Source organism: Pleurodeles waltl, chromosome 12 (genome assembly GCF_031143425.1).
Source record: "Pleurodeles waltl isolate 20211129_DDA chromosome 12, aPleWal1.hap1.20221129, whole genome shotgun sequence".
In the NCBI taxonomy this organism is placed as follows: domain Eukaryota; kingdom Metazoa; phylum Chordata; class Amphibia; order Caudata; family Salamandridae; genus Pleurodeles; species Pleurodeles waltl.
The window spans coordinates 489,804,462-489,948,640 of record NC_090451.1 but is presented as its reverse complement, the minus strand read 5'-3'; the positions used below and the strand labels follow the sequence as shown (position 1 = coordinate 489,948,640).

Sequence of the window (144,179 nt, the reverse complement as noted above, 5' to 3'; positions counted from 1 at the left end):
CAATGGGTACATCGGGTATACTCTACGAATACTCAGCTGCGGGATCGGATTTTGTGCTGCCGATGTAGTAGGTAGATTAGGACTGCTCTGCATTGGACCCTGTGTCTTGCTAGGATTACTCTGTATTGGGCTCTGTGTCATGTTAACCGGTGTCGGTACAAATGGGTAGTGCTTGAACCACTCTCTTGTGCTGCATATGCTGTGGGGAAATTTCTAAATAACTGTCAAATTAATTTGTAATTATCTGACTCTTCGTCAGGACTCAAAGACTTCCTATTCTCTTTGGATTTCTGCTCTCTATCCTCGGAATGGCTTCTATTTGTCTTTCTGGTAGCTTTCCTCCCTTCTCTCTCATTATCCTGTGTAATTGGAGGAAACAATTTAACCCCCTGTATAGTCTCAGATCTCCAAAACTTCTGATCGCTGTCCCATCTAGCCTCGGCTAGTGTCTTTTCTGCTTTTCTCATTATCCTCTCACATTTCAACTGCTGTTGTTGTCTGGCTACTAGTTCCCAGATCGCCAATGCTTCAAACTGCCCTGGTCTCGGAGGAGGTTTCAAGTCATATAGTACCCACCTCAAATTCTCTAAAATCCTCAGATTAAAAGTTCCATTGGGAGGAAACGCTAGACTCCCATCTTTTTCTGTTGCTTTGCACCAATGTTTTAACCAAAGGCATGGCGCAGCCCCCTGTTCTTCAAAAACAACATATGTGGGTGAACCTTCTGGTGGACTAACTAACTTTCCCTATTGTCGCTCACATCTCCTCTTAAGGCACTCTTTAAAGCTTTGACAAATGTCATTCTTACAAATTTTACGCTATTTCAATCAAATCAGGAAATTACTTTTAATTCCAAAATCCTCTTCGCCTACCTCTCCAACCACTTGCGCTTCACGGTTGGCCACCAATCTGTGCACAACCCTTCTCACCAACTGACCTATCTCTGCGCTGCTCCAATGACGTCACACTTGCATGTACAGCAGCTGACAAAGTCTTGCGGCTTTTCCTCCTCTAACTCAGATTCACACCAAACTAATGCAAAATTATTGCGAGCACTTCAACAAAATCCCAAAAACCCAAATTTGTCTGTTTGCTACAGGTAGGGTAACACAATCGCTTCAGAAACCTTACGGATTTTTTAATGACGGCTTTTCAATATAGCAGCTACTCTTTCTTTCTCAGTTTCCTTTATTCACAAGCAAAATTCAATATGTAAATTTTACTCTCAACTGATCAGTGGGTCTGTCCTGGCGCACATAGGAGTCTCCAGATCTCAGTCGAAAAATGTATTTCACTCACTTTGACTCACACTCTGACTTATCGACCACACCCGATTGACCTACTAAACAGACAAATTACTACAATAAACCAAGTGTCTCATACACTTTTCAATATACTCCGGAGTCTTATACCTCCGAGGGCCCGTTTGCCAACAACCACGTGGACAATTTTTAGCACAAAGCACCACACACATGTGAAGTTCCACAACTTCCCTACTCTCACACTTCAGAGTAAGCACACTCCTTCTACAACTTAATTTGTAGTATGCAAACTCCCTAAGTTCTCACAAACAACTCAATTCACGTGCAATTCGCAAAAGCTGTGCAAGCGCAAAATCTATTTCATTCAACCTAGAACATCTTCAAACAAGCATAGGCAAACTCCGAGGACCTGGGAAAGTCATCCCATGCTTTTAGGGACACATTTTCTCTCTACTTTGTTTTGTTAAATGTGAAAATCTAAATCAACCTTTGTCTCCTTATCTTATCTACAGGACTCTCTAATGATTTTTCTAAGGAGACAGACCTCAATCTATATTTAATGATGTGCTCTTAAACAGACTAACCATCATGCTCTGCTACCATTTCTTGCGAGTGCGTCTTACCTTATATGTTTATTTACGTTACTTCATAAGTGGACGTGTTCTTAGGTCGATGGACCTTTTGACTCGTTTAAGATGTTCACACCACTAAATATGTACATCACATGAATATCACCAAATAAAACAATATGATTCTTGGAGTCATTAACTTTACACACCATGATCCATTAGGCCACGAATAACCACACCTTTACTATCAAATTGAAAATGTATTTTCCTAGATTAACAACGTTAGTATCACGTAAATTAGTCTCCAAACCACACGTTATAAGTATAAGAATAACACTGGTTAACCAAACCTTCTAAAGAATCTCAACGTAGGTAATGTGTTAACGACTAGTACTTCTAATACTAAGGTAAAGATCAGCAATAAGAGTAATTGTGCAATAGTAATAGCATACATTGAAATTGAGTAACATCAGACAGCAATTTTGTTGAAAGTAGGAAAACTCACTAACGTCAGATTAGCATCAGCATGTTTGGCCTTCATGCAAAAGAATTTAGTCAACATAAATTTGGAAAGCATCTAACTATGGCTCTATCAAAAGGCAGCAGTAGGTACCTAGAAACAAAAGACAAATCAACAATAAAGACATTTGCAGACATACTTGTCCTTTTATGGATCAGCAAGTGGTGATAGTCTTCGTCAAGTGGACATCATTTAGATCAGCATTGGACATGAAAGGGGTAATGGTTCAGAATTGAAGAGTCTAAGCTCTCCGAACCATTAGAAAGCAAATGTCTAAGGCAGGTAGCAAAGGCGCATCAAGCTCTAAGCATTGAGCGCAAGAGTAAGCACTAGCATCACGCATGGAGCACAAAGATAACAGTAGAGTAAGCTCTCAGCAGAAAGTATCGAAGTGACCCAGAAGAAGAGCTCATGAGAATGGCCACACAAGTTCTTAGTGCAGTGCGGTTAAGTTAAAGTTGTCCCGCGTTGTCATTGGTCAAAGAATCAAACGATAGCCATTAGTCCAATAAAATTAATATTCTAAATCTAAGATATAACTAGACAGTCTTTCACACGTTGATGATTGTCTCTTCTCCTTCACGCACATCTTCGACTTGTCAAGAATCAATTTGATTCTTTCCGTTCCTTCCGTCAGTACATCCATTGTTAGTTCCTGGGAACATCAGTTTCTCACACATTTAGAGCTAACATTGCAACAATTTAGAACATTTATGTTTCTACCTAAAATGTCCTAACAAGCAGTTCTTGTGAAAACAGGAAAAACATTTTTGCTACTCTAAATGATTTGGTCAACCTTTTTAGATAAACAAAGCATTTTAATTATTCAGCGAGTATGAGATCACATTTTATTCTGACATTGCATTTTCCAATATGAAGCTGTGTAATACTAAGGCTTAGACCTCGCTAACATGAAATTTAAGCAAATACATAGCATTTAATCGTAAGTATAACATATCACCCATTTTTCACTTTTAAATGAGGTTCAAATAATCATTAGTATGCTTTTAATAAGAACATTACATGTTATAGGGTGGCCATTCAAGTAGGCAGATTTTCAGTCTGCACATTATTTTCTATGTCAATATATTTACTAAGCAAATGCGAATACATTAAGGGCCATATTTATCCTTTTTGACGCAAAACTGCGCTAACGCAAATTTTTAGCCTCAACCCGATTTGCGCCATTTTTTTCGACTCCCAACCCCCATAGAAATGACTCCTGTCTTAGCAAAGACAGGAGTCATGCCCCCTTGCCCAATGACCATGCCCAGGGGACTTCTGTCCCCTGGGCATGGTCATTGGGCATAGTGGCATGTAGGGGGGCACAAATCAGGCCCCCCTTTGCCACCCAAAAAAATAAAAAAAAATACTTACCTGAACTTACCTTAATGTCCCTGGGATGGGTCCCTCCAGCCTTGGGTGTCCTCCTGGGGTGGGCAAGGGTGACAGGGGGTGTCCCTGGGGGCAGGGGGGGGCACCTCTGGGCTCCTTCAGAGCCCACAGGTCCCTTAACGCCTGCCTTTTCCAGGCGCTAAAAAACGGCGCAAAAGCGGCCGTACGTCATTTTTTTTGACCCGCCCACTCCCGGGCATGAATTTTGCCCGGGAGTGTAAATACGGCGCACATGCCTCGGAGTCAATTTTTTAGACGGGAACGCCTACCTTGCATGTCATTAACGCAAAGTAGGTGTCCACGCTAAAAAATGACGCAAACTCCATGGACTTTGCCGCTAGACGCGTCTAACGCCAAAGTATAAATATGGAGTTAGTTTTGCGCCGGAATTGCGTAAAAAAAAACGACGCAATTCCGGCGCAAACAGAGTATAAATATGCCCCTAAATATCTTATCTTATCAGTAAAAAAAATCCAGCGCTCACAACAGCACATTCTTTTTCTTTTCTCAGTATCTCTTTACACACTTTAGCTGTTTGCATCATTCTGGAACATAAATGTTAACACCCCACAAGGTTGTTCCAAGGACTGTTAAAGTTAACCCATGACCAGTGAGATGCTGGCTGTAGCATCCTGTAACTCACATGTCTTCATTCCTTTGTGTGTACCTGTGAGCTCTCAACATTCTAAACCAAGCTTTCATTACATTATATTCTAGCGATTATGCCACACTGATTTAGAGTCAATTAGGAGCCAGAAAGCTTTAAAACATGTAAGACATTACATTACACCTCTGTTAAATGAAAAATTTAAATTGAGATAGTTATGGTTAGGATCATGTTTCCATAGAAAAAGTGTTTTTTGACTTTCCTATATCTTTGGGAACGTTTGACAAATCTTTAAAAAAAAAAATCCTCAAAAAAAGTGCCCCGGTGATTCTTGTTGTTCATGGAAAGTTTTGTAGTGATCTCTCAAGCGGGGGCCGGGAAAAAGGGGTCAGGGTCAAAAAAGTTGTGTTTCCCATGTTAATTCCCATCAGACCTTTGAACACAACTACAGCCCGAACCGCTGCACGGAATTACACCAAATTTGTCAGAAAGCTAGCTGTTAGGTACGCAAATCCTGCTTTTGCTTGTTTGGTGTAAATCCGTTCAGCAGTTTTTGAGAAATTTAAAGAAATCCAAATTTGTATATCTCTGTCCATGACAACTTTACAAACAATGCCGAGCTTGTGCAGGAAAATGCACAGTTATTATTGGCTGCCAACACTTCAACCAGGAAGTGTTGGCAGCCATCTTGGGACTCAGCTTCAGTCGAGTCTCTAAAAAAAACAAATGCAAAACATTTTTTAAGGGACCGTCAGGGCAAAAAAGCATTTTATTTTAATTTTTTTGCAGGAATCTGCAAAATTTGCAGCCAAAAAAAATAAAAAAGTGGGCTCCTGCTCTTGTTTTTTTTTTTAAAGGCCTGGGTGGGCCAGGTCCCGGGGTCTCTCTCCCATAATGGAAGAGAAAGAGAAAGAGAAAGAGAAAGAGAAAGAGAAAGAGAAAGAGAAAGAGAAAGAGAAAGAGAGAGAGAGAGAGAGAGATTGTTTTTTCAATGGCCTTGCCATACAATGATTTCTAAGCATCACTCTAGCAGGGTGTTTACATTGAATGTTTTAGGTATATTTTGCTGCAGAGTAGAACAGAGTCTTTTCTGGTCTACTGGGATAGCACTTGGACTTTTACTCTGAAGGTTGAAATCCTCGTATCTCATGGCTTTGACTCTCTTTATTTACTCTTGCTGTGAATGTTAAACCTTGTGTGGATAGAATGTCGTAGACAAGTCTGGACAGTGGAGAGCAGGCAGACACTGTTGGCCTACTGGTTAAGTTCTCAGAACCTTAACCTGAAAGTTGAGAGTTCCAGACTAGGAGCATTGGTGGTCATTTCTCTGCTTTAATTTCTTTTCAACTTTAAATATTTAAGGTACATTCTGAAATGTCATCTCAGTATTTTTACTTGATAAATACATTTTTCTTTTCAATTTGTCCAGAAATATATCATTCTAAGTATATCATGCATCAAAGCCTGAAAAACTGTCTATCTCCCTTCCTCTTACTCTTTCTCTCTAACTCTTTCAATTTCTCTATTTCAATCTCTTTCTCCAACTCACACACCCACTCAGACGTTTGCACACCCACTCACAGACCCACAAAAACACTGATGCATCCAGTCACAGAACTACTCGGACTCTGATGCACCCACTCAGACTTACTCAGACACTGATGCTCCAACACACATACCCACTCAGACACTCATGAACCCACTCACAGACCCACTCAGACCCTCATGCACCCAGTCACAGACCCACTCAGACAATGATGCACCCACTCACAGACCCACTCAGACACTGACACACTTCCTCACAGACCCACTCAGACACTGATGCACCCATCCACAGACCCATTTAGAAGGTCACACCTCCACTCACAGAATCTCTCAGACCCTCACAAACCCACTTTCATACCCAGACACTCTCACACTCAGAGATACCCTCTCTCACCTATTCTCACACCCAGAGACAGACTCTTCGGCTGTGCACGGCGCGGTGTCGAGTGGTTATAGGGGGTTGGCAGCCAACCTCTCATGAACACGGTCAAAGGCCGTGCATGGCAGTGATCGGATTAACGTATAGTAATTGAAAATTATAGTTAGGAAATAGAATTTAAACAAATAAAGAAATTCACTTAAAAACCAAAGGTTACAGGGACTGTTGGAAAATGGCCGCTCTGAAGGGTCACCCCAAACCTTTTGCCTTCCTCTTCCTCTTTTTCTGACCTCATTTGTTTTGGCTTTAGGAATCTGGACACTTTACCACTGCTAACCAGTGCTAAAGTGCATATTCTCTCTCCCTAAAAACATGGTAATACTGGCTCATACCCAATTAGCATATTTAATTTACTTGTAAGTCCCTAGTAAAGTGAACTACATGTGCCCAGGACCTATAAATTAAATGCTACTAGTGGGCCTGCATCAGTGATTGTGCCACCCACATAAGTAGCCCCTTAACCATGTCTCATGCCTGTCGTTATAAGGCCTGTGTGTGCAGTTTCACTGACACTTCAACTTGGCATTACAACTTCTTGCCAAGCCTTAAACTCCCCTTTTTCTACATATAAAAGTCACCCCTAAGGCCGTGCATGGCAGTGATTGGATTAACGTATAGTAATTAAAAATTATAGTTAGGAAATAGAATTTAAACAAATAAAGAAATTCACTTAAAAATCAAAGGTTACAGGGACTGTTTAAAAAAAAGGCCTGTCTGAAGGGTCACCCCAAACTTTCTGCCTTCCTCCTTCTCTTTTCCTGACCTCATTTGTGTTGGCTTTAGGACTCTGGACACTTTACCACTGCTAACCAGTGCTAAAGTGCATATGCTCTATCCCTAAAAACATGGTAATACTGGCTCATACCCAATTGGCATAGTTAATTTATTTGTAAGTCCCTGGTAAAATGCACTACAGGTGCCCAGGGCCTATAAATTAAATGCTACTAGTTAGCCTGCATCAACGATTGTGCCACCCACATAAGTAGCCCCTTAACCATGTCTCATGCCTGCCATTTCAAGGCCTGTGTGTGTGCAGTTTCACTGACACTTCAACTTGGCATAACAACTACTTGCCAAGCCTTAAACTCCCCAAATTCTACATACGACAGACTCCCCTAAGGTAGGCCCTAGGTGACCCATAGGGCAGGGTTCTATAAAGTAAAAGGCAGGACATGTACTTATGTGTTTTACATGTCTTGGTAGAGTAAAAGTCACAAATTATTTTCTACTACTGTGAGGACTGCTCCTCTCATAGGCCAGCATTAGAACAGCCCTTTTATACTTTTAAGTGGTAGATTCTGATCCGAAATGAGTAGCCCTGTCATGTTTAGTATGGCCAGAATGGCATTAAAGAATACTGCTTACTGGTGAAGTTGGATTTAATATTACTGTTTTAGAAACGCCACTTTGAGAAAGTGGGCATTTCTCCGCACTTACTGACATCTGTGCCTTACAGCCTGTCTCAAAATCATGTCTGGTGTGTGCTGGTTGACAGCTCCCTTTGTGCATTCCACTCTGACAGCCATATACACAGGATACTCAGTCACATCTGCATTGATCTGCATATTGAATGGGTCTCCCTGGGAGGAAGGGTGGGGGGGGCCTCTCTTATACTTCAAAGACCAATGGCCTGCCCTCACACAAAGGACTGATAACCCCCACAGGGATCCTGGCAGACAGGACTGGGTCGAAAGGGGAACTTGTGGACTTCAAAACCATTCCTGGAGGTATTCCCCACTTCAAAGGCATTTTGGGGTATATATACTGGGTCTCTGATCCCACCAAATCAGACACTTCTGAGTCTACATCTGGACTCTGCCAGAAGGACTGCCTGGTTGCCCAAAGGACTCATCTGGACTGCTTTGCGGAAAAGGACTGCTGCACTGCTTGTTGCCCTGCTGGCCTCTGACTCTGCTGGAAGGACTCTGCCTTCCCCACAAGTGCTCTTCAAGGGCTTGGATTGAGCTTGCCTCCTGTTCTGTAGTCAAAGGGCCAACAACAACTTCATCTACTTGCTTCTAGCTAGTTCACTGACTTCAGCACCGATGCCGCTAGTTAGAGTTATTTCAAGTAACTATAACTCACGCCCTAAGGTAACTATAACTTGCGCTATGCACTTCTAATTACCACTAATATCACAGCATTCATGACAACTTCTATAACGTTATTAAAAGTATAAATGAAACATTAGCAGTCAAATTATTGAAGAAAAAACTGTGCATGGTGGCATGACATGGGCACAAATTATAGTTGCCTTAGGGTGCGAGTTATAGTTACTTGAAATAACTCTAACTATAACTGCTGAACTTCTATGGTTTGGAGTGAGTAAATTCAGAACCTAACTATAAAATCCCTGTAACGCTTTGATCATACAACCCGATCTGGTTACTAGAAGGTGTCATATTCATATTTAGAATGCTATAGTTGGTAAGGAGTCAGCAGCAGTCACTGAATTTTCAAAGTCAGTCTTTCACCATTTCGAGTTGAAGACCAATGAAACACAGGCCTAAAATGAGAAAAGTCTCTTGCAACCAACTTCCCAGTGCACTGGACAGTCACCATGTGTCTCTTGGTAGACACCACTTGGAAAGGTTCAGCATTGTAGGGAGCATCAGATTTTCTTTTGCGCATCTGTCGAGCGATCACCAAACATCCTTTTCTAAACGAAATGTCCTTTGCACGTCACCTCTTGTCTGCCTAAGCTTACATTTTCTGCTAGTTAACCAAGTCCTGTATACGAATCATGTTTTAACGTTTGTCTCTTTTGGTGATCCATTGAGGTAACTTAGTTGTCATTGCTCTCTCAAGCATGAAAGTTACAGGACCTTCACCTGTGGTCGAGTGGAGTATTGAGCGATAAGCTCATAGAGTAGAATTCAATACTGTTTTAAAATTGAGCTTCTGAAGAATTGCACGCTGCACTCCTTTCTTTAGTGCGCTCATAAAATGCTCAAGTCAATTGGCCTGCTGCCAGGTGTACTCTTTTGAAGCTTGATGTTCAGATGCTTCAAGAACTCTTTGAATTCTTTACTATTAAAGGGTGGGCCGTTATCAGACTTCACAATGGCTGGGATGCCCCATGTCGCAAATATGTCATCTAGTTCTTCAATAACCCGTTCATGAGTCATGGATGAGAGATCTTCAACCAAAACCTGACTATTCTTCTGCAATCCGCATTATATGATGTCCATTATCAAGTGGACCAAAAAAATCAATGGCTATTCTCTCCCACACATGGCTATGGTGTTCTGACATGGTCAGAGTATGTTGAATAACATTGGTTGACAGACAATTGCATATGTGGCAGGCATTGAGTTCCCTTTCAACTCTTTCATTGAAGTAAGGAAATCAGTCTCGGAGAGATTTCTTTGTTGAAGCGATACCACACTGTCCTTCAAGAGCCACTTTAATCACTTTCTGCCACAGACTCTCAGGAATCAGGATTCTTGACACTCGCAGTATAACTCCTTCCTGAGTAATGGACAGTTCATCTTTGACATTTTTGTATTTTTAATATTCATCATTATTGAGAGGTTGAATGTGTTTGTTCCAAGACTATTGTGTAATTAAGCCTTTTAACTTCAGTAGGTCACTATTATAGCTCACAGCAGTGACAATCTGGGCTAACAATATAGCAGCTGGTGTATTTGACTTGACAATGACATTAATGTAGGCCTCAGCCATTTTGGATGGAGTACGGTAAACTTGTATGGGTAAAAGTAGTCAGCAGAATTCTGATCCTTTCCTGGACAACAAACAATTGTATAATTGTACTCTTGTAATTGTAATCCCCATCATTCAATGTGTGGAGGCATCTTGGCTCCTGGATTGCCAAAGATGGTTAGCAAAGCCTGATGATCAGTTACCGGTATAAATGGCTTCCAGTACAGGAATACATGAAAAATGTCACAAGCCCTAACCACAGCTAAACTTTCTCAGGTTGTGAGTAAGCATGTTGTGTCTGGGACAAACTTCTACTAGCATACACCACAATAAGCCAACAAGCATTTGGGTGTCTGCTTTGCTGTGTAAGGATAGTGCTTAACCCGACCAGGCTAGCATCGAGCACAACGTCTGTATGAAGCTTTGGACTGAGTACACCATGTCAGTAGCATTATCAATGGCCTGTTTGATTCTCTTTAAACATTTCTTACATTCTTTTAACCACTGAAAAGAAACATTGTTCTTCATCAACTCTCGTAGTGGAGCACTGACAGTGGCAACTTCTTGTATGTATCATGAGCAGTAACTGGCCATGCCAAGAAATGAACATACCAAGAATGTACCAATGAACCAACTTGTGGGGGATCAACATTTGAGAGAGATTGTTCTTTAGTAGGATCCTTTGTCATACCCCCATCATAAAAGATATGGCGAAATAATTTCAGTTTTGTCTTGTTGAAATCACACTTGTCTGCATTCAAAGTCAAATCTGCATTACTTAGTAATTGGCATACCTGTGTGAGAGCTCTATTGTGATCCTTCAGTCTAGCTCTAAAAACTAATATGTCATTGCTATAGATAAATGCATTCACAACAGGTTGAATGTCATGTCAAATGGCATTTTGGAAAGGTTCTGCAGCTGATGCCACACCAAAACTAAGGGGGTCATTCTGACCCTGGCGGTCTTGGACCGCCAGGGCAAGAATGACGGAAGCACCGCCAACAGGCTGGCGGTGCTTCATTCCCTATTCCGACCGCGGCAGTAAAGCCACGGTCGCACCGGCGGTGCCCCGCCGATTTTCCCCCGGCGGTGATAATCCGCGCTGGCTGGGGATTATGACCCCCTTACCGCCAGCCTGTTTCTGCCGGTTTACACCTGGCATGGGCAGTGCAGGGGCCCCCTAACAGGGCCCCGGCCTGATTTTCACTGTCTGCATGGCAGACAGTGAAAAGCGCGACGGGTGCAACTGCACCCGTCGCACGGCCGCAACACCGCCGGCTCGATTAGGAGCCGGCTCCTGTGTTGCGGCCTCATTCCCGCTGGGCCGGCGGGAATGTTGGAATGGGGGCCGCATTATTGCGGCAGCATGGTGGTCCAAGGTTAGAATCACCCCCTAAGTCTCTTGTATCTAAACAAACCAACATGTGTGGAAAAGGTTGTAATGTACCTAACTGACGATAACCTTTATTTAAATTAAGTTGAGAAAAGACCTTGGCACAATTGCATTGTCATGTCAGTAACGTGTGGCCGTAGATGTCGCTCTCGATCAATTGCTTTGTTTCCCTGACGCATTTCAACGCATATGCACACAGCTCCTTCACTGTCCTTTTTAGGCACTGCTACAACGGGAAAAACTCATGGTGTCGGACCAGTAGAACGCTCAATTATGTCATTCTTAAGTAACAATTCAAGTTATTTTTCAACAGCTTCTTGTAAATGAAAATCAATTTGTCTATGTCTGAGAGAAACAGAAAAGACATCCGCATTATTGTGCAGTTTTAATTTCATACTCTTTAGCTTTCCTAAGCTGTGAAACAACTGAGAGAATTGACTTAATATTTTGTCATGAGCTTTCATGTTGTAATTCACAAAGCTCAATCCCATATCAGCAGCTGTGTTGAAAGTGAGCAAACAGGCACTAGACGCTGCACCTTGAAGCACATGGATCGGTGCTTGTACCTTCGTTTTCTTATGTTTCACTGTCACTACAAATTAATCTTGACTCTGTAGGCTTCGATGCAGCCCAAGTATACACTTTGGTCTTCAACAGCGTAAGCCGCGATAATGGAGACAGTTCATTGTATTTTTTTCAGGCATTATATTTATCAATGTACCAAACACTCATTTATTTTCAATGTAATCCTTGAACAGTGTTTGTATGATTTTGCTGCTTTGGCATGTAGACTTTTCTCTGACTGACATTTTTCTTGATATGCAACCAGTCTGGTATGTGCACATTTTTCTGAGGTAAACATCCACATGTCAGAATCACTTTCTTCACTTTTGATTCAGTTCGAAGAATTGTTTAACTACGATTTAGATGATGATAGACTTAATTTAGTATCCATTTGCCTCAACTGATTTCGCCGTTTGGCCTTGTGGGCGTGCAAACGTTGCTTCAGGCATGCTCTGGTGGCCATATGGTATTCGTGATGTGACACATTTACTTTTTCCTTCGCTTTACACAATGTCACAAAATGCTTTTCTTTCCCACAACCTTTATATATCTGTCCAAAGGAGGGACACTTGCCTTCATTTGGAAATGAAAATCTACCTCTAAAACACAACTTTTTTTTTTACATGTAGAAATCGCTTTGTCTCCTATAGTTTTTTGCTTAGAATTACTTTTCACACTTATGACTGACTCGCTTTTGCACCTCAAGACTTAGGCCCTCATTACAACCTTGGCGGTCCGTGTTAAAGCAGCTGTAATACCGCCAACAGGCCGGCGGTAAAAAATTTGGAATTACGACCGTGGTGGAAACCGCCAACAAAGACAGCCACTTTAACACTCCGACCGCCACGGCGGTACAGACAAACAGCGAGGCGGTCACCGCCAACAGACAGGCGGAGGACAATGTACCGCCCACAGTATCACAACAGGCCAATCCGCCACCTTTTCCGGGGTGGATTCACCGCAGATAAAAACACGGCGGAAACAGCCATTTCAAAGGGAAAACGCTCACCTCTACACACCCCACGAGGAACGACGACACCATGGAGCTGGAACTCCATATTCTCTCTGCGATAGTCTTCCTGCTCCTATACGAGGATCAACAACGCCGGCGGCGAAGACCACGGTGAGTACTGCACCTACGACATAGGGGAGGGGGAGGGAAAAACACAGGGACACACACAACCAACATCCACAACCCCCACCCACTACAACACACACACCAATGCATATCCAAACATTACAATAACAACCCCCAACCCCCCCGGAAGAATGCAAAGACAAAAGGAAATGAGTTGAACCATTGTAATATATCAAAATACAGTAACCAAATATATATATATATATACATATATATATATATATTGACATTAAACAAAATATACACCACGATTAGTAGTGCAGGTAATGCACCATTCATTGTCCGTAGACCACTGGGCCCAAAATGCATGGGCGAGGCCCACACTAGATACCTGATCAAAATGGAGAGAACACTGCAGGGGCATCAGATAGAAATACAACAGGCACCTCAGGGGGAAGGGAAGGGGGGGCACCTCAGCCGGATGAGTGCACCATGCCAGATCCACGAGGGGGCTCCATGCCCATTGATGTATCCTGGGGAGTGCAAAGCCACAGTTTCTCAAGTCTCTACAGTGGGTGGTTTGTCCACTGTACCATCCTGGGGAGTGCAAAGCCACAGTCTCTCAAGTCTCTACAGTGGGTGGGTTGCCCACTGTACCATTCTGGGTAGTGCAAATCCACAGTCTCTCAAATCTCTACAGTGGGTGGGTTGCCCACTGTACCATCCTGGGGAGTGCAAAGCCACAGTCTCTCAAGTCTCTGCAGTGGGTGGTTTGCCCACTGTACCATCCTCGGGAATGCAAAGCCACAGTCTCTCAAGTCTCTCCAGTGGGTGCATTGCCCACTGTACCATCCTGGGGAGTGCAAAGCCACAGTCTCTCAATTGGATAACAGTCTCCACTGGTTCTGGAGGGGGACTGGTGCCAAGAGTGCTTCATCCTGTGCAGAACAGACGGAGTGGATGCATGTCTCCACTGGTTCTGGAGGGGGACTGGTGCCCAGAGTGCTTCATCCTGTGCAGGACAGATGGAGTGAATGCATGTCTCCACTGGTTCTGGAGGGGGACTGGTGCCCAGAGTGCTTCATCCTGTGCAGGACAGACGGAGTGGATGCATGTCTCCACTGGTTCTGGAGGGGGACTCGTGCCCAGAGTGCAGCACTCACCCCGTGACGGTCCCAGTTGCGTCACTGCCCCTGCCGCTAATGGGCTAGCGGTGCTCGCCTTAGCGATCTTTGCCGTGTTCGGCGGTGCTTGAGTTGGCAGTTTCCGACCTGTTCAGCTGTGCTTGCCCTGTTCAGCGGTGCATTCCATGGCGGTCTTTGCCCTGTTCAGCGGTGCTTGAGTTGGCAGTTTCTGACCTGTTCAGCGGTGCTTGCCCTGTTCAGCGGTGCATTCCATGGCGGTCTTTGCCCTGTTCAGCGGTGCTTGAGTTGGCAGTTTCTGACCTGTTCAGCGCTGCTTGCCCTGCTCAGCGGTGCATTCCATGGCGGCCTTTGCCTTTTTCAGCAGTCCCTGGCCTGTTCAGCTGTGCTTGCCAAGGCGGTCCTTCATTGCCCAGCAGGCCTGTGGCTGGCGGTCCTTCATGGGTCAGCTGGGCTGTGGCTTGCGGGGCCCTCCTGGCCAGTGACGATGGGCTGGCCTCCTGTGCAGTGACTCTGGCGATGGTGTCCTGGCCAGTGACGATTGGGCTGGCCTCCTGGGCAGTGACTCTGGCGGTGGCCTCATGGGCAGTGACTCTGGCGGTGGCCTCCTGGGCAGTGACGATTGGGGTGGCCTCCTGGGCAGTGACGATTGGGCTGGCCTCCTGGGCAGTGACGATTGGGCTGGCCTCCTGGCCAGTGACGATTGGGCTGGCGGTGGCCTCCTGGGCAGCGGGGATGATGGCGGTCTTCTCCGCCGTGCTGCTCCTCCCAGACTTTGGAGATTTCTTCTGCCCCTTCCCCACCTCGGGAGGAGTCACAGCTGAGTCGACACTACCCCCGGGACCCTTGTGAGCGGCTTTGCTGGCTGGAGTCTTCCCCCTCTCCCGCCGGGCACTGTCCAACTTCTGGTGCTTCACAGGGAGGGGGACTGGCTGTGCTGTGGCTCCGTGCCACACTGGCTGGCCTGGTGGCCGGTGCACTCCACATACCTGTAACAGGCACCACTGGTCCCGGTGATATTTTGGCTGAGGTGCTAGTACGGGACCTATGAGTTGGAGGGGGGGGTGGGAAAGAGGTCAAGGTTGGCCAGGAAAAGTTTCTTAGGAACACTGGGACGGGTAGCTGGAGGGGGTTTGGGAGTGGAGGAAGAGGTAGTGGTTGTAGGAGGTGTATGTTTGGTGACTTTGGGTGAAGGTGCATGCGCTGGAGGCTGTCGTGAGGTGGATGGCTGTTGGGTGGGTTTGTGCCTGCGTTTGTTTATCTTCAGAGGGGGGTCACAGACGCACTGGGAGAGGACACAGTGGATGTGTAAATGGGAGTGGGGGTGGTGACTGCACGTGAGCGGGGTGTGGTGGTGGGTGTGCTGGTGCGGGACGTAGTGGCTGTAGTGGTAGTGCATGCAGGTGAGAGTGTAGACAAGACTGGGAGGGAGACGACGAGGAGGGGGACACAGTGAAGGCAGTGGATGTTGATGTGTCTGTATGTGTGTGATGCTTGCGTGAGTGCCTGTGGGATGTGTGCTGCTTATGTTTGCCTGAGCTTCCCTTGTGTGGTGAGGTGTGTGCAGGCTGGTCTGATGGTGTGCTTGGGATAGGCTGGGATACAGGGGATTGGGTCTAGGTGGAGGAAGTTTGAGGGGGAGGCTAGACACAGGGACAATGGCTGCCATCAGTGCTGAGGCCAGAGTTTGCAGGGTTCGATGAAGGGCAGCCTGACCAGAATGAATGCCCTCCAGGAATGCATTTGTGTGTTTCAATTCCTTTTCTACACCCTGGATGGCATTCAAAATGGTATACTGCCCAACAGTGAGGGACCTGAGGAGGTCACTGTCCTCCTCACTGAGGGCAGCAGAGGTGACAGGGGCAGGGGCTGAGGTGCCTGGGGCGAAGGTGATGCCCACCCTCCTGGGTGAGCGGGCACGGGGCGAAGGCTGAGGGGCTGCTGGGAGGGCGGTGCTGGTGGGGGGGGTGGCGGCTGTACCTGTAGAAGTGGGGGGCACAGATTTTGCCGCCACCGCAAGGGAGCTCCCATCGGAGGACGAGTCCGTGTCACTGGTTGCTGATCCTGTCCCCGCCGTGAAGCTCCCCTCGCCCTCCATCCGAATGGTGTATTCAGAGTCTGTGGTGTGGCCCTCCATGGCCATGTGGAATGCAGCTCCCTCATGCTCCGGTGCCACTGTACCTCCGCCTGATGATGCTGATGCACACAAGAACAGGGAGACCACAAAAAGGGGGGGGGGGGGCGACAGAAGAAGGACAGGTTGAGTGCATGGCTTACCGCTACCGTTGGCGGACAATACAGACACAGCAGCCCCCTGCACTACGTCGCGCTGTTGGGCGCTACAGATGCAATTCCTGGGATATTTCCTACATGGCTATGGTCGACACCTGCACACATAGATGACACAGGGGCATGTATACCTGTACTTGGCACTCTACAGAGATGGGGTGCCACATGGCCTGCATTACGGAGGGGCCTAGCCTACGGAACTCGCCCTGGCCTAGGGAAACCCACAGCCCTCCTCCCCCACCCAAACACCTTCACTGCGCGCAAAGTCCGCTGAATGATAGTGTACTCACCACCTTGTGTCTGCTGTGATGCCCTCAAGCGCCCATCCAACTCAGGGTAGGCCACCGCCAGGATCCGGAACATCAGGGGGGTCATGGTTCGACGGGCACCCCTCCCATGTTGGGAGGTCATCCCCAGATGAGCCTCTGCTGTCTTCTTGCTCCAGCGGCGAATGTCCTCCCATCTTTTCCGGCAGTTAGTGCTCCGTCTGTGGTGGACCCCCAGGGTCCAGACGTCCTTGGCGATGGCACGCCAAATATCCTTCTTCTGGTGGGCGCTGACCTACATGACATGTACAGGGTAAGAAGAGAAGTCATTACCAACTGCACCGTCGAAGTGAGTGGCCCACATCCCTACCCTTGCCATGTGGCACATGCATTCACAGTCCTTCATGCACGCAGAACTGTGCCCTCTTCATTCTTACAACCAGCCCTCTCCACACAGGCATAGCCCATACAACGAGCCATTGTCTCTTCCAGACCGAGTTCACAGCAGCACTTGCATTGTAGGTCCTCCCCTGTTGAAGATCAGGTATCGAGTGATTGAACAGATAGAAAATGGCGGTCACGTCCGCAGCGGTGCGTACAATCACCGCCGGCGTACATCGTCATTGGCTCCTGGGACCCATAGGGTCCAACGTTAACCAATGCAGCATTGCGCCGCGGTCTTCGACTGCCTACCGCGACGGTGTACAACGCCAGCGCAGTTACCTCACATCCCATTGTCCCACTTTAGAGGTCAGGCAGCCGCCATTTCAGGGGCCCATATGGCCTCATTACCAACTGCGTCACACAGACCTAGGCCTTGTCGCGCAACACAAATACAGGCCAGATTTTGTGTATGAATGGTCTTCTGTGTAGACTGTGGGTACATACCTCTGAGTTGTTTGACTCTGTGGTCGCTGTTGTCATTCCTAGGCACCGTCTGCTGGGACAAGTGAGGAGATGGCGGAATCCTCCGGTGTACCGACCGCTGGTGGACCTGTTGACAATGGAGGAAAGACATTTGATCATCACCTACAGGTTTGACAGTGCCACAATCCAGGAACTGTGTGCCCAGTTGGAGCCAGACCTGATGTCAGCAATTTGCCATCCCACACGGAATCCCCCTCAAGTGCAGGTGCTATCAGTGCTCCATTTCCTTGCAAGTGGGTAATTTCAAACAACAGTGGCCATGGCATCAGGGATGTCCCAGTCTATGTTTTCCAACGTGTTGTCCAGAGTGTTGTCTGCCCTGCTGAAACACATGCGGAGCTACATCATTTTCCCTCAGGTGGAGGATCTGCCTACAGTTAAAGGTGACTTCTATGCCCTTGGACATATCCCCAACATCATAGGTGCCATTGATGGGACCCATGTAGCTCTGGTCCCCCCCCCCCCCCCCCCACAGGAGTGAACAGGTGTACAGGAACCGGAAGAGTTATCATTCGATGAATGTACAGATGGTATGTTTGGCAGACCAGTACATCTCCCAGGTAAATGCTATGTTCCCTGGCTCTGTGCATGACGCCTACATCCTGCGGAATAGCAGCATCCCTTATGTGATGGGTCAACTCCAGAGGCACCGGGTGTGGCTATTAGGGGACTCTGGTTACCCCAACCTGTCATGGCTACTGACCCCAGTGAGGAATCCCAGGAACAGGGCAGAGGAACGCTACAATGAGGCCCATGGGCGGACTAAGAGGGTGATCGAACGCACCTTCGGCCTCCTGAAGGCCAGGTTCAGGTGCCTCCATATGACAGGTGGTTCCCTATTCTACTCACCAAGGAAGGTGTGCCAGATCATCGTGGCCTGCTGTATGCTTCACAACTTGGCTTTGCGACGACAGGTGCCTTTTCTGCAGGAGGATGGTCCAGATGACGGTGTTGTGGCAGCTGTGGAGCCGGTGGACAGTGATGAGGAGGAAGCAGAGGAAGAAGACATTGACAACAGAGACTCAGTTATCCAGCAATATTTCCAGTGACACACAGGTGAGAACACATTCCTGCCTACTACTATTACTTTCACACTTCTCCCTCTATCCTGTCTGTCGATTTCACCCAGTATATGGTAACTGAGTTGTACATTTCCCTTACGGTTTCACAGGTGTGATTTACAACGTGTGTCATCTGCTTAGATTCCTCATGGACTTGAGATGTGTGACATAGGTATGTTGACATTACATTTGAAAACGCATTTTGTCACTGTCATTGCTAATACACATTTTCGAAATCACAGACTGACTCCAGATTGTTTTGTGGTTCAAGGGTGTTTATTGAAGTGCTCAATATTGGAGGGGGGTTGTAAAATGGTGAGGGGTGATGGTGGAGAAATGTCTATGGCAGAGTCCAGTCTATTAGTCTCACAGGTGCATTGCCTATATGGGCATAGGAAGTGGAGCTGGGGCAGTTCCAATATGGACAGGGTTACAAAGTGGGACAGTAGGATGACAATCAGGGTGGTCTCATTTCTTGGCGGGGTCTTGGCATTGTGCTCTGATTTGTTCCTGGATCTCAGGGACCGTTTGCGGGGTGGTTCTCCGTGTGCAGGGGGTGGGGTGCTGGTGTGGTGGTCCTGTGGTGGGGCATCCTGTCCACTAGCGCCGGCGGAGGTGGTGGGCAGTTCATCGTCCAGGCTAGTGTCAGGGGCCCCTTGTAGTGCAACAGTGTCCCTCCTGGTGTTAAGTATCTCCTTCAGCACCCCTACGATGGTGCCCAGGGTGGAGCTGATGGTTCTGAGTTCCTCCCTGAACCCCAAATACTGTTCCTTCTGCAGCCGCTGGGTCTCCTGAAACTTGGCCAGTACCGTTGCCATCATCTAATGGGAGTGGTGGTATGCTCCCATGATGGAGGAGAGGGCCTCGTGAAGAGTGGGTTCCCTAGGCCTGTCCGCCCCATGTCGCACGGCAGCCCTCCCAGTTCCTCTGTGTTCCTGTGCCTCCGTCCCCTGGACCGTGTGCCCACTACCACTGCCCCCAGGTCCCTGTTGTTGTTGGGGTGGTGGGTTATCCTGGGTTCCCTGTAGTGGTGGACACACAGCTGATTGACGTGTCCTGGGGACGGAGGTATGGGCCCGCTGGGTGGGTGCTGTGCTGGTGTTACCAGAGGGTGGAAGGTCTGTGGTGGCCTGTGACTGGGTGTGGGGAACCGACTGTCTCGAGGCCCACGATGGTCCGGGCTGGTCATCTAGATCCAGTTGGACAGAGCTGCTGTCATCACTGTGGGCCTCTTCTGTGGGTGGGGTGGAGATGTCTGGACCCTCCTGTCTGGTGACGTTGGGTAGTGGTCCTGCAGGGGTATAAAAGCATGATTATTGCATCTGTGTGTGTCATGGTGTGCAATGGGTGGGTGCGCGTGTACCCCAGTGCTAGCATTCCTTTGTGGGGGCTTGTGTGATGATGGTTGAGGGGGGTGTTATGGGTATGTGAAGTGGGCATGCTTTAGTGATGGGTGTCCATGCTTTGTTGTGTCATGCAGGGCTTGGTGTTGGGATGGGTGGTTTGTGTTATTAGTACATTTGTGAGGAGTTGGAGTGATAGGGGAGGAGGTGAGGGTGCGGGTCTGTGATAGCATGCAGGTAGGGTGGGGGATATGATAGTTAAGATTTGACTTACCAGAGTCCATTCCTCCACCGACTCCTGCAAGGCCCTCAGGATGCAGAACAGTCAAGACTTGCTCCTCCCATCTTGTTAGTTGTGGGGGAGGAGGTGGGGGTCTGCCGCCAGTCCGCTTTACCGCGATGTGTCTTGAGACCACGGAACGCACCTTCCCCCGTAGGTCGTTCCACCTCTTCCTGATGTCGTCCCGATTTCGTGGGTGCTGTCCCACTGCGTTGACCCTGTTGAAAGTTCTTCGCCATAGCTCCATCTCTCAAACTATGGAGGTGTGCTGCACCTGTGATCCAAATAGCTGTGGCTCTACCCGTACGATTTCCTCCCCCATGACCCTGAGCTCCTCCTCAGAGAACCTGGGGTGTCTTTGCCGTGCCATGGGGTGGTGTAGGTGATGTGTGGGGTGGTGTATGTGGTGATAAGTGTGGTGATATGTAGTGGTGTGTGGTGTTTTGTGCGTGGAAGTAGTGTGGGTGATGGTGTTGTTGCCTGTGGCTGCTAGTTTGTGGATGGTGGTGTCTCTCTCTGGCCTTCTTTCTGAATTTTTGGTCGTAGGGGTTTGTGGGTGTGTGTTTTATATTGTATTGGGTGTGGGGGAGTGGTGTGTGTATGTGTATCAGGTGCGTGTATTTTGAGTTGTCCAATGTGGCTGTGTTTTGTAAGAGTGTGTGTATTTTGAGCGTGGCGGTGTGTACCGCCAATGGAATACCGCGATTGAAAGACCGCCGTGTGGATTCGTGGGTCATGATAGCATAGACGTATTTCTGTTGGCGTGACGGTGGAGGTTTTGTTTTTGCCAGTTTATCACTGCCCTTTGGTGTGGAGGACTTGTGTGGGTGTCTGAATTTTGTCGGATTTCGGGATGTGGGTCGTAATAGCTCTGGCGGAATTCCGCGGCCGCGGCGGTGTGTTGGCAGTCTTCTGCATGGCGGTAAGCGGCTTTTACAGCCAATGTTGTAATGACCCCCTTAATGTCAGCAGCTTGTCTCTCAGCACATCCCTCAGGTCTGGAAGCTAACAACACTCACTCTAGACAAAGAGTTTCTCTCAGCATTCGTCATCTGAATGAATTGAACAAGCATCCATCAATAACTCTAAGACGCAAGGCTTCGTCATCATTAAATTCATTGAACTTACAGTGTTTGATGAGTGCATCGAGTCTTTCCACAATTTCATTGATTGTTTCACCAACTCGTTGCTGCTCTTGACTGAAAAAGTATTGATCATGATCAGCATTTGGAACTGTATTTAACTTGAGATTCAACGCAGTTTTGATCTGACAGTATGTGACTTCTTCGTTAGTTCTCGGCATTTTCTTTATAACTTCTTTCATACCACCACCAGCAAGATTTTTGAGATATTTGATAATCTTCCTGTTATCAGTCTCTTCAGGTGCATCAATTAAATCTTCAAATGTCTCCATACAAGCAGTCTATTTATTGCCAATAGTTTGCTTTTTAGCCGTACCGAAAGGCGGTGGTTTCAGGAAGGTGGCAGCATTGTAACTGTTCATTGGAGTGGCTGGCACTGAGGGTGGAGCTCTGTCAGATGCTGTTGGTTGTCCCTGGGAATCTGCATCATTACTGGGGCCCGATGATGGTTCGGCCTCCAGGTCATCCAGGGCAGTCTTTCAAGTTTTGACCGTCTTGGTCTCCATCAGAGCCCAGTTACTCATAGAGACCCCTCAAGTTGTTCTGAGCCGCCACCTGGCACCTTTGATGGTGTGCCACTTCAGGTATTAGACAGCTTAGTAAGCACAACCCCAGTGCTTACTCTTAGGTCTACCTGGATAGTGCTGAGGTTGTAATGCTCCACTTATCAAGACTCTGGCAATTCTAATAACAGTATGCTTCCATTTTACTTGTTCTGTCAGGCAGCACTATTATTTGCAGTCATACGTGCAAAGGTACGATTGTCCTTGATTGCACTTTGTAAGCCAGGTTGTATCCATCTTCACTGTTAATGCTCCATACAATGTATAACTTTAATTTTGCATGGCAGCGCGGTACCATTTTGTAGGGTCTTGGTCGTAGTTTTTTTTACCAATGTTGCGTAGACTTCTTAGTGAAGCTTTCTTTCCATTCATATGTTTCACACTGGCTAGAGTTGTACTTCAACTTTACATACACCAACCGTCATTTCAGCACCTCGAGGAAGGCACACATGGCACACACAAGCAGTTTGCTTGGACCACTGCAAACTCTCCAGGAGATTACTGTCTTCTTTGGGTTACTTATCCCCAATCTCATCCTCAGTTGTAGCCTCCTTCCCAGTCTTGGACCCCCTCAATGACTATGCCACACACACACAGAGCTGTAAATCACACATCATTATTCTTCTGTGTGTACCTGTGAACTGCAGCATTCTAAACCAAGCTTTCATTACATTCTATTCGAGCGATTACATCACACTGATACATAATCCGTTAGGAGCCAGAACGGTTCCATCCTAAAACATGCAAGACACTACACTGGCATCAGCATTTTAATGGCTCTCCCTACCCCTTGTGGGTTATTAACCATTGATTGTCTACTAGAAAAAATGCAGAAAGTAAAGACGTACATTTTATTTTGTATTTCAGAAGTTTGATAGTGGCCCTATGACATATAATCAGGCACACTGGAATGCCCTGATTACTTACCAGTAATTTTAATTACTCTTCATCCTACTTGTCCTACTCACAGTCATTACAATCCCTCCCATCCTCCCTTCTTAGCCTTTGGCATAGACTTGAAGATAACAGGAGGATTCTGGGTATGCTAGCCTATAGATATCACCCAATAGGGTGGGTGGGACTTCATTACAGAACTCTCCTGTGTTCTTTTTCCAGTCAGGCAGATGGAATCACCTCAAAATGTAATGATTGTGACAAGTAGGACTAAGAGGAATGAAGATTACCCATAAGTAGTTTGGGCATTGACTCATGCTCCCTCATCGCAGTCACTACATTTTGAGGTATACCCAAAAGACAAGTGTTGGTCCTGGCCCTCTCTTCAGGGTCACCCCCAAACGGTTTTGCCTTTTTCCCCTCCACTTTTTGCTGAATTTGTTTGTGTTGGCCTTAGGTCTCTGTGCACTTTACCACTGCTAACCCATGCTTAAGTGCTTCTGCTCCCTCCCTAAACATGGTCAAATTGGTTTATACATAATTAGCATATGTAATTTACTTGTAAGTCCCTTATAGAGTGGTATACCATATACCCAGGACCTGTAAATTAAATGCTGCCAGTGAGCCTACCTAAGTGGGTGACACTATTTGTGCCACCTACTTAGGTAACACTATAAAACTAGTCCCAGGTCTGCTATTGCAGCCTGAATGCAGTGTTACACTTCCATGTCGACTTGTATTTAAGCCTCTTGCTAGGCCCAATTCTTCCTGTTTAATACATATAAGCCACCCCTAAGGTAGGCCCTGGACAGCCGAAGAGCAGGGTGCCGTATATTTAAAAACTCAATCAATGAATGAATCAGTACTTGTAAAGCGTGGCTGCTCACCCGTGAGAGCCTCAAGGCGCGGGGAGGGAGGCGCCTCATCCGAAGAGCTATTTCTTGAGGTTCTTCCTGAAGATGGTGTGTGACAGGCTTTGTCTGAGGTGCAGGGGGAGTAGGAAATGTACTTTTGAGTTGTACATTTGCTAGTAGTGAAAAACTCTTACATCTGCTTTTCACCACTGCAAGGCCAATCTCTCCCACGGAATAGTATTTGGATTACCATATTTCATTCTATAAGTGTAATTCCCTATTAGGAAGGGATCGAATTCCCAGGTTTGGTGTCTCTGGAATCAAAATTTAAAATCACAACTGATAGTGAAGTTGGATTTTAAATTGTAATTCTGAAAATGCCACTTTTAGAAACTTGGCATTTTCTTACTTAAACCATTTGGTGCCTTCTTTCTGTCTCTGCATACACATCTTTGGTGTGGCTAATAGCTCGACTTTGTTCATTCCCCCAAGACAGCCACACACAAAGGGAGCTTAAGTGTGACTCATCGGTCATCCACATCCTGATGGGCCACCCGGGCCAGATGGGAGGGAGGGCTGACACTTGCACCTGAATAGGCTGTGTCCTGTCCCCCCAAACAAAGGGCGGCATACACCCCTATAGTGAGTGTGGAGCCAGGGCAAGACGGGCAGGGACTCTGTGCACTTCAAAGGTATCTATTTGAGGACCCCCACAACTTCAAAGGCACAATTGGGTATAAGTACTGGATCTCAGACACTGAAGTACTGGACCCCAGACACCACCAAATCAGTACACTACTGGACCTGTGGATACTCTGCCAGGAAGAAGGACTACTGTGCTGCTACAAAGACTGCCATTCTGCTGGACTGCTACTCTGCTGGACTCCTGCTCTGCTGTGCTGACCTGCTGCTCTCCTTGTGTGGTAGTGAGAAGGACTGGCCCTGCATCTTTCCAACCCAGAATAAAAGTGACTCCAAGGGCTTGCTGGCTTGCCTCTCATTTTCTGAAGTCTCAGGGACATAAAAGACTTCCACCTCACCTGCTACAGCACCTGAACTTCACCAACTGTGAGTCTTGTCCTGCTAAGTTGTGCCAATCTAGTCATAGGCCCTTGGAAGTGGGTATAAAGTGATGCTCCAGTCAGACCGGACGCATCTCCTCCCGTACAGATTGGAACTGGTGGACTGGAACCGGTGCATCAGCCCCATTGCATGGATGAGAGCTGATGCATCACCTCCCAAGCACGGATCAACTTCGGTGCATCGCCTTTGGAACCGCCACATCTCTGACCCACAATATTGCTGCTGTTGAGTGGAGAAAGTTGATGCAACTTTGCTATTGTGTGGAAAAGACTGACGCATCGCAGTCACTCCGCAGATCAACTCTGACACATCGCTTCGGCCTGCCCCTGCAACCTCAACATCGACATAACCAGGATTAAGGGACTCTTGTTCAGCAGGTCTCACTGGGTCCCTGTAGCTGGCTCATGCTTTATCATGGTGGTCCTGAACTTTTAACTTTGTCCCAGTCTGGCGCAAACAGATATCCCCAGTTGGAGCTTCATGTTTCTAAGCTCTATTTCACAATAATGTATTTAAAATTCATATCTCAAGTTCTATTAATTGGATTGTTGTTGTTTTGGTCTTGTTTTATTTATTACATTAAGTTCTGTTTTCTTAACCAGGTGTGGCACCTTTTTATGTAGTGTTTTCACTGAAGTGTTGCATAAATAGTTAACACATTGGCCCTCATTCTGACCCTGGCGGTCGGTGATAAAGCGGCGGCCAACCCGCCAACAGGCCGGCGGTCCAAAATATGCAATTCTGACCCTGGCGGGAACCGCCAACACAGCCCGCCGCATTAACACTCCGCCCGCCACGGCGGAACAAACAAACAGCGCGGCGGTCCCCGCCAACAGCCAGGCGGCAGACAATGTACTGCCCACCCTATCACGACCCACCAATCCGCCACCTTTTCCGGGGCGGGAGCACCGCCGATAAAAACACGGCGGAAACAGACTACGAACGGGAAAACGCTCACCTCCACATACTCCACGCGAGATTCCGTCAGTATGGAACCCGAGTTGCAGGTCATCCCCGCAATCCTATACCTGCTCCTGTACCAGGAGCACGCCCGGCGGCGCGGAAGACATCGGTGAGTACTGCACCTACGACACAGGGGAGGGAAAAGATTACCGGCACACACCCACCCACCCACACCCACTACAACACACACATCAATGCATTCCCACAGATCACTGTCACAACCCACAAACCCCCCCCTCCGAAATAATGCAAAGACCAAAAGAAGAGAACTTAAGCGGGCAGATATATTGAAATATGGACAGCAGTAATCCCAATAAATAAATAAACTATGTACAAAATATATACAGCTACTAAATGTAGTCCAACCACTGTCCGTGGACCACAGGGGTCCTGAGCAAAGGGGCAAGGCCCAGTCCCACGACAAGAACTCCACGGAGAGAACACTGCAGGGGCATCAGAAAGAAAAAAGGACAGGCACCTCAGGGGGAAGGGAAGGGGGGGCACCTCAGCCACTTGAGTACACGACGCCAGATCCACGAGAGGACTCCATGACCACTGGCCCATCCTGGGGAGAGCAAAGCCACAGTCCATACAGTCCATACAGTGGGTGGCCTGCCCACTGGGCCATCCTGGGGAGAGCAAAGCCACAGTCCATACAGTCCATACAGTGGGTGGCCTGCCCACTGGGCCATCCTGGGGAGAGCAAAGCCACAGTCCATACAGTCCATACAGTGGGTGGCCTGCCCACTGGGCCATCCTGGGGAGAGCAAAGCCACAGTCCATACAGTCCATAACAGACTCCACTGCCACTGGAGGAGGCATGTTGGCCAGAGGACATCCTGCAGCCCTGCCCGAGACAGATCCTGCCCTGCCACGTCTGCCAAAGGGCCAGCGGTTCCTGCCTGGAAGGGACCAGTTCAGCGGTCCTTGCCTTGAAGGGCCCAGTTCAGCGGTTCTTGCCTTGAAGGGCCCAGTTCAGCGGTTCTTGAGACGGCGGTCCCCAGCGGAGCGGTGCTGGAGACGGCAGGGCCCAGTTCAGCGGTTCTTGCCTTGAAGGGCCCAGTTCAGCAGTTCTTGCCTTGAAGGGCCCAGTTCAGCGGTTCTTGAGACGGCGGTCCCCAGCGGAGCGGTGCTGGAGACGGCGGGCCCAGTTCAGCGGTTCTTGCCTTGAAGGGCCCAGTTCAGCGGTTCTTGCCTTGAAGGGCCCAGTTCAGCGGTTCTTGAGACGGCGGTCCCCAGCGGAGCGGTGCTGGAAACGGCGGACATTCTATGGCCAACTGCTCATTGCCTGGTGGTGCCCTCCTGGGCAGCGGGGATGGTGCTCCTTCAATGCCCACCTGGGCTGTGGGTGGTGGGGCCCTCCTGGCCAGCTGGGCTGGGTCCTCCCTGGGCAGCGGCTATGGGGGTGGTGGGCTCTCCCGGGGCAGCTGTGCCTGTTCCTCCCGGGGCAGCGGCTATGGGGGTTGCGGGCTCCTCCTGGGCAGCTGTGACGGGTCCTCCATGGGCAGCAGGCCTGCTGCCTGACTTCTCCGCCTTGCTGCCCTTGCCCTCCTTAGTCGGGAGTCTGTGGCCCTTTCCTCCCTTTGGAGCTGTGGCTGTTGACGGTGGCTGGCTAGTGTCCTGGGGGGATATCGAATCCGGGCTCCGGCGGCGGCCCTTCTGCCTTCTGCTCCTCTTCCCAGGGGGTGGGCTGGCTGTCCCCTTGCTGCTGGGCGAAGATCCAGACCTGCGGGCTGGTGGGCTCCAATACCCCTGCACCCTTGTCAAGGGGGCTGCAGGGCTGGTGGTGGCTGAGGTGCTCTTTTTACCCCGACGAGAAGGAGGGGGGGGCTCAGGGTCAGGAAAGAAGGTAGCAGTAGAGAGATAGATTTTCTTGGGACAATGGAGAGTGGTAGGTACAGTGGGTATGGGAGTGGAGGGAGAGGATGTGGTTGTAGGCGAGACAAGTTTGCTGTCTTTGGGTGCAGGTGCAGGAGCGGGAGGCTGTCGTGAGGTGGATGGCTGTTGGGTGGGTGGGTGGCTGCGTTTGTGTGGTGTGGAAGAGGGGGTGACAGACACAGTGGGAGACGACACAGGGGACGTGTAAATGGCAGTGGGGGTGGTGACTGAAAGTGTGCGGACTGTACTGGAGGGTGTGCTGGTGATGGAAACACTGGCTGATGGTGAGGTGAATGAAGGTGTGAGTGTAGACGTCACAGGGAGGGAGGAGGGAGACGAGGAGGTGGGGGTCACAGAAGTGGTAGTGACTGTTGGCATGTCTGCATCGGAATGTTGCTTGTGTGAATGTCTGCGTGATCTGTGGTGCTTGTGTTTGGATGAGCTGCTCTTGGGTGTTGAGGTGTGTGCAGGCTGGTCTGATGGTGTGGGTGGGACAGGCAGAGGAACAGGAGACTGGGAGGAGGGAGTTAGTAGAGGGAGGCAGGAGACAGGGACAATGGCTGCCGTCAGTGCTGAGGCCAGAGCCTGGAACGATCGCTGATGGGCAGCCTGACCCGAATGAATGCCCTCCAGGTACGCATTGCTGCGATGAACCTCCCTCTCCACCCCCTGGATGGCATTCAAAAGGGTAGTCTGCCCAACAATGAGCGTTCGGAGGAGGTCAATGACCTCCTCACTGAGGGCAGCGGGGGTAACAGGGGCAGGGCCTGAGGTGCCTGGGGCGAAGGAGATGCCCGGCTTCCTGGCAGAGCGGGCACGGGGCGAACACTGAGGGGCTGCTGGGAGGGCGGAGATGGTGCCCTGGGTGGCGGCTGTACCTGTAATGGCGGGGGGCACGGATGGTGCCACCCCCGCAAGGGAGCTCCCTTCCGAGGACGTGTCCGTGTCGCTGCAGGCTCCAGTCGTCCCCGTTGTGGAGCTCCCCTCGCCCTCCGTCTCACTGGTCCAGTCAGACTCTGTGGCATGGCCCTCCTGGGCCATGTGAGATGCAGCTCCCTCCTGCCCCGATGCCACTTCTCCTCCGCCTGATGATGCTGATGCACACAAGCACAGAAAGACAAACAAAAAGGGGGGGGGGAGAGAGAAATAAAGAGATTTTGAGTACATGGATCACCGGTACAGTTAGCGGACATGACAGACACAGATGCCCCCTGCACTAAGTTGCGCACTTGGGGTCCGCTACGCATTCCGTGGAACATGCCCTACACGCCTAGAGTTGACAACTGCACCCATGGATGACACGGCCCAGGGATGGCTGTACTGACACACTACTGAGGGTGGTGGCTGGGGACACTGGGGCTTACGGGGGTGCCCAGCCTACAGATATCGCCCTGGCCTAGGGGGACCCACAGCCCTCCTCCCCCACCCAGACACCTCCACTGCGCGACAACAGTGTAGATAATGCTTGTACTCACCCCCCCTTGTGTCTGCTGTGCTGCCCTCACGCGCCCATCCAAATCAGGGTAGGCCACCGCCAGGATCCGGAACATCAGAGGGGTCAGTTGACGGCAGGCACCCCGCCTACGTTGGGAGGCCATCCCCAGCAGAGACTCGGCGGTCTTCTTGGTCCCGCGGCAGATGTCCTCCCACCTCTTGCGGCAGTGGGTGCCCCATCGATGGTGGACCCCCAGGGTCCGGACTTCCTTGGCGATGGCACGCCAAATCCCGATCTTCTCATGGGCGCGGACCTATGTGACACGTACAGGGAGGGAGAAATACCACGTTCAAGTTTGTCTGCATTTTCGTTGCCAGTGGCCCAACGCCCACCATCCCCGCCAGGCCCAACATGCCCCCCATCCCCGCCAGGCCCCCCGCCAGGCCCCCGCCAGGCCCAACATGCCCCCCATCCCCGCCAGGCCCCCCGCCAGGCCCCCCGCCAGGCCCAACATGCCCCCCATCCCCGCCAGGCCCCCCCGCCATGCCCCCCGCCAGGCCCAACATGCCCCCCATCCCCGCCAGGCCCCCCGCCAGGCCCAACATGCCCCCCATCCCCGCCAGGCCCCCCGCCATGCCCCCCGCCAGGCCCAACATGCCCCCCATCCCCGCCAGGCCCCCCGCCATGCCCCCCGCCAGGCCCAACATGCCCCCCATCCCCGCCAGGCCCCCCGCCATGCCCCCCGCCAGGCCCAACATGCCCCCCATCCCCGCCAGGCCCCCCGCCATGCCCCCAAGCCAGCCAGTGGCCCCAAATCCATATTGAATTAAACTCACTTGTTGGTCTGGAGGACCGTAGAGTAGTGCATACTGGGGGAGGACCCCATCCACAAGTTTCTCCAACTCCTCTCCAGTGAAGGCAGGGGCCCTTTCCCCAGTCGCAGCAGCCATTGTCCCTTCCAGACCGAGGTCACAGCAACACTTGCAGTATAGGTCCTCTCCTGTGAAAGTTCAAGTCGCAAGTGGATAAGTAGATAGAAAATGGTGGTCACGCCCGCGGCGGTGCGTACCGCCATCGCCGGCGCCCTTCGCCATTGGCTCCTGAAACCCATAGGCTTCAATGTTAACCAATGCGGCTTTGCGCCGCGGTCTTCGACCGCCGACCGCCGCGGTGTGCCACGCCAGCGCATTGACCTCACATCCCATTGTCACACTTCACAGGTCAGGCAGCCGCCATTTCGGGGGCCACATGGCTCAATTTCAACTGCGTCACACAGGCCTAGGCCTTGCATAGCCACTCAGACACGCCATTCACTGCATAGAGAATCGTTTACTGTGCAAGCTGTGAGTACGTACCTGTGGGTTGCTTGACTCTGTGCTCCATGTTGTCCTTCCTAGGCACCGTCCGCTGGGTTTGGCGAGGAGACGGATGAATCCTCGCGTGTACCGACCGCTGGTGGACCTGTCGACAATGGAAGAACGCCACATTATCCTGACCTACCGGCTTGACCGTGCCACTATACATGAACTGTGTGCCCAGCTGGAGCCCGACCTGATGTCCCCCATCCGCCAACCCACAGGGATTCCCCCTCTGGTGCAGGTCCTGTCAGTACTCCATTTCTTGGCAAGTGGGTCATTTCAGACAACAGTGGGAATTGCTTCTGGGATGTCTCAGCCCATGTTTTCGAAGGTGTTATCCAGAGTGTTGTCTGCCCTGATGAAATACGTGAGGAGCTACATCATTTTCCCTGAGGTGGGCGAATTGGCTACAGTGAAGGGTGATTTCTACGCCCTTGGACATATTCCCAACGTCATTGGTGCCATTGATGGGACCCATGTGGCTTTGGTTCCCCCAAGAGACAGGGAGCAGGTGTACAGGAACAGAAAAAGTTACCATTCCATGAACATCCAGGTGGTGTGTTTGGCTGACCAGTACATCTCGCATGTAAATGCCAAGTTCCCTGGGTCAGTGCATGACGCCTACATCCTGAGGAATAGCAGCATCCCTTACGTGATGGAACAGCTAGAGAGACACCGTGTATGGCTATTGGGGGACTCTGGTTACCCCAACCTGTCGTGGCTACTGACCCCAGTAAGGAATCCCCGGACCAGGGCAGAGGAACGGTACAATGAGGCCCATGGGCGTACTAGGAGGGTGATCGAACGCACCTTTGGCCTCCTAAAGGCCATGTTTAGGTGCCTGCATATGACAGGTGGATCCCTAATGTACTCACCTAAGAAGGTGTGTCACATCATCGTGGCCTGCTGCATGCTTCACAACCTGGCTTTGCGCCGCCAGGTGCCTTTCCTGCAGGAGGATGGTCGAGACGGTGGTGTAGTGGCAGCTGTGGAACCTGTGGAGAGTGACAAGGAGGAAGACGACGGGGCTGAAACAGACAACAGGGACAGAATCATTGAACAGTACTTCCAATAGGACACAGGTAACAATTCAAACATAATTTAGTAAATGTGAACTACTCTCCTGCATCTCTGCTGCCTGTCTATTTGCCCCAGTGTATGATGACTGAGTTGTGGCTTTTCCCTCCCTATTTCAGATCTGGGGTCCCCACTACGAGTCCTGTGCTTCGTTTCCCCATGGACTACAGCTTTGTGGCAGCTGTTTGTTGACTTCACTATGTACAAGGACATATTTGCACTGTCATGTCAATTACAATATTTTGAAATCACAGCCAGACTCCAGATAGTTTTGTGCAAAATGGGTGTTTATTTCAGTGCTCAAAATGGGATGGGTGGTTTCAAGTGGGTGGGGGCTATGGTGAAGGAATGTCCATGGCAGAGTCCAGAGTAACAGTCACACAGGTGCATTGTCCAGAGGCCTGTGGAGAGATGGAGCATGGGCAGTTCAAGGATGGACAGGGTGACAATGTGGGACAGTGGGATGACATCAGGTGGTATCCTTTGCTGGCGGGGGTCTTGACATCCTACTCTGTCTTCTTGCGAGATCTCAGGGCCCTCTTGCGGGGTGGTTCTTCTCCTGCAGGAGGTGGGGGTCTGGTGGGCTGCTGTTGTGCGGGGGCCTCCTGTCCACTAGCGCCGGCGGAGGTGGTTGGCTGTTCTTGGTCCAGGCTAGTGGCAGGGGCCCTTTGTTGTTGTTGAGTGTCCATCCTGGTGTTGATGAGGTCCTGCAGCAGCCCTACCATGGTAACCAGGGTGGAGGTGAGGGCTCTGATGTCCTCCCTGTACCCCCGATAGTGTTCCTCCTGCAGTACCTGGATCTCCTGGAACTGGGCCAGTACCGTCGCCATCGTCTCCTGGGAGCGGTTGTATGCTCCCATGATGGTGGTGAGGGCCTCGTGGAGAGTGGGTTCCCTGGGCCCGTCCCCCCCCCTGTCGCACAGCTGCCCTCCGAGTTGCCCTGTTTGCCTGGGCCTCTGCCCCCTGGCCGGTGTGCCCACTACCACTGCCCCTAGGTCCCTGTTGTTGTTGGGGTGGTGGGTTATCCTGGGTGCCCTGTAGTGGTAGACACACCGCAGATTGACGCGCCCTGGAGACAGAGGCATGGGCCCGCTGGGTGGGAGCTGTGCTGGTGTTCCCAGAGGGGTTTGGGTCTGTAGTGGCCTGTGCCTGTGTGAGGGGAACCGACTGTCCAGAGGTCCCCGATGGTCCGGGCTGGTCATCAGTATCCAGGTCGACAGAGCTGCTGTCATCGCTGACGGCCTCTTGGGTGGGGGGGGGTGGAGAATTCTGGGCCCTCCGTGGCGGTGTGTTGACGGTCGGGTCCTGCAGGGGTATAGAGGTATGGTTATAGTTTCAATGTGTGGCATATGGGTGTATCTGTGGGTTCCTGTGTCCCCAAGTGCTGGCATTCATGTGTGGGGGCTTTGGTGAGGGTGGCTTGTGGGGGGGGATGTGTATATGCATTGGGCATGATTTGGTGATGGGTGTCCATGCTTAGTGGACGCATGCAGGCCTAGGTTTTGGGATGTGTGGGTTGTGATGGTGAGACATTGGCAGGGAATAGGTGTGCTGGGGGTGGGGGTGAGGATGGTGGTGGGGGTGAGGATGGTGGTGGGGGTGAGGGTGGGGGTGAGGATGGGGGTGGGGGTGAGGGTGGGGTTCGAGGATGGGGGTGAGGGTTGGGGTATGATTTGGCATGCAGGTGGGGGGGAAGCAGTAGTGAAGCTTCAACTTACCAGTATCCATTCCTCCGCCGACTCCTGCGAGGCCGTCAGGATGCAGGATGTTCAAGACTTCCTCCTCCCATGTTGTAAATTGTGGGGGTTGAGGTGGGGGTCCTCCGCCAGTCTTCTGCACGGCGATGTTGTGCCTGGATACCATGGAACGCACCTTCCCCCGTAGGTCGTTCCATCGCTTCCTGATGTCTTCCCGATTTCTGGGGTGCTGTCCCACAGCGTTGACCCTGTCGACAATCCTCTGCCATAGCTCCGTCCTCCGGGCAATGCTGGTGTATTGGACCTGTGTGCCGAATAGCTGGGGCTCTACCCGAACGATTTCCTCCACCATGACCCTGAGTTCTTCGTCTGAGAAGCGGGGGTGTCTTTGGGGTGCCATGGAGTGGTGTGTATGATGTGTGGGGTGGAGTATGTGTAGTTAAGTGTGGTGGTGTGTGTTGTTTTGTGTGTGGATATTGTGTGGGTGATGGTGTAGTGTGCCTCTGTGTGATGGTATTCTGTGATCGCTGCTGTGTCTCAGTGCTTCTTTCTGAATTTTTGGTCGTAGGGGTTTGTGGGTGATGTGGGTGTGTGTTTTATATTGTATTGTGTGTGTGGGAGTGGTGTGTGTATGTGTATCAGGTGTGTGGAATTCAATTCGGCCAATGTGGCTGTGTTTTGTTCGTTTGTGTGTATTCTGACCGCGGCGGTGTGTACCGCCAATGGAAAACCGCGTTTGAAAGACCGCCGCGTGGATTCGTGGGTCGTAATGGCATGGGCGTATTTCTGTTGGCGTGACGGTGGAGGTTTGGTCACCTCCACTTTTCCGCCGACCGCTGGTCTGGCGGTCTGTTGTGGCTGTCGGATTTTCTGAGGTTTGGCTGCTGCGGGTCAGAATGACCGTGGCGGGTTACCGCGACCGCCGCGGAATTATGGAGGATTTCTGACTGGCGGTAGGCGCCTTTTACCGCAGAGGTCAGAATGACCCCCATTGTCTCTTAAGTTAAGCCTGACTGCTCTGTGCCAAGCTACCAGGGTTGCTCATAGGTTACTTTAGGGTGTGTTGGTGACTTACCCTGACTAGGATTGTGGTTCTTGCTTGAACAGAGTGCATACCTCTGCCAACTACAAACCCAATTTCTAACAACAAGCCATTGATTTAAAACATAAATGTTAACTGTCTCAAACACCATTATAATGCAGACCATACATTTGATGTGTTTTTAACATGAAATAAAAAAATCAATATATGCTCAGAAGAAAATGCAACAAAGAACAAGGTAATGCAAAACTGATGTCAAGACTCCGATCCCAAAATTTGATTGACCAAGATATTATTCATTCTACAATGCTTAACAAATGTATTGTCTGATGACCAAATTGCCATTATACAAATCTGTTGAACACAGATTCCCTTCTATTTTGTAAAGAGACCTTCATACCCCTTGTGGACCTGCCCTGTACCGAACTGGGATCAGACGTAGTCTGAGTCACCTGGAAGGGTTTCGATTTAATCCACCTGCTTAAAATCATATTTGTAGCTTTCCTTCCTCTCCCTGCTTGCCTGAAAGTTACCAAAATATGATCAGACTTTCTGAACTCTTGAGATCTGTTAAGTTAAATAGAGAGTGCTCTTTTAACATCCAAAGTATGTAAAATTATTTTCTCCACTGCAGAAGGAGAGGGAAAGAAAGCCAGAAGGATAACCTGTGTAGTGTGAAAAGAAGAGTTAACCTGAGGAAAAAAGAAGGATCCTGTCCTAGGATCACTCCATTCTCAAAAACACTTACAAAAAGAGGACAGCATATCAAAGCTGAATGCTTGCCAACCCCACATGCTAATGTAATAGCCATCAGAAAGCAGACCTCAGAGGAAATACATTTCAGATACACAGATTCGAGAGGCTCAACTGGAGAAAACTGGAGAGCCTTAAACATAGTAGGGAGGTCCCATGAAGGTAAACATGGCTGAAGAACAGGCTTAGAAATAGAGACATTCCTAAAAGTTCTGTAGCATCTATCTCTTTCTGCGGATCCCAAAACTCTAAATGTTTTAAATATAAACCAATGAGATTTCAGAGTAAAATAGATTATGATTAAACCCTTTCACCAATAATTGTAAAATGGAGGATACATAACAGGATGGTGCTGAAAGGCCATGCAGTGAACACCAGAGAAAGATTTAACGGTAGAAGGTCTCCTGGAGCTCTGTATAGTGTTCACCAGCGTTGCTGAAAGACCTTTCTTTAATAGATTCATCCTTTCAACCTCCAAACCAACAGACTCAGAAAAAGAGGGACGGTCTGGAGGGGGAGGGAAATGTAGGAAGAATTTCAGGAGTCCTGGAAATTGACTGCAACATTGAGAGCCATGAGCGACAAGGCCCGAAAGGAACCACCAGGATTACCTCTGCTTTCTCCTGTTTTATCTTAATCAAAACCTTTGTGATGAGAGGAAAATACATACAGTAACCTTCTGGGCCACTCAAAGTGCAAAGCGTCCATTCTCCAGCCTCCCTCCTCTTGGATCTGAGGGCAGTATCTGTGAATCTGACATTGTTTTTTGAAGCAAAGAGGTTGAGAAAAGGGGTTCTGAACCTCCTGCATATCTTTTTTTAATGTAATCCTGGACAATAACAGATTCCTTAAACAAGCAAAGTGTCTGCTCAGGCAATCCAGCTGTTTGTTGTCCACTCCTTATTTTTGAAATGCGAACAGCCTGAAAAGATTCTTCTCCACCCTTGAATTCCCAGCACTTGCCACTTGATTTAGGGACTTCAAGGGAGTACTCCCTTGATGATTTACACAAGCCAACAAAACTGTACTGTCCGTTTTTACTAGAACATTCTTTTGAGAGATCAAGTCTCTGAACTGAATGAGAGCCCTCTGGATCTCTGTCGGCTTTCTCCAATTGGACAATTTCTTCCTCTCTGATAGTGACCATTTGAACTGACATGTTTGATGGTCACATCCCACTTGGCTGGCATTTGTAGTCAGGGTCACTGGATGCTGAGGATACATCTCCATCCCTCTGCATTGATTTTGATTGTCCATCCACCAAACTAATTCCCTCTTTAACCCTGGAGAAAGAAAAATCTTGGTGTCCAAAGACTGGGTTCTTGGAAAGGAAAATCTGGGCAGATACTACAAAAGGCATGAGTGCAGACGAGCCCACTGAGCCGTAAAAACACAGGCTGCCATTGGACTCTGTATTTCCAGACAATGCGTGGCAGTGATCTCCATCTGGCTGAATAGTGGCCCGAGCAGGTGCTGAAGGTGAGAGTTCCATTTCTCAGGAGAAAAGACCTTCCCCCAAATCGTTACAAAATGTTTCTCTGATGAAAATCTGATCTTGGATAGAATACACTGATATTTTGGAACATTCAAAGGTCATCCCAGACTGCTGATTACCACTCTTGTCTTTTCCAGAATCTGAAGTGTGGTCCCTTCCGATGGAGCATGTAACAACCATCCATCCAAATAAGGGAAGACCAGTATTCCTAGAAGACGGAGATAGCAACAACCAGTGCCGCTATCTTTGTGAAGACTCGTCAAGCTAACTTAAGTCCATAAGAAAGCACAATGACTTGCCAATGTTTGCCCACCTCAAACCTCAGATATTTCCTGTGAGTTTTGACAGTTAAGATAGGCAGGGATATGCAGAAAGGCATCCATTAGATCCAACGTGATCTTATAATGTTTGAGAGGAATCAAAGCAATTATCCTTCGGAAAGTTTCCATTTTGAACTTGATGTCCTGCACTCTGAGATTCAACTTTTTTAAGTCTATTAGAAGATGGAATCCCCCTGCATCAGAATGATGATTGAATAATTGCTTCAGCCCCTTTCCAGAACAGGCACTAGACAAACAGCACCTTTCTCTGCCAGAGCTAATGTTCCTTTGAAAAGAGCTTTACTCTTGAGTGGGTGCATATACATATGCATAAATATGGTTTCTGAAGTTTGAGGAATGGATTGGAACCAGCGCTTAATTTGTGGTTGTTGTTTCCGGTGCTGAGCACCAGCACTTATTTTTGAGGGCCGGGGCTTATTTGTATGCCTCAAGCATTTGCTGCGACCAAAAGACACATATAGGAAAGACTGATGAAGGGGAAAACGAAAAAGCGTCACAAAGGGAGAAAGTAAAAAGCTGCAAGAGTGAGCTGAATGGGCGGTGAGTGGCTTTATATGGATTGAAGAGGCCCGAGATGGCTTCAGGAGTACGCCGCCTCAGTATTCCATGTTCACACATTTAATTACAGCAGCCGCATGTTTAAGGGGTGGGCTTTGGGCACCGGCACCTCTGTATTTACAAATTAAGCACTGATTGGAACTCGATCTAATAGTCCTTTTTCACAGTGTTGCGAACCCATCTGTTGGTTCTGATCTGACTACAGGCACAGAAAAATGTTCTTATTTGATGGCCAACCCTTGGTTGGCCTGGTCTGTGCAACTCAGCATAGTCAGGATTGCCGATTCTTAGAATCTGATTCCTGCTTCTGCAGTATGTATGTATGTATATATATATATATATATATATATATATATAAAATGTACTGCCACAAACTTGAAACCTTTGTGGTCAGAACCTAAAGTTCACGAGCTGCCAAGATGCCTGCGCATGCGTGAGAGTCGGGCCACTTCCCTCCGCATCCAAAAGATCAGGAAGGAAGGATCTCAACCAGGTTGAACTAACACCGTCGCCTCGTGCACTAAGTTCAAATATCCCGCAATGGAGGAGGAATCCACCAGAAGCACGGCAGGCAAGGGATCACCATTCTTGAAGAATGCAAACAGCATAGAGCCAAAGTCCCATGTCCTTGTCCCATCAGGAACCAGGAAAAAGAAAAGAGGAGGATTCTAGGAATGCTAGCCTATATTGCACACAGAAGGGTGGGTGAGGCTTCTTTGTCATTACATTTTGCGGTGAATCCACCTCCCAGACAGAAAAAAAAACACACAGGAGAATTCTGCAAAGGACGTAGAGGTAATTATGATTTTCCTTACATGCCACATAATGCTTATAGTTTTGCTTTGAATAGTACTATTATGGGTTCATAACCCCCAGCATGGATGTCAATGAGAACTGGATTATGGTTAGTGCAGCTTAAAATTGTGCACAGAGCATACCTCGCTAGAATACTCCTTTGGGATCGTCTGATTGTTGCCTCAGAGGATGTATGCTGCGAGGCATCTTCATACACACATTATGGTAATGCCCTGCTTAGGGGAGTTCAGGAAGGGAAGAGGGGAATTGCCTCACTGAACTCACACACTTCCCAGGACTGCACACCGCTAAGCTAGAGATATCAGATGCAGGGTGAGAAGCCACCTTGCAAAAATATCAGTAGATTCTGTACAGACAAAGTCTTACGGTGCCAAGGAGGAATGGGTTCAGACAATGTGGTGTTGCACCTGCCCCGGAACTGGAGCCATGGAACTGTTTATTTTGGCTGAAAAGCAAGTATGTGGAGGGAGATGTTTGAAAAATTGGGAAAAGATATGGGTGACATGGGAAGCTGACGGGGGCCCGATGTTAATGCTAGAGGGTTGAAAGCAGTGGACAGAACTAAAATTGATTGGTGTATCCACCAGAGAAGCTACAATATGCAAGGATGATCTACATAGCCGATGATTCCCCCCTTGATACATAAGGATTGCAATTATCTATTCATTTATTGGTTGCAGTTTTTCTCTGCTTTTTCAATAAAAAGATGCCAGAATTGGCCTAAGGTGGTATGCATGCCATTAAGCCAATTGTCACCTATGTTTTACATTTTTACAAAGGCATTAAGTCCATTTAAAAAACTGCTGCTTCACATATAAACCAAACGTAAACTCTGCTCACCTGTTTTGTGAGGGTTAACTCTTTCAGTCAAATCTTGCATTTAAGAAAGCAATGGCAACACAAACCGTTTTTTTGTCATTTGTGTTGTGATAAGCTCAATATAGAGCTTCATATCACAACAAAGGTACAACATGGGCAGCGGCAGCATTACATTGCCTAACACACAGCCAAAGCCTAAGTATCTATCAGGGCCAGAGTGGGGAACCAAAGCAGCCCTGGCAAAAATGCTTAAACGGGCCTCTCTCTCTTCATTTAATTGCGCAATCACCCTCTTTCCATCCACCCATTCTCTCTCTCCTTTCTCTCCCTCTGAACACTTTCTCTCTACCTTTCCCTCCCCCCTCTCTTTTTCTCTGTCTTTAAGTCTACCCATGCCTTCTGCAATTAAACTCGTAGCTGAGTAAAGCGTTATAGGCACAAGGAGCCACCCATGCCCTACAAACTGGCCTGCAAGAGCTCCAACCCACTGGGAAAATGTCTGGTGGAATAAAAGGGCTATCCGGCCCTGGGACCCATGACCTAGAGAGGCGCACAGATGCCGAACTCTTCAAAAAGGTTTCGAATATGTGTACACTAGGTACTTTGCAGTTCCCAACCTCGGGGCAGTACCTGTTAAAAAATGTTGAGGGCCGCCAGGAAACGTATAGTGGACTGTAGTACAATGTGCCGAAATCACTTGTGCAACCGCAGAGTCAGCCAGTCTCCTGACAAAGTGGTCATTTAGAACGGTGGAAGGCATTCCAGAAATTTCATGGGTGAAGCTTTTCCATTTGCTTACAACACAAAAATAAAGTTCTGACCATGTAAATCTTTGCATTTCTGAGGTCCAAGTAGGGCGTAGACACCCACACTGCCCCTGTGATGCAGATGTGGTTGCTGTCTTGCATGTATGAATAGGTATGGGGCAGGGCCAAGCCAGCCAAATTGGACGACGCGAGTCCTTGAAGCTCTGTCTCGCCAGCCTACTCATTGCCCATTGTCCTACCGCAGATCTCATAGGACCGGCACCTGGGGCAGCAGAACCCTGACCTCCTACTCCCGGGGCACCCGACTATATTGTCAGGGGCCCCCGCTGGCTGCCTATAGGCGGCCTCGCAAGGGGGCCTCTCTGCACTGAGGGCACAGATGCTCACGCTTCATGGCCCCCGCTGGGAACACAGTGGCGGGCCATAGCGGCGGCTGCAACCAGGTGTGCCTCTAAAGAGACTGCACCTGACATCACTGGTGCAGTGGAGGAGCACTGGGCCAGCGGCAGTGGTGTGCTCCGTCACCGCATGGGCCTAACTGCCTCATCTCCTGATGACCGTGGCCTCTCCTCCTTTGCCTTCTGGGGAGGGCCACCAAGACTCCTGTCGGGCCAACAATTGCTGAGGGCAGAACCGCGGTCCTTTCTGCCAAACCAGGGCTTTATTATTACAGGGGCTGCTTGCCGGGTCCCCTGGCTGATCTCGAACCACCTGGTCTCAGGCCTGCACCGGGGGCCAAGAGGCACGTGCGGGGGTCCCCGTACTGCTGACCCCAACTGGATCACACGGGGATTCTGCGACACCGCTACGTTTTGACTGGAGCTGCCCCCTGCCACAATGACTGCCCTCGAGGTGTGGGGTTTGTTACTGGGGGGCCGCTGGCTTGACACAAGGGACCACTGACTGTGCGGATTGGGGGCTCCCCCCCCTCCTTCCGCTTCAAGGGCCACACTCGAGGAGCGTTGTGGGGTTCAGAGAGGGGTGATTGGCGGATGACAGAATCGGTGGGCACTCTGCGGTGCAGTAGGAGTATAACCATCATCAGCGCCCTATGGCATGCGACCCAGAATTCCACTACATAGAGGCGCAGAGACGCCTAGTGCCATCGTGGGAGGCATGCAGGGCCCATACGGTGGGCATGTGCCCCCCCCCCCCCCCACCACCCCCCGGGACGCAACACTGATCTTTGTTGGCGATCACCTGAGAGCAGGGGGACCTGTGTCACGCTGAGGGTGCTGCTTCTACTGCCGATCGGCCTCGCAAGATACGCTGCATATGCCAGTAAAAGGTGCCCTGTCGCCCTCACAGCCTAATCTACCCAACACCTGGCGTCACACTCCTGTAGCTACGGCTTCCCCTCTGACCATCGGGGAGATCACTGGAACCTCCTTCAAGCCTTCATAAGTCAGAATCAGACTTGGGCTTCTCTACCCTGTGAAAATCCACCAAACATAAGTAAAACCTATTTCGACTATTAAATTGGACTTTATGCTCCCAACACAAACCTCCCTGCTGACCCACAGTATGGGCAGACTTCAATCCGTCACCATGTCTTCGACGTCCGGGGACCAGGGCCCTCACCTGAGACCATGCAGGACATCCGATTGGAGGGCTCCACCCCGCCAGTGTGTCAGCAAGATAAATTGGACCTAGTACTCGCAGCCATAGAGCACTCAAGAGTCTCAATGGAAACGCGTCTGAGACCCATGTTTACTGAAATAAGCTTTCCTAGGGACGACCACAGAAAACTCAACAACAAAGTAGTTGAGGGTGAGCGGTGTAGAGAGCCACCCGGCCTCTCCTATAGTTTGTAACCGGTTCCGCATGTCCGGACGGAACACGGAACCGAGATGGTTAAATAAATGAGGGACTGCGCTGACGCAGTTTCCCTACAGAACAGACGCAGAGTGCACGTGTGTTCCTTATCCGGAGGGCTGGTGGGTGCCCGTACACCAACCCTACAAGCAGCAGATGACCACCCTCCAATGATAGTCAAAGGCAACCGGCGCACCATACAGGAACTACAGGATCGGGTCAGTGTCCTGGAGTGCAGGGCTGATGACAGAGGGACGCTCCTGTAGCAGTAATGTCCGGTAATCAGACTACCGAAGGGGATTGAAGGTTGTGACCCCTTTCAATATCTTGAAAACTGGTTCAAATACTTCACCCTGGTTTCTCAACTCAGAGCATTCCTCACGCTTGAGAGAGTAGACAGTTTGCCAACTCACCGTCCTCTACCTGGGGCCCCTCCCTGACCCAAGCTGGCAAAACTTCTCCACTTTGATGACCGGGACGCCATCCTCCGGGCTCCTCGCCAGTCTGGCCCCCTCAGAGTAGAAGGCAAAACTGTTATGCTGTTCCCGGACTACACCAAAATAGTTAATCAACAAACGTCTTCTTTCACAGAAGTTAAACGCCAACTGCGACAGCATGGAATACGATATTAATTCCTATTCCTGGCACACCTCAAGATCATTGCCAACTACATCACTTAGTTTTTCACCGATCCTAAAGAGGCCTGGGCAGAGCAACAATATGGGGTGACAACACCAGACTGTACTAAACCTCGCCAGCCCAAGCCCAAAGGGAAGAAACGAGGCTGCTCCCAGGCAGGAAGAACACAGTGGATGACTGTGGTTGTCCCCAAACCTAGAACAAATCATACAGGATAGAAGACGAGCCCTGCAGGTGGCAGCGGACTGCGCACCACAAAAGACCAATACTGATGAAGAAAAGGACCCTCATCTCTTCACCTTCAACAAAGATTCAATCATGTCAGAGAACTCCCAGTGGGGATCCCAATCTTACCCTGATGCACCATCGCTAACAACAGACACTCTGATATGACCGTAATGTTCGACTGTCAATTTTGCCATGTTGTCTGTTGAAGTTCTCCTACGCACCTATCTCCCATTACTGTTGGTCTTTTTTTGCTCAACTGCTCCCCTGGGGGCTGCTCATGGACCCCACACGCTACTACACTGTTAACAGTAGGGCAATCTCAATGTTTCTTCGAGCACTGCACCTACGCTAGAGCCCACCCCCACATTTCCATAAAGTTTCGCTCCCCTCCACATGCACAAACTGCATGGTTTGCTAACTGGGAAAGCCACTGATCTCTAATGGACGGACGCTTGGCGGGTTCATAACCCGACTGCCAAACTTTACTCCTTATATTCAATAGCACATTGCCTTCACATGTGCATTGATAGTTTCCTATGCACGCCCTGACTGGCTCCCCTCCTCCAACATGCTGATTACCAAGGCTATGTTGTTTCTGACCACAATGCCCACTACATAGATATAAAATGGGCATCCATTAGACCACAGGTACCCATGTGGCACCTACAACCGGAATACCTAGATCACCCAGCCTTTCGCGAAGAGCAGAATACTTGCATATGATGTTACTTAGCAGGAAACCATGATACCGCTTCAACAAGATTGGTGGAATGGGACGCCTTTAAGGCCACCATTTGCAGTCACTGCATACAGTAGGTGGTAGAGGTTCGCAGAACTCTAGGTAAGGAAATAATGACAGTGGAAAAATGCATTGCCCAACTAAGCAGAGATGCAGACCAAAACCCCAAGAAAATCCCCCTGGCTGGCAACCGCAAAAACTGCTTACACACAAGTTCTGGAGCATCTCTGCCATTTCAACTACACCTCACATGCCTCAAAGGTACACAGATAGGGAGATAAGGCAGGCCAGCTACTAGCGTGGCTAACCTGACAAGACTCTTGCCCAAGCCCAATCACTGAGCTATCCACCCCATCCTGCACCACGGTCTACACCCAGGAAGACATTCCCCACCTTTTACACCCATTACTCAACCCTATACAAAGCATTGCCGAACCCTCAGAGGACTACTCCCTGGCATTGTTAGTAGATCCCTCAATACTCTGCATCCCACAAGCATGCAACAAGCCTTGAGGCCAAGATAGTCACCAGAGATATTGTACAGGCAATCAAAGACCTGGCCTGTAATAGGACCCCTGACCTTGATGGCCTCCCCCTTGAATTCTATGACACCTTCGATTCTTCATCTGCTCCCAGACTATGCGCTATGTACGAGGCAGCTTTAGATCTAGGTGAACTACCCACATTGCTCTGGGCCTTGGTCCTAGAATCAATACTAAAACCCCATAAAAACCCAACCCAACCATCCTCGTACTGACCAATAGCTACCTTAGGATCGGACTATAAAATTCCAGGTGAACTGCTAGCAGACCGGAACGTGAGGATACTACCAGATTGTATCCATATCGATCAAAATTACTTTGTACAAGGCCGCAGTACACCCCAAAACATTCAACGGTTATTTTATGTCGAAGACCAGGATCAGGGGTGTTTTCTACATGAAGCCTACCTGATACTAGACCTGGAGAAGCTCCATTTGATTCCCTACCTGCTTCAAGTTCTTACTAGGTCTGGAATAGGACTGCATCTGCTACCATACACACATATACTTTACACCAACCCCACATCCTGCGTTCACTTAGAAAATTGCATCTCAGCCTCGTTTCCTTTGAGTAGAGGGACTCAACAGCACTGCTCCCCCTCTCCCCTCTACTCTTTGCAATCACCATGGAGTCGTAGACACTACGCCTCCGACGCGGGGGCGAAGACTGGGGGCTACATCTGGGGGATAGGACCCACACAGTGTCATTATACACAGATGACCTTCTCATCTGTGTGTGAGACATCACCCAAGACTTCACTTCGATCAGCACAATCTTGGATGAATGTGCCAGGGGCTCTGGGTGAATTGGGATAAATCCACAATCTATCTGCTGCACCCTAATCAACCACCCCTCCAGGTATGCCTAGGCACCACTCCCCTCCATTGGCAGGGACCAGCTACCTGGGCATCCAGCTATATCATAACCAGACCGACGTGTTCGAAGGCAACCTATGGCTTGCCCTAGCAGGCATCAAAACACAAATGCATTTCAGGCCACACTAGGCAAGATAACACTTGCAAAAATGATCATACTGCCCTGCCTGCTGTACTACTTTACTAACCTCCCCATATGCCCTCCCCATTCCTCCTTCAAAAAACTTGACTCACTTATAGGTGACTTCATTTGGGGCGAATGGAGGGGCTGTATAGCCCTCCATATGCCCCATCCTTTGAAGCTTAGTATTTAGCGGCACAGCTGCAATGGCTACCTCGATGGACAGACAGCAGACATGTTGGGAAGACTCGCAGCATAATCGGCATAAGGTCCCCCCTGATACACCGTCTACTACTCCCAGAAACCTCAGTTCCCCCCCCCCCCCCCCCTCACCACCCATACAGGGGACTGTAGCGCCTACTTGCATCGCCAGAATTCTCAGTATGGCTTCTGATACACTAACATACACACCTGCGCTACCACTCATAGGTCTTCCTAGGTTTCCTGGCCAATACACCCACCTTGAGTTGACCCGTTGGGTGGCCCATCAGATTACAACAGCTGGTGACCTTTTCCAAAACCATCAACTCCTCTTCTTTACCCAGCTAACAACAGATTATAGCGTTCCCTCTGGACAGTTCCTCACCCATCCGCAACTCATTCACACTTTCCACATTCATTGGAACGTGACTACTTTGGAGCCCATGCCTCACCCCATGTTGCAGACAATCCTAATGATGGGCCCCGACCGGCAATTTATCACCTCGCTTCATAAAGCCATCCGCACTTGTAGAACCATCCTTAGACCCACTCCGACATACTGGGAGGAGGGATTTGGGTGCCTGTTACATGATTAAGAGTGGACCATTTCCCTAGAATTCTCACAACAGGTGTCACGCAATTCCTGCTTCAAAAACCTTTAATCCTATGTGCTCTCTCCAGCCCAGATTAAATGCCTTTTATCTCTTGCGGGAGCGCAATGTCTGCACTGCCGACTCCCAGGTACAGATTTCAAACATATGCTATGGTCATGTCCAGATCGACACTCTTATTGCCAGGCGGTTCATGATACGCTACAAGTGCCACAGAACCCACTTACATACACACGGGAGGCATGCTCGGTGGGTATCTTCAAACGTCGCCAGCAATACAAGATACACACTCAGTTTTCCTCACTCGCACTCCTCGCTAAACGCACACTCACTATGCATTGGCGTTCCCACTCAGCCCCCTCATTATCAGCCTGCCATGGAGCGTTTGAGAAGTGGGGAGCTGCAGAGGAAGACTCCCCCCGCTACAAGAAAATAAGAGGCCTATGTAAATGACTCATACATCCGCAGTGGACCACACTCATATGGCAGTTCATACAGCACATTAAAGGTGTTACGCCCCTCCAACACAGAACACGCCTAACTCCAGGGGATCATGTATAGTACATTCAATTTGCCCCCTCCCTCCCCTCTTTTTGTTCTCTTTTTCTTGTTCCATACTTATGGCGTTCCAGCCCACCTGTGCAACCATTAGAAATCCCTCACTATCACAGATGCTGTGTCGTAACTTCTGCAACCCCGATACCAAAGCTCTACCCACAGTAAACTCCACTGTTTCTCACTGCAGTTCATCCAACAAGACACCTAGTGGCCTAGATACGCCACTTCTGTTTCACCCTGAGCAGGCAGGACACACAAGTGATTATGTTCTAAATTTCATGCATCAAAACTTTGCATGTACGCAATTTTCAGCTGTACTGTATAATCAACTTTAATATTCATGTATACATTACATGCCAAAAGCCTGTTGTAACTACCATAACTATGTTATGTAAACCCAATAAAAATATTTAATTTTTTTTTTTTTTTTTAAAAAGGTGTGGGTCCTCATCTGGTCTCATCTGTGTGAATGCTTTTAGGTCTTGCCTACCAGACAGAGTAGAACTTTAAGCGGGATTAAAGCCTGCCTCATTTGCTTGATTTTTATTTGTTAGCTTTCCCTTCTTCTCTTGGGTTTGACCTTCTTCCTGAAGCATATCCACTTTACCATCCATTCTGGCGTTCACGCTCTCTCTCATGTGCTTCTCCACTGTGCTCTATGTTACGCTCTTCCTCATGTGCTTCTCCCCTTTGCCCCTGTGTTGCTTTCTTCTTCAAACCTCCTTGTTGCACTCTCAAGCATGATTTTCTCTTCTTCACAAACCCCTTCAATTTTGTCATTATTCCCTTAACAGTATTTTTTTAATATTTTACTTTTTTCACTGGTCCATAAAGTGAATTGCTGATGGCCGCTCTGCTTTAAAAAAAAAACATGTTTGAATTAACTCAGTTTACTTTTACTTTACTTACTGACTCCACTCTAGGCCACTCCGCTCTATGCTACTCCACTGTATGTCACTCAACTCTATGCTAGTCAGCTCTGTGCCACTCCAATCTACGCTAGTCTACTCTATGCCATTGGACTCTATGCCATACCACTCTACGCTACTGGACCTTGTCATTCCACTTAACTCTATACCACTCCAAGCTATTCCACTTTACGCCATGACACTATATCCTAGTCTACTCTATGCCACTCCATTCCACAGAACTAGACGCTACGCTATTCCACTCTGTGCCATAACTATTACTAAACTTAAGCTTTGCTTTTTCATTGAATATCTAAAGCTCTGTCTCTCTACACACACATTTTATATATATATATATATATATATATACATACACACACACACACACACACACACACACACACACACACACACACACACACACACACACACACACACACACACACTGATGGTCACCAGTAGGTAGTTATAGTTAGGATCTAGTTTCCATAAGAAAAGCAGTTTTTGACTTGCCTTTATCTTTGGCACTGTTTGATCAATCTTCACAAAATTTTCCAAAAAGAAATGCCCTCTAGGGTCATGTTGTGCATAGAAAGTTTCAGGCTGATCTGTCGACTGGGGGCTGAGAAAAAGGAGTGGGTCAAAAAACGTGTTTCTCCCATGTTAATTCCCATAGACAATTTAGACACATCTGCAGCCTGAACCGCTGGAAGGAATTGCACCAAATTTGGCAAAATGGTTGCTTTTGGTCAGCAGAGTGCCCTTTTTATTATTTGATGTAAATCTGTTCTGGGGAACAGAAATTTTTATATCTAGGGCCGCAGATCTAGGGAGATCTCCTGCTGAGACCTGATTGGCTGTCAACACTTCAAACAAGAAGTGTTGGCAGCCATTTTGGCTAAAAGGAATTCCTCTTAGAATAATGGAGACATCCACGGCTGGATCTCTTGATTTCTCTGTGACTTAAAAAAACAAAAAACAAGCATTTGAATGCAGTGGGTCTAGCATTTGCTCAGGTTAGAGCTACTGGCGTTGTAAATTAATAACTGGGCTTTTCTTGCCACATAAATTGGTCAATGCTGCCTCATAATTTTGTCTTTTCCTGCCACATAATTCCAATGGCCTTGCATACAACTAAAGCACTTCCATTTACCTTCTTCCTCTATCTGCAGCCAGAAAGGAAAATGTTGCCATTTAGCATCCTAATTTAAATTTGCCATGCTATTTCTAATACCACTTTCACCACCCCACCATCAGAGTTGCTGGCTGGCTAACACAATTCCTAAAACAAGACAGCCATGGAGGAGTAACAAGAAACAAACTAGAAGGTCACCCAACCATATCAAGAGTGTTCAAACAGTCATAGTGTAATAAGGATGTTAAGTTGGCTGGAATCATGGTCATAATTGCAATAAGGAGAGATTAGTAAAATATATACAATTATATAAACCCAATAAAAACCTTTATCCGAAATAAACATTTGGCATTAGACTGTAATGCTTAGAACAGCCCGTATAGGACACCACAATGAAAATAGCATTTGTAAGAAACATTGCCATGTTACCATATAGTTAGCCCCTACAGGGCATAACCACATGAAAAGAAAATGACTGAAGGTACTACAATGTAACCATATTTTTAGCCCCCTAAGGAGCATGGTGCATTACACATTTTCAGGGCTAGAAGGCCTACTGCAATGATATTACAAAGAAGACTCTTAAAACACAATGAACTCTCAGTCGTAAAATAAAAGTTCCAGCCATGAGAGAGGTCACAGACTCTGAATGGAGGGAGGGGTTATATTTCTGGGGTCCCCACTAACCCAGAGATAATCTAGACAGAAAAGGGCAGGTTGTGGATGCCCTGCAAAGCATTATTGGATGACCGAGCGCAGCAAATATTGTGGTATGTTGACTGTGATGCCCAGAACAGCCCCTAGAGGATACCACAATAAAAATATAGGGCCTCATTTGGACCTCGGTGGTCTTTTTTTAAGACCGCCGGGGTACCGCCGTGCTGAAGACCACCAGTGCAGGCAGTTTTCCGCACAGCGTATTATGACTGCTGGCAGCCCTCTGCCCTTTTCCGGACAGAGAGCCGCCAACAGCCATACTGGTGGTTGGCGGTGAAGTGGAGGCTGCTCCACCTCCACTGCCACGTCATCAGAACACCGCCCACCGAATCACGTCTCAGGATTCGGTGTGGCAGTGTTCTGGTGACGGGGTGCTGGCGGTGGAGCAGCCCCCATGGACCTCGTTCCCTCCCGGAGGATCACCGGACCAGGTAATGTGATCGTCCATTAGGGGAGGGGGGTGGGAGGGTGTTGTGTGCGTGCAAGGGGGGTGCGTGTGAGTGTGTAGAGGGGGTGTGTGAGTGCATGTATGCATGTGGGGTGTGTGTATGGGAAATGTGTGCGTTTATGTGTGCGTGTATGTGTAGTAGTTGTGTGAGTGTGTGTAGGGGGTTGTGTGTGTCAATGTTTAGGGGGGATAGGGGAGTCCTGCCACCTTTGGGTGGTGGTAGCGGGGTGGTGGTAGCGGGGTCGTGGGTTTGGGGGGGGGGAGAACTCTGGGGAGGGGGAGGGGGTGGAGGAGACCCCTATCAGTGCCAGGGAAGGAATTCCCCGGCACTGATAGTGCCTACTGCCATGGATTTTGTGGCGGTCCAGAACCCCACGAAATCCATGTCGGTACGCGGGGTCATGATACCGCCGGCAGTGTAGTGACAGCCGCCGGGCTAGAGACCGAAGTCTCCAGCCCAGCGGTTGTTACCACCCTGGCGGTCGGAGTGGAGAAGTGGCGGTTTGGCATGGCGGTCACCGCCATGCTTGTAATTTCTTTTTTTTTTTTACTGCCGGCCTGTTGGCGGTATTACCGCCACTTCTCCCCGACCACCAGGGTTGTAATGAGGGCCATAATTTGTAGGAAACATGGTCATGTAACCACATAATTAGCCCCTAGAGAACACAACTACATGAAAATTGAATGGCACAAAGTAATTTTAGGAATCTGGCCTGGTGTGTTGTGGGTACCTGAGGTACTTACACCTTATACCAGGTCCAGGTATACCCTATTAGGGTAGTGTAGGCAGTGTCTAGAGGTAGCCATGGATGAGCAGCCAAGGATTATCTAGGACTCATGCAAAGCTCATGCAAAACCACTGTAGTCACACAGCACTTACACACATGAAAGAAAACTGTGTTACAAAATAAAGATACTTTATTTTAGTGATACAATACCAAAAAGTACTACACTAGATATATAAATTAGTTATCAGCAATAGGCATAAAAAGTGATAGAAAACAGTGCAAAGACAAATAGACAATAGTGACCCTAGGAGGAGCCCAAACCGTATACTAAACAAATGGAATGCGAACACAGGACCTCCACCTAGGAAAGTGGAATGTGTAGAGGGGAGCTGGGGTACTAGGAAACCCCAAAGGTATGTACCACAGTGCCCCCCAGCAACCAGGAAGAAAGGAGTAAGTTAAAGGATTTTCCCCAAAACCACCCAAAAAGAAGGAAAAAAAGAAAATGAAACACCTAAATAAGACTGCAAGAAACCAGTGGTGGATTCCCAAAGAGGAAGACCTGTGGAAGAAGGGGACCAAGTCCAGAAGAGTCCAGGAGGAGTAGAAGCTACTACCCATCCAGCTGTGGATGCAGGAGTTGGTTGACGGTGGGACAAAGACAGTCAGGAATGCAGCCCTGGGGCAGGTGAAAAGTTCCTGGAGGATGCAGTCGGTCAGCGGCATGGAAAAGCCACCAACAAACCCTGGCAAAGGCAGATGTTGTGGTGAAGCAAAAGTGGAGCTGCCGGGGACCAGCAAGGTCCACGAGGACTCAACCCACAGGGGGAGTCTAAGGGGGACCCTCAGCAAGGCAGAGAGTCCATAGAAGAACAGGCAGCCTCACAGGAGACCCACTGGACGAGGAACCAGGAGTCGCAGAGGAGCTCACGCAGCACGCCTGGAGAAGGGTCCCACGCCGCTGGAGAACCATGCAGAGGGCTGTGCATCACAAAAGGAGTGCTGGTGGCTGAGGCTACACGGAGCCTGAAGATCCCTTGGAGGAGATGCAAACAAGTCTTGGTAACTGCAAGAGACGCAGTGCAACGGGATACTGTCCTGCATGGGAAGGCAAAGGCTTACCTCCACCAAAAGTTGGACAGCTGGCAGAGAGGATCAAGAGGACTACTCCGGACCACCACCTGTGATGCAGGAACCGTGCAGTTCAGGATGAGAGGAGATCCACGCAGCCGGTCATCATTGCAGTTGGTGTCTGCTGATGCAGGGAAGTGACTCCTTCATGCCACAGGAGATTCCTTCTTCCCTCTCATGCAGACTGAAGACTTGCCATCCTCAGAGGATGCACAGCCAGGAAAATGTTGCAGAAGGTGGAAGGAGACGTGGAAACAATATTGCAAGCAGAGTCTTTGTCGTGGATGCAGATTGTTGGTTTCTGAAGGGTCCAGTCGCGGTTCCAGTGGCTAGAAGTCTAAGTAGGGTTGCAGAGGAGTCCTTCTGGAATCTTGCAAGCTGAATCTTAGGACCCACCCAAGCGAGAGACCCTAAATAGTCCTAGCCCGGAAACCAGCTATCAGGAGGGGGCTCTGACGTCACCTGCCTGGCCTGGCCACTCAGATGTTCCCAGTGGTCCCTGCCAACCTTGGATTCAAGAGGGTAGAGCCCCTGGACCCTCTGGAGGAGCTCTGGGCACCACCCCTGGGGTGGTGATGGACAGGGGAGAGATCACTCCCCTTTCCACTGTCCAGGTTTGTGCCAGAGCACGGACTGGAGGTCCCTGAAACGTTGTAGACTGGTTTATGCATGGAGGACACCAAATGTGCCCTTCAAAGCATATCGGTGGCTAGAGGAGGCTATACCTCCCAAGCCATGTAACACCTATTTCCTAAGGGAGGGGGTGTAACCCCCCTCTCCCAATGGAAATCCTTTGTTCTACTTTTCTGGGCTTGAGCTGTTCAAGCAGCAGGAGTGCTGAAACCTGTGTGAGTGCTGGCAGCAGCTTGGGATGCACAGAAAACTCCAGAAGGCTGGTAGGAGCAATGCTGGGGGTCCTCTAAGTGCCCTCACACACAGGTACTTGCACTCTGCCCTCTGGGCGAGGAGGTCCTGCCATAAGGGTGACACGGTGACATGGTGCTGTGACCTGTAGTGAAATAAGGGTGCATTTTACTCAAGCTGCAATGGCAGGCCTGCAGAACAATTTGCATGGGCTCCCCATGGGTGGCATAATCCATGCTGTAGACCATGAAGGTCTCCTGGTACCCAAATGCCATGGGTACCATATTGGAGGCACTAATATGCCAAGTGTGGGGTGAAAATGGTACAAGTTACCAAGTTAGAAGGGAGAGAGCATAATCACTGGGGTCCTGGTTAGCAGGATCTCAGTGAACACAAACACACTGACAACAGGCAGTAACCTGGGATAACCATGCCAAGAAAGATTACTTTCCTCCAGTAATATAGTGCAACTGTATATTTAGCCACTAGAGGGCATAGTGCCTTACACATTTTCCAGCCTAGCATGCCTACTGCAATACTAAGGCCCTTAGAACACAAATTACGCTAAGCTGTAAAACAAAAGGTCCAACCATAAGAGAGTTTAAAAAGGGACTGAATGGTGGCAGGGGGGTATTATTTTGGGGTCCCGCTAACCTAGTTTGAGGACCAATACATGACCTAAACAGAAAGAGTATGTCGCGCTGAAAGCTTTGGTGTTGGTTCCTTGTCCTAAGAACACTACAGGCTGAGTTATGGGGATTATGTTTTGAAAAAGAATCATTGCAAAGCATTGGGGCGACTTTTCCTGAGTGCGGTGAATACTGTAGTATCAGCTCTGCTGCTGTGCCGGGAAAGCCACGTTGCGGATTTCTGTGTTTTGTAATAAAGCATTTATCAAATATAAGTGTTTTAGGGAAAGTTACGGAACATGAAGGGGAGAGCTAAAAGAAATGACTGATTAGGTAACAGGGTGAACACTGGGATCAGCGCTCCAATACCAATGGAGTTTGCGCTGTTGGTACTATGAGGGCCATGGCTGCCATGAAGCACGAAGGTGGGAGACAAAATAAAAAAATAGTTCACCCACACTGAAGCCTATAGGCAGTTGTGCAATTATTCATGTAAAAGGCTCAGTCTGCAAGTTGGTTCTAAAACCGCCCCAAGGTGGGACAAACATAAACCAATTACCAATGACATCAAGGGATTTTTGAAAGGCAATCCTAAGAACAAGTGAAAGTGATGGGCGTGAGGTGGGCATGGTTAAAAGCCTACAATACTTACAACAGGTCAAAGCGCTAGCATGCTTGACCTAAAAACACGATCTCCCATGTTACACAATACTTCGGCCCCTGGCTGTGCCAGGTACTGGTGGCATTGCAAGCTCATAAAAGGGAGGGGGTGTATGGGGCACCCCTCCTATAGGCTTTCAGTAGCCACAGGGACCAAATATTCTGGGGGGCGTGCAACCCCTCCACACTCTGGGGACCACCACCTCCCCGAAGCAGTGTACTAAGTATGCAGTGGGGACGTGTGCCACCTCCCCGGCAGTGTATCAAGAAAGAATGTGGGGGAAGGGGAGGGGGGGGCGCTGCAGCACTGCACCCCAAGAACTACCACCTCCCCGGGGCAGATCAATAGAAAGATTGCAGAGGGGCCTACGGCACCACCCGTGTCCCAGGGACCACCACCTCCTCGGGCAGTACAATAAAAGAGTATGTGGAGGGGCCATATGGCACATCGCTCCCCCGTGCCCCAGGGACTGCCACCTCCCTGGGGCAGTGCAATAAGAAAGTATGCAGGGGGGCTGCTGAGCACCACCGTGACCTGGGGAGCACCATTTCTCCAGCACAGTACAATAAGTAAGTACGCAGGGACCCCCTACCTTCCTGGGGCAGTGCAATAACAAAGAATGCAGAGGGGCCACACAGCACCCCTGCGACTTCCACATCCCCAGGGCAGTGCAATAAGAAAGTATGCAGGGGACCGCCCAGCAACCCCTGTGCTCCAGGGCAATATACATACATAAAGTATGCAGGTGGGCCACATCCCGGAGACCACCACCTCCCTGGGACACAATACTATTAAAATAACAGGGGGGTGGTCCTGTCACCTCCCCCCCTGGCTCAAATAACATTAACGCATGGTCCCCGGGGACTGCAGCCTCTCTGGGGCCAAATAAAAAGATGGAGGCCGGCTGTGCCCCTCATGGAGCCATGCATGACTCTGGAGACCGCCACCCTCTAAGGCTGGCTCCTGCTACTTCCCGTGGTGCCTACCCTCAGGAAGTAGCTGTTTGCTTTTGTTTGGCAAAAGCAAATATAAATCTGCTTTCAGCTTGCTGAAAGCAGAGTTTTCAACTCTTTCCCTGCACGCTAACATGCATGCATGGAAAGAGATGAAAACCTTGCCTTTTGCACCCAGGGCACTCATATTTAAAGCAGCGCCCTGCGTGCAGGAGTATTGCCTGCTCCCACAGGAGACTGGAGGACTACGGGGGCCTTGAGGCTCTGCCCCATAGTCCTGTCACTTTCTCTCCTTCTTCCATCCCACACAATGATCTCTCAATACAATGTCTTCAAAGCATCACACTAGCAAGATGTTTCCTACAAATATTATAGTTATGTTTGAATGCACAGCAGAACAGAGTGACCTCCGGCCTACTGGTAAAGCTCTTGGACTGTCACGCAGTAGGGTGAATGTTCAAATCCTGGTATCTCATGGCAGTGCTTTCGTTTATTTATTTATTTGTGTTTTGAATGTTAGGCATTCCTAGTGATGGAACATTTACATATTTTTCCCATCACCATCTTCGGATTGAATGTCATAAAGATGTCTGGACACTGCATAGTAAGGAGTCACTTGTGGCCTATTGGTTAAGCTCTCAGACCCTCACACAGAAAATTGAGGGGTCCAGTCTAAGAGTGTCAGTTGTCCTTTCTCAGCTTTAAATTATTTTCAACTTCAAACATTTAAGGTACGTATAGAAAGGAGATCTTACTATTTGTATTTCACAAATTCATTTTTTCCCAATTTCTCAGAACATTCTAAGCGGCGCGGGGTTGGGTGGTTAAAGGGGGTTGGCTGCAAGGCCTGGCCATAGGCCAGGCCCTGTGGCAAACTTCCACCCTGGGGGGCAGGCCCTGTGCAGTGGTGGTTGGATTTATGTATAGTATTTAAAATTACTGTATGTTAAAAAAAATCCATAGAAATTCACTGGGGAAAAAAAAACAAAGGTTACAGGGACGTTATAGGTAGGTTCTAAATTTACTCGCACAAAACAATAGAAATTCAGAGTTATTTCAAGTAACTATATCCCGTGCCCTAAGATAACTATAACTAACGTCCTCGCCATGCCCTGCGAATTACCGCAGATATTACAGCACTCATGACAACTTTTAAAACATAATTTAAAATATCAATTAAACATTAGCAGTCAAGTTATTGAAGCAAACACTGTGTATAGTGAGGGAGCGAGTTACAGTTACCTTAGCGTGTGAGTTATAGTTACTTGAAATAACTTTAACTTCTGAATTTCTAGTGTTTTGTGCAAGTAAATTTAGAACCTTACTATAAAGTCCCTGTAACCGTTGTTTTTTCCATTGAGAATATATATTATATATATATACATATACATACACACATATAACACACACAAAGGCATACGTTCTAAGGTATATACCTCCATGTATGAGTGGTGGGAGTGAGTTGCAACATCCTAGGATGCACTTGTTCTACTTTTGATTGAATGGGCTAGATTATTCTGCCTTTTATAGATACAGTGATTGTAAATGGATGCAGTGTCTACAGATACTTGAACTAGTGACATCTCCATTGTTAGTGAATAAAACACAAAATCTAATCTGCCTGCATACACAGTGCCAATTAAAAAAACAATGATGACAGGTAAAGGTAAGATAAGGGGAAAGTTTGGCTTCAACAAGTATGGCAGGAAGAGACGGATTGCCCTGGCCTGTGGCTTACTGCATGCAGTCGCAGCTTGCGTTAATGGAAAGGGGCGAGCAGCATTTGCAGGGGAGAAGGGGAGATTTAATTAAATACAAATGAATAACACAAAAAAACCAAGAAAACTCTTACCTCCTCTCCCGCGCCGCTCCTCTGCCTCCTCCTGTCGCGCTGCAGGCAGGCACAGGCTCCCAGCCTGCCCTGCTCCAATCCTGATGCTCCCTAGAGCAGCATCAAGATTGGGTGGGAGCGCCCATCCAGGGCACTCCCAGGCAGACTGGGAACCTGTGCAGGCTCTCTCCAGCCCGGCAGTTGTGTTGCCAGGCTGGAGACAGCCTACTGCGCATGTGTGTTTGGCTGGCCCAAAACAGCCGGCCAAACACACTTGTGCTCTCAGCACTCTCCCTCAGTGCTCATCACCCCGTGGCCCCGCCCCTTTCCCCCAAAAAACGATCATAAACACAGTTTATAATAGTTTTTGCGGGAAACGGTTTGCAGCTGCCACTGCTGGCATGGGGGCAACGCTCCTCCGCCCCTATGGAGGAGCCACCCCTCACTGCATGTTGTAGGAGCCCAAGGAGTGCAAATGCTGTGTTTTCAGTCACTAGTTTTATGATCTGAAGTTCAGAGACTGTAGTAGAGGTCCAGATGGAACAAATAAAATGTAGAGCCCTGAAAAGTAAGAGTTGTGTTGCCAGCTTGGGAAGTCCACTTATAAAATATACAATGGCTTGAACCACAACCCAAACAAAACAAGTAACAAACCACATCAGCAAAAGTAGAAGGGAGCACCTCAAACCATTGAGGTTGATATTCAATGACCTACTATCTGGTCTCCAGTGTGAAGCAAGTGATACAAGTATCAATTACTGGAGTTCAATGCATAACAGCATGCTAAGATGGTGACAGTGGCTGGGTAATGTGTCGGCAAACACTAGATACCACATATTTTAGCTGTGGGTGAAGAGACCTGGATAGTCAGAAACAGCAAGTGATACAAGTATCAATTACTGGGGTCCAGTGCGTATTGGCATGCTTAGATGGGGACAGTGGCTGGGTAATGTGCCGGCAAACACTAGATGCCCCGTATTTTAGCTTGGGGTAAAGAGGCCTGGATAATCAGACACTGCTGGCAGCTTTCAATATTTCCACCATACTAATCACCTCCAGCTGACAAAGAGAATCCCAGGCAGATGGGTAAAGACAAGCGGTCCTCAGTTACAAAACAAATGGAGAAGATTGGTACAGACTTCATGAAGGTCACCAAGGAAGATCACTTGTGATGAAGAAGACTAGTCTTTTCTTTAATTCTAAGAGAGGTAGAGCAGTTTTGCGGCTTAAGTAATGATATGCTTGCTATTGCTTATCCTGGGCAGCTGTTTGGGATAAACATATATTCCAACACTAGCCCACAAGTCAACCAGAATCTGGCTGTCTGTGGATCAGGTCACAGACTCCAGAGAAGTGCACCTTCCTGCATCTCATGCAGGCAGATGTTTATTTTTTTCACTTCATAACTCAGGTCAGAAAGCAAGGACATTTAGCAGGCTTCTCTAACCTAAGCCTAATCTAAGGGAAGATTGCTTGGTAACCCCATTGCAGGTTAATTCCCACTTCTTTTCTGTCTTGGATCACAGGGCTTATTGGTAAAAAAACAAATAAAATCAAGGTATACTACTGTGGACGCCAAACCTTAACATTTCGGAAGGCTATAAATGTTTTTAGAACATTAGAATGTTAAGAACCCCATTGAAAGCAAACGAGAGCCAATAATGGCTTAATATACTGTCTTGCTTCAAGATTCCAGTGTTTGCCTTTTTGGTTTCTCCCTTTTCTATTAAGAACATTCTACCCCAAGTGGGTGGAATGTTTTAATACTATTATGGCCTTACTGCATTGGCTATACCAGTTGTTAAAGGCCCCTTCTATTGTTATAGGTCTCCACCTACAGCTTGGGCCTAGAACTCTGGTTCATGGCCTTTAACAACCATTATGACCTTCTGAAGTAGGCTTTAGTGCTGCATTCTTTTTGGACATCTCTTGGCCCCTAAGTGCATTGAGGACCATGTTCTATGTGAGCATGGATGTGGAAATTCAACTATAGTGAACTTAGCCAGATAATTGTTGATCTGGAGGATAGTGCAGATTAATTCTTCAATGATGCCAGAATGATGCACTTGTCCACAGTCAGCCACATGTTGCCTCTAGATTAGATGATCAGAAATATCTGATGTGGGGATGTTGGTGGAGTTAGGCTAACAATATTTTTAAGACCAGACCAAGTTGGGAAGTTGGTGCCATTTTTGGTCTTCTGATCGCTGAGGTGATAGCCAATGAATGGTTGTGATTGGACTATGGTAGTGGTAACAGGATGACAGTGTGTGTTCTTAGCATGGATGAAGAGTTTTTCAAACAGAGGTGAATCAAAGGTGTCTTTTTAGCAGACAGTCTCCCATATTGGGTATCCACACAACACAGTCTCCAGTGTCGGGGAGAATTTGTGGGTGTCTTGCAGGTCCTTGAAAATGTATCACGTCTTAAGTGAGCCCTGGAACAGAACAATATTTCTGAGACTTAAATCCCTGAGAGGTTAGGTGTTTCCAAACTCAAGATGTGTTTGACCTGGCATCCTTGGCATAGTTTTCCTGACTCTTTGCTTTCTGATCTCCTGTTTTTAGGCTTAATTTTTGCTGGCTTTAGGATTCTGGGCACTTGACCACTGCTGAAGTGCAGGTGCCCTGTACTCTAAACATGGTAACACTGGCTTACCCACTATTGGCAAATTTAATTTACCTGTAAGTAAAGTGCACTATATGTGCCCAAGGCCTGTAAATTAAATGCTACTAGTGGGCCTGCAGCACTGATTGTGACACCCAATTCAGTGCTATTTGAACATGTCTCAGGCCTGCCATTGCAGAGCCTGTGTATGCAGTTTTAAACTACCATTTACGACCTGGCAAGTGTACCCATTTGCCAAGCCCAAATCTTCCTTTTTATTTCATATACATCACCCCTAAGGCAGGCCTTGGGTAGCCCTAAGAGCAGGGTGCAGTGTATTTGAAAAGTCTGACTTGTACTTTTAAGTTTAACATGCCCAGGTAGTGAAAAACTATTACATTTGTTTTTCAGTACTGTAAGGCCTATCTCTGCCATGGGGTAACATTGGGGTTACTTTGAAGTACCCTTAAACTGTAACTTCTAATTGGGAAAAGATAGAAATTTCGAGTTTGGTGTCTCTGGACTCACAATTTAAAATCGCAATTTATCGTGAAATCAGACTTTTAATTGCAAGTCTGAAAAAGTAACTATTAGAAAGTTTGCATTTTCTTACTTGAACCACGCTGTCCCTTTACCTGTCTGGGGTAGATGAAGCTGAACTTTGTGCATTACCTCTAGACAGTCGCACACAAAGGGAGTTTGGGTGTTACATTTGCATCCTGATGGCCCATCACACACACACACACACACACACACACACACACACACACACACACACACACACACGGCTGCATCGCCCCCTGTAGATTGTCTGGAGCTGGGGAAGGAAGGGCAGGGTCCTGATGCACTTCAAAGGCCTCTCTTTGAAGTCTCCCCACTCCAAAGGCTCAACTGGGTATAAGCACTGGACTCCAAACCCACTAAATCAGAACTCTTCTGGAACCAAGGACATACTGCCAGGAATAAGATGTACTGCAATGCCAGAAAGGTCTGCCACTCTCCTAACCTAAAATTCCTATCTCAACTTCAAATTATTGGATGTTTGTCATTTGGGTCTTATTTTACTCAGATGTTCTCAATTTACCTAAACTGGTGTGGCGTCTTTTTACTGTGTTTTTCACAGTGTTACTGTAATGTTGTGTTGCACAAATACTCTACACATTGCCTTTTACATTAAGCCTGACTGCTCTGTGCCAAACTACCAGAGGATGAGCACTGGCAATTTAGGGTGTGTATCTGACTTACCCTGACTAGGATTGTGGTCCCTACTAGGACAGGGTGCATACCTCTGCAATCGAGAGACCAAATTTCTAACAAGATGATATGAGACTTTGTACTAGAGCAGCTCTAGGCAGATCACTTTAAGGGACGCCAAGTTGTGTACCAGGATAGAATAGATCCACACTTCGTACCAAGGATATAATGGTCCCCATTCAGTGCCCTGACCACTCAGCCCTTACAGCTGAACTGGATAAAGGGACTGCAGACATACTATGATCTCAAACAAGGAACTCTCAGTAGCGTGCATTGTAAAGGCTGGCCATTTGTCTGCTCTAAAGCAGTGTACTACACCCAAAGCTAAAAAGAAGAACTGATTTATTGTGGCTCCCCAATCATCATGAGCATACCCACAGAATATAGGAAAAGATTCAGTGGCCACTGGCATTTACAATAGACATATAGAAGTGCAGGTACTTACTACCCTCGTATACATGTATGCTGCTGAGAAGTGCTGGTATTTTCCCTTGAAAATTAAAAAAATTGAAGGTACTTATGCCAAATTGGGTTATTCGTTGAGGGCAGTGGAAGCACCACTTACTCAACAACCACAGTCCTTGTCAGAGTGGACCTCAAGTCACTAAATTAACCTGTGCTTAATTCTCTGGTAATTTGGCACAAAAGCAGTCACGCTTAACTTAGAGGCAATGTGTAAAATATTTTTGCAGCACACAAACAGTAATAAAGTGAAAAAACATAACACAAGAAAAATCCCAACACAATTTAGCAAATTAGAGTAAACTTTAATGAAAAAATAATCCTAAAGTCAATGACATACAGTCGGTAGAACCAGTGTTATGAATTTTTAAAGCTTCTAGTGCAAAATAGCACCTAAAAGATCAAAGCGCCTACGCCTGGTATCTGGTTGCGTGGGACACACAGTCAAAAGTTAAGTCCGACAACAATGGGGCCTGGGTCAGATATATGATGTGGATTGAGTCCTATCTCAGCTTACCTTCGGACTTAGAAGAATTTTTGAAGGAAAATGCCTGAAAGGTCAAATTCAGCAGGGCACGGCAGCCAGCGGTGTCTGTGGAGGAGGCGTTGTTGCTAGGAAGCTGCTGGACAAAGTCACTGTGAAGATTTCTACATACAAGTCAAAAATCTCCTGAGACAAAGCTGCAGACTGTAGCCAATGAGGGATCCAGAAGAAATTTTGAAGAAAGGTTCCTAAGAAGGTAGCATTCCACTGGGAAAAACAGGAGACGGTATTGGAGGAGGAGATGTCATTATTGGGGGGCTGCTGGATGGAGCTGGGGTGAAGATGTTTCCCTTCAGACTTTGCTACTTCTTTTGGAAATCCGAAGTCGCCAGTAGGATACAGCTGCAGACTGTAGCCAACGAGGGCTCCACAGGCTGAATACCTTTGCCGAGAGGTCCATCTGAACAGGGTTTGCAGCAGTGAAGAACGTGGGGGTACTTACCACAAAGTTAGGCTGGCTGGCGATGCACCTTGGGCGGATTGGCTGCCAGGTAGGTCCAAGTCTTCTGTTGATTCATATGGCACTTTTTGGTGAAAAATGTTCTAAGTCCCACGTTTTAGGGTTAGGCAGGAGCAGCACCTCTAGCATATCTTCCAAGGGCCCATGAACTGGGAGGCATCACCTGGGGATTGGGGCTCACTCCAGCAGAGGCCAGTTGCAGAGTTCAATGTCTCTTGAGCTTTTATCTCCCTGTGCTCACAAAAGAGGCCAGCCAACAAGCCCTATAAGTCACTTCTGGGGATACTGGATTCAAGGAAATTGTCTAGTTCTCCTTCAAACAGCAGGGCAGCCCTCTGTTGTTCCAAGTAGACCCTCCGAGGTCTTCAACAGGACTAGGAGTGTACTGAATTGGTGTTCTGAGGGTCAAATATTTATATTTGGTGCCAGCCTTTCAAGTGGGGGACATTTCAGGGCTGCCCCCACATCCAGTTCTGGAAAGCTCTTCCTTTCCCCCACCAAGGCTCCAAGAACTTTAGGATGACAAAAGGCAGGTGTCAGGTGTGTGTGCTAGAGGCAAGTCCTTTGAAGTGTAAGTGGGGAGGGAACAACTCCATCCTCAGCCATCCAGGCAGGAAGGCCCATCCTGCCTATACCCCAGACCCCTTTGTCTCACTGTCTGTCAGGAATACACATATCCCAACAGCAGAGCCATTCACAGTCACGTGACCAGGGATACTGCCAGCAGGCACTAAATGGTTGGGGCAAGAAAAGGGCAACATTTTAAAAGTGGCATTTTCAGAACTGTGGCTTAAAATAGGACTTTACCATAAAAGAGTATTTTGAATTACAACTCAAGTCCAAACATAATATTTCTACCTGCTCACAATCAAAGTTAGCACTTCTTAAATGTAATAAGTTAACCCAATGTTATCCAACGGGAGAGATAGACCTCGCAGTAGTAAAAATCAAATATAGGAGTTTTTAACTATCAGGACATGTGAAACTTAAACCTGCATGTCCTACTTTTTAAATATACTGCATCCTGCCCTAGGGGCCTTTATGGTCTACCACAGGGGTGGCACAGGGGGTGCATTTGCAATGCAATAGGTCTCGCATTTTTTTTGAGTTAGAGCAATTTGCATTGTAAATTCATAACTAGACTTTTCTTGCCACATAAATTGGTCTACCCTGCCCCATCATTTCATCTTTGCCTGCCATATAATTCCAGTGGCCCAGCATTTAACTACAGCACTTCAATTTCCCTTCTTCCCCATCTTAAAACATATACAATTATCATATAAACCATTATCAGAAATTAACTTTTGGCATTAGAGTGTAATGCTCAAAACACCATAAAAAAAAAAAACTATTGGGACGGATTGGAGAGTGAAAGGAAAGTGGTAGTCGGAAGTAAAGATGGAGAGGACAAGTGGCGTAGTAGCGGTGTCATGGGCCCTGAAGTAATAAAGGAAAATGGTTGACTGAAATTTCGGTAGGAAAATACAGCAGTAATTAGAGTTGAGTGAGGTCAATAGGTCTTTGGGGCCCCAGTGCCATTGCACCTGTTGCTCAATTGCTAATCAGGCCTCAGGAGAGAAAAAGAGAAGTGAAAGGAATACAACAGACAAAAGGAAGAAAGAGAAGGGGTCGCAAACAAATAAAAGAAAGAAGGAATAGAAAAAACGAGAAAATGAAAACTAAGAGAAGAAATAGAGCAAACGTGAGACAAAAGAAAAAAAGGGATGGAAGCTACTGATCAAAAGATAAAGAGGAAAACATTATGAAAGAAGTGTGAAAAGAAAGAGAAAAATAAAAATTAGAGAATAAAAAGAGAAATAGTTAGAGAAACAAGCAGCGAAAGAACCAGGGCATGTATGTACTGACATTTCCCACAGACAGATTTGGAAAACCACTTTGACACTTTGGGTCCAGACAAGTAACTTGTGGTTTCCACATACAGACGGGGAAAAGAGGGATTTATAGTAAAACGTGACTTAACATATAAAGATAAGAAAAACACTAGAGCAGCAAGGAAGAACAATCACAAAAAAAAAAAAAAAAAAAAAGGTGAAAGGTCGCATACCAAGTCGAAGGAAAGAGCAAATAAAAAAAGACAAAAGGAAGGAAGAATGAAGGGAAGAGAAAAAAATAGAAGAATGAATGCCTGATGAAGAAAAAAAAGAGGAACAAAACAAGAAAAGAAATAACCAAGGGTTTGTGAGTTTGAAAGAGGAGATAGCAAGAGGAAGAGGGAAATAAAAAAAATAAAAAAAGGGAGAGGAGTAGAAATAAACAGTTGAAAGAAAGTACAAAACTGTTAACGTGTGGATTTTAAGAGCTGGTAAGAGAAAACTGGGGGAGAAAGAAAACATTGAGAGTAAACAGAGTAAAAGAAAGAACGGAGTGAGATAGGTGAAACAGACCATCCCAAAGAAAGATGGCAGCAAAGAATCGATTTAATTGGCTCCCCCACGTCCTCAAACAGAAGTCAGAGTGTGGAACAGCTGGGGACACTGCAGAACAGCAAGAGGTGCATTAGCAGAGTTTTCAAAGTACTGATTGTGGTTTCCTGGGATGTATTCTGGTAGTAGATGAATTTAATTGTGAATTGCACATTTCCATATTGTTTTGGCTAGAAGGGACAGTTGTGATGAACGTGTCCCGCCTTGTTTCTTTAGGTAATACACGGTCGCCATATTGTCTGTTTTTATTAATACATTCTTGTGTTTGAGAAGCAGCTGTAACACTTTTAGGGCAAGGAACACAGCTAATAATTCTAAATGGTTTATATGATAATTTAGCTGTTTTGAATCCCATTCCCCTTGAATGGTAAGGTTGTTGAGATGAGCTCCCCAACCTGTCATTGATGCATCCATTGTTACTGTGGTCTGAGGCACAGGGTCTTGAAATGACCACCCCTTCATTAAGTTGCTGAGATTCCACCATTGAAGTGACTTGTGCATTTGGCGGTCTAAGAACACTAGATCTTGCACAATTGACCCTGTGCTCGAGACCATTGCTGTGAGGGGCACTGTTGTAGTGTCCTAATGTTAAGTCTTGCATGCAGTACTATTGCTATGCAGGATGCCATCATTCCTAATAATGTCATGATAAATCTTACAGTGTATTGTTGATTTGGCTGCATTTGTGGTATGAGATTTTGAATAGCTTGTACCCTTTATGTATTTGGATAAGCGAAGGATTTTTGCGTATTGAGAATAGCACCTAGGTAAGGCTGCAACTGTGCTGGTTGAAGATGGGATTTTTTGGTAGTTGAGAGTGAACCCTAGTGTATGTAGGGTCTCTATTGTGTATTGAGAGAATTTTTGACATTGTATAAAATTGCTTGATTTTATTAGCCAATCGTCTAGATATGGAAAGACATGTATGTGGTGTCTTCTTAGGTAGGCTGCTACTACCGCTAGACATTTTGTGAATACCCTTGGGGCAGTTGTTATGCCGAATGGTAGAACTTTGAATTGATAATAGTTTCCTGCTATCACATAAATTAGGTATTTTCTGTGGTCTGGATGGGTTGGTATATGGAAATATGCATCCTTGAGGCCTAATGCAGTCATGTAATCTTGTTTTTGTAATAGTGGAATAATGTCCTGCAGAGTTACCATGTGAAAATGTTCTGACAGGATATATAGATTTAGCAATCCGAGATCTAGGATGGGCCAGAGAGTGCCATCCTTTTTGGGAATGAGGAAGTATAGTGAGTATACTCCAGTTCCTTGTTGAGAATGTGGGACCAATTCTATTGCCTTTTTTAGTAGTAGCGATTGTACTTCTTGTTGTAACAGAACATTGTGTTCTGGGGACAGTTTGTGATAACGTGGAGGAATGTTTGGGGGGATAGAAATCAATTCTAGGCAATAGCCATTGCAGGTAATTGACAATACCCATTGATCTGTGGTGATATGTTGCCATTGGGAGTGGAATTGCTGCAGTCTGCCCCCCCACAGGAGATGTGTGGGGTTGAGGGATGGTAAATAAGTCACTTTTTAAATAGGGTAGGTTCTTGTTTTGAAGTCTGGAACTTGCCCCTAGTTCTAAAGTATTGGCCTCTATAAGACCCTCCAAACCCCCCTCTTTGGTACTGGTATTGCGGTTGCCCTTGTGTTGCCTGGGAGGTAGAAGCCTCTGTGGATTGTGGCTTGAATCCTCCTTTGAATTGTTGGCTATGAAAGGAGCCTCTATAGGGTGTTGTGTAGAAGGCTCCCATTGCTTTGGCAGTGTCTGAGTCTTTTCTCCATTTGTCTATGACTCTGTCGACTTCGGGGTCAAACAGGTGCTTTTTATTTAAAGGCATATTCAGCACTGCCTGCTGTATTTCTGGTTTAAAACCATAGGAACGTAGCCATGCCTGCCTGCCTGCCTGCTTATAGTGATGGCAGTATTGATACTTCTAGCTGCTGTATCTGCAGCATCAATGGCAGACCGTATTTGATTATTGCTTATGGCCTGACCCTCTTCCACAATCTATTGTGCCCTTTTTCGGTGTTCCTTTGGGAGGTGTTGTAGGAGTTCCTGTATCTCGTCCCAGTGGGCTCTATCATACTTTGCTAGCAAGGCTTGAGAATTTGCAGTTCGCCATTGTTTGGCAGCCTGTGTTGCTACTCTCTTGCCAGCAGCATCAAATTTTCTACTTTCCTTGTCAGGTGGAGGAGCATCCCCTGACGACGGCTATTAGCCCTCTTTCTAGCAGCACTCACTACCATGGAGTCTGGAGGAACTTGGTGGGTATTATAATCAATCAGAGTCTGTAGGAGCAGGTTTTTATTTTTTATCAATGCGTGGTGTTGTAACTCTAGCTTTGACTGGCTAACTGAATATTTGATCTGCATGTTTAATCATGCCAGGTAGCATTGGAAGGCATTGATATTTTGAGTGCGTGGAGGATAATGTGTTAAAGAGAAAATCCTCTTCTAGGGTTTCAGTGTGCATAAGCACCCCATGGTACGCTGCTGCCCTGGAAATAACCTGTGTGTATGCAGTAGTGTCTTCTGGTGGAGAAGGCTTAGAAGGGTATTAAGTCTGGGTCATTGTCAGGATTAGGATCTGGATCATAGAGATCCCAAGGATCAATCATATCACCATGAGAATATTGTGAATGAGTTGGTGGAGGCAAAGGTAGTGGGCTAGTGGGTGCTGGCGAAAAAGAAAGTTGTGGTGAATGAGGGGGAGAAGTATGGATAGGTAATGTTTTTTCCTTCTGTTTATAAATCTTTGTTGGTGGTAGAGCAGTGTCTAAATGTTCTTGAAAGGTTAACTTTCTCTTGGTCTGTAGAGGAGGTGCAGTAATTATTCTGCCAGTCTCTTTATGGATGAGAATTCTTGATTGTCTTTCATCCATGACTTCAAGGATAGGTTGGATCTCAGTGTCCTCAGAAGGTCTATAATACGGTTCATCCAGTGATTTTGAGCTCTGTTTAAGATGGCTCAAAAGTCCTTGCTTTTCTGAATAAGTAGACTTTTTGGGCTCCGAAGATGGTAGTTTTTTTGGGCCCGAAAATACAGCCGGTTGTTTCGGCTCCGAAGCAGGGCATCGAAGCTTCGACTCCGGACGCTTGCTCGAGTCAGAAGTTAATCTTTTGATGGACTTACTTGACTCTGATACAGACGGAGTGGCCTTTTTTGACGCCAAACCCCAAGGTCGGTCGACAAGAGTCTTTTTTCGGGTCGAACCATGGTTCTCTGGCAGTGGTGTACCAAACGCCTTGGAGGACTTTTTATAAGTGGGAGTAGGGCAGACGTACTCATGTGCAAATCAGCAGTGATAGGCCTATCTTCTTCCGAGTCGGTGTCTCTGATAGAAACCACTGCTTGCACCTGTTCTTCCTCCATGGTGTCAAGATGTTCCATATTCTTAGATGCCATTTCCAATCTTCTGGCTCTCTGATAACATAGGGTCTTCTTAGATCGAAACAATCGACGGGCCTTGCAATCCTCTTCTTTGTGTTCAGGAAAAAGACACAGATTACAAACAAGGTGTTGGTCTGTGTATGAAAATTTAGCATGACATCGGGAACAGAATTTAAATTGAGTCTGATCCATCAGGCTTCGATGCCGTAGGCCCGAACAGGCCCCAGTTGGGGCGCACACGCCCAGAAGGGCGAAATTTAGTTTTCGACTGTACTATCGCTTTGAGGCTAGGTGGAAACGCGATCAAAACAATACCGACGATTATGGACGTTTTCGAAAGTTTCAGATTTGAAATCTCAGAACGAGAGGAAACACGTCCAAACCCGACAGCGTAAAGAAAACATTCTAATAACAGAGTTGATGCCCATGCGCAGTATGACCGAGAGGAGGAGTCACTCGATCCTGTGATCCTGAAAAGACTTTTTCGAAGAAAAACAACTTGTAACACTCTGAGCCCAACACAAGACGGCAGAATAATGCATAGCGTGTGTGTCTGCAGCTACACATTCCATCGAATTACATGGTCTATACCATCAGTGTGAATGCTTGGTGCATATTATAGGTTATTTCAGGTACAGTGAGTGATGTGTATAAGGCTTCTGAACAGGCCTAACAAGAGGTTCCCTGAACCCATTTCATTTAGAGTGCCTGAGCACAGGTTATGCTAGTTTTATGTGCTGGGGTGGGATCGCCAAGAGATTAACACCCTTTGTGCTATAGTGCAGTCTTTCAGTATGCCTGTCTGCATTGTTACTTTGTTTTTAGTGCTCCTCACAGCAGAACCTGAATGATTTGTTGTCTGTTATGGTGTAGTGCACAAATATAGCCAATGGACTCTGACCTTTTCATGCAATTATCTTAACAAACCAGCTGGAGTTTCCAACTTGTTGTGCATGACAACTTGCAAATTCTTTCTTGAGAAAGTAAAGGACATTAGAAGGGCTTCTACATTGTGTGGCTAATATGTTCAGTTAGATGTTGACACAGTTTAGAGCCTGGAGCATCCAGATGGTAGTTATAGGATGTAAGGTACCACAAAGTCAGGAAATTATCCGCTTGTCTCTTTTTCCAAAAGACTAAGACTTTCAATATACAACATTAGTATAAGTAATGTTTCCAAACAAGCTACAGTTCATTATTAGGGTTAGAGTGCAATGAAATCCTGGTCCATTTCAGAGAAACAGAATGTAAACAGCCCTTGCTGAGGCTGCATGCGTGTATTCGCATTATATTTCTGCACACTTAACAAGCTGCATTATTAAGACATGGAGTAGATTTGTAACTATCCTGAATGGGGTGGTGCCAGTGGGTGCATTAGCACATCTGAAAAAGTGTTTTGTTTAAGGGCTAATGGCATGTTTCTTATGACATTCTCTTCAGAATATTCATCTGGCATCTGTTTTTAGGATTCTTGCTTTGGTCTACATTGAATCCATTTGGCATAATTCCTAAGAGCACTATCTCCTGGCTTGTGATTCGTTGTTTTGTGCCCAGTCGTGTTCTGGACAAGCCACAGAATAATCAGGTCACCTAAAGTTCGCATTGTTGTCCTTGCCCATGGCTCACGTACAGCTCTTCTCTTAGGGAGTTGTGTCTCCGTCTGTCCTATCAGGATATCAACCACTGTTTGTCTGACGTCTGTAAAGCAGCATCACTGGTAGTGGTAGAAGCTAAAGCTGCTTCTTGCAATCACACAAGAGAAGCTGATTCTCTTACTGTAGAGCATACTGCCACAATAAGAAGGTATATTCTTACTAGAGGATCCAAGTGATTCCTAGTTATGACTAGGAACAGGCCATGTTTATTCCAGCAAAATGTGTGGATCCATACAAGGTGGTATTAAAGCCAATGGATGTACTTCAAACTGCCCTAGAGCATAAGCTGCACTGAAGTTTTCCAAAAAATAATAACCCCTTCTGTGCCGCTGACGTAATGGTTACATCCTGCGGCACAGTGCTGCTGTGCCCAGGACGTAACTATTACATCCTGGGCACACAGCACTCCCTCTGTGGGGTTCCCCCCCACCCCCTGAAGTCAGGGATGGAAGGGGAAGCCCTTCCCCTTCCACCCCCGACCCCCCCCCATCCCCCCTGTGACGTTGTCACCGAGCCTCCCCCCATCGCGCTGGAAGCTCAGCTTCCAGTGCGATCGGAAGAGAAATGCTTTGCATTTCTCTTCTGATCACGTGGGGAAGTTTATTTTAGGCCATTTCTGACCCCCCTGGGGGCGGCTGAGCTAGAGGCCAAAATCCACAGGTAGGCACTTTGCAAAAAACACCTCTGTTTTCTGTGAAAAATGTGAAAAAGCAAAACAAGTGTTATTGCCCCTTGTCTTTCTCTACATTTTTTCCTTCCAAATATAAGAGTGTGTAAAAAAGACGTCTATTTGAGAAATGCCCTGTAATTCACATGCTAGTATGGGCACCCCGGAATTCAGAGATGTGCAAATAACCACTGCTCCTCAACACCTTATCTTGTGCCCATTTTGGAAATACAAAGGTTTTCTTGATAGCTATTTTTTACTCTTTATATTTCAGCAAATGAATTGCTGTATACACGGTATAGAATGAAAACCCAAGGCAGGGTGCAGGTCATTTATTGGCTCTGGGTACCTAGAGTTCTTGATGAACCTACAAGCCCTATATATCCCCGAAACCAGAAGAGTACAGCAGACGTAACAGTATATTGCTTTAAAAAAATCTGACATTGCAGGAAAAAGTTACAGAGTAAAACGTAGAGAAAAATTGCAGATTTTTTCACCTCAATTTCAATATTTTATTTTTTCAGTTGTTATTTTCTGTAGGAAATCCTTGTAGGATCTACACAAATTACCCCTTGCTGAATTCAGAAGTTTGTCTACTTTTCAGAAATGTTTCGGTTTCTGGGATCCAGCATTGGTTTCATGCCCATTTCTGTCACTGACTGGAAGGAGGCTGAAAGCACAAACAAATCGTAAAAATGGGGTTTGTCCCAGTAAAATGGCAAAATTGACTTGAAAAATTGGGTTTTCTGATTCAAGTCTGCCTGTTCCTGAAAGCTGGTGATTTTAGCACCGCAACCCCTTTGTTGATGCCATTTTCAGGGGGGAAAAAAACACAAGCCTTCTTCTGCAGCCCCTTTATCTCATGTTTTTTGTAAAAAAAAATGTAAACACATTTTTCACTGTATTTTGGCTAATTTCTTGGCCTCCTTCTGGGGAACCCAACAAAGTCTGGGTACCTCTAGAATCCCTAGGATGTTGGAAAAAAAGGACGCAAATTTGGCATGGGTAGCTTATGTGAACAAAACGTTATGAGGGCCTAAGCGTGAACTGCCCCAAATAGCCAAAAAAAGGCTTGGCACAGGAGGGGGAAAAGGCCTGGCAGCGAAGGGGATAAACTTGTGTAGCATAGTCTAGGGTCTCCCTTGTCACAAAAACATTAGTACCCATGCTTAACAGACGATTAGTTGTGAGGTAGTGAGTTAATGCTGATCTCACATCAATGGAAACAAAAGCATGATACATCGTTATGACAAAGGTACTCCCACAGGAACTTCCTTTTTAGGTTGAGCCTAGACAGCACTTGTGTTGTCTCGTCAAGACTTGTTGTATATACTTTGTGGGCTTACAGTCCACCCATAGTTTTTCATTTGTTAGTTTCAGTGTCCTTTAAAAAAAAAAAACTAGTTTCTAAGTGGTTATTTTTCCCCATTAGTCCCTCCCTTTTCACGGTTTGTTCTCACCCATGGAGCAGAGCCCCATTACTTGTATCATTCCACTTGTCACATTTTAGTTATTGGCTCAGGGACTACTTTTGCCTTGTTGTTCCGAGCGCTTTTTGAGCCAAAGGCTATGTTGCTGTTAAACGTTTGTCAACCTCCTCACCTGCATGCCTGCAGAGGTACCTATTTTTAATTATATTTGTAAATCACTTCCTCTCCCTTTGCTGTCCCCACCACTTTCCACATCACTACTTGCATTTTATTTAAGTTAAATCTCTCCCATGTTATCCCCCAAACACCACCTCCTGCCCATCACTGCTTGTCACGGTAAACACTTCCTTTCCCCGACCCTGCTTTAACCACTTTCATAGTAAGCACACGTCTTTCAGAGCTTCAACAGCCTTGGTAAAATGTTTATATTTTTTATAATCCTCATTATTATTCTTTTTGGACTGCTACAGCTGAGACTTAACCTGCATTGATGAACAGCGGCAGGCAAGCAGCATCTTCTGTGCTTTTTACCACAGAGCGCATCAGTCATGTACACAGTAGGCAGGTTTAGAACATCAAGCTGCATTTGTTTTGGTCCAAAGCCAGCCTGTGACGTATGTAGTAAGCGCTTCCTGTTTTGCTGGGCACACTATCGTATCCGCATGGCTAACCAGAACTGCATTCACTGTAGTGTGCTGCATCCATGCATGCAACGCTCGTTACTTTCACAGTTTGATAATTGGCACCTCTTTTTCTCCCGCTGATCCTCTCCCTTACCTCTTACCTGTGCCCCATCTCTTTCCATTCCTCTTGTTCGCTCTGGGTTTCTCCTCCTTCACCACCTGCCTTCTCCATGGTTCTCCACTTCTGAATCTAGTTGGAGAAGGACAGACTGAAATCTCACTAGCCTGCACTACTCCATCAGCACACAAGAGAGTCTTGAACATTTCTACCAATCATGTGTACCTTCTGGCTTTTGGTAGCTATTTCAATTATGCAGTCTATGAAAAGAGATTGATACAATTTTCCTTTCTCTGCACTGTATCACACAACTACAGCAAAGTTATGTTTCAGTGTGTGTTTCTCTGCTTGTCTGTGCACAAAAGAATTTAAATTGTTCTGGATTACCTACCTGCTCAGTCAGATATGTGTGCTTCGAACCCTTGTCAAGCATTCTATAATTCATGGCCATTGCCTGCCATATACAATTTATTAATAAATGTGAAGAGTATAAATATCTTGCATATTAAAATAATTGTCCTTCACAAATAACTTTTGAAAGACAAATGTACAAACTGGTGCTGTTCATAGATTTACAACTAAGCACACTGGAGTGTTTGTTTTGTTACAATGAAAAGAGTACAATTTGATGTGAAATTTCTATCTCCTGTTAGCGGAGGGGAAAAAAGCATTTAACACCTGACCTTCGCTTCCAGCAGCGTGCTTCTCTATACTTGTCACAAGTACTGGTGTCCATGAGAATACACACTTCTGCTCTGTATCTACCCCTATATTTATTTTTTACATAGATTTTTATAGCACTATTTACCCGAATAGACCGGGTCGACACGAAGTGCCCTGGCGGCACCTGCATGTTTGGAGACATTATTTAAGTAAAGTGCTTCTCGCCTCAGCGATCCGATGGGCGCAAGTTTACACAACTGGGAAAGTGTTTATGTAAGATAATTGTACATCTGAGTGCTGGAGAGGGCCTGTTTAGGACACAATAATGCCAAAATATCTCCTAATGTTAGACACTGGATTTACCCTTCTGGCGGGCATACTATACACAAGTGACCAGCCTCAAAGTTCAAACAGAGGGAGTGAAAGGTCTTCAACTTGGCTTTTCTCATTCTAAATGAAAACAAAAACCTTTGGGCGCAAAATAGTAAAGTTGACTTTTAATTAAAGGTAGACTTCCCCCTTTAGATTGAAAAAGATTATTGAATTTTTGAGGATCCACAGGACTTGCTGTACGTTTACGCGCATACGTTTAGTACCTGGTTTAATCATGGGGACTGTTTGAAGGTGTGCATAAGGCAGATTTGTGCATTTGCTCTTCAAACTTATTTTTTTTCTCCATCAAGAAAATGTATTTCCGTCAGTAGAAACTTATTTTCCTATATCCCTGTGAAATTTGGGGGTGCCCCTTATCTGTCCTGCCTTAGATTTACACATACAACTTATTTTTGAAGTGTGTTTACTTCCATTTCCACAGTGGGTCTGGCTATGAAAAATGAGGGTGTGCTCATGGAGGGGGACAAGTCTAAAAGCAGATTGTGCCCTTACCTCCTCAACATCCCTCATGTGAGGCTCATCACTGCCCAGTGGACGCCTAACATCTTATGATAGGTCTTTCTTGCTATTTTACTTCCAGGAAGCTTTCTCGGTTGTGAGGGGTCTAGAATGCTCCATAGAGCGGTATCGTTGATTGCTACAAACTTGCACTCACTTGGAGGTCTTTCATGCAGTGCGCTTTGACAATCGCATATAAAATTAGAATACTGAAGGCAAGTGTTTGCCTAGTGACTGGCTTAACATCTTGGAAACATTATACTGGTAGGTTTCCCACTAAAAAAAAAAAAAAAAAACACTTTAAAGGATTTTACAGTAGCTTTATTCTAAAAAAAAAAAATAATAATAATAAAGAAAAAAAAAAGAACAAGTTTTGCATTATATTGTAGTTGCATTTATATAGTGTTTCGTGCTATTCACCAAACGCTGGTGCTGGAGAGGAAGATGTGGGAAATGTGGTGAAGCCCATTTTAAGTGCTATATTATCTCAGATTTCGATTTCGAGGACGGTTCTTGGTGGAGTAGTTATGTATGCAATCCACTGTCTGGCCATTTGGGGAGCCAGGTTAGACCCTGCAGGGGTCACCACATGACCCCCCAGTTCATGTGGAACCAACATGTCTTGCTCTTGCGTGCCACCCATTTGGAGATATATCGAAGGTGGGTCACACAACAGTACTCAAGGAGATTGGGGTCTGTTAATCCACCCCCATCCCTGGGGAGCATCAGTACAGTGTTTGATAGCCTAGGGCATTTACACCCCCAAAATATAAGTGTGGCTCCCATTTGAAGCACGCTATGTCCTCAGCTGGAATAGACGTGAGCAGCGTTTGGAAGATTTAACTATTCGTGGAAGGACAGTCCACTTGACCGCTTTAAGCCATCCCAGCCAGGACATGTGCAACGGTTTCTACTGCCAGAAATACTCCAAATTTGATCTCCGATAGTCTGACCAGTTGGCTTGCGTTCAAGAAGTAAGTCAGGATTGGGGTCCAATTGAGACCTAGGTGTCTGCTAGGTTGTCAGGCCCATTGAAAAGGGGCCCGGGCCTGCCAAGTGGGGAACTCTTGCTTGGGTAAAGTAAGGTTCAAGGCATGAAATTTGGTCATATTTACCTTGAACCCAAAGGCCCTCTCAAAGGCTATGAGGAGTTGCGCCACTGCTGGCGAGGGAGGTTGCAGGCTGGGTGAGAACGAGCAGAAAGTCACCTGCAAAGAAGCATATTTTGTGGGAGGGTCCACCAAAAGAAATACCTACAATTGACCCAGTCTGTCGGATGGTTATGGACAGGGGTTCAACCACCAGGGCAAACAACAGGGGTGCGAAGGAACACCCCTGTCTGGTGCCTCTAGCCAGCTGGATCAGTTATGTTTGTTGGCTGCTGACCCGATAGTGGCAGTGGGTGAGAGATAGGAAGCCATAATCTTATTAATCATACCCGGGCCTAGACTAATTTTATGAAGGACCGCACAGAGAAAAGTCCAGCTGACCCTATCAAAAGCCTTCTCTGCGTCGAGCAAAAGAAGAAAAGAGGGGATATTGTGGTGGTGGGATTTCTCGATCACATATGCTACCCAGCAGACATTGTCCGGTCCTTGCTGATTACTGATGAAGCCCACCTGGTCGGGGTCTATGAGGCTGGACAGGTACTGCTCCAGCTGGTTTGCTAAGTTTTTTGTGAAAAGCTTGCCGTCTGTGTTTTAAGAGAGCTATGGGGCGATGGAAATAGCCAAGGGTGGGGTCTTTGCCCAGCTTAGGAATGAGGGCAATCTCAGCTGCTGCCATAGTGGGGGTGAGGCAAGAGTTGGATGTAAACAAGTTAAATGGGGTCAGTAGCCAGTCATGAAGGACAGTGAAGAACTCCCAATAGTAAGTGCCTGGGAGCCTATCCAAGCCCGGTGTCTTGCCAATTGGTAGCTCCTTCAGAGGTCACCACAATTCTTCTAGGATGATTGGGACATCCGGAAGCACCACATGCTGTGGGGCTGAGAGGGTCTCAGTTGCAGGAACATAGGTAAGAGTCTATAAGGTCTTGGGGATATCTTCACAAGTGTAAAGGGTTTGATAGAAGATGTGAAACTCATGTTGTTTTGCCTGTTCAGCGACGGCCCAGGTCGCTTCACCTGTCTGAAACTTTGCTATATGAGCCCTAGTGTGTCGCTGATGCAAGTGACAAGCAAGAAGAGAGTCAACCTAGTCCCTGAAAACTTCAGTTTCAGGGCCAGGAGCGAATGCTCAGCCCTGTTGGCCCTGTACACCCTTAGCTGTCCTCTCAGTACCGGTCACTTGTTGCACCTAGAGGGAGCAGACTGGTCAAGGTGCTTGAGTGCTTTGATTTCAGCCGTCAAGCCTGCTTCCACAAAGCAAGACTCTTTTGCACATGAATTTGCAATGGATGAAATAACCCCCTTGACAGTGGCCTTGAAGCCATCCCAGAGTTTGCAGGCCGAAACATCCGGAAGATCATTGAGGTCGAAGTAATCTGTTACCCTATTCTGGATCTCAGCACAAATTGACCAGGTCTTAGGGTAGTTGCATGGGAAAGCACAGTGGAACCCGTCCCAGACCACCCCCTTGGGTCCACACAAGTTCCACCTGGACATGGTCCAAGGGGGAGATGTCCAAGATAGATTTCCAGATCGCGAAGCAGAGAGTGGGAGAGAAAAAGGCAATTAATTCAGGAATAGGAGGCATGGACATGTAAAGTAGGAAGAATAATGTGTGTTGACTAACCCAAAGTCTGTATGGTTGCGTTTGAGTGCAGCAGACATCACCTCGTGCCCTAAAATGATGAAGCTCAGGGTCCCACACCATGTTTATGTGGCCACCCACCACAAGATCACCCGTATCGTTTTTCAACTGTTCCTGCAAAATGTCTCCAAGATAGGAGCCTTGTGCCTGGTTAGGGACGTAGACGCTAAGAGTAAGAGGTTGCGAGCCCCTTTGGATGGATAATTTCAGATGGCAGACGTTTTTGTCTCTAACAGTTTTTAGGATACTGGAGTAGAAACTTGCCTTCCACATGATGGCTACCCCCGCTGTCTTGGTAAAGGCATACGCCCCATAGCAAAATGGGTATGTCAAATGTGACCTACAAAGGCAGTCCTCCTGCAGGAGGTGTCTCTCTTGGAGATGATAATATTGAGGTCCTTTAGTAGGAGATAAAGCCAGACCTGTTAGCGCTTATTAGGCAAGTTCAGGCCCCGGGTGTTGAGAGAAAGTAGATTAGTGTGGTAGGTAGTGGTCATAATGCCGGGGGTGGGGCAGTTGCTATGTCCTCAAGTTTGTGCAAATGAATGCAAGGAGGACACGGATCAGGTGTCGCAGCCAAGGGCTAAAACAAAAACACGTTTTAGCCCATGGTAATGTGCTCATTCGCAGGCGTTTCAAGTCTGGGGAAACACCAGCAGCAACTTGTTCAGACAGCATAAAATCAAGGTGCAAGCGGAGGCTCTGCGTTGCTGCAATTACCATTCCTGTTAGTGGCTTTTATCAGTGTTCCAGAGTAACTACTCTGATAAGTACTTCTGTTCAGATTGCTTTTGAAGCCTGCATGTTTTTTTTATCCTGATCATTTTGAGACGTACCCTCAATGAATTTACGGGCAAATTGTTTTGACCTGGTTATAAAGTGTAGGGTTCGACTGTTATAATGTGTTCTTGTGGACTTTTGGGTTTAGTTGTCTTACTTTTAGTAATAGGGTGAAAATACCGTGTTCTTGTCTCTGTTGCAGACAGTCAATGGCAAGAGATCATTTGCACCTTTCAGTAATTCCAGGTGAAATATAGATACTATGTGGATAGAAGTTATTGGTTTCCATCTGTTTTATTAATTTATATATTTATTATTTCAGCGTCCTGGTTGCTGGGTCTCCTTTGTTCACCTAACTGTCCCAAAGGTGCCCATTGCGCTTGCTTAACACTTCGACCCAATAGAGAGAGGGATGGTTGCTTTATTTGCTAAAGACGAGAAGTGTACTTTTGCATGGTAGGAGCTCGGATGACTAAATTTGGTCGGCACAGATTAACTAATGTCCTTACCTTCAGAGGAGCAGTATTGTAGCCCTCATCATGATCCCACGTTGTGGCTTAAATCCTGGCAGGAGGAAGTTTTACAATCTATTACATTGTTTCCACAGAAGAGGAGAAACACATGGTCAAGATTTCCATGGGCAAGTGTAATTGGTGTATGCAGAGCTTGACTTTTATGTTCGGGCTGTTTAGAGTACAATTTCATTCTTTCTGCAGTACCATTTGGAGCATTACCACTAATATTACAATAACACTATGTCTGATACAGTCTTGATTCTCCGTGTCATGATGGCCACCTTAATGGCGACAAAGTGCTGAAGCATAACCCAGACAAGATGCTGGATATTTAGAATTTCAAAAACACTTCTGTTGGCACATGGCCTAGAATCGTAATTCTCTGGCTTTATGTTCACACACATTTGAAATACATGAATGGCCCTTAAATAGTAGCTTGTGATAAATTCAGCAACTACTGATAATGCAGCTGTTATGAGAAAACACTAGTCTTGTAGGATTGGGACTGATTACCTATGACTTAATTGATCTATTTCTAGTAACTTATCTTGGGCCTTAAAGTGTTACAGGGTACTGATTGTCTGATGGATGGGGAAACAGATCCATCTTGGGTTTAAACAGGTAACTGAACCTAGGACCAGAAGATACAGACAACAAGGCTTACGGAGCTTTGAGAAGTCAAAGTACTGTGGACAAAGTTGTAGCTTTTATGTGGCCATTGGTGTGAAAGTGCTTCCATTAACCTCCTCAACTTGCAGTATAAGCCTCCCTGCTGGTGGAAGACCACTGGATACCAAATGTATGCAGGGTGGCATTGTACTGTAGCATTTCTACTTTGCTACCACTTGTTGAGGCCCCAAGGGACTTTCTGGAAGTTAGGTGAGTAATTACTACATCTGCTATGCATAGGTGGTAGAATGGTGTTCCAAGGCAATTCCCTGAAAATCGTAAGGAATATTTGAGAGTCCAGTTAGTACTTGAATGTTTATCCTCATCATTTATGGAGGAAGTCCTTTTAGCAAAAATCTGCACCCCAGTACTCCAGAATGAAGAGCAGAGAGTTCTGTTCGGGACAGTGGGTGCTCCACCTGTCCTGTAATCTCGAAAAATGGGTCAGCGGAAAGTCTACAGCACAGGGTCCTTCAGGTACCCTTGCACCTCGCCAAGCCTTGCACATTGCAGCCAACGCTGGGAGGACAGACATTCTCATCTGCAGTGCCACTGCTAAGGAGGGCACTCCTCACTTAGCCTAAGCACACACTGCATTTCATATTTTTCATTCTTTTGCAAAGACTTGTAGTTCAACCTGTAGCATTCAAAATCCGCAGTAATCCTGGAGTCATTCTAAGATAAAGAAAACTCGGCCAAAACAAGAGGTAAGAATACTCACATCACACTACTCCTGAATGACTAAACATTCTAAAAACAAACATCTGTCTAAATTGAGTATTGACACTAGGAATAGCAAGACGTACCATCAATTCTTCTTGCACTGATCATTGCTTTATTTTTCTCTCCCTAGCTGTGCCCTGTAATCATCCATTCCGCAAGTGCAATCGCTGCAGTGCAAGCCTTCAAGTGCTCCTGTCTCTCCATGGACTACTCATAGTAGAAATATTTCTCTGGGCATCGCTCTTACTGAATGCCCCACTCCCAAGGGCCGGCACCTCCTGAAGCCTTCTCTACTTCATTAGCATTGCTGTCTTAGCTAGTGCGTCTCACCAGCCCAAAGCCTGAGTCTATTAGGATCTCTTGATATTGGCACTAGTACTTTCTGCAGCAGTGCTCCTCCGCTGCACACCATGGATTAGGCACAACCAAAGTCGAGGATTTAGAGCAATGAAATAAATCACCAGAGAGAGAGAACAAGGGAATACAGTATCAAAGGGATACTGAACGGGGCATTGCTACAGGTATCTATAAGGCTCATGGTTGTGCAAATGTGTTAATAAAGATGGAGATTTAGAAGAGATTAGCGGCCTGTGAAATGATATTTTAAGAATGATGATGGTGATTAATAAACAGGAGGAAAAAAGAAAGGTATCACCCCTAAGACCAGGTTTACAGCAGGCATACAGGTAATTGGGCATGTCTACACACACCCTACTGATTCAATACAGCTATCCTCAAATCCTACCCAATCAGCGATCTAAACGCAAAACCTTCTAGTAGCTAATTCCCTTTAAGTGACTATAATCCTACACCAAGTCACTCATAGCAGTGCAGTCTTCCTCTGCCCAACCCCAGTAGCCAGTCCAAACTTGCAAGGGTCTATCAAGAGCCTACCCCCAAGTTCCAGTCGTCTTACTGACTTCCTCCGTCACTTTCATGTATATTCAATCACTCCAATAGGCTTCTATCTACGTACATAAGAACCAATACCCTCAAGTAGCATTCTAGTCCATTTATAAGGTATTTATGATTAATGAAAAAAAAAAAACCAGATAAAGTGCATAATAAAGCTGAATCAATGTTTATTTCTGCAAGCATGTCATTTTCATAATCAATTGGCGGTCGTTCTAAATGTGTGGATAGTTGAAACCTGTAATAATGTGATGTATGAAAATCTACTCTTCTTATGAATGGTCCCACTGTTTTGGTTGTCTCAATCTCACAAAACGAACAAAGATTTGGTAAAAAAAAAAAAAACAAAGAAAAAGGAAATTGTGAAATGGCTGGACTGTTGTTTCAGAAATAAGATGCGTGTACGGATCATTCTTACAGGTTTTGCTTTCAGCCAGTGCAAAGTGATCTTTTGAAATGATTATTTTTTTTAAGATGTTGAAAGTAGTCATACAATTTCTTTTATTTTAGAAGGTGGATCGCCAATTTCACTTTAGTCCTGTCACCAACTGTTCTGTTTGCTCGTGTGCCCATACCATTTGTTACTTTGTAATTCCAGCTTCATTGTCTTTATTGGTGTTTTCTGCTCTTAATTTATCATTAATTTCAGTGCACCATCAGCAACAAGTTTTGAAGCTGTCAGTGCGACTTTTGACATTTTTTTCATGGGGTGCCTCAGAAGGTGCAATGGTGTTTTATCAGGGTCCCACTTATTTTAAGAATCGCCATTAAGTACCACTTCAGAATTTTGTGGCACTTCGCTTTGGATCACATATTCTGAAGAACCTTCAATTTTCAAATCAGCTGCATTTTGTACCTCATTTTCTTTTTTATTCACCACATTAATTTCGGTTCCCTGAAGAATTTCAGGACACTTTTCAGAATTGGGCTCTTCTGGGTATTTTTCTCCTGTCGACTCTTGCCCTTCTTCTTGGTGTTCTTGTGCATTGCAAGTGTCCTTCATGGTTACCACCTCTGATAAGCCTTTGCATGCATCCGAGTTAGATGAAGCTGTGTTCACTGGAGTTGCATCTGCCTCTACCTTAGCGATGTCGGGAGTGTCCGCAGTAGTCACACATTCTTCATGCTCAACAGGCATTACAGGAATCTCTGGTTCTGCTGGATAGTCCGGCTCAACTGCTGATGCACGGATCATAGAGGATCTATGTTCTGATGTCACAGGGGCCTCAATGTCTGGTGCAAAGGTCCCCTCTCCATTTACAACACTATCCTCCATTTCATCCTTCGAGATTTTGTGCATTTCAGTCACATTTTCTTCCGCTTTGCAAGGGGATGCTGCTTGTTCCGGTTCTGTACCCTGGCCCTCTTCTTCTGGTGATGCTGCCTCTCTCTGCACTGGGACCTCTGCTGGTTCACCTAGACCCACTACTCCTTTCTGAACTATACAATCCACCAGCGTAGGCGAGGATACCTCGATTTCATCTTTCTCTATTTCACCAGGGGAAACCACCTCTGTCAGCACTTCATCCACTTTTATTTTGCCTGGGTATGCCTCCTCCATTGGGGCCACCCTACTTTCTGAGGAGGAAGCCAAAGTTGCTACAGTGCCTTCCAAGTCCACTTCAGATGTTGCTTTTTCTGGGATCTTGCAAGGCTCCAACACAGATGAGGAAATATTTACTGCTGGTGCTTTCGTAGATGGTGACTCCACCAACGAGATTTCCTCCACTGTGGCCCCGGATGCCTCTGGTTCAGTTGTAGATTCCTCCGCCACTGAAGTCACACAGGTCTCTGACTCAGTTGCTGATTCCACCTCCATTTGGGTGACCAGGTGTCCTACATCACTAGTTGATTGCACAAGTGTCACAGAGGACTGCACCACCTCAGGTGTTGGTTCCACTTCTAGTGGGTCCAAAGAAACCTTCTGCACAGCTGTAGAGATCACCTCAGTCAAGGCCGTTGTACTTTCTGATTCAGTTACAGTTATTACTGTAGCTTCATCTACAATTTTAGTCTCGGTATTGGTTTCTACTTTTGATGGAGCTAAGCTGCTCTCTAAGTTAATGGAGTCCTCCTGATTTGGGACAGAATCAAAGTCTGGCTTAGTTTCAGACAAGCTGGATGTTTGATCTTTTGGGGCTTCCTCATATTTTTGAGCTAAGCACTCATCATCTCCAGCTGTTACACTGATATCTTCGCCTGGGGCAGTACAAGCGCCCTGTTTCACATCAAATTCATGGTCTGTGTTCAAACATTCAGATTTAGTTTCCTGTGCTGTGTTCAGCAACTCACAGTTGTAGCTTTCATCCTTGTGTGACTCAGTTGACTTTAACAAAATATCAGATTTGCTCACAACTGTAGTCACCTGTTCATGATCGTCAATTGTGTTGCTATCATTCAAGCTCTGTTTGAAGGATGTATCCTCACAGATGATCGGATGCTCCTCATCACTGCTTTTCAACAGTCCACCATCAATTTTATCACTTTCAGAAGTATTTTTCTTGTTTGGCGATTCTTGCAATGCACTAGGAGTGGAATCTCGGGAAGCAACATCTGCAGGGGGGTTAGAACATGCACTATTCACTGAGGGATTCACAACGTTTAAGCAAATAGAATCTTTTTCTTTTACAGAGAGTGCATTGCAGGTATTTTCCGTGGAAATGGAACTCACAGACTCATCTGCATTACTTACATTTTTGTCACTGTCTGTTGCACATTTGGTATGGTTTTCATTAGCACCATTTGTACTTGTACTTTGAATAGTGGCAGAGGCCTCTTTGGCCTTATTTTCGGATGTATTATTTGAACAGATCTCTGGATCGTTTTTTTCTACAATGGCAGGTTGTGTTTTTTCGGGTTTAGATTCTGCTGAGACAGAGGAGCCAACCTCAGGCTCAGAATGTGTTCCCTCACCATTTACTTTTTCATTTTCACTAACTGCACCCTTGGTTTGTGCTAGTTTGAGATCTTCACTGTTTGGGGATAGTTGACTGTCTTTTGTTTGATCCTTGCTGGCTTCTGCTGCTTCTTTTACATGGTTAACTATTTCCCCTACTTGCAACTCATTTTTAGATGTTTCTTCACTCTGTAATCCATTGGTGTCTGGCTGCTCCCCTTTCAATGTGTTCTCACTATTCAGCCCTTCATTTGCATCAGTTTCATTATCTTTTTGTTCAACTGGAGCTTCAGAAGGTTCGTCAGCTGCTTCGTCTGTATGATCTCCATAGCACCCCTTTTTCTTCTTACTTAGTTTGCCTCCCATTTTCTGTAAAATACAAAGAAACCAGTTAACTTTTTTGTTAACATTTTTTTTTCTTATAAAACTATAGATTGCACTGGTAGTCTGCACAATAGGGTCACTCAAATGTAGAAGTTACCTCTAGACATTGTTTTGTGGCGCAAGACTATTCTAGATTCATATACTAAGCATTAATCCACCATCTGTGCTCGAGCTAAGAAAAAAGCAAAACAAAACTTTATTTGAACATCGATTGGACTCATGATGTCATCAACTGTAAGCCCACAATATGATTGCTATCTCTAGATTCTACTTGTGTTGATGGTCATATATGAGAAAAGATGTCCAATTAGAGTTTATGACCTGCTGCTCCTGAATGGGGAAAAAACGTGTCTGACCACTGTGGCCGATAGGCACTTACCAATTTCAATATGCATCAGGTTAGGTCGTTTCAGTAATTCAGTAGATTAGAGTGGAGTTCTCAATCAGAACTTAGGTTAGACTAAAAATCTTGAGGGATTGTACCCATAGCTACATGACAAAAGCTCTGACATGTATATGTCTGTACCTGATCATCCAAATCTCCATTTGCAGTGTGCACAAACCCGGGACCAACTGTGCTAGTCATGAACTTAAGGAACTATCCTGCAAGTTTTTATGTTTTTTAAAAAAAATCTTACCTACTAGAAGTTGTTCCATTATTTGCTAATACAAAAGTGAGCATAAAGTCAGTGGGTAAACACTGGGTATTTTCTTTGCTAATGTAATGAGAGCAATCAGTGAGCTCACAAAACATATTTTTTAGAAATACCCTCTGTGTGGTATGTTTGTCTATGTGAGTGTTAGATTGCATTGTATTTAAGACTACTCACAGATTTCTTTTTGCTGCTCAAACACAACAACTTTGGTTGTCACATATAACGTAGAATGTTTTGCTTGGTGCCCTAATATGGATATAGCAAGATTCCAAGCAAATCAAGAATGGAGAACAGAATCCCAACAATACCAGGTTGGCAAATTTCCGTTTTGACCGAACCCCAAAAACATGAAGATTTGGTTTCCATGAAAATCCAAACATTCTCATAAAATGAATGTGTGAGGAGATTCACAATATATTTTTAATAATAAATTACAATTCGTAAAACGTAAAGAACAGGAGTAAATACTTATTTTAAAATAAAACAAAACACTGCTAAATGTAATGAAAAGATACATTATAGCAGTATTTTTATGCGACCAGTGTGGTTTGAAACTATAAAATAGAAGGTACAACGCATAACAACAACAAAAAAAAACCAACAACAAAAAAAGACAAATTTTAAAATTCAAGTACCCTACGAGAGATTGAAGTAGATTCATCAAAGGACAGACCAGGCAGGATGGCGACTTGGGTGTGGGACGGTAGGGGAGAAGATAGCCTGTAACCCAGAATCACTCCTTGAAGTTATGAGCAAGATGTAGATTATTAAGGGGTTGTTATGCTCCACTGAAACTAATCGTTTGCTATGTAACCTTAACTATACAGTGAAAGTAGGCTTATAGTTGTATATATCCTGGCTGTTATGATCTAGGAAAAAGAATCGTAGAAGAGGCCAGGACAGAATTGGGACCAAAGGTGCAAAATTTAAGGATGCAAAGAGTCATGGCCTGGAAATGTATGTTTCGTCCTCAAACATGGGCTTGTGATTTTCTGACACTGATGATTTTCACAATACAAGCTCGAGATTTTATCAACTTATATGCTCTTTAGGTTCCCAAATGCTACATTTTTATTACTAGTCTTTGCTAAACTATCAAAGAGAGCTTAAGAGAGGGCAAACACGAGAGGAGAGGGTAAAGGAGGGGGGCGGGGGGGGAACTGAAAGATAAATTAAGGATACAACAAATAAAATAAAGGGACCTTGGAGGGGGCCCTAGAGATAGTCATCTGAAATACATAGAGAAAAAAAATCTACGGGACGAAAATAAATTAGGCAAAAGCAACGTTTTTCACAGAGAAAGACTTTCTTCATTTTGGGTTATTTAGCCAGGGAATGCCTTTCATCAGTTTGGGTAAGTCAGCCGGGTGGAGAGGGGAAATATCATTATTGGTGAAAAACACAGTGAATCAACATGATAAAACAAAAGGGGCATCGGAACCAAAATCACTTACGACCCCTAAAACAGGCAGCAGAAGGTAGATTTTGAAGATTAGGGGTACAACTGGCCTCCTCAGAAATAAGTGTACCAAATTTCCTAAAACAAATTAAGTTGACCTGTAACTTTTTTTTTTTTTAAAGCTTTTTAGGGTTGGCTTGACAGAGCAGCTGCCTAAACTCTGGTTACCAGTTCTACCCTCGTATCTCATGCTATTGGTTGTTTAGTGATTCATTTGACGGTTAGAGTGCTTGCCTGAGGGACTACTTATTTATTCAATTTCTTACATACAATATTTACCTAAAGCAATCCTTACTATTTCCATAGTGTTTATGCAAGCCTGTGTTTACATGATTTAACCACATAAAAAACAGGACTATTTGTTTTGCCCTGCCAGTGCTTGTGTTGTTAGTGTGTTAATATGCCAATGACCCTGAATGTATCCCTCTTCTAATAACAAACAAGGAACCAACTACATAAACATATGTATAAGGCCACATTCACAAAGCAATTAAACATTGTGCTGAAGGAACCACATTCTTTTCTCCATAAAGGTTTTAATTTGATTCTTCCTTCACAAGTACTTTACCAATCATTGCGCCGTCCAGATTTATTTCATTTCCTTCTACTTGGTGAGTATTTTTCCACTATTAACTTAATACTAATCGAAGTATGAGATGACAAATGTTTGTAAGTTTGTAATAGGTGACACTATTTCTGAGGCCAATATGGGTAAAGAAGCCATAACTCAAGTTAATTCAACCCTTATGCGAAACAGACACATATTCGGAGCCCCCAATAAAGAAAACTGCCCTTAATGACACCAATTCCTGTATTTCTCTGTATCAGTGAAGTGAAGATCCAAACATACTGAAAAAAAGTCATATTTTGTCAGGTATGGGAACCTAGATGGTTGGACTGCGGGTTTTGGGTATTCTCAGTTGTTGAGAGTAAGGGGGAGCGTGGCAGAACACACAATTAGTTTGAAGCTTGATAGTTACAGAACAACTGCTTAATGCAAGCTTGTTGATACAGTAACGACTTGCTCAACTTTTTTTTTTTTGTTGCTTTCAGTCGATACTTTTTTCCCTTCACACACAGACTGAGAGATTGTGAGAGGGAGGCGGCGACAGTGCATGTGTTTTTTTTTTGCAGCCCTTACCATAAAGTGATAACCTAAATGATAGGGTGGCAGTTTGGGAAGGTAAGGGGACTGATTATAAGTCTCAAGGAAAGCCACCGAAGTGAGGAATGAGGAATACATGGCCCTTAGTGCACCAACTATGCCCAGAAGTGGGTCCCAAACTTACTGCCACTGGACTCAGGTTAGCCCCGCTGATGAGGGTGATACCCTAACCCCGGTCCCAGGATGCTTGTTTCATGTCCAGGGAGGACCTGGCCTAGTAGTTTGGGCTGGACTGTTCCCTTAGGGAGTAGGATCAAGATTGATTTGCAATGTCTCGGTCCAAACTAGGGTGGGATGGTGGGCAAACAAAATGATGGATTTAGGCCCAGATATCTGGCTGGTGGGGTGAATGTTTAACATTTTTCAACATTCCGTCCATCATCTGCTCTTTTTGTCATACTCTATTAATGTTGTTACATCAGCAATACAAGCTTCTAACTCAGCAAGAATTATTATGCAAAATTCAGTTTTAAATGCATATTGAGAATCTCTGTTTTTGTCCCCAAACAATACCTTGAAATGTTCTGATCAAACACAGATTCTGTCCAAAATACTAGGTTGGCATTTTATCATATACACTGTTTATGTTTCAAATACCACATTTTCATTACAAGTGTTTGAAAATGCAAAAATATTGCCTTTAGGTATATAAATTAATTGTGTTCCAAAACATCAGCTTGCCATTAACAACTACTATCATTTAAGCCTGCCACGCGAGGACAGGCACTGCTAGAAAAGATGGGACAGTTTCCTTCAGGCTTAGTATTAGTCAGGATAACATAGCCTGCTTATTTCAGAATGAACAGAAAAAATATTGCATAAGGTTCAGTGGGCTCACTGGAAAATGCGTTCTCAACTCCCTTGTTTAAGCAATTCTAAAGGAGACTGAAAGAAGCAAGGACTCTGGTCAGTCAGTTTACCAGACAGAGTTATGTTACCCAGGACTATATCTTAGCATTGGAAAAGGTACTTTTAAATTCACTCACCATATTTTCTGTGCTTTCACTTTTCATCCTAAATGAGAGCAACTTTAGTAGAGTGGTCAATGTACAGCTCCATCTTGCTTTCAATTCTATTTATTTTTTAGTTGAGTGCCTTCTGAATATACTATTTGTTGGCTTTGTTAATGCCTTAAGTATTAATGCACCCGACAGTGAAATGTAAGATTTACATTATAGCATGTAGGTACCCATCTGAGGACGGGTTTAGCAGGTAGTTGCTCATCCACAGAGCGTACAAAAGGCCTCAGCTTTGGTGTCCACTGCTACCCTTTATTGTTCTGCCACCTCCGGGAAGCACAAACCCTTACCGTGGTCTCTCATGGGCCTATAACTTTTCAGTTTGAGAAGCAGCATATTATGTGGAAATAAAGGTGTTATTTTCCTGGATGTGTGAAATTTTGGACAAATCCATTGGTATAATATACAAAATTACAGCTAATGGTTGGTCGCAGCACATTAAAGTTTCGAGGGACAGGCCTTTTTACCTGTACCCTTAAAGAGAGAAAGATCTATCCAACCATTGCCTGTAGAGTTTGTGCAGTTCCCTATAAAAAAATAAAAAAATAAAAAAAAAAAAAAAGTGTTGTGTTTGCCACCAAGAGACCATGTATGTGCAGGCCGAACCCTATTCAGTTAAAACAATGCAAGAACCTGCACAATATGATGTTTTTTTTTCTATGTGGACGTCACAACCTACTTATACCAGCAATAATAATATTCTCTTGCTAAAACCATTGGGCCTGCAACGCCAGTTATCTAGCTTACAGGATTTTAATCAAAAAGGAAAGTGGAAAAATTAACTCTGAGAAACCTATAATTATATCCTTCAACAGGCCCCGGTGGCGACTGAGGTAGAGACCTGATGACAACCACATGAGTACTTAAGTTTAACAGTAGAAACAAACTGTCTTGGTCGGATCATATTACGAAGAAAAAAAAAGAAAGAAAGAAAAAAAGAAGAGCTCAACAGTACCACAGAATCAATAAAGAGAATCTCTTATACCTAGCGAGGTCGGGCCAACAGTCAGTCTCTTAAAGTAATCCGATAAACACTAAACCATTCATTCTATATGCTTATATTATCTACAAAGACAAAACAATTAATTACATTAACTGAATGTATATAAAGGAGATAAGATCTTTATTGAACCTACGTTCCTCTACCCCAGCAACCAAATTACGACTCAAACTATCCTTACTATAATTAACATTAGGGTCAAGTTCAATTACTTCAGCCACTGTATTTCGGCCAAAGAGATTCGTTGAAGCACTTAATCGCTGAAGCACTAAGAGGAACAGAAGGATCAAATGCAGACCTCAGCCTTCTGGCTATAGACAAGACTATTACAGCCAACAATCTCCTGTATGTTATTGTTCTCGCAAACATCACTTGCTTGGAGCGCAGGCTCAGATACAAAAGATCTTGACCAGTAAGATCAGGCTAAGTGGTCTGATCATCTTACAGTCCTATAAACAAGCAGATTATACAATCTGCGAATACACCACTACTATTCAGCAATATTTATCCTCTGTGCTCGGAACTGCCTGTAAAATCAAGTTTTTAAGATTCCATTTCATGTACATTCCGATATTCCATGTTGAAGGTTCAAAGGAAACACAATGCTCATGTGCCTATGCCCTCTACAGATGGACGTAAGAAATAAATATTTGAGGGAAGCACCATTCAAGAAGCAATTCTACACTGCCTTTCTTTACAAGAATACCAATTCATTGGGAAATTGACAGCATTTCTAGATTGTGCTTCCCATTGTCCACAAACAGATTAACTACAATGTGAATGGATGAGGATTTTATGAGTTATCCTCCTGATAACGATTTTATCAAAATAATATTTTATCAGTTTTATTTGGACTGTATTATTGTAATCGATGCATGCTATTATTTCTACACTATAAACTCACTTACAACTACATAGTTTCAAAGACTAACCTGAATCACCCGAGGTGTCTGGTAGGCTAAGGGACTATACTGGTGCCTACTTTCAGCCATTTGCATCTGTCGCAGTCCACATGTTCCCCATTTCTTCCTATGCGGTCTTGAACCTGGTCTAGCAACCTAAGGACTTGGTGGAACCTGCCTGTTATCAGTCAGAGATAGTATACAGTTGAGGCCAGCTCATTCCCCTACCTTCCTCCATTCCACAACCGAGCAGAAAGAAGGTATCTATCATTTCTGGGATTATTTGAAAAATATAAGGTGGTGCCAAATACTAGTCTATAAAGAATTTAAAAAAGGGAGGTACAAGTAAGAAGGATATCTTTAGTCAAATTCCAATCGTGAACAGAGAAGAATCAAAAGGGAGTGGGCTATTCTACTACAAAATTTGAGGGCAGTGGCTTGCCCCAGAAAAACCCAATTGGACCTAGTATCCCTGAAGGGATTTTAAGAAACTCTCACCCAGAGTTCACCAGTAGCATGCTTCATCATCAGGCTGGCACTCAGCCACCCAACAGGTGATGTCAGTGCGCAATATCACCAACAAGTACATCTCTTAGTTCTATTGAACTTGCCCAGATTCCTAGGTACATTAAAAAAAAAGAAGAAAAAAAAAAAAAGAATCAGGTTTGGGATACTGGAGGTAATTCTAACACACATCTCAAAGTATCCAGTAATAATTCAGTTTAGAAGTGCTCCCGTGGTGAGGAGGTTGACCCCACACTTATCCACATGGAGTGGCTATGTGCCGGCCCGATGGTGAAGCATACCACTTGTGAACTCCAATGGGTGAGGGCGGAATACTGACTCAGACAGAAAATAAAGCTTGAACCTCCAGGATGCCTGCAATGTCTGAGCACTCCAGGTCAGTATTACTTCTCCTGGGCTGTTGTCAAGCAAGGATCGAAGTTGACACCTGCGGTCGTTGACCAGGCAAGTCGTGTCCTCAGACATAACAGTGGGGTCAATACAGACGATGAGTCTGTCCACTGCCTTTCGTTATGATGTTGCAGACTTCAAACATCCATTAAATCACAGAAAAATACATTGGGTCATGCAGCATAATTGCCAACTCGAGAAAAGGCGTTGGTAAGAGGGGGAATTGGACTGGGGAGTTGCTTAAGAATAATTTGAAATCTACTCCTAAAATAATCTTATGGGGCATGTTAGCGCAAATACACATTTAACCTTTAAGTAAATTAAGGAGAATTAAAGCGAACATGAGATTGTGAAACAAACATACATTTCATTGGTCTCCTTAATATATGTTGTGAGGTAAAAAGAGCCCACCCCTAATCAAGATATTACTCTGGGTGAGCTCCCTGTACATGGGGATAGATAGCTTGGAGCTGGATAACACGTTTTCCCTTACTTCAGTGTTAATGATATTGTTCAGGTTTGTAGCTTATCACTTTGCTGTGTTAGAGTGAACATTGGTATCTGGTTGTGACTGGGTGCGAGAGTCTCTGCATTTAATGATTTGTAATTTCTTAGGGTCCATTAACATGGTTTCCTTTCGAGGTGACAGCTCAACGCGTAGCAAAAATAATAATAGAGTAACATACAAAAAACGCTCAGTAATATTTTTGAAATTCTCCAGGGGAAATTAGATTCTACTTTCCATTCAACAAACAGAGTAGTTCACAAGTCAAGCATTCACTATCATTCGAAGTATTAGACAAGCATAAAATCTATGGAGGATAAAAGGGAAACAACAGAAAAGGGCGGTTTCCAAGCAGCACTAAAGCAGCGAAGACATGAAAGTGCAGAAGTCTTCTCCTTTGGGCAGTATGAATGTGGAGTTAAGCAAAATTCAGGGTCAGGGAGGGGCGATTAACACAGTTGTGGGTGAAATTTCTACAGGGTGGAGTAACTTTGAAGAATCGTTGAAAGCAACAGAGCAATTACAAGCTTCTGTCTGTAAATACACTAAATACGGAATGTTTCAAGGACAACCAGCACCAACGCCTCTCCCAACAATACCACGACGCTACATGACTCGAACTTAAGGTAGAAACCAGGCCAGTAGTAAGGACGTCATGGGACTTAATGCGAGCAAAGAAAACGGACCTCCGCCTGTGACCACTAAATGGCTTTTAAATTACATAAAAATTAAGGGTCCGGCCGGATACTTTGACCCTTTTGTCCAGGTGCCACTGTAACCACTGCAGCATTGCTGGCTATCTATGCCCAGGAGGGCAACAAGCTGAAACGTAACTGACTTAAATGAAGTTTGCTCTAATACTTTCCCTAGTTAGGATGGCCTAAAACCATGGTTACTGCAGGAGCTAGACCTGACCCAAATTATATTAAATAAATTGCCGCGGACACCAAGGAAAACATTATATTGCTAACATCAAGTTGTGGGAAACTAAAGCTGACAAAACTCAGTTACAGCATGCCACTTTTACTATTTACAAATGAATAGTGAAAAAAACCTGCCAACACAAAACTGCTTACATGATATGGCTCCTAATGTGCCAAAGGATAAAGCAAGGAGTGAGAAGTCTACTGCTTGGTGGAAAACGACTGATGTTGCCATCTCCTACCCTAACAAGCATTTGCAACGAAATAGGTCTCTCATTTGCGAGAGTTGGAGCTATTGGTGTTGTAAGTGCCCAATTGGACTTTTCTTGATACATAAATTGGTCAATCCTGCCTTCTAATTTGATCCTTTCCTGCCACATAATTCCAGTGGCCCTGCATAACTAAAGCACTCCCACGTACTTTCTTCCTCTTTCGGCAGCACAAAAATGAAAATGTTGCCATTTAGCAACCTAACAAATCTGCCATGCAAATTACAATTGAAAGCACGCTGGTTTCTGAAAAGTGGTTGTCTTTTGTTATGGTACTTTAGTCTGACATTCTGTGAAAGAAAAAAACTCTACTCCTCCCGGAATTAAGCAATACAAAAATACTGGTAAATATAAATTCCTGACTGTAGAAGACGATGCAGTCAACATATGATGATAAAATGTAATAGCAGCAGATTCCGCGATTTAACTATAACTTCTGGAAATAATCATTGGTGTCATTGCGATAAGCCAATAATGAAAATGGCAAACCAAGACTGGCTTTTTTTGCTTTCGTAAGCAGGGACTTCTAAACCCACATTTATGACCGATGTGTTTAAGCAGACTGTTAACGGGGAGAAACATGTGAACAATAAATATTAAATAACTTGACTCGAGTCGGAGCAAACACATCGGCATCCACATTACGTGCCCACGGACATAAAGTAGCGCTGAAAGCTAATGTGCGCCTGCAGCAAAGAATGCGTAGCTTATAGATGACAGAAAAAATAAAAATAAAAAAAAATAATATATATATATATATATATATATATATATATATATATATATATATATATATGTATTTTTTTTAGTGCAGAAGTAACCATTTGAAATGGGGTCTTCAAAGAAAGAAGAAAACATATTTACAAAATTGAAGAATAGCACGGAAAGTATTGTGAATAGGAAAGGCCTCAATATGGATATGAAACTGTGTTCATTAAATGGAGGGGTAATGCCCTGCGAAGAGCGCTGCACCTTTATGGATGATAAAAACACTAACTCTCTCTGTTCGCCATTTGGGGTGACAGTGTCAAAAGGCAAGTGTCACAGAAGAGAAGCCTTGAGCGGCACTCTCATGAGACTCCGGCAGTTGCTTCGTGATTCAGCTTATTGCCGGACTCCCTGCTGCGATAGTCTCTTTAGCTTATCACTCAGCAAGCACTGGAGTGAAATAACAAGCATGCCATGTGGTACAGCCATGGCAAAGTCATCTGACAGCGTCAGAGATAAAACGTATATTAGTGAGGATAAGCAACAAAAGAGACTATATGGATACTTTCACATAGTAATGGCTGCTACACCAATTCTTGTTCGCCAAATGGAGGTGTACAAGCTGTGCAGACCGAAAGAAAGGCGCTGCTGCCATATGTAAACAAAGCGTGGCGCGCTGCAACAATTAAAGGAAATGGAATGACTCATGCGCGTCACAGAGACCTAGTAGAACAGGGAGTAGGTGTTGTGCATGGACTTGAGCTGCCGACTTTGGAACTGAGGTTGGCGTCACTGAGTTGGCTCAACATTACTTTATCTCCCCGTGCCTATAAAAAAAAAAATATTTCCTTGTATAATATAACCAATACTCATGTAAAGCCTCCAAAGTTAAGATAAGTGTTTAAATAAACAAGCAGGCCTCTGTCCTCCCTCCCACCAACGGGGACCGCACACAGAAACAATCAGCGCAGAGAGCTGACGAACAGCAAATGTGACCAAGATAACAGCCTTGTTTACAGCGAAGCTAAGCTGAGAGCAAGAATGCTCTGCAAATGAAAACTGAAGCTTCGCGGAACACAAGCAAGAAACAAGGGGGGGGGGAAAAAGTCCCCTAAAGAAGAGATAAACAGGACAAAATGTAATTATACAGTAGTTGGTCCCCGCTCCTAAAGAGAAAAAAGGAGGGACAAAGAGGTATGATGGACCACTCGCAAGGAAGGATTTTGAAATGACACTAAAATGAGCAAATGAAATGGCTTTAAGCTCACAGAAAAGTATACTTAAAAGTACACAAGAGGCCGTACGCTTACGCTCAACATAAAAAGTGAGGCTGACAAAAAAATAAATAAAAAAGGGCACCACACCACGTGGTCTAAGGCAGAGTTAATGGGGGTTAGATGTAGTAACTGCTGGATGAGGTACTGGCTGTACTGGGGGTTAAGTAGGCTGCTGCAGTATGGGGGTGGGGAGGGCACAGTTTATGAGGCCATCGGATCGATGCTAGCAGCGTAGCTATGATTAGCGTAGCACAGGCAGTGGCACCAGGAACTCAGCAACTCTATTATGTTTCCCTTACTACCTAGCCTGGACCAGGGGGCATTTACCTTGCTTGCATTAGGACCCTTGCTCCTTTGCTATTCTGCTGTCAGAGGTGCGTATTTTCTGTGAGGTGGCGACGCAGTGTATTTTAGTGGCCCCCCTCATGTATTTCATTAATGTGCCTCAGTGTTTGCATTCCGATACTGAAGCAGTACAAGCTTCTGTAGGTGAAGGTGAAACGAAGAGCAAACCTAAAGTGTAAGTGCATGCAAACTGACTAATTTCGGTTGGTAATCACTGGAGAGGGGTTAACCGGAGGCAGGAAGAGGCAAAGCCTGTACCTAAGTCAGTGCTGAAGTGCTCATCTGCTGTCAGAAGTCTGGAAGTCATGGGTGAGGCAAATGTGGTCAATATCAGAGGATCTAGAGAAATGATAGAGCTGAGAAAGCATGGTTGTAGGAGACAACAAATGTCTGGGGAGGGGGGGCGGTGGGTGACAGCCTTGGGGACTTTTTAATTAACTCTATACAAATCGCCCGTTGTTGGCGAAATGCAGGCTCCAATACATGTACACCTTCATATAGTTTGGACATGAAATAGGGAGATAGGAAGGCATGTTGTCAGTTTGAAAGTACGTTTTATTTGTATTTATATTCACAAAGTATTCAGACCAGATGTGGAAAAAAATGTTGATTAACCTTGCATCTTCATGCACCAAGCAAATAAAGGCAGGAGGGAAAGAAATTGGAAGAACAAACACATTGTGTCCGCAACGATCCTGTCCTTCGCCCCATGCAAATTGCAACTGCACTGGAGATATCAAAAGCGTTCAGGTACAGTAACTAAACTGCAGCTCTAAAAACACTTCCTCTCTACATGTGATCTTGGGCATCTCAGCTTCCCATCAGTGAAAACTGGGAGTATTTACACTGAAGAAGCTCTTGGAGATACAAGCTGTATACTACATCGGATTCTGTGGTCCCTGTATAAATGGCAGTCATAAATTTCTATATAATCAGTTACTTGTAACGCATTCAGTCATCAGTTATAAAGAAAATATGTCAGAACTAGACTATTGTAAGGTTATTACAGTCAAGTTATGACATCACAGTGCCTTCTGCCACAGCCAGCAACCAAGGTGAAAGGCAGGTCAGGTCACGGAGCATAATTAATTCAACTGTTTAAAGCAACAAATGGCATGTTGCTTTTCTTTCTTCTGCTCTATTTTAATAGCTTACAATGGCAAAAGCTACGCACTAAGGTTTTAAGTGGTTTGTGGGAAAGTTGATGGTGTGACCATGTATTATATGGGCTATTGTATCCTTTGGCGTAGATGATAAGGATTTTGCAAGTCACCTCAGAGTCCCATATTATATGAACAAGCATTGGCCAATAGGTCTCGCCTAAGCAGATCTATTGGCATTGCCAATATGTTTTAGACATGTTGTAAACTATCATGGCTACTGTTCAGTATAGCTATAAGTTAATGGCGTAAAGGAGAATGATTTATCAGAGAATCGTTTTGTGTGGTCCAGAGTGTTGTGGAGTGAGTAGAGTGTAGGAGAGTAGAGTATCAGAGTGGATAGGCAAAAAGAAGAGTGGAGTAAATTAGAGTGGCATAGAGAAAGTTGAATAGAGTGTAGTACATTGTTGCATAATGGAGTGTTAGAGTGGAGTAGAGCAACGAAGATTGAAGTGGCATAGAGTAGAGTAGTATGTCACAGAACAGAGTGAAGTAAAGTGCCATGGAGTGGCATGAAGGCAGTTGTGTAGAGAGTCACAGAGTAGAGTAGTGTCAGAGTGGCACAGAGTGGAGTATCAAGGAGGGTAATGTTGTAGAGTAGTCTAGAGTGAAGTGGTGCAGAGCAAAGTGGTGCAGAGTAGATTGGGGTAAAGTGCACTGGTTTTTGTAAAGTGGTGTAGAGTGCACTAGCATAGAGTGGTGAAGAGTAGAGGGGCACAGAGGAGTGGCACGGCATAGGTTGCAGTGGCACAGAGTGCTGTTTCGCAGGGTGATGTGGTGCAAGATAGAGTAGAGTGCAGTGATGCAGAATGGAGTGGCGTGGAGTGTAGAGGCATACAGTGCATTGGTGTAGAGTGCAGAGTAAAGTGCAGTGCTGCAGAGTAGAGTGTCATAAAGGGTGGTTGTGTAGAGTGGCCTAGAGTGCATTGAAGTAGACTACAGTTATGAAGAGTGGTGCAGAGTAGAATGGAGTGGTGTAGTGTACAGTGTTGCAGAGCAGAGGGTCATAGAGAGCAGTGGTGTGCAGCATTGTAGAATAGAATAGAGGGGCAGAGTAGAGTATAGTGGTGAATAGTAGTGTTGCAGAGTATAGTGCTGTAAAGTGGAATGGAATTGAGTGGCACAGAGTAGATTGGAGTGGTGCAGGGTAGACTGGAGTGGCGTTGCAGAGAGTGCGGTGGCATAGAATACATGGTTTCAGAGCAGAGTGAAGTGCCCTAGACTGGAGTGGTGTAGAGTAGATTAGAGTGATATAGGGTGCAGAGCGTCATAAAGTACACTGGTGTATAGTAGTGTGTTGTAGACTGCATTGGTGTAGACTGCAGTGGTGCAGAGTAGCGTGGTATAGAAAGCAGTGGCGTAGAGTACATTGGTTTTGAGTAAAATGGTTAAGAGTGCATCGGCATAGAGTGCAGTGGTATACTGTGCATTGGTTAGAGTAGAATAACGTATAGTGCAGGAAGTGAAGAGGCGTAGAGTGGGGTGGTACAGTGTAGATTGCAATGACAGAGTGCAGTGACAGAGTGCAGTGACGTAAAGTAGATTGTTTCAGAGCAGAGAGAAGTGGTGTAGAATGGAGTGGTACAGGATAGAGAGAAGTGGCAGAGTAGAGTGGTGCATAGTGCAGAGTAGATTAGAGTGACGTAGAGTGGATTGGCATAGAGTGCACTGGTGTGAAGTGGGATAGAGTAGAGTGCATTAATGCAGAGTACAGTGGCAGAGAGTGCAGTGTAATGGTGCAGAGCAAAGTTTGGGGGCCTAGACGGAAGTGGGGTAGAGTGCATTGGCAGAGTGGAGTGGTACAGATTAGAGTAGAAAGGTGTAAAATGGAGTGGTGCAGAGTAGAGTGGAGTGACGTGACAAAGTGGAGGATGCATATTAACGACAACACGTCTTCAATTGAAATGGCTGTTACATGTGCAGACAATCAGTTTTACTGATAATAGTATAAATCACAAAAATGTTAATGTGTGGAAATGCCATTACCTAGTGTATCGATTTGTTTTGATCATATTAAAATATATTTGTTTCCACCACACAAATTCTTAAATATCTGCACATTTAATTTAGAGACATTTAAATTTAGTTGTGTGGTTGAAAAACAATAGCATCCTAAAGCCTTACTCCAGCACACCCCCAGTAGTCATCGTGATTTTCATATACACCCTCTCACTTTGAAGCCAAAGAGAGGGAGATAAACAGCAACCTCCATGGGAAGACAGAGCCCATCATTGGACCTTGGTCTTTGAATGCACAGCAAGTGAGACAAGATAACAAGATTTAAAGGCTTGTTTACAGAAATCGAACACTGGTGAAAGGATACAGTAAACCGAAAAACGCTCAACGGGAAAGAAACACAAGCTAGACAGCCTAAAACAAATTCAGCTAAAAAAATAGAAACCAAGCAAATGTGAGTGCCAAACCACAAAGCCAAAAGGTAACGGTGGTTGCAATACATTCCAGGGGAACAATGTCATCTAACCACTGCAACAGTCAAAATGTATCTTGCTATTTAGGGCCTTTTTACACAAAGCACATTTGCCACCAAATCCATAATCTGCAGATATAAACAAAAACAAAAAAGTGTTTCTAGTTTAAAATTTACTAAAAGTGCATCAACATGTGTTGGTGCACAGTGGAAGGCCACTTTGTAAAAGTTGACTGCTAACTCTTCTTTTACTTGTTGCTATGTTTAGGTGTTAAACTGGTACTAATGAGGTGCAACCTAAGCCCAGAGAGTGATACCAAGTATAACAAGCATTTGAAATGCAATGGGTCTCATATTTTGCTAGAGTTACAGCTATTAGCAATGTAAACTCCTAACTGGACTTTTTTTGCCACATAAATTGAGTAAATGAAAAGTAAAACAGTTTCACATAACTAACTGGACTTTTCTTGCCATATAAACTGAAAAGTAAAAAAGTTTCACATAAGCGAGCTGATGGCCGCCATCAGCAAACACACAAAGGGAAATAAAAGTTTTCTTACAGTGAAACCTACCAGCAAAAGTGCAATTACCCATGTAACTGGCAAAAGTGCAATTACCCATGTAACAAGATCGATGTCATACAAAGCATAGAGTGTACTGCCCAGCGAGATCACGCTAAAATAAAGAGAAAAAGTAGTCCAGAGACCAAACGGAAAACATCAAACCTCGTATATTTTTAGTAGTTGGTCGGGTGCGCTCGAGGAGGGCTAAACACCAGAAAAGGCACGACGTATGCATGCCTTTAACTAAAGAAAGCAAGCAGATTTTAAAAGGCAAGACCACGAACCAATGAAAGTGACTGACGTGACATGGGCGTGGTTAGAGGCCCATAGAAAGATTACAACAGGGGACAAAGCGCTTAGCGCTCGCCCCTAAGAATTATAAAATAATGAAGTACTATCACGAAATGTGTTTCATTTTGCCACTTAAATTTACCTCTTCGTGCTGCATAATTTAGTCAACCCTGCCACATAATTTGGCTGCATTATTCGAGTGGTCCTAACTACCACCAATGTATCCTCAGGTAACTGTTTTCTTGTGATTTTCCTTTTTTTTTTTTTTCTTTCTCTACTCATAAAAATTGAAAATTAATTTTAAAAAATTGTAACAAGTCAAACGAGAATGTTAAAAACAGAAAAGATACTATACTTCAATATGTTTAAGTATGTAATGATAACAACAACATAAATAATAACGCTAGGCAAAATTGCCCAAAATGAAACGTTGCTTCTTCCTTTTAGCCACACCATAATCTAACCCTTCATTATTTAGATTAAAAAAAAATAATAATCACTACTTGTAAATGTTGGATACCCTTCTAGTACCTAAATTGTACAGTGTGAAAATGTAACAGCTGGGCTCAATCTTTTCTTTCTTTTTTCACCAAATGGTGTGATCCCGGGCAACTATAAATAACGAGGACACAAGTCCCCAAAAAAAAAAAAAAAGTGGGGGTTACTCACCAAGTTAGGCAAGTGACATCAAAGCGCATGACATCACGGGCATGACATTGCACTTGGCACCACAACCCATGACCGCAGATCTGAACACTTCAGACATATGCTTCAAAGTTCTATCACAATTACATTTGAGTGTATTGTGAGACATAACAAGTGAGATTTTGCTTTAGGGTTGTGCCAAAGAAGCTACTCAACCCTGACACAAATCTGGGCCTCAATTTACGCATTTAGTTTTTTAGAAGCTTTGCCACAAAGTAATTGGCATCAATGAGAAATGTGGCAGTAAATCAATTCTGATTAATTAGTTGCAAATTCTGCATTTTAAAATATATTGTGGGGTTAATGCACCTGCAGAAGAGATCTGTGTGTGCCCAGTTTATCGCTGGGAATAATAATATTTATATATGATGTAAAGCGCTTGGACACCCTGGGATGAGTAGCGCTATAAAATAAATATGCAAAATAGTGGCATTTACATTATTTCTGTAAATACTGGGGCAGACCAACACATCAGAGATTCTTACAGTGCATGCACATCTCATGTGCAAGCCTGAACAATGTGAAAACCATGTCTCTTACGTACCTGTGAAGTGATAGCAAGCTGTGTGCCTTCGTTTCCTCCACTGCAGCTAGGTGTGAGGCTCCAGACAGCTAGGATAATAAAAAAAAAAAAAGGAGGCCTGATGGCCCCTTAATTTCGGATTTTGCACAGCAGAAATATAAAATCAGAAAGCCCTCCTCCTTTTCCCGTGCTGCTCAGCACAAATGAAAGCGCTTTTGAAAGTGTCCTGCTGTAACACAACAAATGTGCCATATTTTACTGGGGCCCATCTTCTTGGCAGGGTAGATGGCATGTACCCCCAAATTGTGCCCTGCAAATACTGTATTTCATAGAGTCTCCTTTCTATCCTGCAGGCATCCGGCTGAGTGGGATTCTATTCACGCTTTAGATCTTACTCATTGTCCTGCATCCCCCATCTTTAAGGGGGTGGGGGGTTGGGCCAAAGATGGCAGAACGCAGACAGCAATCAGCATTGTTTTCGTCTCTCCCTTTGTTCTCACAGGTGCAGAATGGGGGCAGCTGTAAATAGCACAAACAAAAGGGCAGAGGGTGTGGCTCGCCTCCTATCTTACCTTCATTCTGGGACCATCAGATTGGTCAGTGATAATTGGAGGTAGGTCAGCGGTTCAAGTGCAGGGCCATTCTAAGAAGCGCTTTTTCTTGCTAACGGCCCTGCAAATCATGGAAGTGAGAGGGGATTTCTTTTGTCCCCCCACATCACTCCAAAATCGGGGGGTATATCCCTTGCGTCCCCCACATTCTACACCCAAGCAAGAAAGGTGCACCAAGGGCCTTTAAAAAGGACACATGGCAAGGGGAGAAGACAATAGTGTTCTCGACTTGCGAGCTGCCATAGACCGCAAGGAGTCAACTGTGGGTACCAGTACCCTCCAATAGTAAGTGACTGGAAATGCAGCTAAGCAATAGCAGTAGCACCAATAAGGAACCCTCTGGTAAGGGTGGCAGGTGCACCGCTTTTAAAGAGAGCGGACTTGGGGCCACATGTACAAATGTCAGGTTTGGCGACTCGCAATTGACAAGATGGCTCCTTACAAGCCCACAATCTCAGCCCACCACTGATAGATTCTGTGCAAATATTTTCATTGCTACTATTATGCATGAATCATTTAATACAAATAGGGAGGTCCCAGAATTAAAGCTGAGAGTTGCTAATTCTGCGCCTTCTGGAATTGCCCAAATATGTCAGTTCTGGCACTCAGTAGTTTATCTTCCCCATCTTTAATGCCCATATGTGTTTTATCCTCAAGTGTCATACCTGATTTTTACTTTCACTACTTCCCCTACCCTATTCTGTGTTTTTCCCCATTCGCTACACACTTTCAGTAACGCTTTTCTTTATTTTGGCAATATATCCCTTTTCCACAAAAACAATCTGTCATTGTGACATTTCTCCAACCTGAAGTTTTTATTAGCTTGATTTCTTCATGCTGAAATTCTTAATGTTGTAAAACTGTCAAAATTGTGGTATATCATCTCCAGTCAATCATCTCTCCTTTTTAATACCGGTACAGACTTTCTCTCACTGATATTCAATCAACAATACACCATGACTAGAATACTTTTAACATGTTCAAATATACTCAACCCATTTTCAAAATGTATAAAATCTGTTAGGGACTAAGACATCTGTTCTACGCAAAACCAAGCTGTGCTGCAATCCTGAACTGTCTCCATCTATAGCTACAGTGAACTGTCTTTCTCGTGTGCTACAAGACTACCAGAGTTCTTGTTCAGGTAATGATCTACCCGAAGTACTGCAAAACAACAGATGAAGTGCTTCGTGCAAAGGCCACGAGAAAACTCAGAAGGGCTCATAACCACACAGCCTGCATCACCTTTTACTTAAAATGCACCGACGGTGTCCGCCCTCCATGTAAATCATTGAATATGCTCTTGATTAAAGTGAGGACGCACTTCAGAAGTCTTTCATTGTTCATAAGGAAGTGCTTGGTGGTATCAGATGCTATCTCAAGGTCCCATCATGTGCAGAACCTACAACTAATTTACTGTGACATTACTAAGTGCAAAATAGTGGAAATTCCCTCTAAAGAACACCAGCATCATTTAATCAGCCACTGAAACTACACATACAATACAAGGTTGTAGTATTTTCTAAAATTGACCTAAACGAGAGTAGGCACGTCACTCCATTCCGGTCAAATTTGCACATTAATTAATATACTAATCATAGTGTTGTTTTTCAAGCCAATAAATGCGTTTCACCCATGTCCATTTTATAACCACAAAGGCAGTATGAAAGATATATGGGAACCTTTAATGGAATCGCAAATCACCTCTGATAAAAAGGACACTAAGTGCTGCTATAATATGCACTCTAAAGTGGGTACACTTGTTTTGCATTTGCCAGCACGTCTTGCTGAAGTACTGTTCAGGAGCTAAAGCGCCAAGGCTTTTTGTTATAAATGAGGTGTAGGAACAACTGGTTCGTTTCTGTTTGTTCTGAACATTTTCACCTGAAATGGACTGTTTCAGATAGTCTCGGCCTGAGACAGCATTTTAGCGGAACAGTGGGCCTCCTCAGACCACGTTTGGTCAGCGACCCAGCTTGGGCTACCCACATCAAGCAAAGCCATTTTTTATTTCTGCTTAACTACTGTGTCTTGGTCGCTGCCCCCTTAGGTCAGGAGACCCATCTGGTCAGTAGTTTACCAGGGCAACTCATTCATTCCCCTTTGTCAGAGCATCTGGTTGTTATAGATTTCAGCACAAAAGCCTCCATGAAGAGCCCCATGGCAGACAAGGATTTTATGTATTGTTGTAATATTCCTTATGTATGTGGGACTTCACCAGAACATTAACCCAACAAGGGACCTCATAATTTGCCTTCATCATACAGCACTCACATACTCTGGTCTAGAGATCCAGGTCCAAAAAGCCCCAAGGTGGACTTGCCCTAGTTTGCAACCAAGCCTTTTTTCCCATCCCATTTATCCTTTGAGCTCTCCTGCATTTACCTTAACTGCAGCCCTCCTAAAACAAGCAAGCTTGCCACCATGTCAATAGATCACTTGACTAAAAACTCTTCAATTAAGAATTCCAATCCCCTGCTTACGTTAACACTGACAGAATACCCGCAAACATCTTTCAGCAAGATAGCACAATCAATTGGAAAAAGGATAAAAACTCCATGAACACAGCTTTGACAAGCCTATTTGCCCTTTATAGTATTACACTAAGTTTCTCTTACCCTACTCATAACAATAGAGACATCCCCGAACTTCTGCTGCTTTATTCAACCATCCTCAAATAGAAATCCCAGCTCCTTCATGCTGGCCTGATCATATTGCCTCTCACTTCGAAGCTTCACCCTTTTCCATTCTGCAAGGAGATCAGCCCAAGCCATCAAAAGCCCACGAAGACATCTAAATAACATAGGTTTGGACAAGTTATCGCCAGCCCTTTCTGACCAAATATCCTATGATAAACTAGAGTCTCTCAGGTACTGCCCGTACAAATAGTCTTAAGGCTGTAAACATGTGGCCTCCTTGAAACTGAACTCTGTGAAATACAAATGATGTCCACTATGGTGCTTACAAGAGCTGAACACCAGCAAAAGTCATGGTAGACAAACTAAAAAGACAGACGTGTGGGGGCATGGCTTCGGGCGTCAATATGTTGGTCGCACTCTAGGAGTGCTCCGGACCCCTCCGCCATCCGCCAGTATAAGCCCCAACCATCCCGCACCCAATTTGCCCCCACCCGGTCCTGAGGCCGGTCGGAGAGCCTGGGGGTGCGGCGCGAGACCGGGGAGTGCGCAGAGGAGCAGCGAGGCAGCAGAGCCGGGGGTGTGGCCTGGAGGTGTGGGCGCCAGCTTTCGGTTGAGGCCAAGGCGTGCCCTCTGGGTGTTGAGCCGCGGTCGCGGCTAGATCCTGGCCCTGGAGATGTGGCCTGCCCCCGAATGCAGAGACGCGAAGAGGCTGGGGCCTGGAGTGCGGAAGCGCCCGTCCGGGCTAAGATCTAGGACAACTGGAGATGTTGTGGACGGGCCCCGCCGGTGGAGGAGCCACTGTCGGTCGGGCCTGCACCGCGGAGGAGCCCACGTGGCGGAAGGGCCGGCGGTGCGGACTGGGCAGGCGGGCTCCGGCCTACAGTTGAGGCCGGGGCTGCCTTCTGAGCGATAGGACGCAGCTGGATCCTGGCCCTAGGGGTATGGCCTGCCCCTGCAAGTGGGGAAGTGAAGAAGCTGGGGCCCGGAGTGCAGAGGTGCTGCAGCGGCCATTCGGGCCAAGATCTGGGGAGTCAGAGGTGTTGTGGAAGCCCCACGCCGGGGGTGCCTACTGTGGAGCAGTGTGTGGGACCCGTGAGGCCGGCTGACCTCCTTCTCTGCACGGGAGAGCAGAGACTGCGGGCAGAGAGTCAGGCCCCGCCAGGGAAGAACAGGTGGATGTCCGCATGCGGCGAGCAACAGGGGAGCAGTGATTCTGGTGCAGTGAGGTGCAGCGATGGCTACATCAGGCTGCTTGGATAGGCACTCCTTTGCCCAAGCGAGGGAGTGGAGAGGCTGGGGCCACTGAGGAGGGGATACCATGAAGGCCTGTGAAGCCTGGGGGCCCCTCCCTTGACAGACGACCCATGGCTGGAGGGCAAGGTGGGCGGAGGGTGTTTGAGGGGCGGGGAGGAACCTGAGGTGGCGAGGCCTCCCCCAAAATTCCTGACCGTGTGGTGCAGCGCTGCCTGAAAGTAGGTGAAGAGACCCTGGGAGGAGTGGGCAACACGCCGGAAGAGCCATCGTGACGCTTCAGCCTGGGGAGATGACATGGGGAAGGACAGGGCTGGCAAACAACCTCCGACGTCCCAGCAGCGCATCGATCAGTTCACCACACAGGTGGTCCCGCCAGGGAGTGAGAGATCCAGCGTCGGGGGTTCCACCACGGAGGGGGTAAGCATGATCCTCCAGGCCATTCAGTCCTCACAACTGGTGGTTGAGACTAAAATTGGTGAGGTACATGAGGACGTGGGCCTGTTGCGGCAAGATCTGCGGACGGCAGTGGGCCACATCACGGAGGTCGAGGATCTGGTTTCTTAGGAGGAGGATGACCTAGCAGAGCTCAAAACTAAAGTTTGATGACCCGCACGTGCGAGTTGCACCACCGAGAAGAGGTGGAGAACCGCTCCAGGCGCAATAACCTACGCTTCGTTGGCTTCCCGTAGGGAGCGGAGGCGGGCCAGGCGATTGAGTTTTGGAGAGCTGGATTAAATCCTGGGTACCAGAGTGGCATCTCTCCCGCTGGTTTGCGATTGAACGAGCCCATAGGGTGCTAGACCCAGACCTCAGCCTGGGGGCCCCAGAAGGCCAATGATAGCACGATTTCTTAACTTAAAGGATTGCGACACCATCCTTAGAGAAGCTAGAGCGTGCCCGGACCTCTGCTGGGACAACTACAGGATCTTAGTATTCCCAGGCTACACCCGGGAGGTGCAGCCCAAGCGCTGCTCCTACGAAGGAGTTAAGCAAAAGCTCAGGGCAATGTAGTTAACCTATATGCTCCTTTTCCCTGCGCGTCCTAAAGTCCTCATGGACGAGAAGTCCTCCTTCTTTGACTCGTCTGAAGTGGCGTGGGACTGGCTGACTGAGGAGAACCGGTTGGCCCGGAGGGTCGCGGTCGGTGATCCCCTGTTCTGCCGGGGGGGCCTCGGACGCCCCAGATGAGAAGACGTCGTGGAGGAGGACCACCTCAGCCAAACTCCCTCGCTCGCCTGAAGGGCATTAGGCTCAGACTTCCTGCAGCCTGGGCCACTCGGGAGGAGTTCTTCCTGTTTGACACTGGGCACGGGTGGAGAGGTGACTATACTGAAGATTTCTGACTAAATGGAGGTGTCAACCACTCCACACCAATGTCAGACTCTGTGTTGAAGGTCTTGGTTGGGTTTATGGGCAACAGATGCTTCAGGGATGGAAGTATGTGGTGTGGGGTTGTTGGGGGGAGGGGAGTTACTAACTTCAAAACAATTCTATGTTTTATTGTGGTTGTGTTGCAGTTATTTCAACTTTTCTTTCTTTTAGGTGGTCACATTCGGGCCCAATGGCAGGCATGCTCCATATATCCTTACTAGTTCCCCTCATGCGCAATATTCCCTGATGCACGTACTTTCATGGAATGTTAATGGGCTCCTAGATAAAATTACGCTGTCTGCAGTTTTTAGTGCCCTCTGCAGATATGCTCCCCCCATGGCCCTCCTCCAGGAGACCCACTTACTTGGTATTCATTGCCCAATGCTCGCAGGGGGTTAGGATATGACAGGGTCTACCACGCAGGTTTTTCTAGGGGCTCCAGGGGGGTGGCCGTGCTGCTGCATATGCTCCTTGCCCTTACTGATAACTTCTACCCAGTTGGATCCACAAGGGCGCTATGCAGTGGTGTCCGGCATGCTCTGTGGGTAGCTGATTAATATCCTGAGTGCCTATGCTCCTCCTGGAGCATTTGAGCACTTCTTGCTTCCTCTCTGGGACGTGTTGTCAGGGCTCCCTCCGGGCCTGACCTTACTGGGTGGGGACTTCAACTCCATCTTAAATCCAGCGCTGGATATCTCCGGTCCTCTGTCCGTGAGTCGTTCCTACCGGGTGCCTGGACTGGCCCACTAGGCTGAGAGCCTTGGTCTCTGATGTGTGGCGTATATGGCACCCTAGAACCTGGCAGTACACCCACACGTTGGCAGCGCTCCACACTCATGCCAGAATAGACCTCCATTTTATGATGGCACTGGATGTCTCCAGAGTCACCGGGACAGAGATACTGCCACATGGGGTTTGGGAACACGCGCCACTACTAATCCTCCTGGGGGACACAGACCCCGCTCGACACCCGGTGTGGCGGCTGAACGCCTGGTGCCTGCAAGACAGGGATTATATCAAAGCTGTGAGAGACCAAGTCACCCAATATTTTGACCACAATCTGGGGTCCGTATAGTCGCCTGGCACGATCTGGGCAGCCTGCAAGGCCACCCTCAGGGAGCAGGCTAAGCATCTCCTGCACATGCTTGAGCGTGCACATAATCTCAAAGTGTCAGAGCTTGAGGCCAGGGTATTAGGACTTGGGCATCGGCTTGCTGTCTCCGCGCACGCGTCCATACCAAGGCTTTTAACCCCAATTAGAGAGGAGATCAGACACACTGTTCTTGAAATGGCCAAATATTTGTGGCGGGCTTCAGCGGCCTGCGTGTGCGGCTGGGGGGACAAGAACAGAAAGCTCTTGCATTGGCTAGCATCCCGGCTGTTGGCTAATAGGGTTATCCCTGAGGTCGTTTAGGAGTCTGGGGTCCTCTCCCGGACGCCCTGTGAAATCGCAGAGCTTTGCCACTTATTACGTGAGACTCTACTAGGAGCGGCCCAGACCACAGGTGGAGAGGGAGGCCCCCTTGCTGGGGGAGGTGTCTCTCTAGACTCTCATTGATGGAAACTGATTGAAGGGACTGCTTCGACTGGCAGCAGCCCATCCCTATCAGGCGTAACAGCTTCTAGTATCTGGGAGTAACCGTGGCTCTGCTGCCTGAACTGGCCTGGGCACTTAACGTTTTGTCGCTCACTCAAAAAGTCAAAGATGATCTCCAGAGATGGCAGTTACTGCCCCTCACCATATTAGGCAGAATAGCTCTATATAAAATGATGGTATTGCCCCGGTTTCTCTACCTGCTCCAGAACTACCCCTACCACTTGCCTAGGTGGTGGTTTACGGAGGTGGATGCTGCAGCGCAACAGTTTATGGTATGGCACCTGGCCCAGGTTGGCTCTCAGCATCCGTCAAAGAGACGTGTATGAAGGAGGTTTGGGGATGTCCAACATTTACCTTTATTATCTAGCAATGCATCTACTGGTGATAAATGATTGGATGGGGGCAGGGGCTGGTCTGACCCTGCGTACCAGCTAGAACTCCAGACAATGGGCTTCTCTGGTTTACTCGGGGTGCTATACGGTAACCCCTTGCCTCGCACAATCTCAGAGGTGACCAGGGTGGTGCTGATGGGCTGGAGGGAGGCGCAGAGGGTGTTGGGTTGGTAAGAAAAAAAGAGAAAGAGAGAAAAAAGAGAAAGAGAAAAAAGAGAAAGAGAAAAAAGAGAGAGAAAAAAAGAGAAAGAGCGAAGAGCGAAGAGAAAAAAAGAGCGAAAAAAAGAACGAGAGAAAGAACGAGAGAAAGAGAGAAAGAACGAGAGAAAGAGAGAAAGAACGAGAGAAAAAGAGAAAGAGCAAGAGAAAAAGAGAAAGAGCAAGAGAAAAAGAGAAAGAGCAAGAGAGAAGGAGAAAGAGCAAGAGAGAAGGAGAAAGAACGAGAGAAGGAGAAAGAACGAGAGAAGGAGAAAGAACGAGAGAAGGAGAAAGAGCAAGAGAAGGAGAAAGAGCAAGAGCAAGAGCAAGAGCAAGAGCAAGAGCAAGAGCAAGAGCAAGAGCAAGAGCAAGAGCAAGAGCAAGAGCAAGAGCAAGAGCAAGAGCAAGAGCAAGAGCAAGAGCAAGAGCAAGAGCAAGAGCAAGAGCAAGAGCAAGAGCAAGAGCAAGAGCAAGAGCAAGAGCAAGAGAGAAATCTACCGCTCCCTGGTCACTAACACAACTCAGACACTGGACAAACTCAAGACAGCGGTGGGAGGTGTGGTCGAGCCCCTTGGAGGAGGAGGACTGGAGGGATGCGCTGACAGCCCCTAGAACATGGACTATGAATACACCTGTCTTCGCGTGGTGCAGGCATACTATTTACACTCTGCATATCTCATGCCCGCCATGTTATATAAGGCGGGCCTCCAGCCCCACAGAGACTGGCCCCGTTGTGCCGGCCTCGATGCTGACTTTTACCATATGGTGTGGACCTGCCCACGAATAGCTTCCTACTGGCGGGTGTTGGTGACTGAAATCTCCAGGGTCTAGCAGGTGGGGATGGCCCCGTTGCGGCTTTTATTGGAGGGTTATGGAAGGAGTGGGGTCCAGTAGAGCTGAAAGGACCTTTTTGGGGGTGGCTTGTCTGGTAGCCAAAAGAGATATTGTAGCTGGCTGAAAGGCTGAGGTGGCACCGACGCTTACGAAGTGGCGCTGGAGTGGACTGGGGTGCCCAGAAAAAAAAAGAAAAAAAAAAAATTGGGGACGAAGCGAGAGGGTGCCCAGCCACATACGGGAGAGTGTGGGGGAAGTGGATGACTGTCTGGGGAGAGGATTCCGGGGCTGGTCCGTAGGTGCCATTGCTGTGGGGTGCCCTGTTACTGATTGTTCTGACTAATGTCAATCATGTACCTATGTCATTTGTGCATAACTGTTTGGTGCCATGTCAGGGGTTTGGGGGAAGACGGGGGTGTGACCTATTCAGTGTAGGTCTTTCTACAAAACTAATAAAGTTGTTTATCAGAAAAAAAAAAAAAAAAAAAAAAAAAAAAAAGAAGAAGGACAGACGTGCAACCGTACTAGAATCTATGCACCTACGCCATGTTTAAGAAGAAAAATCTTCTTCAACAAATCGAGCTTCCAACTAACAGGCCTAAATACCTCTGTTCTCCAGAAGGAGGCCATTTAAACTGCTCCTTGTTTTTCTGGGCTTCACTCAAAGAGCTTTGCCTCTAACATTGCCTTTTTTCTCTAAAAAGAAAATGAACATTTGCACCATCATCAAATAGAACATCCGAGGTGCAACTTCCTGCCTTATAAGACCCCAGCTGTCTTCTCGCCTCTGCAATCATTCTGAAATATGTTTTAAGTTTGTGAGTTCCTGGGAAAGTGCTACAGTTAACACAGAAATCTCACAACGTATATACTTAAATTGAGCGAGACAGGTTTTATACCATCACTTGTGGTGCTTCCATTTTGCTCACGACCACATCCCTTTCATATAAGCAAGGAATGCAGGTAGGTATGGCAAATGTCCACTCACGAGTAGCTAACAGACGTCTGGACTTTAAAAATGTCAAACAAGAAGTGATTTATTTCGATTTTGTTGTTTTTTTTTTTACATGGGAGGCACCATTTAAGCGAATATGGCTGGACTGGCACCTATTTATATGACAACCAAGAGGTTCTCTCTATTCAGGACAGCAGTCAATGCACAGTCCTTACAGTAAAGTATGAGGGGAGGGATGTCACTCCACGTTCATTTAAATGTACATTTTAGGTGCCTAAATGCCTTTAAAAAATATTTATTTATATTTAAAAAAAAAAAAAAAACGTAATTCTTAGCTCGACCAAATAATTCAATACAGTGAATTTAAAAACATCCCATAAATTGGTAATTAGGTCAGCAAGTTAAACTTCCCAAGAGAAACTAAAGGTTTATTTATAGAAAACACCAGACTTAAAAGCAGTAAACGCAACCCCTATGCAGCAAAGAATATTTAGCTGTGGAGGAGCAGTAAAGAAGAAAGGATAGATTCTGAAGTCTCTGGGCTTATATGGACTGGTTATTGGTTCCGATTCCAGAACTGAGTTTTTCTGGCGTTTACGTTTAAATGATGAGGTGTACAAAATAAAAGATGTATGCATACTGCTAGCTTCCATCTCTTGAATGAAATTCGGATTCTCCGTTGGCGATCATAACGAGACTCTACATTCTCTCAGTTCAGGATAGCCATCAATGCACAGTCCTTATAGCAAAGTGAGAGATTTTCACTCTTTGTTCATCGAGGTCTAAATTTCAGACTCGTGCCATGAAAACGTTTACCGCGGTGGTGCAGGTCGTGAATGTACACTAAATTAAAAAAGGACCGTTCCAATGATGCCAGGTTGGGATAGTACATTTTATTTCCCAGCAGTTTGGTCTTTATTTTATGCACCAACGACTCTTGGAGCATGGTTTAAGGATCCACTAAATTCTCGGGACCCAAGGTGATGTAGGTTAAGAAGTAGAAGACTGTTAAACACAATGGGCTTTGGTTGAGATATTAACAGGAACCTCACAGAAATGGTGCCTCTTAAAGAATCAGGGTGACAGGTAAAAATCGACAAATTTTAGCATTTCTCCTACGCTTTTTGTAGATGTTCACGTCGAGTCACAAAAATTGCCAGTGCTATGGAGAGAAGCCACCAGAATTGTTGATCTTCATGTACATCAGCATCTTTTCCACCATTTGAAAATCTGCCAGTTCAAAGTTGCTGTAATATTTTTCCTATGTTTAAACCTGCAAGTAAACAATATATTACTGTCCGGGAAAGGCACTGCTTTAGACCCTGCACTAAGTGCCCTTCGCACTCATTTACATATCCATCGCAGCTAAGCGGGTATTATTTTCGAGTGTTTAAACTTGGTATGAAAACCAGTGGTAAGATTTGTGAATACTGACAAACTACACGTTTCAGGGTGTTAACTACCTTTAAAATGCCCGCCACACTTCTTGTGATCACACCGTTTATTACAAAAATGTGCCGTGCTGGTGGATCTACCACACAACTAAGTTTAATTCACAGGTGTAAGTACCCAGAGATCCCGATTTTGTGACTAAAGACTCTGTACATTTGATAGGGAAGATTGCTTTTTTAGCGTTCCAAACTTGGACTGTAGCTTTCTAAAAGAGTGAAAATTGTTTTTTTTTGCCAGATCTTTCACTTTTCCAATAATACAGCAAATTGGAATTGCTCCTTGTCAGAGGCAGTATAATATTGCAACTTCCAATTGCAATAGCATTAATCCACAAGTGAGTTAATATTTGTAGTGTGTTGCTTTGTTCTATATTTGTTATTATCGGATAATTCTTTGTATTGTATTTAAATGCTGGCCGTATGCAAACCGAATGCCCTATACAAGACAGATCAGCAGTAACAGACTCAGCGAGTTAAATGATTACTGGTGATTCTGGCACAGACATGCAGGTCAGCTGTTCGAATCCCTGCCAGGCCTGCTAAATCTTCCATCCCCCAGGATGTTGAACTGAGTAGCCTCGAGCTAGCTAATAATAATGTTATTAGCAGCACTTGGAAAAGGTAGGAGTAAAGTTTTGAAGGACTATGTAAAAACAACTTTCGTAAAGTGGAATGGCAGAGTAGCATGGCGTAGAGTAGGGTAGATTGGCGTAGGGTGCGGTGGCACAGAGTAGAGTGGTACAAAGCAGAGTGGCATGGAGTGCAGTAAAGAAGAGTAGAGTGGTGCACCATAGAGTGCTATAGTGTAGAGTGCAATGGCACAGAGTACAGAGTAGATTAGAGTGCAATGGTGCAGAGTAGGTAACAGTGGTGTAGACGCAGTGGTGCAGAATAGAGTGCAATGGTGTAGAATGGGTCAGAGAAGAGCTGACTGGTGTAGAGTGCAGTAAGTGTAGAATAGCGTGGTGCAGATGAAAGTGGATTAGTGTGCAGTGGCACAGAATAGAGTGGTGTAAAATAGTGCAGCAACATAGTGCAGTGGTGCAGGGAAGAATAGAGTGGCATTAGAGTGGTTGAGAGAAGAGCAGAGTGCAATGATGTAGAGCACAGTGGTGTATAGTGATGTAAAGTGCAGTGGTGTAGAGTGCAGTAGTGTGTAGAGGCATAGAATAGAGTGCAGTGATGAACAGTGCTGTGGCAGTAAGAAGTGCAGAGTAGAGTGTAGTAGCAATGAGTGGTGCGGAGAAGAGCAGAGTGGCGTAGAGTGTCAGAGTGGAGTGGCATAGCGTGGTGCAGCAGCGCAGAGTCCAGTTGTGTAGAGTGGTGCAGAGAAGAGCAGAGTGGCGTAGCGTGGTGCAGCAGCGCAGAGTCAAGTTGTGTCGAGTGGTGCAGAGAAGAGCGGAATGACTGGGGTGCAGAGGCGTATAGAGATGCAGATAGCTGGGTGGCATAGAGTGCAGTAGAGTGGGGTAAAGTGCAGTGGGGTCGAGTGGTGCCGGGCAGAGTGCGGTACCACAGAATTGTGTGCAATGGCAGAGTGCAGTGGCATATAGTGCAGTGGTGTAGAATACAGTTCAGTGGCATAGAGTGGTGCAGAGAAGAGCAGAGTGGCAGGGTGCAGTTGTGTAGATTAGAGTGGCGTAGAGTGGCATGAAATGAAGTGATGCAGAGTAAAGTGCAGTGGAATAGAGTGCAGTGGAATGGTGCAGAGTAGAGTGCAGTGAAGTGTAGTGCAGTGGCATGGCAGAGAACAGTGGTGTAGAATGCAATGGCGTAGAGAGGTGCAGAGATGAGGAGAATGGCATGGAAAGAAATGGCGTAGAGTGCAGTGGCACAGAGTGGTGCAGAATAAAGCACAGCGGAGTGCAGTGGTGTAGAGTGGGGCAAAGAACAGTAGAGTCAGAGAGTGTAGAGGCACGGAGTAGAGTAGTGTGTGTAAAGTGCAGTCATGTAGAGACCTGAAGAGCAGGGGGCAGTGGAACAGAATAGAATTAAGTGGCATAGAAGAGTGCAGTGGTGCTGAATAGGGTGCAGTGGCATTGAATAGAGAGGTGCAGAACAAAAAGCGCAGTGCAGAGTAGGGTGCAGTGGTGTAGAGTACAAGGTTGGGGGTGGGAGAGAAAGAAAAAAAAAAGCGAGATGGACGGGGATATGGAAGACTGGCTGAATACACAAGCACTCATATGGAGTGATTCATCATAAAGAAAAATGTAGCTCTATAAATGGGAGCAGTGGATGGACACAAGTACTTGGTCCTTGCTCCAAAGGATGGCTGAAGACAACAAGACGCTGGCATGTCGGGACAAACAGGGACAAAGGAAGTCAGAGAATCATTGAAGCTATGGGCAGCCTGTAAGCTCACTGTGTGCCTTTATATTCAAAACAATACTCCTCGAGCTTGCATGTATGTGGGTCCTCGCAGGCACTAGTCTCACCCCTTTACCTCCTACCACCTCACAGATGTGCTTTACCCTAGAATCTCTGTTTTCCTCCCGTTTCCTAAGCCACGGTAGTCCATTTACCGTCAGACATTCAAGCTATGTTTACTTTAAAGTATTACCATAAATGGCATGAAAAGTGTTCGGCTGCTGCAGTTTTCAATTACATTTAAAGAAATGTTATTGCTACATATGTATTTAAACAGTTGCCAGGGGTTCGAAGGATCCAACGTACGAGCTCATCCGTTAAATCATCTACTGTTCAAGTGCCTCTGCTGGAATGAAGAACTATTCAAAATATTTACTCCTATAGTATATCACGCCCGTGGCTGTTCCCAGCGCTTCTTGCTCGGTGTAAAATGCAGACACGTTCAGTGTTTAAAATACCTCGGAAAGACTCCCTCAGAAAGCAGGCAGTGTAAAAGTTCGCGTGGTTACGGTGTTTATTGCCATTCCCTGTGTGTGACGCATTTTAAATATCTACTTGTCCAACGCTCGCCTTCCCCTGGATCAATACCGAGGGGTGTTTTCACTGAGGACATCTTCTCATTTAGTGTCTAAATGCTCGTTATGACCATTCTTGGCAAGAATATTGTGCGGGTTCTGTCATTTTGTAGGCAGGCATGAAACACGCAAGTAGCCAAAACGCTAATTTGCACATCTCTGCAGAGAAAATAAAGCCTTTTTGAGGGAGGAATCTAGACGTCCTCCCCCCAGGAAGGATCTGGCGGGTGATACTGGCCAAGCAAGGTGGGGGGTCCTATTGGGTAGTTTAGGTCCAAGGTGGGAGCTTAAGTGTCAGTTTGGGTCACCATCCCGAGAATTGGCACCCATTTTGTGTCAGATGATCCTGGGATTATCAGCAAAGTTAGCGCCTCTCTCCCGCCCTCAAATTAAACATTCGGAGTGTCAGCTCTGGGTAGGTTAGCAGGCTCAGTTATCACTGGACAGGTTGCAGAAAAAGAAATAACAGCAAGACAGGTCGGAAGGGTTGGGGCCCTGGCTGGGTAGGTGGGATTCAGGGAATGCAGGGCACAGATGGTTGAGGAGGACTTATTGCGGGCAGTGTAGGAAGGAAGGTGACCAGGAGGAATGAATGGTTGAATGATTTTGGAGGACTCTGTTATTGTGTGTGTGGGGGGGGGGGTGCTTTAAGGATGGGGTGTGTCAGGTTGTTACACTGGATTAGTGAGGCCAGGGTTGTTCTAAGAATGTTTTTGATATATTAAAGAGTCTTCACACCCGTCCAATAAAGCAGCCTTTTACTCTCTTACTTGCCTGGTTAATGTGCCTTCCCACCCAATCATTGTTGTTGGCTGCGCTACAGAGCGCATAGTTCACAACTATGAGAAACTGACCCAGCGTATACACCATGGGGGAAAAACAGAGAGACAGGTAGTGGGAACAGTTCATCACCGGTATCAAGTCACAAACAAATGAGGCCTTTTGACCACCTCTCTCTTGACCAAGCAAGGCTCCTCGTGTTTTCAGCTTGAGCCGACTGCAAGGCTTGGCTATTTCATTGCAATTCCAGATGACGGTGTTAGTTCCGACATTCTTGGTAAGCATTTAACAGGAAGGTTAAGGCCCCCAAAATGACAGGAACTTCACAACCTAGTATTGGACAAGTGACATAAAAGTGTCACCGGCACACGTTATCAACATTTGACCCCAATTTGCAAGGCAGTACAGATGGTTAGAGTGAGACAGGCAATACAATAGTTGCTAAGTTTCTGCGTGGCTTGTGCAGGGAGATGACGTGTGTTTTCAGACTAAGCTTTACAAGGTGCACCCCCTTCCTGCGTTCCCCCTCCTTAGCCCTGTGTCTGATCTGGACATGTCTACAGACCTAGATCCTTAGGTTTAACTTGGCATCTCCATTTTACCCATATTCCCTTCAGGACTACAGGAACCCGATCCCACCTACCTCTAGGTCACACACCTGAAGGATAAAATATCTTATATGCTATGCTGGACTGCAGGGGATACTTCAGAGCACTTTTCGCAGAGAAAGCGAAGACATCCATGTGACTTTGCCAAAGAATCCAGCAGGAAAACTCACGCTTCTCTTGAAGTGCACCTCATATGCAGGAACCAGGACCAGTTACACCGGACCATGAATATCTATGAAAGTGGCTCCCAAGAACTCCAGGGTAACAATAGCTTTGGTCGCAGAAGAAAGCAAGGCAGTCCTAGTCCTCTTTCCCTCTCCCTTATGCCCGTTTTCTTTCTTTTTTGCTGTGTTTTCCCCCCCCCTTCCCCCCTTTTTTCCTTTTTCCTTCCCCCCTCCCTTTTCCCCCCCCTCTTCCCTCCCCCCCCCCCGCTCCCCCTTCTGGTTTATTTACCTACAGGCAGTCCGCTGTGCCGCCGGGAAACTACGTTTCCCAGCGACACACCGCAAGGCAGCCGACAGTGCTGCCGGGAAACAGTTTCCCGGCAACACTCACGGGACAAGCGTCACCGTCAGGCACAAGGGGTCTCCCCGAGTCTTGGCCGCCCAACGCGGCGGCCTAGCAGAGACCCTCTGGACCATAACGCTGGGGCAGCGTCTCTTCGCGGCGCTCCACCTGCGCTCATTGCTACTTCCGGCCCCCGGCATTACCGGGCTTTGGCCGACCCACTTCGGGCCGATAACTTCAAACGAAGGGAGCACACAGCACGACTGTGATTATCAACAGCTGCATCCTATCCTAATTAAGTCCACTATATCTACCACTCGCAACCAGGCCACTTCATTCAAGCGGGCATGAAGGAGAGGTCGGTATAGGCGCACAGAGAGCGCTCACCTTTGATGCAGTGAGTCAGCCAACGTTGGATTCACAGATAAGAGACCTCTGCTCTCCCATTTTGTTCTCTATCTATCTCTCTATTTTTCTCTTTCCTTTCTACTTCCTTTTCGTCCTTCTCTCCCTTTTCTCCGTCCCCCCTTTTTTTTTTCCCCTCTTTCCCATTTTTCCCACTACTTCCCCCACTATCTTGACTTATCTTCACCTCCTTTTCTGATTTCTGTTATTTTTACCCCCCCTTTTTCTTCTTGTTTTCTACCTTTTCCTCCCTCCAGCATGTTTTCTCCCTCTTATTTCCCTCCCGTTCCATTCCACTCACTTGAGTTCCCCTTTTTCTCCTCCTCTGTATTTCCCCAACTACTTTCATTGTTATTCTTCCCTTCTGCCTTTTCCCTCGAAGCCTAGAGTCTGACTAAGGGGACGCTCCCTCTCCAGGATACCAGAGGCCACTACCCTCAAGTGTTAGGGTAAGAAATTGTCTTCCCTTACCTATTGTGCGCCTTGCATAGCTAACATTGATGCAACTGCGATTTATAATTTGCAACCAGTACTCCTGCGGCCTGCATGAATTATGTCACGTGTGTAGTGGTTTGCTGTGTTTTATCTTTTCACTATCTATTTTTGGTCTGTTTTTATCCCATTTACTATAGGTCCTCCCCAGGTAATCCCTTGGTTAAGGTAGGCCCTTCCCCTTTTTCAAATGTGATTATTTCTGCAGCGCTTAAGAAGCATATGCAACAGGGATCCAACACCCTGATGAATGCCCAGAGACCCTCCATAGCTCAATTACAAGGGCAGAAACATGTCGGCTACTCCTTTTAGATAGGTGACCTTGTGAGTCATTGCTCTCACACCGGTTCCCCCATTCCTTTTTAATCACACCACACAGAACCCTCTATTAAACTTACCCGGGTATCTGAGTAGGTGTTTTTATTTCCCTAGCATAGCTGGATCCCATTTTCCAGAAATCAAACTAATTTACGCACTCCCTCCTGTTCCTTTAACAGTGAGGTTGAGTCCGCCCAGGTGGCACTGTCCTAACCGGGTGGGGCTAGGTGGTCATATGATGAAGCATGACACTATATAGTGTGTGAGACCACCTAGTCCGTAAAGGAAATCCCCCCCTCAGACCATACACCACTTCACAGCTCACCCACTTTTCACCTCTAGTCGAGGTATACGAGTGGTCTAGTGTCACAATTGATACACTATTGACCTACTTACGTTACAAGAACCCCCGTACTCTCATTTGTGATTTAGTATTGTGTTTCTTTGGGAGTCGAGTACGGTGTGTTCCTCTTGCTCCCGTTTACTCTCCCTTTGTGTAATGCGATAGTAGAGCAGCCTCTCGGCTGCGAGAGTTGTTTTATCCTTGTCTCGCCTCCTCCTAGCAAGCACCTTTGTCTTGCCAGCGCCCCTCAGAGCTTTGGTTCTTTCTTCGTTTTTCAAAGTTTCCCCACCTGCTTTTCTACAACTCAACCCCTCACAGCCCCCCCCTCCCCCCTACCCCTTTGCCACACCATGGCAGATGGCCTCTCCAACGACGAGGAAGTATCAGCTATCCTCGCAGCCCCCTCACTCCTTGGGGACACGGCTTTATCAAAGAGTTTGTCCCAGCTTGGGGACTGGGACACCCTAGTGGAATTGAAACGCTCCCAAGTTAAGACTATACTACACGGAGCTGTTCTCACAGAATACCTCCGCAGTAACTCTGCACCAAACGGACTACTTGTCACCAATGAGCCTCGCATATTCCTAGACGACCTTGAGTTTCGTAAAGATTGGTCGCTTATAGCATGGAAATGCACACGAGATTGGCTGATATTAATTATAAAAACAGCGACTAGGTTATTTGAAACCCTACTGATCCAGATAAAAACCAGTGAAAATAACCTGAAGTCAGGTGTGAGCATTCTCTCCTTCAAAAAGAAACTGGAGGAGGTAAACAAAAACATGAATGAATATAAAGAATACCTAACTCAGCAAAAAATAGTCAAATTTCAAAAAGACCTAAATCGCTTTTCCCTAGAAAGGATATACCCCTACACCAAACCTGACTATGTAGCAAAGAATTCCACCAACACATCTGACACTTCCTCTGGGAGTAACATCAGCTCAGATAGTGACAGTAACTCATCAGGTTATACACGACAACGCCGCGGGCGGCGTGGGCAAAGTCGAGGGGGATGGAACTATCCACCCGTACCTCCCCCATACCCGCCATACTTTAATCAACAATGGGGTTGGCCCAACCAGTATGGCCCCCCTTCACAATACCAAGCACCCTACCTGCAGCACCCTGCCCAATGGTCCTTCTCCGAACCCCAACCCCCTTTTTTAGACGGAGGTCCCGGGAGGGACAGAGGGAGGAGAAAAGAGGTACAGTGGCGCCCAAGAGAGGACGCTTTGGAGAAACCAATACACAGGGAGGCCGTCCCAGGGACAAGCAAGACAAAGTGAAACTGGGTCCGGAGAATACAGTCAGCATCATTAACTTAAGCAACCGGATTCTTAGCCAAACCAAAACCCAAGCATTAAATAAAGGTCTGAATTTCGTGCCCACCCCAAAAGTTGATTTATTCAGAACCAGAACTGAACTAGCGGGTTTGTTTCGTAAGATCCGCCTAAAAACCTTTTTCCTCGGAAAGGAATATGATACTCCCACACACAACACAGGACTACGTCCCAAGTCCACCTTCTGTCCCCCAGCAGGGCAAATGCCCCCGGAGGTACTGGCTTTCGAGAAATCAGTATCCCTTAAGATCAATGGGCTTACTGAAGCACCCAACAAAATATTCCACAATATGAGCAGAATCGAAATAGAGTCACTGAAGGGCCTTACAGCCGATCCAAATATCATTATCAAACCAGCAGATAAAGGGCGGGGCTACAGTGATTCTTCCACAAAAAATGTATAGAGACGAGTGTGAGCGACTACTAGGGAATACCAGACACTATAAACGTTTGGCACGTGATCCTACAACTGATGTCCAAGAAGAAATCGCTTTCCTAGTATCAAAAGGGAAAGAAAACTGGATCACAGATCATGAGGCATCGTTCCTGATAGAGACCAACCCAAAAATCCTGTACTTTTATATTTTACCAAAAGTACATAAAGAGAAGATTCCTCCCCCCGGAAGACCCATAGTTTCCAATTTAGGCTCAGCACTAGAGCCCTTGTCAAAATTCGTGGATTTCTTCCTACAACCGTTAGTTAAAAGAATCCCGACCTATCTTAAGGACACCACCCATGTCCTCCTTTTACTGGAATCTATAGCCTTTGACAAATCCAAGGAGCTCCCGATTACCCTCGACGTGGAATCACTATACACAAACATCCCGCAAGAGGCCACCCTGGAAGTGATAAGCAACCTGCTGGAAATACATATGAGTGAATCCCAAACCCCCCCTGGTTTTATACTAGACTTAGCACACCTCGCCCTCACCAGAAACTACTTTAAATTTTAAGATAGCTTCTTTTTGCAGACACAGGGCACATCGATGGGTAGCACATTCGCCCCAAGTCTAGCATGTCTATACGTTGACCACTTCGAAAGACATACGGTCCTGAATGAGGATAACCCCTACCGCGACCAGATTAAACTCTGGAAGCGATACATCGATGATGTACTGCTAATATGGAAGAGGCCCAGGCGTTCGCTGTTTGGCTTAACGGAGCCAACCCTTTTCTAACCTTCACAATGAACATAGGTGACAACAAGTTACCTTTCCTCGACCTACTCATCTATGAACATGACGGCGGGTTAGCCACAGAAGTGTACTATAAACCAACGGACTGCAACAATTTGTTACAATATCAGAGCTTCCACCCTCGAGCTCTAAGAGATAACCTTCCGGTCGGGCAGTTCCTACGGTTAAGACTAAACTGCTCATCCGTGATCGATTACCGCAAACATGCAGACAAACTAACTACTAAGCTACACACCAAGGATTATCCCCCACATCTGGTCAGCAGGGCACTAAAAAGAGCACGCAACAATAATAGGGACCAGCTGCTACAGCCCCGTGCACCGAAACCAAGTTTGGACAAGATCGTTTGTGTGACCACATTCAATCCCTTATCCAATGAAATCCAAAAGATCATAAGAGATAATTGGAAAATCCTGATATCAGGTGGCTTACCCTTTGAACCACCACTACACGCGTATAAGAGAGCAAATAATATACGCAACATGGTGGTCCACACTAGACCAAAGGAGAAACAACGTCCTGCACAGACCACACTTTGGCAAATGGCCCCCCATGCAGGTCATCATCCATACGGCAACTGCAGTGTTTGCCCCTTTACCCAAAAATCCACCACCATCAATCTTGACCTCAAAACCCCATGGGTGCAAAAATCACTTACGAATTGTAACAGCAAAAACGTAGTCTATTTAATCAAATGCCCTTGCCCACTCAAATATGTGGGGATGACCACGAGAAAGGTTAGCATCAGAATCTGTGAGCACAGGAGCACGATTAGGTGCAAGCGAGATGCAACAAAACTCACTAGCCACTTCCTACAAAAAAAAAAATCACTCCCCAGATGACATGTTATGGACGGTCCTGGAACATTTTTCTCCTTCGACCCCTAACATGTCTGAAAAACTATTTAGGGCTGAGCAACGCTGGATTTGGAGGTTGCACACCGACACGGTTGGATTGAAAGACGAGATACCTTGGTTCTCTCTTCAACCCTAGAACACCCCTTCCCCCCCCTTCCTCTTCCGTTCTTCCCTTTTTCTTTCTTTCTCTATATGTTCTTGCTACCTCCCACTCCCTTTCCCACTGTCTGTCCAACATTGTCTTCTTCTCCTTTTTCTGTCATGGTCGAGCCTTCCCAGCCCCTTCTCCCCCCCCTCTCCAGCCTCCTAACTCTTCTATCTCCTTGTGTGCATTTTTTGTCCCCCCTGTGCTTTCCCGTTTTCTCCTCACCCTCTACAAACACCCTTTCTCTCTCCCATCCCCCCCACTCCATCTTCCTCCATTACCCACCCCTCCCTCCCACCTCCCTTCCCCTCTCCCCTTTTTATCCCCCTTCCTTGGTTTTCCTCTTTCCCTCTCCCTTATGCCCCTTTTCTTTCTTTCTTGCTGTGTTTTTTCCCCTCTTCCCCCCCTTTTTTCCTTTCCCCCCTCCCTTTTTTCCCCCCTCCTCCCTTCCCCCCCCGCTCCCCCTTACGGTTTATTTACCTACAGGCAGCCCGCTGTGCCGCCGGGAAACTACGTTTCCCAGCGACACACCGCAAGGCAGCTAACAGTGCTGCCGGGAAACTATGTTTCCCGGCAACACTCGCGGGACAAGCGTCACCGTCAGGCACAAGGGGTCTCCCTGAGTCTCGGCCGCCCAGCGCGGCGGCCTAGCCGAGACCCTCTGGACCATAACGCTGGGGCAGCGGCGCTCCCCCAGCGCTCATTGCTACTTCCGGCCCCCCCCGGCATTACCGGGCTTTGGCCGATCCACTTCGGGACGATAACTTCAAAACGAAGGGAGCACACAGCACTTCCGTTTCCGCCCACCCCGGGCCATGACAGTGATTATCAACAGCTGCATTCCATCCTAATAAGTCCACTATATCTAACCACGCGCAACCAGGCCACTTCATTCAAGCGGTCCTGAAGGAGAGGTCGGTATAGGCGCACAGAGAGCGCCCACCTTTGATGCAGTGAGTCAGCCAACGTTGGATTCACAGATAAGAGACCTCTGCTCTCCCATTTTGTTCTCTATCTATCTAATTTTCTCTTTCTTTCTTTTTCTCTTTCCTTTTCTTTCTACTTCCTTTTCTTCCTTCTCTCCGTCCCCCCTTTTTTTCCCCCACTACTTCCCCCACTATCTTGACTTATCTTCACCTCCTTTTCTGATTTCTGTTATTTTTACCCCCCTTTTTCTTCGTTTTCTACCTTTTCCTCCCTCCAGCATGTTTTCTCCCTCTTATTTCCCTCCCGTTCCATTCCACTCACTTGAGTTCCCCTTTTTCTCCTCCTCTGTATTTCCCCAACTACTTTCATTGTTATTCTTCCCTTCTGCCTTTTCCCTCGAACCCTAGAGTCTGACTATAAGGGGACGCTCCCTCTCCAGGATACCAGAGGCCACTAGCCTCAAGTGTTAGGGTAAGAAATTGTCTTCCCTTACATTGTGCGCCTTGCATAGCTAACATTGATGCAACTGCGATTTATAATTTGCAACCAGTACTCCTGCGGCCTGCATGAATTATGTCACGTGTGTAGTGGTTTGCTGTGTTTTATCTTTTCACTATCTATTTTTGGTCTGTTTTTATCCCATTTACTATAGGTCCTCCCCAGGTAATCCCTTGGTTAAGGTAGGCCCTTCCCCTTTTTCAAATGTGATTATTTCTGCAGCGCTTAAGAAGCATATGCAACGGGGATCCAACGCCCTGATGAATGCCCAGAGACCCTCCATAGCTCAATTACAAGGGCAGAAACATGTCGGCTACTCCTTTTAGATAGGTGACCTTGTGAGTCATTGCTCTCACACCGGTTCCCCCATTCCTTTTTAATCACACCACGCAGAACCCTCTACTAAACTTACCCAGGTATCCAAGTAGGTGTTTTTATTTCCCTAGCATAGCTGGATCCCATTTTCCAGAAATCAAACTAATTTACGCACTCCCTCCTGTTCCTTTAACAGTGAGGATGAGTCCGCCCAGGTGGCACTGTCCTACCCGGGTGGGGCTAGGTGGTCATATGATGAAGCATGACACTATATAGTGTGTGAGGCCACCTAGTCCGTAAAGGAAATCCCCCCCTCAGACCATACACCACTTCACAGCTCACCCACTTTTCACCTCTAGTCGAGGTATACGAGTGGTCTAGTGTCACAATTGATACACTATTGACCTACTTACGTTACAAGAACCCCCGTACTCCCATTTGTGATTTAGTCCTAGTCTTTGCCTGGTCTAGGTAGTTACTTGATGCTGGTGACTGCAAAGGAAACACAGCTTAGTCTCACCCACGATAGGACAATAGAAGGGACAGTAATGTTAGCAAGGCTTCCCTGCAAGAGAAGTGTAGGAGGCTGGACTGGCTTGTAGTGAGTACCAAGGGGTACTTACACCTTGCACCAGGCCCAGGTATCCCTTATTAGTGTAGAGGGGTGTCTAGCAGCTTAGGCTGATAGAAAAGGTAGCTTAGCAGAGCAGCTTAGGCTGAACTAGGAGACGAGTAAAGCGCCTACAGTACCACTAGTGTCATATGCACAATATCATAAGAAAACACAATACACAGATATACTAAAAATAAAGGTACTTTATTTTTATGACAATATGCCAAAAGTATCTCAGCGAGTACCCTCAGTATGAGGATAGCAAATATACACAAGATATATGTACACGATACCGAAATATGCAGTAATAGCAATAGAAAACAGTGCAAACAATGTATAGTCACAATAGAATGCAATAGGGGCACATAGGGATAGGGGCAACACAAACCATATACTCTAGAAGTGGAATGCGAACCACGAATGGACCCCAAACCTATGTGACCTTGTAGAGGATCGCTGGGACTGTAAGAAAACAGTGAGGGTTAGAAAAATAGCCCACCCCAAGACCCTGAAAAGTGGGTGCCAAGTGCACCTAAGTTCCCCAAAGAGCACAGAAGTCGTGATAGGGGAATTCTGCCTGAAACAACAATACCAGCAATGCAACAACGATGGATTTCCTGGCGAGAGTACCTGTGGAACAAGGGGACCAAGTCCAAGAGTCACGATCAAGTCGGGAGTGGGCAGATGCCCAGGAAATGCCAGCTGTAGGTGCAAAGAAGCTGCCACCGGATGGTAGAAGCGGAGGATTCTGCAGGAACGACAAGGGCTAGAAACTTCCCCTTTGGAGGATGGATGTCCCACGTCGTGAAGAGTCGTGCAGAAGTGTTTTCGTGCAGAAAGACCGCAAACAAGCCTTGCTAGCTGCAAGGGTCGCGCTTAGGGTTTTTGGATGCTGCTGTGGCCCAGGAGGGACCAGGATGTCACCAATTGCGTGAGGGGACAGAGGGGGCGTCCAGCAAGACAAAGAGCCCACTCAGAAGCAAGCAGCACCCGCAGAAGTGCCGGAACAGGCACTACGAAGTGAATCAGTGCTCACCCGAAGTTGCACAAGAGAGTCCCACGCCGCCGGAGGACAACTCAGGAGGTCATGCAATGTGCAATGCAGGGGACCCAGGCTGGGCTGTGCACGAAGGAAATCCTCGGTGAATGCACAGGAGCCAGAGTAGCTGCAAAACACGCGGTTCCCAGCAATGCAGTCTAGTGTGGGAGGCAAGGACTTACCTCCACCAAACTTGGACTGAAGAGTCACTGGACTGTGGGAGTCACTTGGACAGAGTTGCTGAGTTCAAGGGACCTCGCTCGTCGTGCTGAGAGGAGACCCAGAGGACCGGTGATGCAGTTCTTTGGTGCCTGCGGTTGCAGGGGGAAGATTCCGTCAACCCACAGGAGATTTCTTCGGAGCATCTAGTGCAGAGAGGAGGCAGACTACCCCCACAGCATGCACCACCAGGAAAACAGTCGAGAAGGCGGCAGGATCAGCGTTACAATGTCACAGTAGTCGTCTTTGCTACTTTGTTGCAGTTTTGCAGGCTTCCAGCGCAGTCAGCAGTCGATTCCTTGGCAGAAGGTGAAGAGAGAGATGCAGAGGAACTCTGATGAGCTCTTGCATTCGTTATCTAAGGAATTCCCCAAAGCAGAGACCCTAAATAGCCGGAAAAGGAGGTTTGGCTACCTAGGAGAGAGGATAGGCTAGCAACACCTGAAGGAGCCTATCAGAAGGAGTCTCTGATGTCACCTGCTGTCCCTGGCCACTCAGAGCAGTCCAGTGTGCCAGCAGCACCTCTGTTTCCAAGATGGCAGAGGTCTGGAGCACACTGGAGGAGCTCTGGGCACCTCCTAGGGGAGGTGCAGGTCAGGGGAGTGTTCACTCCCCTTTCCTTTGTCCAGTTTCGCGCCAGAGCAGGGCTGAGGGATCCCTGAACCGGTGTAGACTGGCTTATGCAGAGATGGGTACCATCTGTGCCCATCAAAGCATTTCCAGAGGCTGGGGGAGGCTACTCCTCCCCAGCCCTGACACCTTATTCCAAAGGGAGAGGGTGTAACACCCTCTCTCTGAGGAAGTCCTTTGTTCTGCCTTCCTGGGCCAAGCCTGGCTGTACCCCAGGAGGGCAGAAATTTGTACAAGGGGTTGGCAGCAGCTGCAGTGAAACCCCGGGAAAGGCAGTTTGGCGGTACCCGGGTCTGTGCTAGAGACCCGGGGAATCATGGGACTGTCTCCCCAATACCAGGATGGCATTGGTGGGGCAATTCCATGATCTTAGACATGTTACATGGCCATATTCGGAGTTACCATTGTGAAGCTATACATAGGTAGTGACCTATGTATAGTGCACACGTGTAATGGTGTCCCTGCACTCACAAAGTCCGGGGAATTGGCCCTGAACAATGTGGGGGCACCTTGGCTAGTGCCAGGGTGCCCACACACTAAGTAACTTAGCACCCAACCTTTACCAGGTAAAAGGTTAGACATATAGGTGACTTATAAGTTACTTAAGTGCAGTGTAAAATGGCTGTGAAATAACGTGGACGTTATTTCACTCAGGCTGCAGTGGCAGGCCTGTGTAAGAATTGTCAGAGCTCCCTATGGGTGGCAAAAGAAGTGCTGCAGCCCATAGGGATCTCCTGGAACCCCAATACCCTGGGTACCTCAGTACCATATACTAGGGAATTATAAGGGTGTTCCAGTATGCCAATGTAAATTGGTAAAATTGGTCACTAGCCTGTTAGTGACAATTTGGAAAGAAATGAGAGAGCATAACCATTGAGGTTCTGATTAGCAGAGCCTCAGTGAGACAGTTAGTCATAACACAGGTAACACATACAGGGCACACTTATGAGCCCTGGGGCCCTGTCTGGCAGGGTCCCAGTGACACATACAACTAAAACAACATATATACAGTGAAATATGGGGGTAACATGCCAGGCAAGATGGTACTTTCCTACAAGAAGTAATTCTGTCCCCATGCAAGTACAATACGGCACCAGTAGAGGAGTCAACTCCAAAAATGACATCACTGGTGGTGACAGGCCGCGGCCAGGGGGCACTAAATGGGGCAGTAGGAGGGATCAGACTTCTTTTGCAGTTCCCAATAGAACAGCACATGCTTTCTCAGTATGGGCGTCAGCTACTTAACTCATCTCACTGCTGACATCTGTATTAAACCTCAGTTAACCAAACTTGTTTAGTCAATAAACGTGCAAAAAATATTTCCTGCTAAAATGGTTTTTATGTCAGTTATTAAAGTCACCTATTCACAGTATGATTATTAAAGTCCACATTCTCTCAAAAAACCAGGGATGGCAAAGCCAAGAAGCTTGCTGTCTCTTGGAGGAGGTTAGCTAATGAAGACCAGGGTGCAAGACAAATCGCCCTTACAGTTAAGTGAGCAGGGCTAGAGAAGTAAGGGTTTGGATGTAGGGCAAGTGCAGTACTGAAAACTGAAGAACGGCCTTGTGGCCAGCAGCAAGGCTACAAGGCCAATTGGAAAGCTGCAGCAAGCAGCTCCTGCCAATAGTAAGTCTGTCCCCAAATGACATATGAAATCATGGCCATGAAAACCAGTCAGAGATGAGATCTCACCCCGGGCCTACTGGTCCACCCACTGGTAGGGCAAGCGGGGCACCAGGAGCAGTGCCACATCTAAACAAAAGCACACAAAAGGAATGAGCAAATAGATTCGTGTCCGTGATCTTTAAAAACTGACTTTTTGGGGGTATTTTGAAGAGCCCAGACCTAGACATTTGAGATGCACTATGTGTCTGGGTAACGTGCACTTAAGACTGTCATTATAAATTATAACATACCCAATAAACAAGAAAACACAATTGTTCACTATCTGGACAGGCAATACACAGGAAAATGTCCAGAAATAAATGAAGGAGATAGGGACATTGAAACAAATAAAAAGCCCCTGCAACAGAAAGTGAAGAGCCGTAGCATCGACTGAGCACAGGTAAAGCTCGAGACCCCGTGAGGCTGTGTGCAAACAGAAGAGATGAAATGAGCAGACCGAATAGGCCTGGGGGTCTTTAACATCTGTCGAGGTCAATAGAAATACATAAGTATTCATTTATCTGCCTAGAATCTGGCAACAAAGAGCTTCCATTACTGGGTGACATCACCTAAAGTAAGAGTCCAGCGCTGCAGCGATGAGTCACTGCCTGGTGAGGTCACGGAGGGTGAGGACAATGGCGGCCAAGTAGTAAAGATGCCCCCGCAGCTCTTTCAAGAAACTTTAAAATGAGATGTGTGAAGTGAGTCATGCGATTTGGTCATTCAATGGTCACGTGACAGTGATATGCCCGTCTCGAGTCATCTCCCAAATACAAGGGAGCTGTGTACTTGATTCGCTAGGTTGACATACATTAAAAAAAAAAGAAAAAAAAAAAAAAAAATATGACATTCCTCGTAACATCAAACTTTAGTTTTCGTATTCCCCGGCCTTTAAATTACACAGTTTGGATGTGCACCAAATGGCGTCAGACACTTCTTGAGTACTAAATACGTTTGCCCTTTCCACGGTTCAGACCCAGAACGGGCGATCTAATAATGTATTTCAGTCTGGGTATTCTACACAAGGTGCGGTTCGGATGTTGAGGGGAGCTGTCCAGGGTGCTGCAAAGTAGACAAGCTTTTATTTGAAATTCATAAATAGAAACTGTGTTCGTTAGGCAGTGCTCAGGGCAAGGTGGAAATAATGTTGCGCACTGGATAAATGCGCTTCGGATAAAATGAAAATGTGAGTATCTGGTTCGGCAGGAGGTGGTAGTGCGTTTTACGCGCATCTCACGTCCCCAAAGCGGCGCAGTCCACTCCGCTGCAGGTGTGCTCTCCGAACAGATGGTTAATGGGCCTCGCGCTCTCTGCCGGGCTCCAGGGCGCGCGCTCAGAGGCGTGGCTCTAGTTAGTACGGCAGTGCAATGGTACAAAGAGACATCATTTTGAGGGCCAGACTGAACCACTTGCATCCACCCCATTATAAAGGCCCCCTCGCCATTCCGAGGAGCCCAAAGTACTGAAGTTAGGACAATAAGTGGGGGTTGGTTGCAAGTCACTGCCAGCAGCAGTGCTGAGAAGGTGTATCAACTGCCACTGGGAGAGACCATGTGATGCCTAGCCTACTCGGTCTGACGTAGCTCCGCCTCAACAAACATTTATACAAATAGATACCAAATAGCTCAGTTTACTGTAACTGTTATTCTGTAGGTTGCTGTATGTCACCAACAGCTGCAGGGCTACCAGTGAAGTTCCCACCATTTGTGGCACCAGACTAACGGTTCTGGAGTGTCCCTTGACAAAGCATCAAGTGCACTGGTCCAATTGTGTCCACTGAGATGAAACTATACTACAACTCCCAGACGCCTCCAAGTGTTAAATAAAACCCTAGAACGGGAAGCACTATATCCCATGTGATAGAGAGTTTGCTCATAACCATAGTATATGGCCATGCCAGGACAAAGCATGGCATATTATTAAACTGGTGTGTGGAAGAGAGATAGAATATATATTAATCATTTGACTCTCCCAGCACTGGAGTGAAGAAAATATGGAATTGATCATTTCTCTGCGGTTTAAGCCACTCCTAGGTGCATCTAAGGAGTTTTGGAGTGCAACAAAAGTATTTTAGGCTAGAAAGAATCGGCATACAGTCCTAAGTGAAAAGCAATGATTTTTAAGAAGAACATGTAAAAAGAAAAGGATCAAAGACAACTCAGGGCTCTGCCTCAAAGTGATGCTGTTGAAAGACATGACACCTTGGATTTTTTTGTTAAAATATTTCACGCATGTCCGTTGATGATTCAAATCGACTGTTTTCAGGTAAGGGCATAGTGTTAGCACCCCAGTCTTTTACTTCGGTTTAGCCATTACAGTTGCAATACAATACGTAAGACAAACACAAACCACCCACTCTCTTAAAATGCATACATTCCACACTTAACCACTTACAATCAGGGCCACTGGAATTATGTGGCAGGTAAGTCCACATTATATAGCAATATTGACTAAATTATGTGACAAGGAAAGGCAAGTTATGTTGCATAGTGCAACACATTTTGTGATAGTATTACTTCATTTATTTTGTAAAATTTTCACCTAGTTACACTGTCTGAGTAAAGATTTCACCTTATTAACAACCTAATACAGCAAAAAGCACACCTGAAAGATGTATAGTCAACCTTTGTGAAGGGCCTTCCACAGTGGAGGAATACTTATGTTTTTGTAAGTTTTGATCTCAGCGAGTTAGAAATAACTTTTTTTGTTAAAATCTGCAGATAATACAACAGATTATGGCTCATGTGGCAAATTAGGCAGATCCATAATTATGCAGAAAACGTCATGGCTGCAGAATCGTATAATTCCCATGGCTCTACATATAGTACATGATGTACTTCCCAATTAAATGCAGACACCAGAAAAAAATCCAATATCCTCACATTTATGTCTCTGACTTAAATGCAAGCGCTGCTGCTATAAGTGTACAATATTCAAGTACAAGTGTAAAGAGAGTGTGGGGTTCCCGATTCATTACTACTGAAGCCACAGACCCCACTCCGAGCTCTGCTCTTGTCCCACCTCAATGAAGCCAACAGTGATTAATCCTATGCGCGCTCCCTCACAATTTACACCCTCCATTGTGTAGAGTTGAGGCCAATGACCTAGGAGGATTGTGAGAAGATTTCCAAACACTATAATGCCTAGTGGTCCTTTAATCAGAGGTGCCTAGCATAGATTTTTTTCCTCACTGGAAGTTTGGGTCCCTAAAGCTTGCTGTTTCTCTAGGGACCAGCCCTCTTTCTTCACCCAGATATAAATCTCAGGTTTAGGAATGTTTTCACATTCAATAAAGCGTGAGACGTCCAATCATATTTTGTGCTGCGTTCCGTGTACATTATAGCAAATCTGTGTGGCATAAACTCATTCCAAGACAGATGGCTCATGATTTTCCAAGGAGGTGCACATTCAAAGCGTCCTGGTGTTTTCTGCTGGCCCGGTGCACCATATCATAGCCAGTTCCAGCTTTTTAGCCTGGAGAACTTTGCATTCTAAGACTTCCCCTGCAACTTCTTATTAGTTTGTGCCTACATGTCACAGAATGCTGTTGACTAAACAGCCACGAATTCTTTGGTGCCACAGTGATTTGTAACTATTACAGGCCCTGTGTCTTCTTATCTTGGGGTTAGCTATCGACTGAGGTTCACTAGCACAACTTTTTTTAGTCGCTGACTTTCGTTTTATATTTCGTTTTCAGGTGTACAACAAATTGGTTCAACTAAACCGGTTCACAAAATGCACCGATCTGTTAACTGAAAGCAAGGACTTACTACTCAGATTGCACTACCCATCATCACATTATTCTAAAACACCCGTAAAAAAAAAAAAATAATAATAATAAAATATATATCTATATATTTTTTTTTTTTCTCCTCTTTTTACCATCCAAACCCAAAACCGACCGACCCAACACAACAATCAATACACTACATACAGGTCCACAAGAATTGAGCGATTCTGTCCACACAGCGTTTTCTCCTTGATTATGGCTTTGCCACATAATCCACGACTTTCCACTAAATTGCATATTTCAACAAAAATAATTTGTTTCTAGCACAAACAGTTCAAAAGTTACTAAAAGTAAGCACATCCAAGTGTTCCGCACAGCAGTAGACCCTCTGCCAAGGTTATCAGGTCACATTCCAGTGTCTCATTGCTGTATTCAGGTTTTAAACTGACACTAAAGAGGTGCAACTTTACCATGGCGGAATAAATCATTGTTGAAATGCTAAAATAATGAAATAATATGGACACTGATTGTGCCAATGTGTTTGTCATTTCTTTCCATATCTGCCATGCGTGCATTATAATTTGGTCCTCCATTACCACATACATCCAATGGCCTGGACTATACACAAATGTTACGCATGCAACCAACACACTCTGGTAACCCATATATGTTTTTTTCGGACCGACAATAGCAGTACGTACGTACTCAACTATATCACTGAATACTATTAATTACTAACTCACATACTTAATGGTCACAGCAGACAGCAACCTCTAGACAGAAACCCTTCACCATGAGGATCACGAAACAACACCAAAGCCATATAGTAAGAAAAGTGCTTGGAAATTAATGGCCCCTTCTGCACCAACATACACCTTCAAAACACACAGATAAACATAACGTTAGACACACACCTTACTCTGATACCAAGCAAAAAACCTAATATAGCACTATACTCACATGTAAATAATGTTTCTTTCACCATTTCTGCATCCCACTTCCAAAAGCATCTTCTACATTCCTAAAACCTGGCATGAAAAACTAATCTTTACTTAAAACGTCTGATGGTCACCACTCCTTTTCAAACATCTTTCTTTCCTTTCTATTTGCTGCATGGCTCTTCTCTTGGAGGACAACCTCCTCTAATCCACATGCACGGTTGGCTTTATCTGTATTTGCAAACTGCCCACACCTCATTTCAAAGATCACAACACCTCCTCCCTTTTTTGGAGGCTAATACCACTGTAACTAACGCTACCGATCTCCTCAAGCTCATCTATTAACCACACCAAACATCAGAATGAACTCACACATCCCCTTCCCCAATAATGATCACACCTAACTCATTACTTTAATCTACTGCAAAAGAAACTGAAGCAAATGCATGGCACACAGTTGTGTGTTGCTTGAGCACACACGACTAATCTAATAACCAACACCAACACTGGACTGATCCCTAGTCTTGGGTTGCACAGCAGTGTGCTACCCAGCATTAAGCACTTAAACGTCTCGTCAGAGCTTTATATACATATATATATATACATACATATATACACATACATACGTACACAAATGAAATGTAATACACAGCACGACTTTGATCTATGTTGTGATTCCCATGTAACAGCTCACAGCCAAACAATCAAAATGTTTGTCTTTCGCCCAGTACAGCATGGGCAGTTGGTCAGCCCACTTCAGCCATTGGTTAACTTTGCTGTGAGTGACAGCATTTTGCCCTTTCACAGGGGGCAAAACCACACACAAAATGGTTTCCTTCTGTGTCAGGGACTACAATGGCAATGTGGGCTTTCTAAGCACCTTAAAACCATTTTTGCCTTTATCCAATTTTCTTTTTTTGATTGAGGTGGGTCTAGCAGCTTCCCCAACAAACAAGATTTACAAACCTATGATAAAACAAGCATTTCTTGCAAAGTCAAAAGGTTGGCACAAACACCAGATCTATTCTTGTTTTATTGTATTTTTACAAATGTTAGCTTGCTTTACTTTCTAGGAGATTTAGAAACAGCGGAATGGCTCGGGGAATGGAGCCGGTGCCTGGCTTGTAAATGTCCTGGCCTCCTTTGTGCCACATTACCGGCAACAGCTGCAGCCAGAAGAAACAGATAGGGCCCTCTCAGTCTGGGAACATTGATGGTGTTCCGGTCTACGTTTTACTGACTCTTGCATTCCCTAAGAGTATTTGAATGTTTCATAATGTGTTTCTGTAGCTTTTTCATGCAACACATTACTCATGAATTGTGGGTAGTGTGAAAAGAGGTGCTCCTATGCTGCTGTGAGAGTTCAGGTTGTGGGTGGCCCACGATCGAGAGCTCAACCCAATGCAAATGCCTCACAGTTCCCGTCAGTGGGTTACTCAGAGATTCGGAATATAGGCTTATCCAATCCTTGGCCTTTCTGCAGAGCGCACAGAACAATGGTTAAAGGCAAAAGTTAAAGAAAATCCAGTGCAGACAAATGGGTGCATTGGGTGTGTGGGGAGGATTAGTGAAGTGAAGGAGATGCAAGGAAGTACTTGCAGGAGAGAGTGAAAAGAGGGGACTGAAGAGCAAGGAGATGATGTGTGAGATACGTAGAATGGGTGTTTCAGAAAGATATGAGGAGAAAAAGAACGCAATTATCTAAAAAAAGGAACTGCAGGAGAGAGCAATGTGAAGTAGCAAACGGGCGTGACACAAACTCCAAAAACCTTGTTTAACTCACAGTCTGCTTAAAAAGTGTAAATTACGTTTATATGTACTCACTCTTCATGGTCGCCAATTGTAGTTATCTGTGGACCCTTGGTACCTCACACGAAAAATCATGTCTAAAGACACCACTGTTTTCACAAAATTGCAAAACTAAAATGCATTTAAGATGTACTGTTCAAGCTGGGAAACAGAGTTGAGATGGTGTCCTAGTGCTATGGAAAACACAGCCCTCCCCTTGCTCATATAAAACTGCCCTCCCCACACACACAATGCAGACACAAGAGGAATGGATCAGCTGCTCACATCCAACATGGGAGAACCTGAGATCTCGACCCCAAAGAAATTTAAAGCTTTGGGTCTCGTGGGCTATTTGGCTGCTAAGGTCTAATAGTGAGAGAAGCCACCTCCCTTGCCAACAAAGGAAAGCCCCCATTTTCTGCTGTGCCAGATGAACCCCTCCTTTGCGGCCCTTACCATGACTAAACGAGGCCTGCCCGTGCGGGCCTGCAGCTGCGGACAGATGGGGAGCAGCTGAGCACTGATTCGGTTACAGCTAGGGTCTGTGAGGAGGCAATTACCGAGCACGCGGGCCCTGCCCCGCCCTCCCATGCGCTCACTAAGAGCTGAGTAACCCTCGCACCGCGGCGACCACTCACCAGACAGACGCGAGAGAAACTCGATAACCGTTCAATTAAACCTCTCGCAATGCTTAGACACCAAAAAAAAAACCCAATTACAGCGGCTTGAAATAAAGGCGCCCCTCCCCACCCGCCCAAACGCTCCTGTGCGGTAATTATCCCAATTCATCAAGCAATTTCGTTAATTAGGTAGGCGAGTGTTAAAAAAAAAAAAAAGAACTTCCACTGCAGATCCAGCGTCCCCTTTTAAATAAAAGTTCCTTAAAGTTCTAACAGAAAAAATGGTCGCTTAAGTGGTGAGGTTTTTTGGAAGAAATCCGATAGAAAAAACGCGGAGGTTTCCTCTCCGCTGGTGCTTTGTAGGCGAAGCGTCGACTCCCCGGGAGTGACACAGAGAACAAAGGAGGCTGCAGGAATTGGGAGCCGAGGCTGCATTCCGCCCCCGTCACGTCTGCCTTCCTCCCCGGCTCATAAAAGGAAATACATGGTACCCCATGCAGGAATAAAGAGCATCCCCTCTTCAGAGAAATAAAGGCACGCGGCACCCACCTTGTACAGAGAGATGAGCTACGGAGCGGGGAGCTGCAGGGAGACGGTGCGCTCCCCTCCTCGGCAGAACAGAGACTGAGGGAAGACAAGGGCCGGTGACAGCTGCTCCCTGCCCCCTCCCGAGGTGCAGGCGGCAGTGGCGCCCCTCCCCCACGCGTTCCTCCTTCTCTCTCCGGCATCTGCTCTTTGTGAAAGTGGCAGCCTGGCCCCTCGCCGGCCCTGCCCCACACTTTCCCCCAAGAGCAGATATCTTCCATTGTTCAGTCCTATTTTCAGCCTATCTACTGAAGTGTCTGCTGAATGTGTGTGTATATTTATACTCACACTTACAAACGCGCACGCACACAGGTTTCATAGTTAATAATTCGGACTAAAGGTAAAACTGCATATATTTAAATCTCTTCCGTCATAAAACAATAGAGGTTAACGTCATTGGCATTCAGCTACTACGTATACTACCTCCTGTGTTACATTTTATCTATGCAGCATCACAATTATAGATGTTAGGGCGCTTTACAATCAACCTGAAGGGCTAAAACCGTGTTACATCGAGATAGGGTGAGGGAATATTTTGAACATCAAATTCAAGACTAAAGGTAAGCAACAAACTATATAATGATGAGTGCTGTATCTCGATAAATTACTCAAACTGTATATACTTTTATTGAAATTAATACCTACATCATGTCGTCTTTTGAAAAAAAAAAAACACACAATAATAGAATGTGTGTTTGTGTTTTTTTTGTTGGTGCTCACAACCTAGCAATCCTTTCGGCCTATTGTGTGTCCAAATGATATAACCACACTATTTATAACGACTCAATTAAAATAAACTTGGTTACCTTCTATCAATAAAATTCTTTAGAATATAGGGCACCGACGATTAATCTAGAGGTGTTTTCAAAATATGGAGAGTTAATTCTTAATCACATTACACCATTTTAAAAGGTCAACGTGGCTTCTAAGTATGGGGAAATTATAGCAGTTTAAGCTGCGCAATTTTTTGTTAAGTGTAAGGATACATCTTCCTATCATCTGCCTTACAAATTTCTCAATCAAACAAAATCAGCCATGATGTGGTTGCCTCCAGTACATCAATCGAATGACTGCTATGCAGGGGCCTGATTGGTCCTCCACAGGTTGGGTGGAGCCTATTTAATTAAGTGCGCTTTAAACACAGTTGCCATTGAGTGGCCCCTAGCATTAAATATGTGTAATCCATGTGCAGCAATTTTAATGGTTTTTGCACAGTGAAGTTGGGGTGCTAAATCTATAGTTCTGTGGTAGCATCCCAGCTCGTTCAGATTCCTAACTCTTTTGACTATAATAGGCAAGATAAAAGTAAATTGTGTTTTTTAAGAATTTAAAGGTTGTTAGGAGGGTAGGTGCAGTGAAGAGCAGGGTTAAAGCGCCTATGTGCCGAGGCATCACTAAAACCTACATGCATGGCATGCACAAGATTTCACCAAGACTGAACTGGCCAGTTTCATCAGAAGCTTTTCCCAGCTTCTTGCATTCTTTTTCCTCTGCCCCTGCGTTGGGGATGGTAAAGAGAATGACAGGCCACGGGTGAGAGTGAGGTGAAGGGAGTGTGGCAAGAAACTGCAAAAACTACAGCATGGCGAAAGGCGAAAGTTACTACGTGAAGCAAGATAAACAGAAAACGTAGTTAGAACTAAGTGAGGGAGGGCAGGAAAGAGAAATAAATGAACACATGCAAAGCAAATAGGTCTCGGATGTACAAGGCCAAGCTACTGGCTTTGCTAACATGTTGCTATTGGCATTGTCATCCAAATGCACAACTTTCAATTTTACAATTGCTTTTCCATTAAAGAAGATTCTTTACAAGCTGGCTGCTGAAGCATACATATATGTCACAACACTTCCCTGTGGCGTGACATGTGTACGTGTCATGCCTCATTCATGTGCATTTGGTGAAGCTGGAGCCATTTCTAATTTACCATTCAAACATGGCCGTCTGAGGCTGGCCCTCTATGTAGTGTGCAAAACTAGGCACACTATGCAGGGGGTCCAGGCAACCGCACGTTGGTTTCCAGAGGTAAAATTAGACCACTTAACCTCGAGACCAGAATTTATCAAAATATTTCAGACTTTTATATACATTTTAAGACAAATCTTTGATACATTAAGTACTTTTTGAGATATAACTTTTCAAAGTTTTAATAAAGTTAGTCTTTCTGTGCGTAATTACGCACCATTGGAATCAATAGGCAATCACTTTTAAAAATCATACAGATGGGTTACCAGTCTCTTCTTTTGCAGGGTGGTCGAGGTACTCGGTGGGCACCATGTGCCAGCTGGAGACCCTTGGGTGGCTCCAGATTCCGGCGGGAGCAGCGTTGGAAAACCTTTGGGCACAGGGCCACCTGGATGGGCCACTTGGGAAAGGAGCTGGTTTGCTGATTTAAAGTGGGTGCCTGGGTGTCCCCTTGGGCTGATGGGGTTGGGGACCTGGAGCACACAGAAAATCCTGCAATGCAAGTTTCAGGGCAACCAGGTGCAGGGCGTTTTGGAGGTCTTGGATGCTGTGCACAAAGGGACGCTTTGGAAGTGGAGGTAAGGTAAGTCATGCAGGATGTTACTGGTGCTCTGGCGGGAGGTCTGGGGTGCTGCTGAAGTCCCTTGACTCGTGCTTGCTCCTGGTCCAGTTGCAGCTCTGGGGGAACTGTTTTTGATGATGTGCACTGGCCAGTACCTGGGGTATTGGCACAACTTGGCTACGGGAGGGCGCTGTGCCATGAAACTCGGCACACTTGCAGGTCTCGTCTGGGCTGTTGGTGTGTTGCCAGGTCCAGCTGCGACTTCGGGTTGCAGAGGTATCGTCAGGTCGGTGAAGTGTCCCTCATCGGTTCGTAGGTTCCTTGCAGGTTCCTTTTGGTTTCTTGGGTGGTGCCTCCACTCAGGAGGGAGATCTCAGGCTATTAGCGAAGCCTGGAGTCCTCTGGGTCTTTTGAGGTCAGTCCAGTGGTCAGCTCCTCCGCATCGGCGATTGTTGGGAACTGGTGCAGCAAGCTGGGGTCTTAGAGCCTCTTCTGGTGCGGCAGGTCCTCTGTTCTCGTCTTGCCGGGTTCTTTGGTGCTGTTCTCGTTTCTTCCAGATGAATCTAAAATCTTGGTCTAGGGGAGCCCATTAAATACTGAATTTAGTGGGCGTTGTAGGGGGAACCTTGTAGTGTCCAATGGGACACTTAGCTTTGGGTGGCTACACATACTACAGTGACTACTTCTTGTGGGAAGGGTCACTTCCCTAAACCCTATTGGAAATTTTCCTGCCATCCAAGATGGAGGAAAATGAGATGAAGGGTCCACTTTGCCTGCTAGCCCCTAGGGGTGGTGCATGCACAGTGGGGCCACTTCTCCTACCCTTTGTCTGGTTTCCCGCCTTTGCTCCTTCCAAAAGTGAGGGTTGGTCTGCAAGGGGAGGGGGGGGGGAAGCCCTCTGCTGCTTGCAGCAGGCCCAGAGGCTCAAGTTTCTGGGGCAGTAGCCATTTGAAGCTCACTGCCAGGGTGTTGCACATTCCTGAGGGAGGTGTTAGCTCCTCCACCCAGGAAGGGCATTGTCCTACAAACCAGAGAGCCCTGGCTCTACCCCAGGTTTGTATATTGGCTGCCTGGAAGTGGCAGGCTTGATGGAACCAGTCAGCAACTATGCCAGTTTAGGTTAGTTTTTGCAGGGGGCACCTCTAAGGTGCCCTATGGGTACATTTAGGGTTAAATCCAACACTGGTACCAATTTGGATTTAATATTCTGAGTTGTTTGATACTAAACACCCAGGGTACAGAGTGGCCATCACGTACCTGAGGAACTCGTGTTTGACCAGTATCCAGTACATGTACTTAAAATGGCTGCCCTGTTCACTCACTATGTCCCAAGTTTGGCAAGGACACAGTGGGGACATATTGCTCATGCAATTATACCCTCGCATATAGTATGGTGCACCCTGCCTTAGGGCTGTAAGGCCCACCAGAGGGGTGACCTACCCATATCATATGCAGTGTAGGGTGGACAGGGCACTCAGGAAGGGTGCCATGTTGATTTCGCCTTTTTAGGTTTGCCCCAGTACACTCAGCCTGCACTGGCAGTGCTGGGTGCAGAGCCCTAGAGGGTGGCACAATCAGTGCTGCTGCCCTCAGGGGCCTACCCCTAATATCCCATGCCCTGGGTACAGGTGTAACCCTTTACTAGGGACTTAGAGTGATATTTAAGAGTGTATCAAATTGTGCCAAGCATCACAACCGATTTAGGGAAAGAGCTCTGGCTCAGGGAACCTGGTTAGCAGGGGCCCTGGGAACTACCAACTTCTAGATCACATCAACATCAGGCAAAAGGTGGGGGCCAAACATGCAAAAAGAGGCCTCCTCTCACAATGGCAGATGACCGTTTAAAAATGTAAATTAAAAGTTTAAAAATGTAGAAGATAAAGAAGAGATCCCCCCCCCCGCAACCACTTTGGAGCTGCTGTGGCCTCCTTAAAAAGAAAATTAAAATAATACATGGTACTTCGGATATGGGGATTGTGATTGGGGCACAGGAAGCATTGGGATGAAAGAGGTAACAAATGTGAATGTGGGGGCGCAGGAACAGGTGGGACACAGAGTGAGGAAATAACTGCACTCCCATGGCTGTTGAACAGAAAATACAAAAGTACCTGTAGGAAGGAGTGTTTTTTTTTTTTTTTTTTTTTTTTTTTTTTTTGCATGGTCACCCCCACACTTTTTGCTCTAGATGCTGTTGGTTATGACTCTGAAAGCGGACTGGAGCCTGCTAACCAGGCCCCAGTGCTCCCTAAATTGGTACATGTGTATTGGCATCCCCAATTGTCGAGGAATTTAACCTCCTCTTATGAGTCTCTAGTATATGGTACCAGTGGTACAGAGGGCATGGGTGTTAAAGGGTTCACCAGGGGCCTGAAGCATTGTTTGTGCCACTCTGAGCGACCCAAGTAATCCACTGACAGCAGGCTTGCCATTGCAGACTGCAGGAGCACTGCAATGTGCTTGAACTCCACTTTGCCCACACCATGACCATGTGTGGCAAAGTCAATGCACTATCTTTGATATATGTCAGTCACCCCTAAGGAAGGCCTCCCAAGCCCAGGAGGCAGGGTGTATTATATTAAAGGTGTGGACATACAAGTGCAAGCTTATATGCCCCTTTGGTGGCCTTTTCCATTAAAAATTACTATAAGTGATAGGCGGTCCATGGGATAACATGGGCTGGCTCTCCAGCAAGCCTGAGGTCGCCAGCTCTATTATGGTACCGCCAAAATACATTTTGTTTGGCATCAAACAACATGCCTTTTCACCCCGATATGAATCTTGTGTTGAGGGTCATGTGGCATGTACCCAGGTGGCAACCTTAGAGTTTGCCACCTTGTTGCCCCAGCTTTCCTGTGCTCTGGTTGCCAGCTCGCATCTGTTGCAACCAAGACAGGATTCTGACCTCCTGCCAAGAATGCTCCTATCAGTCAGAAACAATGGTCTGGACAGGAAGGAGGTCAGACCTTCCTCCCTGGTGAAGAGGCAAATCAAGGCAGTGAGCTTCAAAGGGCACATCAACTCTGATATGTAAGTAGGCTGTCTCCCAGACGAGGACAAAGTCACACCCCTGCCCCAGGCACATTGACACTAGGGCAGGTGGGAAAATGAGGTAGTCAGGAGGCGTAACCCCCAAAAGGGTAGCTAGGGTGTACAGCCGAGGATGGGTTTTGCCATCTTGAAAAGTAGCAAACTGGAGGGTTCTGGGTAGGAAAGGTGATACCCCCCTCCTCTAGATGTGGCCACCTCAGGAGTGGATTAGCCGCAAGGATTAGTAGCCCATTGGCCAGGATTTAAGGGGGTACCCCTGATGCCAAAACCTCAGATCTGCTCTGAACTGCAAACAAGAACAAAAAAGAGACCCATGTCTTCACCACCAGGACTCCATAAAGAAAAAGGTGCAACACTCTGCACCTGTGTCAGCCATTGGGAAGCATAACCACTACTCTTCCTGGAACAGAGACCAGTTCCAAAAGGAAATAGAACCCCTTTGCAATTGAAAGGCATCATCAGAGCTCCCTTGGGCTGGAGGTAATAGTCCCATGCAGCCCCAATGTAGAAACCACACTTCAGGAATTAAGAAAGTACTGGCCATCCAAAAAGTAAATGGTCAGGTGCCTTTTGGGAAATGTAGTCCTGAACTCCAGAAAGTTTCAGCTGACTACCAACTTCCCACAGACTCTAGGATGCTGAAGTATACAATTGGTGGGTTTGCCTCTGCCAAGGTTTGTTGGTGGCTAGTTTGGTTACGGACCCCTTTGTTTGACACTGCAAGGCAAAGGAACACCCCTGCAACTTCAACCACCCACCTCAGTGTTTCTGTTATCAAGTGCTTGCATCTGTTTCCTGTCCAGCACTGTCCCAGTGGCAAAACCAGCACCAGCAGCTCCCGCTCAGCTCTAAGGATAGCCAAGCAAACCTCTGAACCGAGACACCCGAGCTAGGTAGAGGTGGTCTGCCTGGTGAATCCTGGTCCAGAGGCCCACACAAGCTTAACTCCCAGTGGGCTCCCCTGAACTTGACCTGCAAGTGTCACAAGTGTGATTTTTCATCACCCATGCTCAGCACCAAGAACAGCCAGGACACCTCTGCACCCGGGCCCCACACGCGAGGTAAAATTGGTCTGACTGTCAAAGCTTGGTCCTTGGACTTGCATCACTTTAACTTCAAGTAGGTTCCTCTGAACTTACTATGCAAGTGACCAAGGGTCACTAGTGATTTTCCCCATTAACAGTGTTAACACGTCCCTTTATGACTAATTTACACACATTGGGACTCGTTTTAGGCCAATGAATCTTTTGACCCTGATTGAAGACACCTTAGGACAAGATAGCTAATCATCATGTCAATCAATATGTCAATAATGTCATCAATATTTATTACCACAATGCATTTCAATTTAGTCAATGACATTTAATAAACTCAGGACACCACCATGACTTTTCAGTAATGAATAACCACACCAGTTTAGTAAGATTTTATGGTATTTATTCCCTATTGGTTACAATTCTAATAACAAATTTATTAGTCTCAAAACCAAGAAGCTCATTAGCATAGTCACAATATGGCAACTCTGATAAGATTCCATCAAAGCAAGAATCACAAACATCAAAATATAGCAAGACGTGAACATAGATTATCCTTAGCAGAGTATCATTAGTACATTATTCAACAAAGCATAGATTCAGTCATTTGTCTATTTGCGTCAGTTATGTGAACCCCTTAACTAACTTCTGATTAGCATTGGCATGTTGGGCTTCATGCTAAATAATTTAGTAACACCAATTTAGAAAACATCTAGCTATGGTCTCTGTCAAAAGTAGCAGTTGGTACCTAGAAAGCAAAAGCAAACAGACAATCACAACTTTATTGTCATATAGTTACCCTCCAAGTTTGGGTGAGCACTCAGGTTCGGTCTTCGTCTTCAGGACATCAGTTGGTTCGCCATCAGTCAAGAACTCAGCTCCGGTAAAGGGGCACTGCCCCTTATAAGGAGGTAAATTGTAAATGGGCAATCTAAGGACAAGGATGGTTCTAACTAAATTAGCAAGTCTCTAAGCAAAGTGACAAAGTGTCTGGATCATAGCAAATCGCATCAGCATCTCCCCTAGTCTCTCTCCTAGTCTCCTATTCTCCATTCTAATTCTTCCTGGTGTCAAGGGTTTTTATCCCATTTTTGTTATACATTCCCCTAAAATCTAATTGGACAAGGGGTTGCACCCCACTATCTCCCTCCAATTAACGTTACATTAGCTCATCAAATTTGTCACCCCATAACAGTTCTCACGCATTTTATTGGTCCTTATGATTGACGTCTTTAGAGGTAGAATGTCCGGTATGATTTCATCCTTTTGCGATTCTTTGCGCATCTTCAGTCAGTAGCTCCATTGTCTGTACCGGTTTAGGCGACCTTGTACCTAACATTAATCTACACTGTTGCAGTCAGATAAAATGTTTCTACAAGCAGGATGAACTTCATGAGAACAGATCTACTACAGTTGCATTCAGCTTCTAGTTTGAAGAAAACAAGAGTTCATGTCCTTTAGCAAGTCAGCACACTGCACGTTAGAAAAACACATTTAATATGAGAGTCAGGCAGCTAGGCCTCAACCCATGCTAACTAAGGCCTAAAAGATTTATTAGCAAACTTTAGTAACATAACCATTAATAATTAGTGTAAAACCATCTTTAAATGTAATAATTCATCAACATTAATCATTTTCATTAATCCCCATATATATTGGTGGCCATTCCCCGTGGGCACATTTCAAACGCACGTTTTAGCAAAACATATTAATACATTTTCTATGCAGTATTATTGTACATTAGTTCATAAACATTTCATGTTAATATTGATTATATACGCTCTCTCAGTCCCTCCTCTGATGACCCTTGTCATCACACAAACCTTTCCCTTTTCAACCTCTCACTTTCCTCATTACGCGCATTTCAACATCCTGTCCTTTGTGTGAGCTTTCCCAAATTTCATTGAACATTTTCTCCCTTTCATTTTCTTTCCTTTTATTTCATTTTGTCAGATTTCTTTTTATTCTTTCATTAACTTTGCATGATAACCATAATCCCAATACACAAATCAGGACAATTAATAGATCCCCTAATATTTTTGCAAGAACCCCATTCCAAATATTACTAAACCAATTCCCTACTCTGGTAATTCCTCTCCCAACTTTCTCCCAAACTCCAGGTTCCTTCAAGGCCTTCAAATCTGCACTATCTCTTGTTAGGTTAGTAAGCATACTTCTAATCTCTTTGCTATTGTCAGGTATGAACGCACAGCAATGGCGCTTGTTAAGTATCTTACAGACTCCGCCGCTCTTCGCTAAAAGAATGTCTAAAGCAAGCCGGTTTTGAAGAGTCATAGCTCTTTCCGCAGCAAGTTCAGTATCCATCAGGAGTATAGCCCCTGTGAAGTTAGTCAGCATGTTATCCACAATAGTAGACAACTTTCGAATCTTTATGGAGTTTAAGATAACCCCTACTGAAGGAATTATGGCTCCAAATATGTCACCAACGACAGCAGCCGCTGTCCCTCTCTTTTGTCTAGTATGTTGTAATTCAGACATTTTAGGAATTTGCTTTAAGTCATCAATCTGTTAAATCTTTGGGAAAACTATTCCCAAATAACATGTCCCATACTATCCCTTAGGGAGATGGTAATAAGCATTAAGCCCACAAATATTGTAGATCCCAGGGATCGCTGGATCCTGTCCATTTAACATGAATGTCCATTTACTCTGAAACAAAAACACATGCCTGCATTCACTCGTTCCCACGAATAAAGTGTCATGCTCAGATTTCGGCCTATATATACAAAGCCTACCTACATGTAATGCATCTATAGCTAATTTGCCCTGTGTTTTTATTGCGGTGTAAGCATAATCATCTGCAATTGTGCGTTTTTCTAGCCCCTTTTCTAGCCTTTCTTTTAATGCTTTGCGTCTATCATCAGT

The 144,179-nt window shown here is 46.1% G+C and overlaps 1 protein-coding gene across 2 annotated transcripts; it reads right to left on the bottom strand.

Moving 5' to 3' along the window:
* Positions 1-79,940: 79,940 nt before the first annotated feature.
* On the bottom strand, positions 79,941-134,885 carry LOC138267921 (uncharacterized). Of its 2 annotated transcripts, none has more exons than XM_069217191.1 (2): positions 134,651-134,885; positions 79,941-83,052 (listed from the first exon to the last, which is right to left on the bottom strand). In XM_069217191.1, the coding sequence occupies exon 2, from the start codon at positions 83,047-83,049 to the stop codon at positions 80,542-80,544; it is 2,508 nt and encodes an 835-aa protein (XP_069073292.1). In that variant the 5' UTR covers positions 83,050-83,052; positions 134,651-134,885; the 3' UTR covers positions 79,941-80,541. The 2 variants fall into 2 exon arrangements, with proteins under 2 accessions (XP_069073292.1, XP_069073291.1); XM_069217190.1 differs by lacking the exon at positions 134,651-134,885 and adding an exon at positions 133,938-134,107.
* Between the last annotated feature and the right edge of the window lie 9,294 nt (positions 134,886-144,179).

Excerpts from the sequence above, each read along its gene's own strand:
- LOC138267921 (XM_069217190.1), bottom strand. The coding sequence starts at position 134,072 with ATGGGAGGGCGGGGCAGGGCCCGCGTGCTCGGTAATTGCCTCCTCACA. Across the intron at positions 83,053-133,937 it reads GCAGGCCTCGTTTAGTCATG|AAAATGGGAGGCAAACTAAG; the intron begins GTAAGGGCCGCA and ends TGTATTTTACAG.